The following is a 144,179-nucleotide window of genomic DNA, read 5'->3' on the forward strand; positions in this document are numbered from 1 at the left end:
CAAGGAACGGCCAAGACCAAAGCCTGACTATGGCTGGAGGTGTGGTTTCCGGACCTGGAAAGGAGGGTAGAGGAGTTTGTAGCAGGCTGTGTGTGGTGCCAGGTGCAGAGGGACACCTCGATCCAGTCAATGCCTCGAAGGACAAGGCCGTGGAAGCGGTGCACGCAGACTTCGGGTCCACAGGGAGAGACGTCCACTTCCTGGTGGTGGTGGACCAATGGTCAAAGTACCCAGAAGTCGAATTCTTGGACTCCGTGTCACTCAACAATGTGGCAGTGGCGCTGGAAAAGATCTTTGCAACCTATGGCCTGCACCAGACCCCGTGCTCGTACAACTGACCGCCCTTCCAAGGGGAGAGTTTTGCCCAATTTTTGACTCTGGTTTGGCCACGAGCCAACGGCGAAGCAGAACAGTTCATGAGGACTGGGAAAGGATGCAGGGCCGGGGACAGTCCGGGGAGAGATTATGCCGAAGAACCTGATGAAGCTGGTGGGACTGACCGATCTCAGATTCCCCTGTATAGAGGGGATGCAGGTGAGGAGAGGCAGAGCTGTGAAGGGGGCAGACGGGATGCCTAGCGAGCTGGGAGGGAGAGACCTGCCCGTCTGAATGACAATGTACTGGGCCCCGGAGTCAAGCAGCCGGGAGTTGCTGGAGACAGTTTCACTGGTTCCGTTAGAAAGGTGTTTGGTGGTTTTGTGATGTTATTGTTATGAAAAAGGAGGAGTGTGTTGTCCCTTTAAGAGACACACACAGTGGAGTGACGTAACTCTGTCGCATGTGGAAAGTAATAAAGGGGGTGCGTCACGTGGGCTCACCAGAGCACATGTGGAGCCTGGACGGGATGCTGAGTCTCCGGTTGGCCGGGGGGGGGCTCACAGTGCAACGGGAGGCCTTATAGCAGTGGGCCCCTTTCCCCAGAAGGTACGACTAAACTCAACCTGTTTATTCACATAGGACCACACAACTTTTAAAGCATCCTCTGCTACTCAGATTCTTAAACCACGCCAGACACTTGTCAGGCCCCTACTTCAAATATAGTTCCTCTCTCATTAGGGAACCGCTTAATTCAGTATCTTTTCTGGACTAGTTTCTCTGTGAGATACACACTCCTATGTGGGCTGTGTCTTTGTTCTTATCCCAATATAAGTGTCTCCGATTGGCTGACATGGGGAGAGGGTACGGGATGGGGAATGTGACAGTGTAAAGAGAGCGCGACGGCAGCGTTCGCCGTCGCACACGTCAAGTAAATAAAGTGGACGTACCCGAACACAGTTAGTGTGCACCGGGAACCCGTGATTTAAGACCTGTGTCCGCGTCTCCTTCTAAGGTACGGGGGCAAGGCCAGACCACAGGGGTCCTGGGGGCAACATTCACACATCACACTGCCGACGAGGATGGCTCTGGGCAGAGTGCTAACTTTCCAACAGCTGAACAGGCCATCAGTATTGTTCTCTGACACCTGCCAGGAACGTTCGACATCGCAGGGAGAATTCCACTGCCATTTTGTGGGATCTATGGTTGCGGCTCCACATGCGGAGTGCTTGTGCGCCATAAGGATCCATTTTTGGAGCATACAAGGGCTAAAATCTTCTGAATAGGCCAGAGGGGCCACAGATTCAGGCCAGTGGGGCCCCCATTCACAATAAATATGGTTCCTTCTTCTTTTCCTCCATCCTTGTCAGGGAGACAGAGATAAACTCCTCCCATGGGACAGCGACCGTCTTCCTGAAGTGTGAGCCCGGAACAAATCCATACCGGCGAGCCACACCTGGAGGTGCATACTGCGGCCTTGGAGAGGGTGCCTGGGCGGTGGCAACGCCACAGAGGTCCACCGAAGAGTGCAGATTTGCAGCCTGCACGTGTGTGAGAGGTGCTTGTGCGATATTCTACCATGAGCAACGCCGATGGAGCTGCCCAATGTGCTGTTGGAGCCCCGCAAGGAGGAAGAGCGCCCAGTCAGCAAAGCACACTGGACCAGATGCCAGAGTTTGACACGTCGGGCCCCCCTCTAAGCTAGGGCCAAAATGGCTACTGTGGATTAAAAACTCGAAATGTACTTTAAAGCAACGGGGGAGATTGATGACGAGGCAAAGGGGGCGACTCGCATCTGCGCCACTGGATCTGAGGTACATCGCATCTTTGAATCCCTTGCTCCCGCCGACAACTCATACCAGGCTGCGAATGACGTCCTCAAGGAGCACTTCCTGCCATTGGTATATCAAGACTTCCAAAGATTTGTAATGTGCAGCGAGAAGCAGCGAGAAGAGGAGTCACTTGACCAGTTTTGTAGGAGGCTCCACCAACTAGCGAACACGTGCCAATGGGAGAAGGAAGAGGGCATGGTTCGCAACCAACTCATACAAGGGTGCAGTTCAGGAAAACTACGAATACAAGTCTTCCGTGAGCCAGGGCTCACACTAGCCCACATTCTCAAGATGCAGAGGTCCTATGAACTCGCGGACAGTTGCGCCACCAGGATGGACGCAGCGGTGAAGTCTCTAAAAGGAGAAGAAGTTTGTGCAATTAGGCGACCATCCATGGACGTCATTTCACCAAAATTCCAGGGGTAGCGGAAGTGACATCACACGACCCGTGACCCCCTGATGACATCACAGGAAGTGATGTCCTTTGACCCCGCCCCGAAGTGATATCACGGGAAGCGATGGAACACAACCTTTCACCCGTTGACAAAACAGAAAGTGGCATCACATAGCATTGTACACTACGAAAAATATGGTTACGATATCACTATAATGTGATGTACATTTCATACAAGAATGGATCGCCATATGTATCGTTAAGATCAGTGTATGTAGGCCCATATCACTACATTACTGTGAATGCAAGCAGACGTCCATGAGCAAATGATAATGATGTGTTATTATATAGCACTTACGCTTAAGCGCTTTATATAGAAAAAATGTACACCCAATATCACCCAACCTGTGTTGGTACTCATTCATCGACCTCAGAAGGATGAAAGACTGAGTTGTGGCATTTAACAACAGACTAAATCAGTGACTCGCCCCCCGAAGTGTGCCTGAAGTAAGCCTTGGATGAGTCTAGCATCTTGCAATTATTGTATAGAATTCCAGAAAGACACATTATTCGGTATTCCTATTCTTTCTTATTTAGAGTCAGTGCTGAAAGTGTTAGACTTGTGGCACTCCTGTTCTTATTTTTCTTCTTTCTTTTAAAGGGGCCTGAACAAAAAAGCCAGCCACTCCAGAAGTAAAGAGCCACATGGTGCTGGCCACAGCCCAGGAGCTTGCATCATCAAAAATAAAAAGAAAAAAAAATGTTTTGTTTCCTTTTTTTTAAGACAGAGGTCACAAGGGAGACCACAGAGGTCACAAGGCAGACCTCAGAGGTCGCAGTTGCGACCTCTAGGGACCCCTAAATGACATCCCTGTGACCATCGAGCGCCAGCTGTCAAGACCCCGATGGCCCCCAAGAAGAGCCAAGCCATCACTGCCATGCCCCAAATGTGGCTACGATCTCCCTCATGCTGGTTACTGTCCATCAAAGGGGAGGGCATGTGGGCGCTGTGGAGCCGCAGGACACTTTGCAAGAATGTGTCGCGCTACTGCTCCTGTTACCATCCCAAGAGGGCTGAGCAGAGTGGGTGGCGACACGCCGCAACGTCAAAGACAGGTGGCGGCGGTCAAACAGGAGATGCAGAACCTAGAATTGGCTGAGGAAGAGGAGGAGGAGGAAGAAGTCTTCTTTATATCAAGCCTCGACTTTGTGAAAAAGAAAAGAAGACAACACCTGTGCACAGTGGTGATCTGTGAGACAGTGTGCTTCATTACGAGTTTGGAGGCAGCCATGGTGCTTTTAGCACCATGGCTGCCTCCAAACCGGGCTCCATTACCGGGTTCCTGCAAAGAGGACTTACCGGGTCATTCCGACATAGGAGGACCCGGTAATTCCTCCTTGCAGGAACCATTCCCCATTCCCATTTGAGCCCCCATAGGGTTCAATGGGAATGGGGAGGGAGGTAACAACGGGCACATTACAAGTGTCCCGTTGTTACCTCCATCTTCCCCTCGCAGGACCCGGAAAACACGTCTGGTTTTACCAGATGTGTGATCCGGGTCCTGCAAAGGGAAACTCGTAATAGGTGTTCCCGTAATGAAGGGGGCCGGTCCCGTACCGCCCCCCTTCATTACGGGAGCGCCAGGGTCGTAATGAGGCCCATTGACTCTGGTGCTGATAGACACTCAGAGGGCCTCTGGTGCTAGGAAAAGCAGGCGCCAAAATATTTTCATTTGGAAGGATCCAACCACTACCCCTCCGAGGCGCGTTTATAGCCCGAGTTACCCATGCAGAAAAGGCCATCCGAGCGAGATTCTTCGTGACAGACTTTAGACCTCACTCACTCTTAAGCTGTGCTGCATCAGAGGCGCTGGGACTTGTCCATTTTGCACTGACGGTACATGTGGAAGACATCAGCGACATGTTGAAGAGATTCGCCACACTATTCCAAGAAGTTGGGAAGCTCAACTGTGAACCCATCAAGATCCAGATTGATGAGACTGTGCGCCCAACAGCACTAAAACATTGATGCATACCATTCCACCTGATGGAACAACCAGAGAAAGAACTACAAAACCTGGTTGACTTAGACATAATTGAAAAGGTGGAAGGCCCCACCCCTTGGGTATCCCTAATTCTGGTGGCAGCCAAACCGAACCAGCCAGGGTTGGTCCGCATCTGCGTGGACATGAGGCTACCAAACCTTGCCATAAAACGTGAGAGACATATCACGCCAACACTGGATGATGTGGTGGGGGAACTACAAGGGGCCATGGTGTTCTCCAAACTTGATCTGCGGTCTGGGTACCACCAGTTAGAACTAAACCTGGACTTGCGCTATATAATGACCTTCACGATCCATCAGGGGTTGTAGCAATACAAGTGCCTGAGCTTCGGAGACTCCTCGGCGGCCGAGGTTTTTCAGAACATCATCAGGGGTGCCCTTGCTGGCCTGGAGGGTGTAATTAACTTAAGTGATGACAGCTTGGTGTATGCTACTTCCGAGACCGAACATTTAACTCGCCTGGAAAAGACAGTGGAAAGGATCAAAAGGCTGGGGTTGACATTGCACCGTGAAAAGTGCGAGTTCTTTAAGGACAGTATCAAGTTCTTTGGGTTTGTTTTTCATGCCAAAGGCATTTCCCCAGACCCGCAGAAGGTCAGAGACATTCAAGAGGCGAAATCCTCTAGAAAACATCTTGGAGGCCAGGAAGTCCCTCGGCATGGTGCCCTACTGCGGGAGATTCATCCCGAACTTGGCAACCCTCTCAGAGCCCCTTCGGATCCTTACCAGGAAAGACACCGCCTGGACGTGGTCAGAGGCTGAACAAAAGGCGTTTGATACCGTCAAGAAAGCGCTCACGAGTGATGAAACAATGGCATTTTTTGATGCGGGAAAAGAGTCCAAAATAATTGTGGATGCCAGCCCAGTTGGGCTAGGGGCAGTACTCCTCCAGCCAAACACCCAGGTACAAATGAAACCCATCGCCTATGCCAGCAAGACGCTCACTGCAACAAAACAGAGATACTCACAGATTGAGAGGGAGGCGCTGGCAGTTTTATGGGGCTGTCGACACTTCCATATAAACATTCTCGGTAAGCCTGTCTCCGTGATCACCGAACACAAACCGTTACTTCCTATACTGGCAGGCTCCTCATCAAAACCACCCCTGAGGATTGAGGGGTTGATGCTTGCTCTCATGGAATACGGAGTCAAACTAAACTACCGACCGGGAACCCACAACCCGGCAGATCACTTGTCACGTCATCCCAGGGACGGCAGTGATCGTGAGACAACAACGACCGGAGACAGTGAAGAGCACGTCCGCATGGCGGTGGACACAGCACAGCCTGTGGCCCTGACATTCGAGGAGATCACGGAGGCTTCAAGGGAGGACAAATGTTTCCAGCTGATTCAAGAATTATGCCTAATATCCTCTCTGTGTAAAGTTGAATTTAGAAATGTGCCGATATACTCTCTGTGTAAAGTTGAATTTAGAAGTGTTCCTAATATCCTCTCTGTATAAAGTTGAATTTAGAATTGTGCCTAATATCCTCTCTGTGTAAAGTTGAATTTAGAATTGTGCCTAATATCCTCTGTGTAAAGTCGAATTTAGAATTGTGCCTAAGAGCGTGCCCTGGTTGAACTGACTAGTGTCCCTAATAGCCTCTCTGTGCAAAGTTGAATCTAGAAGTGTGCCTAATAGCGTGTCTTAGTTGAATTTAGAAGTATGCCTAATAGCGTGTCCTGGTGAATATAGAATTGTCCCTAATATCCTCTCTGTGCAAAGTTTAATTTAGAAGCGTACCTAACAGCGTACCCTAGTTCAACTGACTAGTATTCCCTAATTGCCTCTCTGTACAAAGTTGAATTTAGAAGGGTGCCTAATAGCGTGCCCTGGTTGAATTTAGAAGGGCGCCCAATAGTCCACCCTGGTTGAATTTAGAACAGTGTCTAATTTCCGCTCTGTGTAAAGTTGAATCTAAAAGTGTACCTAATAGCCTCTCTGTGCAAAACTTGAGGTTTGAAGCGTGCCTAAATATCCCTTCTGTGCAAAGTTTCTACCTGCATGGAACGGATTGGAGAGCGTGAAACGGATTGGAGAGCGTGGAACAGATTGGAGCGCGTGGAACGGATTAGAGTGCGTGGAGCAGATTAGAGTGCGTGGAGCGGACTGGAGTGCGTGGGGCGGACTGGAGTGCATGGGGCGGACTGGAGTACGTGGAGCAGACTGGAGTGCGTGGAGCGGACTGTAGCGCATAGAATGTTTGAAAGAGCATGTAACCCATCATATCACACCACCACGCTTACTCTCTTCTTTACACCACCATTCAACTAGAACACAGAGATACTATGACACCATTCGGTATAGCTGTTCTCATACCAACATCTGCCTCATACTCCCCATCACTCTAAATAAACACTGCTGGTTACACACACCCCAGCCAGGGGTTCTCCTCAGGCCTAACACAGCCACAATCGGCCTGGATAAATCCTGCCAGAACGAACACATACTCTTGATCTCTCAACCACCACACCTACCGCTAAGAAGCAGCTATTACACGAATGCCACACCAGCTGCACACATAACCGGTGCTCACATGCACCTTGGACTCTCTCTACTCTCTCTACTGACTTTAACTTCGGTTCCCGAGGGCGTTCAACCTACCAGCGCCTTCAGACCATACCAATGGTACATAAGGCGCTATATAAATGCAAAGTAACATAACATAACATAACATAACAAGAGGCCATCAAGGGTAGCGATTGGAGATCGATATTGTCTAACACCACTCGCAGAGACAATCAAACTCAACGTGAGCTGGAACAGCTATGGCGAGTCCGACACAAACTATCAGTGACTGGGGAAGGACTGCTATTGAGAGGCCACCAAATAGTAGTTCCAAGAACCTTCATGGAGAGGGTGGTGGAGCTAGCCCACTGCGGCCACCGGGGCACAGCAAAGATGAAGGCAAGACTACGCCCCAAGGTATGGTTCCCCAGGCTAGAGACAAGGGTGGATAGGTACGTCAGCAGGTGTGTCTGGTGCCAGGCTCCTGCCTGTGTAAACAAGGAACCCAGCATTGAGTCAATGGCGAGAAGCAACGACCCCTGGGACACAGTGCATGTGGATTTTGGATCGACAGGGAGAGGAATGCACTTTCTGGTAATGATCGACCAGTGGTCAAGATACCCAGAGGTAGAGCTGGTGGAGTCAACGTCCTGCGAACAGGTCATCCAAGTGATGGAAACATTGTTTGCCACCCATGGATTCCCACGAATAATCTGCTCCGACAATGGCCAACCATTTCAGGGAGGAGCGTTCGCAGAATTCATGGCAGACGGCGGCATCACGCACAGGAAAGTGACGCCTGGATGGCCGAGGGCTAGCGGTGAAGCTGAGCGCTTCATGCGAACGCTCAATAAGATATTCCGCATAGCACAAGAGCAGGGAGGAGAACTGAAGAGAACCCTGTACTAGTTCCTCAGGGAGTACCGGAGGACCCCCCAGCAATCTACAGTAGTACCCCCAGCAGATGCCCTCTTCAACAGGTGCCCAAGAGGGCTCATTCCGGAGACGCCAGGCATCATCGACGACCAGACGACGTCAGAACACCGGCAAGTGCACAACGAATGGGAGAATGTCAGATGCCGGCTCAAACCTCTGGACATTGAGGTGGCCGACATGGTACTGGTGAGAAACCGCCATCCCGAAGCAAAACTGTCCCTCAACTATGAACCGGTGCCAATGGGAGTAACCCAGGTAAAAGGGTCTATGGTGACCGCAGCGGTTCAGTGAAGGGTGCTGACAAGAAATTAATGTTTCTTTCGGAAGATTGGAGGGGCGGAAAAGCGGATGGATCCACAAGGAGAAGTCTTCCCAGCCCAGACTGTGGACAGAGAGCAGCCCCTCGAAGAAGATACTGGAGACCCACAACCTGCACAAGGCGACTTGGAAAGAGAAGGGGGAGAGAACGCAATGTAGAGACGGTATCCCCTCCGTGAAGGCCGGCAGTGTCCTGCACGGTTCAAGGACTATCTCATGGACTCGAGTTGAGGCCAATCTGCGTTTCCATGTATTGCCCAAGTTAGGCACACTGTGTGCTGACTTGTTGTTTCCCATGTGTCTGTCCTGTTGACAGTAAGTTACACCAAAAGGCTGTGTTTGATTTTGTTATAAAAATGGAGGAATGTGACAGTGTCACAAGAACGCGATGGCAACGTTCGTTGTCACGCATGTCAAGTAAATAAAGTGTGCCTACCCGTCTACCCGAGCACAGTTAGCGCGCGCTAGGAACCCGCGAAGTTAAGACCTGTGTCTGCGTCCCCTTCTAAGGTACGGGGGGCAAGGCCAGACCACGGAGGTCCTAGGGGCAACATACACACATCACAGGTGTTGGGGGTTGGTCGGGACCCCCCAGCGCCTTCCGCAAGCCCCAGACCCCAAAGGATTCACTCAGAGACGTCCTCTCGGTTTGGGCTTCCCGGTCGCTCTGATGCGGCCGGGAACACCCCGTTTATTTATGTTGCACGCGTTGGTATGCAACGTCACGCCGCCGCATGCGCGCCCAGTCATCTGGCAGCGCCACACTCCTCCTTTTTCCAGGAGAACAATAACAATACTAGTACTAGACACTGCAAACCAAATCAACATGAATACTTAACATTTCACGAAACTCCATGTTCAAAACACCCCTTTATTGACATCCACCCGGGTCCCCTTACTTAACAGGTCTCATCATTAGGACAAACAGCCAGGTGACCCAAAACGTAATCGCTGAGGTGAGCAGGTTTCCCTCGCCCAGCCCTCTGGGGGTACCTCCTGCTCACCTCCGGCACGAGTGATCTGTCCACGGGCATGCCCCGGGCCGGGGACTCAGGCAGACAGGGTGTTTCCCCTTCGTCCTCAGGGATCTCTCCTGGGTCTGGATCAGGAGGTGGATCAGTTCTTGGATCCTGCAGTTTCTTGAAGAAACTCACATTGCGAGTTACTGCAGACCGTCCATCCGATGCAGTCACCATGGATCCCCGGACTGCGACGACATCCAGCGGTTCTGGCTCATACGGTAGGGAGAGCTTTCCATGGGGATGCCTATTCCGAATGAGGACCTCATCGCCTGGCTCCAGCCGCTGCGGGCGAAGCCCTCTCTGAACGTTCTCTTGCTTGATCCTCAGCCGCCGGTCCATCTCGACCTGTTGGTCATTAATCACCCCAGGTTCTTCTCTCCTACCTCCGGTAGCAAACCCCAAGGACACCGCTTGAAAAATGCCTCAGCCGGGGCCACTCCAGTGGATGCATGTGGCGTGGTGCGGTACACCCTCAAAAACTGGTACAGGGCTCTCTGGAGTGACTGCCCCTGCCCCTGCCCCTGAGCAATTCTAAAGGTCTTATTTAGAGTCCTCATGAGCCGTTCTGCTACACCATTGGCCCGGGGCCAGAGGGGCATGATCTTCCTGTGCACCACCCCATAGCTCTCCATCAGCTCCGAGAAGCGTTCGCTCTGGAAGGGCGCCCCGTTGTCCGAGCACAGCGTGCGTGGGAAACCATGGGCCGCAAACACCTTTTCCACGGCCACCACGACATGCTCAAACACCACAGAGTCCACAAACTCCACCTCGGGGTACCTAGCGTACTCGTCGACCAGAACTAGGAAGTGGGTGCCCATGGTGGTGGACCCAAAGTCCGCATAAACAATTTCCCAAAGGGGCGTCCCCCTAGGCATTGTCTGTTACGCTCACCTGGACCCCACAGGGGTGTCGATCGGACCCGGACAGCTGCGGTCTCCTTCAACGTGATGCGTAGTGCAGAGATGACTGTCTGGACTGGCCTGCCTAGTCTTGTCTGCTGGACCCGAAGAAGTATTTTCCTGCAAGTGGAGACAGGGATTAACCACCTGTGGGTTTTAGTGATGGCCTCTCAACTGTTCTCGCTCTCCCCCACTAATCACCTCCGATATCCCCTTAGTAACCTCACCTTATGTTCGTAAAAGATGAACTCTCCATCCTGCGTGTCTTGCAGGGGCGCGTAGATACCAGTTACTTCACTGGTTTGAAGGCGTTGGGAGAGTTCCGGTAAGTATTGACTCTGAAGTCCCTGGCGGGATTGGTAAGTATCAAGTTCAAAGAGTTCAATGTGCCCGATGTTCACTCTTGTTCCCTTCCGTCCTTAAGTTGTAACTGAGTTTGTGAGAAGAAGGTCTCGTAGCTGCTGCTGGCGTTCAGGTAGGAGTCTGTGTTACCCAACGCTGTCCGGTAACTATTGCATGCGTTAACGTGTTGTTTTTCTCCCTCTTTACAGATGCGGCATATGAAAATTTGGAGAGTTATAGAATAATACCGCCGTTGGTAAGTCTATGGTGGTAAGAGGTTGTATTTGTTGATTCCCTTGGCTCACCTTGTTTTTTCTTGTGTCCCCTAGGTGCCGGATTACGGCGAAGAAATTATGGAGACAGTGCCGGATCGAAAGATGCTGTGAGAACTGGTGAGTATGGCGCCGTGCTGGAGCTGGCGAATCGACGCGTGCAGGACTGATGCACTTTCCAGTTCCAGAGATGAAATGGTTCTGGAATTAGGTGAGGAATTTGAAATAAGTTTGTTTTCTAACCTTGTCCTTTTCTTCTTCTTTATTCTAGGAGCTACGGATTCGAGGCGGGCGTGGCAGAAGATTGGATGCTGGCTGCAGGCACGCGGGCGTGGCAGAAGACTGGATACTGGCTGCAGGCACGGTGAGCGTCATGCTGCTGGATGCAGAATAACGCGAAGCATGTGCTGCTGTTCGGGTGTGGTTTAAATAGCCTCCAAAGTAGTTCCAGGTAAGAAGTTCCCTAGAGCCACGCCCGAGTAAAAAATAGTCCCTGTAACAAAATAGTCCCATCCAGGCCTCATGTAGGCTTGAACTCTTTTGCAGCATGGTCTGCATCAGGTAAGTAAAGTCTATGAGCCTGGCGCCTATGGCGCCAGGACTGATTTCTATGATGAGCCTGGCGCCCAAGGCGCCAGGACTGAACCCAGACAGCCCCTAGCCGGGGCTGCTGAGGTTTAAACAAATGTCTGGATGCCTGCTCCCAGAGCTGAGGGCCTTGGTCCTGATGCCCGGGGGTAGGCATCATGACAGCACTCCCCCCCAAGGCCCCTCCTAAAGTTGTTCTTTCCCCTAACCCCGGTTTGTCTGGGAAGTTCCGATGGAATCTTTTCACCAACCGAGGTGCATGAACGTGGTCGCTAGGCTCCCATGATCTTTCTTGTGGTCCGTAGCCCTTCCAATCGATCAAATAAAAAAGTTTTGATTTAATCATCTTGGAGTCCAGGATATGTTTTACCTCGAATTCAGGTTCTCCGTCTATCAGGATGGGTTCAGGTGGTTTGGTTAATCTTGTCCCTGGTTGAACTGGTTTTAGAAGTGAAATATGAAAGACAGGATGAATTTGCATATTAGAGGGTAATTCCAATTTGACGGCCACCGGGTTGATAATGGCCTTAATGGTGTAAGGTCCCAAATATCTAGGATTAAAAGCCGAATTCCCTTCAGAGGTATATGTTTTGTAGCCAGCCAAACTTGATTCCCAATCTGGTATTGTGGAGTTTCACTTCTATGTTGATCAGCATTTTTCTTGTATTTCTTTTTTGCTTGTTTCAAATGTTCTGTGGCTTCCTTAAAGGCTTGTGTAATAGTAGAGTGCAAATGACTAACTGCGGGCATTTCTAAGTGCTGAGGGGAATCAAGTTCTGAGGTTCGAGGGTGATGTCTATATATGGTATAAAAAGGGCTTTGTCCGGTTCCTGAATGTACAGAGTTATTGTATGCGTACTCGGAAATCCATAAAATATCTTTCCAATTGCTTTCGGTCTGGTGTAGCATGCAGCGTAGGTACTATTCAAGGGTCTGGTTGGTCCTTTCCGTCTGACCATCGGTCCGGGGATGGTGACTTGTTGATAGCCTCACGTCAATTTGTGCTAGTTGACAACATTTCTTCCAAAAATGCAAGATAAATTGACTACCTCGGTCAGAAACCAATACGGAAGGGAATCTGTGTAATCCAACAATGTTTTCGAGGAACTCCTTGGCCAGAATCGAAGCAGAAGGTAACCCCTTTAAAGGAATAAAGTGGGCCGTCTTGGAAAAAAGATCCACAATAACTAGGATGGTGTTAAATCCATTACATGGAGGTAGATCTGTAATAAAGTCTAAAGACAAGGTGTGCCATGGGGTAGGTGGAATATCCAAAGGTTGTAAAAGGCCAGCAGGTTTTTTCTTCTGGCTTTTGTTTTGGGCGCAAATGCCACAAGACATCACAAATGACTTTACATCTTTTCGCCAAGTGGGCCACCAGAACTGTCTCTTAATTTTCGCTTAAGTTTTTGCAATACCTGGGTGCCCTTCCATCAGGGTGTCATGGTAATTGGAGACGACTAGTTCTTGTATTTCCTTGTGTGGTAGAAATATTCGTCCTTGACAGTAAGGTAGGTCATTGATGACTGAGTAGTCCGGGCCTTTCTTTACCCAGTCCTGCAGGGTTGCTGGATCGAAGAGTTGTTGGATTTTTGAATGAATATCTTCTAGTGTCTGTAGAGTAGTTATGCCAAGAATTCTTTGCTCGGGAATTATTGGCACCAGTTCCGGGTTTGCATATGCTTCTCCCATCCCTATTCGGGATAAGGCATCTGCTTTGCCATTTTTGCAGCCTGGTCAATAAGTGATCACGAAATCGAATTCGCCAAAGAACAATGCCATCGAAGTTGTCGCGATGATTGGGCTTTGGCTGTTTTTCAATACTGCAGATTCCGGTGATCGGTGATTACGGTAATAGTATGCCTGGCACCAAGAAGATAGTGCCGCCAAGCCTTAAAGGCGGATTTGATGGCTAATAGCTCTTTATCGGTAACCGCATAGATTAACTCAGGTGCTGAGAACTTTCTGGACCAAAACGCTACTGGGTGAAGTTGACCGGTTTCAGGATCCTTCTGGGACAGGACAGCTCCCATGGCTAAACTGGATGCATCAGTTTCTACTATGTATGGAAGCTCAGGGCGTGGATGCTTTAAGACAGGTGCTGATGTGAATTTCGCTTTCAGCTTTTGGAAGGCCTTTTCAGCCTCTTCGGTCCACAAGAAGCATTTGTTTTTTCGCAAAAGTGCTGTGATTGGGTGTACAACATGGGAGAAGTCTGGAATGAATCTGCGGTAGAAATGAGCAAATCCGAGCATGCTTTGTTCCCCTTTGACTGAACTGGGTAATGGCCACTTGAGAATTGCGTCCACCTTTCGAGAGTCCATTCAGACTCCTTTTGGAGTCAGGATAAATCCAAGAAATTAAACTTCCGTAGCATGAAAAACACATTTTTCCAATTTTGCAAATAACTTGTGCTGGCGTACTTTCTCAAGGACTGCACGCATGTGCTTAACATGGTCTGATTCTGAGAAGGAGTACACTAGAATATCATCTATGTATACGACGACACAGACGTCAATGAATTCACGAAGGACATCGTTCATAAAATACTGGAAGGCTGCTGGTGCATTGCACAACCCGAAGGGCATCACCTGATATTCGAATAATCCGTACTTGGTGCGAAAGGCAGTCTTCCATTCGTCGCCTTTCTTGACACGTACCAGATGATATGCCCCTCGGAGATCTAACTTAGTGTAGATACAAGCATCCTTTACTTGGTCTAGTAATTTGGGGATCAGAGGCAATGGGTATCGGTTTTTTACCGTAATCTGATTTAATGCGCGGTAATCTATGCACGTTCTAAGGTCACCTTCCTTTTTTGGTACGAAGAATAAAGCTGAGGATGCAGGAGACTTGGAAGGACGAATAAAGCCATTAGCAAGGTATTGGTCCAAGTATTGCCGTAGGTGACGATTTTCAGGTTTCGTGAGGGCATAGATTCTACTGCATGGGGGTTGTGCACCGCGTAGGAGGTCGATTTGACAGTCGTATGATCTGTGAGGAGGTAATGTATTGGCCTGTTCTTTTTGAAAAACATCCTGAAATTCTTGGTATTCCTGAGGTAACTGCACGATTGGGTTGACTGTAGCCAGGCCTTTGTTCAAAGTTTTCTCCGGGTAACAGATGTGTGCACAATCCGGGAAGGTTATTCTCTTCTCTTGCCAATCTATACAAGGATTATGTGTTTCCAACCATGGCATCCCCAGTATTATCTGGAACTGTGGGGCTTTGATTAGATCAAACACAATAGTCTCTCGATGCCCATCTTGACTCAACAGTGTCATCTCTGTAGTGGAATGAGTTACAGGCCCCGAGGCAATCTCAGTTCCATCAACTGTGGTGATGACATCCGAAGTGGTCTTTTTGCAAAGAGGTAGATTCATCCTTGACACCAATTCATGGTCCATATAGTTTCCTACGGCCCCGCTATCTATGTATGCCCTTACTGCGTGCATACGTGATGGCTGCCTGGGGTCAAATAGGACCATTGGGATGATCAGATGCGAGGTCTGAGTGTCCTTCTTTAAGCTCGGCAAGCGGACCTCTACGCTTGTCGGGCGTGGTCGTTTCCCAAATCAGGCTCTATGTGGCTTTTATCAGCAACTCCTACCACCTTCTTGGGTGGTTTTGTAGGGCAATCCCGTAGAAAATGTCCTGAGGTTCCACAGTACAGACACAACTGCATCTGTCGTCTTCTTTCTCTTTCCTTTTGAGTTAAGGGTCCTTTAACCCCCCCCCCCCGATCTGCATAGGTTCAGATGCATCTGTTCCTTTGGGGGCAACGTTGGGTTTAACCAATACCCGGTTCTCGAACTTAGCTCGATCAGTCTTTCGGTTCTGAAGTCGGTGGTCTAGCTGGACCACTAAGTTTATAAATTCTGTGCAATCCTGAGGTGGGTTCACAACTTGAGCCAAGACATCTTTGAGTTCTCCCCGAAGTCCACGATGAAACAATGTAATTAGTTTTTCCTCCGGCCACCCAGTTTCCACCACCAACCTATTGAAGGTTGCAATATAGGTTAGCAGATCCTGGTTACCTTGTCGTAAGGATAAAAGTTTGTTGTCCAGGGCTTGACTCTGTGAATGTCTGGCGAATAGTTTTTCCATGCTCCTTTGAAAACCCTGAAAATCCCGGAGAAGAGGATCATCCTGGTTGACTAATGGAATGGACCAATCCGCTGCGCTGCCACTAAGATATGACAATACAAAGGCTACTTTGGCTTGGTCATTTGGAAATGCTCCCGGTATGCATAAAAAGTGCAAGCGGCATTGGTTCATAAACACGGCAAACCTTTTGGGGTCCCCACCAAAGCGTTCGGGTGGAGCTAACGGAATATTTCCTGGTAAAACAACTTGCACTGGATTGCTTGATGAAACGGGGGTTGGGTTTCCCCCATATCCAGGTAGGGGCGTTTGCCCAGCTTGGTTTTGCAGTAGTTGCCTAGCCAGATCATCCGTGCGCTCCTTTGAGACAATCAGTTTTCTCCTGAGGGCATTAGTCTCTTGGCGAGCGGCATGTACTTCTGCCCTAAGTTCCCCCCATAATTGGGCCAGTTGGTCGGTTTCCGAGGTTTCCATAACACCCTGGTGGGTATTTGTAGAGAGGCTTCGCGTTCTGTTACGCTCACCTGGACCCCACAGGGGTGTCGATCGGACCCGGACAGCTGCGGTCTCCTTCAACGTGATGCGTAGTGCAGAGATGACTGTCTGGACTGGCCCGCCTAGTCTTGTCTGCTGGACCCGAAGAAGTATTTTCCTGCAAGTGGAGACAGGGATTAACCACCTGTGGGTTTTAGTGATGGCCTCCCAACTGTTCTCGCTCTCCCCCACTAATCAGCTCCGATATCCCCTTAGTAACCTCATCTTATGTTCGTAAAAGATGAGCTCTCCATCCTGCGTGTCTTGCAGGGGCGCGTAGATACCAGTTACTTCACTGGTTTGAAGGCGTTGGGAGAGTTCCGGTAAGTATTGACTCTGAAGTCCCTGGCGGGATTGGTAAGTATGAAGTTCAAAGAGTTCAATGTGCCCGATGTTCACTCTTGTCCCCTTCCTTCCTTAAATTGCAACTGATGCAGACCATGCTGCAAAAGAGTCCAAGCCTACATGAGGCCTGGATGGAACTATTTTGTTACAGGGACTATTTTTTACTCGGACATGGCTCTAGGGAACTTCTTACCTGGAACTACTTTGGAGGCTATTTAAACCACACCCGAACAGCAGCACATGCTTCACGTTATTCTGCATCCAGCAGCGTGACGCTCACCGTGCCTGCAGCCAGTATCCAGTCTTCTGCCACGCCCGCGTGCCGGATTACGGCGAAGAAATGATGGAGACAGTGCCGGATCGAAAGATGCTGTGAGAACTGGTGAGTATGGCGCCGTGCTGGAGCTGGCGAAATGACGCGTGCAGGACTGATGTACTTTCCAGGTTCGGAGATGAAATGGTTCCGGAATTAGGTGAGGAATTTGAAATAAGTTTGTTTTCTAACCTTGTCCTTTTCTTCTTCTTTATTCTAGGAGCTCCGGATTCGAGGTGGACGTGGCAGAAGACTGGATGCTGGCTGCAGGCACGCGGGCGTGGCAGAAGACTGGATACTGGCTGCAGGCACGGTGAGCGTCACGCTGCTGGATGCAGAATAACGTGAAGCATGTGCTGCTGTTCGGGTGTGGTTTAAATAGCCTCCAAAGTAGTTCCAGGTAAGAAGTTCCCTAGAGCCACGTCCGAGTAAAAAATAGTCCCTGTAACAAAATAGTTCCATCCAGGCCGCATGTCTCTTGGACTCTTTTGCAGCATGGTCTGCATCAGGTAAGTAAAGTCTATGAGCCTGGCGCCTATGGCGCCAGGACTGATTTCTATGATGAGCCTGGCGCCTAAGGCGCCAGGACTGAACCCAGACAGCCCCTAGCCGGGGCTGCTGAGGTTTAAACAAATGTCTGGATGCCTGCTCCCGGAGCTGAGGGCCTTGGTCCTGATGCCCGGGGATAGGCATCATGACATTGACTCTATGGCAGGTTCACGCTGCAGGGGTGGCCTGTGCCGCCTGGCACCAAACACAGGACGCCACAAAGTCATCCACCTTGCGTTCCAGCTCAGGGAACCACACCTTCAGCCGTAGGCATGCCTTGGTCTTGGCGACGCCTTGATGACCACGGTGTGCCAGGGCAATCACCTTGTCCACCTTCGACTGGGGCACCACAACCCGATCTCCGCGGAGCAGAAGGCCAGATGTTGCGAACGATAACTCCTCCCGGACTTTCCATAATTGCTCAAGCCCGGACCTGTTCTCCTGAGTGCGCCCCGCCAGTGCCTCCAGCACCGACTTCCAGGAGCCCTGTTGCATCGAGTGTCTCAGGATTTGGAAGCACTCATCTTGCGCTGCAGCTGCCTCCAGCTCCTGGAGAGGCATGGCATTAGGCGTGGCTGCCTCCACCACCATCAGGACGTGTTCTTCTGCTTCTTCTGCACAGGCGTCCTGGTCTTCACTTGCGGATGCCCCAGGGTGTCTGGAGAGATAGTTTGCAGCGTTTTTCGCCCCTGGCCGGTATACCAAGGTGACTCCATATTCCAAAAGGGCGAGCATCCACCTCTCAATGCGTGCCGGTGGATTGGACGACGACCCTGCTAGGACGGGAAGCACCGGCTTGTGGTCTGTCACCACTGTCACCAGGCGTCCAAGGACATAGAGCCGGAAGTGCCTGCATCCCCACAGTACTGCCAGCGCCTCGCGTTCGATCTGCGAGTACTGCTGCTCTGCATCGGACAGGGCCTTGCTGGCATACGCCACCGGGCGGACACCCCCACTACCGTCAATCTGGGTTAGCACAGCGCCCACGCCGAACGGGCTGGCGTCGACAATGATCTCTGATGATAACGCCGGATCGAAAAACGACATGGTCTCTTCAGCTGCCAGGGCACCCTTTATGTCATCAAAAGCCGCCTGTTCTAGTGGGCCCCAGTTCCAGATGACATCCTTCCTGGTCAGTGCCCTGAGCGGTTCCGATCTGGAGGCCAGATTTTTAATGAAACGTCCACAGTATGTAACCATGCCCAGGAAACTTTGCACCTCAGACACGGACTCCGGAGGCTGCACCTTCTTTATGTCCTGCACCTTCCGGGGATCAGGAGACACCCCCCCTCCTTGAATACAAAACCAAAGAATTCTATCGATGGTCGGAGAAATTCACACTTCTCTTTGAGGAGGGTGAGTCCCAAGGATTGTAGTCTTCCGAACGTCTTCGCTAAACCACCTCAGATGGTCTACCTCCGTTCTTGCAAACACCAGGATGTCGTCACTTATGTTCAAAACGCCCTGTAGATCAGCCAGGGCGCCCCGAATAATGTTCTGGAACACCTCCGCCGCCGAGGACACACCAAAACTCAGTCTCTTATAGCGGTATAGCCCTCGGTGTGTCGTGAAGGTGGTAATGTACCTCGACTCGGGGTGGAGGACAACCTGGTGATAGCCCGCTCGGAGGTCCAGTTTTGAAAAGAAACAAGCGCCCTGTGCCTCCGCAATGATGTCATCGATCATCGGGGTGAGGTGTCTCTCTCTTAATGGCCTTGTTCGGGAGTCTCATGTCGACACAGATTCTAACAGCATCAGGTTGTTTAGGCTTCCGTGCCACCACTATCGGGGACACCCAGGGCGTCGGGCCCTCAACCTTTTCTATAATGTCAAGATTGACCAGATTGTCCAGCTCCTTGTCGACAAGCTCACGGAGGTGGAACGGTACCCTTCGATGTTTCTGGGCAATGGGCTGCACCGACTCATCAATGTGTAACCTCACTGGGTCACCGGCCATCTGCCCGATCCCCTTGAACAGTGCGGCATACTTCTCGAGCAAGTCATTAATGTCCTCTAAATAGACAGAGTATGCGAAGCTGACGATGCCAAGGGCCTCTGCTGCAGCACAATTTAGCAATGTATTGGTGCTCACCGGTGTCACGTAGAATCGTGCTGTGATTTGGGAGCCCTCATGTTCTACCTTTGCCACGAACACACCGTCCAGAGGAATGGGGTCAACACCACCGAAGGCAAAGATGCGGGCCTTGGGAGCAGCCAGCTTGGGGGGCTGGTCCATGGCATCATAGTGTCCACGGGCCATTACATTCACTGATGCCCCAGTGTCCACGAGGACTGGGACTGGAGATTGGTTCACCGCTGTCTCCTGTTCTTACTTCTCAGGATCCCCACACTCGAGACAAAGAAGATGTTCTCTTCCTCCTCTTCTTCCGCTTCCACCACCTGGGCATCCTCCTCCGTCTGATCCACCTGAGCGACGTTGTATGGTTGACCCTGGCGATTGAGACTGGACCGCCGCGGGCCCCTCGGTACAAGCACCGGCATTGCTGCTTTGCATATCCTCGAGAAATGATCCGGTAGCCCACACCGTCCACAGGTCTTTCCAGCCGCAGGGCATTTAGCTGGGTGGGGCAGGTCATACCCACATTTTTGGCAGATTTCTCCTGCCCTCCCGGCTCGATCCCGGGGACTGCTGCCAGGTCTTCGGGTGCCCCTGCCACCTCGCCACATCGCACATACCTCTTCGGTCTTGATGGGGTGCGACCCAGCCTCCATTCTAGCTGCCCTCGCCTCCGACACCTCATGACACCTCCCTAGTTCAAGGATGCGCTGAAGCGTGATTCCAGGCTCCCTTAACACCTGGCGCCTTAATTTGCCTGATGAACAAGCCTGGATAAGCACTGTCCTGATCATGTCCTCAGCATCACCCCAAGCACAGGCCAGCGAGAGACGCCTTAGGCGCCCATAGAAAGTGTCCAGAGTCTCATCGTCTTTCTGTTTGGCAGAGAGCATGACAAAACGTTCATAATCCGCATTGGCGAGAGGCAGAAAGTAAGCCTGCAAAGCGGCCTTCGCCTGATCGTAGGATCCATCCCCTAGCGGAAGCAATGCATAGTCTCTTGGACAGATGGACCTGCCGAGTACAGCATAGTTGCCAGCCGGGTGTCATCATCCACCACCTGGGCAGCCCGAAAGTACATGTCCAGGCGGTCCACCCACCTCCTTCATCTGGGCCCCAAACTGGAAGGTGGGCCCGATGCATCAAACTCCGGGATGGGCTGCAGAGCCGCCTGTGTACGTACCTGAGCTATAGCGGGGGGGATCTGCTGCACAACAGGTGCTGCCACAGGCTGTGCCGGAAGTAGAGGACCCTGAAGACCTGCCTAACCACCTGGAGGCTGCTGTGCCGGCTGCACTGGAGGCAGCTAACCTTGAGGTTCTGCTGGCGCACGTGGAGGCTGCTGCACCGCCGCTCCGTCCTGGTCCTCAGTATCACTCATCAGTTCGAGCGCACAGGCACCCCCAGCGTGGAGGACAGGGGCCAAAACTCAAACACCAAGTCCAAATACCTCCAGCCTGCACCATTGGAGAAACAGCTGCTGCACCACACCTCTGTGATGATGAAGAGGATGAAAGATCAGTAGGGCCACCAGTCTGATGATGAAGAAGATGAAGAGAAGCCTCAGCTTCCAGCTGCTCCAAAAATTAGGACAAGAAAGAAATGTGGGCTATGCAGGCCCAGCCATTGTAGCCCTCCTTCTTGCTAACACTCGACGTAGGAGACCCAGGAAAATGTAAAATCACCAACTGGGCATAATCACATGCAGGTATCACTGCCTGCTGACAGGATTGCCAAAAATTAGGCCTGGATGCACTTCTCCGCTCAAACCGGAGCTCGGAGAAGTTTCACAGTCTGATTCACAAAATGGCCACCAGCCGAGTGGGTAACGCACGGCCTGCGGGCTGGAGCGAAGTCTCAAGACGGCCTTGCTGCAATAATAAAAAAATTGCCGGTCAAGTCACCGCCGGGCCCAGGCATTGTTTCCCCCACTCGTCCCCACTGTTGGGGGTTGGTCGGGACCCCCCAACGCCTTCTGCAAGCCCCACACCCCAAAGGACTCACTCAGAGACGTCCTCCCGGTTCGGGCTTCCCGGTCGCTCTGGCGCGGCCGGGAACGCCCTGTTTATTTATGTTGCACGCGACGGCGTGCAACGTCAAGCCACCGCGTGCGCGCCCGGTCATCGGGCAACACCACAACAGGGGACACACTTAACACAGCTTTCAAATTTCCTGTGGGCATGTGTGAGAATGTCATTTAGTCCTGTTTTTGCTTTAAGTTCTGGCACTTTTAATTTTCCTAAATAGAAAATGGGAAAGAAAAAAAAACTACAAGTACCAGAATTCAAATGACAAAAACAGAACTGAGTGGCCTTCTCACGCATGGCCATGGGAAACTTTTATTTTTTCGTCACGGCCACGGGAAAGTTCAGAGCTCCGTTTACATTACGCCACATTTCTAAACCGTGTACGGGGAGCCAGCACGCTTGCTACATTCAACAACTTTATTGGTATGGCAAATGATCCCATGGAGACAAAGTAGATATACGGACTTCGTTTCCCATCATGCAAGGTGAGGCTGGGTGCAAAGTGCAGTTCACATTACAGAACTATAGCTGCATGACGTGGAAGTTGGGTGGGGAGTGTGTCTAACAGTCTGTTGATGTGTTCCTTTTCCTGCTTAGTCGCTTCCTCCTTAGGTGCAGCCAGAGGAGACCTGTGTCAGGCAGTGCGCTCCAAAGAAACCCCCGCCCCCTCGCTTCTCAGCTGGTGAGTGCATTCACTTATATTCGGTGTTAGAGGGCCACGGTGTGTGTTTGGGTAGGGCGATATGAAGATTGCCGGTCGGGCAAGGCTTTTTCGTATGCATGGAGGAAAGATGGAAGCAGACAGACAAAAATTGATTTTATAATGAGGTAATTGGATTAAGTTGTGGGGTCGTTTGAATTGCAAGTCACAGGAGGTTTGGTTGGGGGCGGTGGAGTAGGTGCAGTAGCATATTGCAGTTTTCCAACTTTAAGTAACTGGTTTCCTTTTTTTAAAAAAATTGTTATAGTTCAACATGTGAACTTTTCACAACAATAAAATCAATACGTTACATGGGGTTTCAACGCCGCCGACTCGACCAAGCTCCGCCTATCCTAAATGAAATGGAAACCCTAGCTGTTTACTTTCGCTTTCGATTGGTCTCGTTGTCAGCCTTATGGATTTTATGGACACGACGATTTGGAACTTTGCAGCCGCTCTAGGATTCGATGTCAGGGGTTATGTGTTGCTTTAGGCGTAGGGGAGACGTGCACACATTTTAGTAACATAAGTGTGGTGGCCCGGACAAATGACAGGACACTATTATGCTTTGGTTGGGTGTTTATTGAGACACCTAATCTGAGAAAACAGCGGAGGGGGTGTTTAGTCCAGGGCAGCACTGGTGTCTGTACTCGGAGTTCTGTAACTCCAACCCATGCAGTTGATTTCACTGCATGTCATATATTAAAGGGGTTGATATGCCCCAAGAGCACCCAGGAGGCTGCTCGCAGCCTTGGAATTATGCTCTTCTGTAGGGGCCTGACGTGTGACCACTTGGGTGTTTCACGTTAAGATATGGGTGTAGCCAGTGCTTTAAGTGGGCTGGGGCCAGCTGGGGAGTCTCCAAAAGTGAGGCTGACCCCGGTCCCAACATGCCATGGCGGGTCATTATCCCGCCGCAGCTGCGACGGGAGATGAGCCTGCCACCATGATTGAGTCAGGCAGCTGTGACTGACAGAAGTGCCAGCCAGCCACAGCATCCCGCTAAGTGGCTGGCTGGCACTTATGTCAGTCACAGCTGCCTGCAGGAAACACACTGCAGTGTCTCCAAACTGTAACTTCCTCTCCTGACCCCTTAGAAGGGGTCAGGGGAGGAAGTCACAGTTCATTTGTTGCCTGTGGGCAGAAACATGCCCGCACCCGCTCCAGAGGTCACTGAGGCTTCTCTGACCCTCAGCGAACCTGGGGGCTGTACGCTGCAGATTCGAGAACCGAGCCCACAATTGAACAGACATGGTTTGCTTGTTTATTAATGCATTGCTTTTCGGATATGTGTATCCGACAAACAATGCATACATAAATAAACCGGGTAGTGGCCGGTTGCCGCTCTGCGCATAAATAAATAAACCAGGTCTGTTCAAGGAGTGAAACCAAAGGTGCGAGAACAGAGAAAGGAACAAGGGGATGAAGTAAGGTGAGGGGGTGGCCGGGAAAAGAAGTAGAGTAACAAGTGAGACTGAAGGGAAACGTAGGAGAGGACAAGAGTGAGAAATAAAAAGTGGTGAAATATTCAAATGAAATGGGGAAAAGGTAACGTGAGAGAAAATAAGGGGAGGGAAGATAGGAACACAACAGAGTTGAAGGGTGCATACATTGGGGAGAAAACTATGGAAAGACAATGAAAAGGAGGAAAGAACCACAAGAAAGTGACAGAAAACGATGATGTTACAGAAGAATGAATTAGAGAAATTAGGTAAGAGAAAAGGAGAAGAAAGTCGAAGGTTAGAATGGAATAGAGGGGTGAAGGAATGAGTGCAGAGGAAAGAAACGATGGGTGCGAATAGAGAAGAAGGGGAAGAGAAGGTGGAAAGGAGAGATGGAAGGAGAGGAAATATAGCGGTCGGACTGGTGAAGAGGGGTGAAGGATTGAAAAGAGGAAAGGAAACACAGGGGTAAGAATGAGAAGGATGAGGAGCCATGGAAGGAGAGGCAAGACAAGGGTGAGAATGCTGAAAAGAGGTGAAGGAATTGAAGAAAAGGAGGAGAGATGGAAGAAGAGGAAATAAAGGGGCGAGACTGGTGAAGAAAAGTGAAGGATTGAAAAGAGAGGAAAGACATAATGGAGCAGAGGAGTGAAGCAATGAGAGCAAGGAAAAAGGAAAGGCAAGAAGAAAGGGATGACGGGGAGCCTGGAGATGAGTTAACTGAGACAATGGTCATTGTAAGACACTTCTTGAAATAATGTAAAATGACCTAAAAGCAGTCTGACCTCATACAGGCATAGACTCATTGAACGGGCACTCAACAAATATATGCCGGTTTCTTTTTGGGTTTTCTTGAATCTTGATTGTCCCTGAAGCCTTGCTAGTATTTTGATAGGCTGAAGTGTTGTCCCACACATTTCCTCTACAGCCTATCATCTCAAAAAGTGCCACCTGTTAATTCCTTTTCCGATATACACAGCATTCGTGACAGAAAGCAACATCCAGGCAGACTGTGTTGTGATATGCATTTAGTTATATAGGCCACCATTTTTACATGTTCGTCTTTAGGCCACGCCCATCAAGTCTTAGACCACGCCCATCATGCAAGCCATGCCCCTAAATGAGCCCCCCCTCAATTTCTTACCCCACTGGGTGTAGTGTTTGGTCATGTTAGTTCTACGTGGGACATTGTCTCGATTTCACGTAGAAATGAGACGCATTTTGGCCTTTTTAGAAATATGTTCTGGTATATGCGTTACCGTGGGATGGGGCTGCGTTGGCTACTTTGTGTCTATTTTGGAGCAGCGACGTGTGCCCGAAATTACACCCACAGTTGTGTCCATATTTACTTCCAAATTTACCCAACTATAAAACCTGTCCGCAAGGGAATGAGGCGAAGGGCGGTTGTACGCTGTTTTCTGTGATGGTGTATATATAATATGTGTTTTGGCTGCTTTTGGTAACCATGACATAAATGAGGAAGCCCTCAAAAACAGTTTTTGCTCACTTTTCAAGAAGTTTTTGTTTTCTTCAAACGTAGTATATTAGAATTTCCGACCTGCAAACCCTTTGAAATGTTTGTCGGGTACCTAGGGAATGAAGTGGAAGGCCTTTGCCGCCTTGTATTCTTGGGTAAGGGCTAACATGCTTTGGCCATGAGATGCGTTCCAGGCTTAACCCCTGGCCCTGCGAACACCTTTCTCCATCTCTACCTTCGGAGCTCCACCCTATAGAATATGGCCAAGCAAAGTTGAGTCCCACAGTACGTTTTGTCCAGTTATGTACACAGCTCTTACGACTTTGGCCTTCCGAGCATTTTATCTATCCCACTCCCTCATTCCAACGTTCTATCTTTCTTTGCGTCTCCCTACCACTACTGAATGTTGTATCATACTCCTCCTTTGCCTCTTTGGCAAAAAGCGCTTCAGTGCAATTTACGGCAGGAGGCGCTATACAAATGCAAGGTGCTTACTATGTTGAATGAAGAGTGTGGGCTACAGTGGAAGAAACGCTTTCAATACCTGTACTTGATTTCTTTCTCTTCTGCTTATGACGATAGCATATGGCATTGTTATATACCACTTTATGCCAAATTCCACACACTTCCACCCTCAGTAATAATACTTATTACCCTTCTTTAATAATATGTCCGGTTTTTCAATCATGAAATAATGAAGGGCTGAGTCTGCCCTTTCGGGATTGGAGCCTGTGACCGTTGCGGGATTACACAGTTCTTGTTAGCGAGTGGTTTATTCGCAGAGCGTTCTCGCTTGCTTTTGCTTTTAAATAAGCAATCGTATGACCAAAAAAACAATCTCCTTTTTCAATTTGCAACATTCTTCAGTACGGCATCGCCAGACATGTTTTGCACCTTTGGGGTTTTCCAGGAAGTTCGTTTCAAGATGTAGAAGGACGTTATGCTTGCAAAGTTGCACGCCCCTAAAAATAAAAACGCCACCCGTTCTCCGTGTAGGCCACAGGCCTGCACCTCTACAGCTCGGGTAGTTTGGGCAGGGTGAATCTTAAGGTATTCAGTAACACGGAGGGAGGAAGTCCCCTGTGGCTTTGCGCCCATGGGCAAGGTACTGGATATTAGGAGTCGATGAGTCTTCTAATCTTTATTAGATGCTGCGTCTTTAACAAATTACTGCGCTCCTTTGTACCGTTTTGATATAACCTTTTATATAGCATTTCTGTTCGACTTTCTCAGTAAATAAATGCACATACCGCCCTGGGATACTGACCCATACTCTGCTTTGTACATGAGCATCCGGTTTAACATCACAGCACTACTTGGAGAGCATGTTCAGCCAGTGGAGTAACTTTGGTGAACATGTTGGGGGGGGTGGGGGGACATGACAATTGAAAGAAATGGGCAGGGTGGAGGAATGGCGGAAGGTGGCTCTGAGGGATAACACTAAACTACTACACCACAAGAGTCCAATGCCAACGCTCTGTTATAACTTTCATAAAACTGGTGGTGTATCTTTAAAATTCAATTCTAAAGACGTGTCAGTCTTCTGAAACTTCACTACATTGACAACAGTAAAAATGCCTTCACCTCCTCTACCTAAAGAGGGCCTGCAAGCAGGCTGAAGGGAGTTGGTTTTTAATTATTGCCACTCAAACGAGCATATAGACATAATACAAAATTGATGTTTGCACGATTTGAAAACGGCACATTAGGTTGCTTATTCTGATTTCAGTAATTACTTGCTGACTCATTAAAATTAAGGTATATTTTCCTGTGTTCAAATGACCCCAAGTACTAGCGTACCGAATGTGAGGCCAGACGGGGACATTTGTCAGTGGGATGCCGCTCCCATTTGGCACCTCAAAGAGGGTGCCCAATGGGAAATGTGCCCCACTGGCAGGACAATGTGTGCCGAGCAGCATGCTTATTGCCTGGCAGTAGGACACCTTACCCTTTTACGAACGATAGGTGTCCAGCTGCCAAGACAATGTCCCAAGGAGCTCTGGAAAGCAGAGGGTCCTCGCGTTTCTTCGTGTCAACAGAGCATTACACTGTGAGCCATTAGGCACTGATGGGAGGGAGGGGGCGACTATTAGCAGGGACTTTTGTCCCTTTAGAAATGGGAATGGGAGGTAGTGCTCAGAAGTGAGAAAGGTGCATAATGTTGCATGCTTTATGAAATAATGCCTATGGCTTTAAAACCCAAGGGGGATTTGTTAGGCTCACGTTAATCTGCATGATCGTATTGTGACTTTGCAGGCAGGATGGGGAGAATAAAACTAAAGCTAAACTCCCATTTCTCAACATAGTTCTATGACAATGCATATAGTGTACAATTAGTTACAATAAAAAGCTGGCTTATCATGTAGTGTGTTTTGCTTCCAAGGCACTGCTATAAATAATTATGTAAGCAAATGAAATGTAAAGTAAAACCTTTAGTACATATCTGTATCAACTAAACATGGGAAGATGTGCACAGTTCCTTAAATTGTCCACATCCCAGTTTCACCATCTAACCAAAGTGTGATCCTGAGCAATTCATTTAATCACATTGGAGGTCATTACAACCCCGGCGTTAAGGGTTAACGACGGCGTTAACCCTTAACGCCGGCTTCCCACTTTAACGCCTGCTTTTGGCAGGCGTTAAAGTCCATGGCGCTAACCCGCCATGGTGCTAATTACGCCGCCGTAATTTACGGCGGCGTAATTAGCGCCTTCCCCACTCCCATTATGCCCTATGGGGCAAAAATGGGAATGGGGAAGGGAAAATGGGAAATGGGGATTTACCGCCCCACTCACCTTGGAATGGGGCGGTAAATCCGCCATCCACCATGGTGTAAACGTAGTTTACACCATGGTGGTAAAGTTGGCGCAATTAGCGCCTGGGTCGTAATGACCCCCATTGTGTCTTAACTGAAGCTCTGTACGTGATTCTGATTCACTTCAAAGCTTATGTTATGTAATCTGCAATGATATTATAATAAAAACGCCTAATGACTTTAGAGTTGCTCCATATATAACAATAGTGCATTTTAGGTATTTTGCACCACAAACTTATTTGCCACGTGGCTTACTTATGGAAACTCATTCTAAAGTCACTACCATGGTGCCGCCACGTATCGAAGACTGATGATGCTCCTTGCAATGTCCTTTTTCTATGAAGTAACTTCTGTTGGTGCAACCACATGCAAATTAGGAGGTGTCAATGTATTTTGCCCCACAGCGCCTGGACAGAGATCTAATAGATGAGGTTGCTGCATCTGCAATGATCCTGCAGTTTTATTTTTTATGTGTAAAAATGCCATTTGCCACTAATGTTACCAAAAAAGTAGATTGGTGCAGGGGTGGGCAGTTTTGGTGTGTGAATGAGACTATTGCACAATGCATTTTGTGGCTCGGCTCACCTCACCCCACACTCTTGCAATGCTGGATACTCCCCTGACCCCAAATGTGATTGCCCAAAAGTGACCCCTCACTAGGGTGAGACCGCAGCCCAGCCCTCCAACAAACATACACGCACCTGAGCTCAGCATTATGTAATGAGACAGCGTGAGCCTCTGCCTGGGCACCTCAGCCAGGCTTGCGCTGTCCAATTACATGATCAATCAATGCAGCTGCCACAATGCGGCCCCCTGGCCCTCCCACCAAAGGATAGATGAGGGGGGCAAAAAGGCATGCCACCAAAGTTGGGGGGGGGGACTTGTCCCCCTGTTCCCTGCCCCCCCCCCCATAATTACGCCCGTGGGTTCAGCGTTTTCAAGGAGAAATGGTTTGGTGGAATCTCATTATTCAGGAGGTTGAAGTTCGGCGCCGTGAAGGCAGGAGTGATTTTAAACACTTACATTTTTAAACCTTTTTTTTAAACAAACAAAACTACATAAAAGTGCCCTTGGACCTCCTTGTAAGGACAGTAGAACAAGCATTGGCAATGCGAACAGTTTGGGCTTTTGTATAGGCATCTGTGTTGGTATTAACTGGCCATTGATGGTAGCAGATCCAACATTCTGTGGCCATCTAATGGTAGTGCCTGGCAAATGCCTAATAAAACGGTTGGCTTTGCCAATGCTTAGTGTTAAGAGCACTTCAGTGATGGACACGCAGCATTCTTATAAATCAAGTGGCTGAAGGCAGACCTGGTAAGACATTTTTATTACATCAGTTTTACACCAGTAGCGTGTTTACAGCTCAAGTCATTAACTCTCTGAAGACTGCTTTTGAAAAAACACTGGCAGGCAATTTAAGTGCAAAGTTTGATGGGCAAACTTAAAGTGTGCTGGAAGAGTTCCCAGGAGGTGTTTTGGGCGGGCAGCGGCAGGAACTTGGTGGGAACAGCCATAGGGGTTCGCATGGCCATGGGCAGTCAATGGGTGAGCAAATAGCCAAACACCCCCACCCCCGCACAGGCTGTGTCCCTTCTCATATGCCATTCCTCTCCACCTGTACTCTAATGCAATAGGTTCGGTTTATAGGTGTCGTAAGTGACACCTAATAGCCCAAACTACAAATACAAGGTCTTGAAGGCAAAGTGCTGTTAGCTGAAATCTTAAGGCTGGCTACGTGTTGCACGTGGCATGTGACCCATTGGCAGCAATGTTTTTTTTCCTTGCCTTCACTGATGGATGTTTTATCTATTTTTGGATGTACGTGAAACAGTCAATGGTCTACAGAATACATCCCGAGAACCTTTTCGTCTGAAAGTTGATATGGCTGTCATCGGCATAAATCTGGTAGCCTAGCTCTGCTGCCCATGATCTTATTCGGAACGGTCATAAACGTTTTTGGTGAAAATATGAATCCTGAGACGCCCATCAACCCTTCTATAGCAGGTGTCTCTTGGGTTTATAGCTTCCATCAGCTCTAGTCAACGTGGGCAATGCCAAGGGATCATGGAAGTTGTTTTCAACACTTGCAGAGCCACAGATTGCATGCCCCTGCTCCAAAGCTTCCTGGGCAGTGGGGCGCACATGTGGACTAAGTGGTACGTTGTAATATGGCAGATCTCAGCAGTGAATCATTGTTTGGTTGGCCTTCGCAGCTGCTGGCAGCTGACTTAATGTTGGGCTCTGGGTCGGCCATTGTGTGGGCCCCTGCTACTGACCTAGTTTGGTTTCAGATTCTATCATTTTTTGAGGTATGCTGGCATTGTTTGATTTAAGTTTCTGGCATTGTTTTTCTTCTGGACTGTGCTAGATTTGTTTATTGTCCGGTGCTGGGGGTATTTGGATTCTGAGAAGTTTTTCCCAGTCAGAGCCCTCCATTTATGGGCTTAATGTAAAGCTAGCTCTTATTTTGTGCAATCGGGGCTGGTTAATTTTACATTTCCCTTCTTAGGGATACGCTCTGTGCCATCATACATCCAGGTATGAGCTTTGTTGCAAAATGGCGGCGCAGATCAGGGTGTCCCTCGTGGAAAGATTTTGGTCCTCTTCTCTGGTGCACACCTAGGATCCAGCGCATTAAATCCTCTGTGCGATAAGCAGAGTAAGTTACATTTACCTGGGGATGATATCATGAACGAGTTAATGGCAATGTATTTTTTTTGAAATTTTTTTTTTAAGCTATTCTCCTCGCGTGTACATCTTTTTTGGTGGATTTGAAAAAAAATATTTTTAATAGTTCCATCTCGGCTTTTTTTTCCGGACCTGTGATCGTAGGATGATCAAAACTGCAGATGGAGCTCATCTGGAGGAGGGGGATGTGGGCAGCAGCATTTGACAAATCGAAGAAGAGGGAGAACATTGATGGTAGCAGACAAGGGGAATTTGCCGAGCACTGGGAGAAGGGTTTGGGGAGAGGAAGGAGCTGAAGTGGAAGAGTGATGTGAATAGTATATGACTTGTACAGTTACAATACTAATTTGAAATTAACAGTGCTGTACAAGTAAATCGGGGTTGTCCAACTCCAAGCCTCGAGGGCTGGAATCCTGACGGGTTTTAAAAATATCCCTCATCAAGATTTGAGAAATAATGTGCGCATTTTTTTGAAAATCATTGTATGCAAATGTATTTTATGGATATTAAAAAGGGGTGTCCAGAAAATCAGACGTGTTTCCAGGACTTGAATTGGACAACCCTGAAGTAAAAGCTGAGTTGCGCAGAGATGAGATGGATGTGGAAGAGGCGGGATCTGTCGTGAAGCGGAGATGAGAGAAGGGAAGTTAATAAAGGGAGATGGCATTTTGTTAGGTATCGGTGGCGTTTGCTAACATATAAGCACTGGCCTACTAACTCCACCAGGACTTGGGCAATCTTAGGTGAGTGGGTGGAGCAGAAGTTGTATATCTGCGTTTTGGACCTCCAGACTCTCAGCAGCCTTTAGGTGGGGTAGGCTAACAGTCCAATGAAAGAACTATGGGTGGCGACAGTAGTCGTCTTCCCTTTTTTGGGGAGGGAGGAGATGTAATTGGCAGGGTTTTGCTACTTCGATAACACCAGCTGCCTGGACGACATTGCTTTCTAAGTGTATATCCGAGCTTCATGAAGTCTTGCATTGTGTGGAGCAGCGATGCCCATGGAGGTCACTTTAGGGTTTGGGATACCAGCAGTTCTGTTTTGTATAGGTTTATGTAGTTCCACAGCATCCAGTGCTTTTCTTCTTTTTAAAAAAAATTATTATTCTTTTTTTTGTTTTGTTGTTGTTTTGTTTCATTGAGTTCTCATAAGTGTTGCTATTTGGGCACTAGTTTTATTTGAGGAGAAGGTTCTCGTGTGTTTTCACTGTTCAAGCAGTGTAAGTTCAAAAACCCAGATGTTGGCGATCTGGACTTCATGTGTGTATTGAAAAGCAGGGCAAGGTAGTGCAAACTTGGCAATACCCCACACTTGTGGGAGGTTGGCGTACCAGAGATTGGAGGGGTGAGGGAGGAGTAGTAAAGGAAGTGGATAAAAAGAGCGAGGGGCTGGGAGGTGTGGAGAGAAGGCAGATCAGACGATCGCGTGTAGGAGCAGAATTTAGAGGGGTTTACTAACCAAGGCAAGGGGAAGGTGATATGATATGATAGTTTATTAATATAGCGCCTATACACAATGTATTACAAAGCGCTTCAAGGGAAAATACAATGACATTCTTACAGGCCATGAACAATAAGAATGTGAAATGAACTATCGTACCGGTAAAGTGGCACAGTGAGTAGAGCGCTCGCTTTGACATCCGTGCAGAGCCTGCTAACGCAGGTTCGAATCCCAGCGGGGCCAAACTCGGCCATCCTTCCGAGGTCGATAAATGAGCACCACACACCGTGGGTAATAAGCAGCGCTCGGATACCTGAGGGTTCGTAGCGCTATATAAATAACTTATTATTATTATAATACTCGGCCTGGCAACATTTCAGATAGTGCTGGAGGGCAAGGGGGGGCAATAAGTAGGGGAGAGGGAGGAGACAAACAAGGTTGCTATCATACTAGGTCAAGGACAATTCTGTAAGAGTAAGTGCATAGAAGAAAGTAAGGGGATGAGATAGGAAAAGGGAGAGGAGGAGAGTACAGAGTGAGCAGTGAGAAAGTGGAGAAGCAAGAGGGTAGAGAGAATACAATTGCACAAGTGAGTAGTAACACAATGTTGCGAGAGAACAGCAAATACAAGCCAGGATTCTAGATGAATGGGAACAGCTTGAGTCAGGGCCACCATGACAAGATGCAGGGGAAGTCCAGCATGAGAGTTGAGGGAGGGTGACGCACCGTGAGTCAATGAAGTCCATAAGTCCAATCCAAGCATTGGTAAAAGGCATTGATGGTGAAACCAGAATGTATCAAGACAGACTCCTCCAGAGGTAGGATGTAGGGGGTGTGGGGGATTGGAGGGGAAGCAGAGTAGAAGAATCGAGCAAAACAGGCAACACCTGTATGCGAGAACGGGGGGTGAGGGGGCACAACGGAACATCATGAGGGGGACCAGAGGTGGGGATGGCCTGTGGGGACAGAGGGAGTAAACACTCCTGGATACACTCCTGGGATACTTTCTTGCCAGGAAGCTTTCAGTAGGTTTCTCAGATCCCCTGGTATACTCTCCTGCCCGGTATCTCTTCACAGTGTTAATTTCCTCACTGGTGGTGAGAGGAGCCAATTTGGATAACAAACAGCGCGTCATTTTGCTAGCTGTGGTAGAATTTCATTGTGGTGCTGGATGTAATAAAAAGAAATTTCTAGGCGGCTGCTATTACTTGACGAGTAGGAGACTGGACAGTGCATACCCTTATCAGAGGTAGGTGTTGTGGTGAGACGGGCTCCTCCTGGCGCTCCGATCAATGGCATTTCAAGACCTTAAGGGTGAGAGGGTGCATCAGGATCTGAAGGAACCACTGGGGATCTCGCCCATCCCAGCCCTCCCATCGCTCTTGCACTTGTGTATGAAATGTTCAGATGCGTCAACAGTGGAAAATCCTCCCATTTTATTAAGAAGTACATGTGCGTTTTAAGGGAACTGTCAAGAATGGCCTAGCGGGAATACATTTAACCGCAGTAGCACCGTTTCCCCTGTTTCTAACACTGTAGGAACAGTTCTACAGGGGACCCGTCAAATGAGCTGAACATATGGTCATTTTTATTTTTTTAAATATTTTTTTGGGCAACTGTTTTCCCTCTCCTGTTGAGCGCCATTGACGTTGCTACCATCACCATATGATTTTTCACTAAATTTATGGGTGAAAGAGTAATCAGTTTGGCAGGACTTTGCTAGCGTGGTGTGGGCTAGCGGGGCCATTCCATGCAGGGTGAAGAGTTAGATTTATCGATTATGTTAACCCTAGTCCAAAACATGATTTACTTTGGAGTTTTTCTTTTTTGAAATCGTCACATTATGTACTTTTTAAATATATTTTTTTAATCTCATGTCTGCAGCTCTGGAAATTGTTCCCCCAGAAATCCCCAAAGCGGCTATTCTACTTCAGGGGACCTAATTCTCCTTCTCACCAGAACACAGCCTGGGTCTGATTGCGTCATTCCGCGTCGGCATGGTCTTTTGAAGCCATAATCCACCTCGTGTGATAAACAAGTCAACAAACTAACCGCCACATGGAGAAAGTCTTACACTCTTGCAGATACGTTCTCGCCTTTGATGGCCAGGGACAGGCCCTGATGGTGGATGCAGTCCTTGGTAATACCCACCCACACTACTTACTGACTCGCCACTAAGGGCTTTTTTTTTCCTTCTACCCCCCCCCCCTGAAAATATGACATGTCATACATACCATCAATGTATTCCCTATGTCCAGCCACATTCCTGTCTCGTGGGGGGTGGAGGGTATTGGGGCCTTTCAAGAACCACGTGATGTCACCCACCATACTAAACGAACAGGGGCACTTGAGCATATTCCTGCAACCTACAAAATCCAGGAGGAACTTCTGGGATTATTGCTGATTTCTACTAAATCGGAGCCATGGGCAGTTTCTGCTTTTGATTCCATTTGCTAGTACATTGTGATAATCTGTGATCTGCATGATGGTGATATTAGGTACACCATATAGCAGAGGCTTTTTTTCTGTACATGTAAATAAACTGCAGAGCAGTTTGTTTTACAACCCTTTAGGCTATATCTGCAATTAGTCCTCCAGTGGCCTCTCCACTAATTCTTTTGGAATGCGGGAACATTGCTACCATTCTTGGGAGGAAGACCCTACTTGTAGTCTACATGGGGAGAAGCGGTGTGCACTGCTGGGTCAGGTACCAAATGAGTGTCGGATGGCACCCCCCCCATCCTCATGCAATGGGTGGGGAGGTTAGTGGCCTCCATCTTCAAGCAGATGAGGACACAAGGCTCCCTTGCTTCCTATGCAAATACACCTGACACCATCACTTAAACTAGGCTAAAAAGTCTGCTTGCCGCAGCCAGTCGGAGTGAAGGATTGAGATACTGAGGGTTTAGAGTGTTGATCAGGGTGGCAAAGTACCTATATTCTCAAGGCGGCATGTATCTAGCCCAAAATTCACCCCATTCCGTCTAAAAACCTATACTACTCCCATGGATGGCCATTGTATTTCTTTCCATCACTTAAATATTCTTGGCCGTGGTAACCCATTCCACTTTTCTCGGCTCAAGCGCCCTCTTCCAAAGCATGGCCAAGTATGCTTTCCCTACCAACAATAGGCAATGCACCAGATGCATCAACCCAAAGTATTCTTCGTCCGCTCTCTCTAGGCCGACCAGAACCAACAGCAGCGTCTGCTCACGGGAGATTCTGTCGAGTTCCTTAATCCATCCAAGCACTTCATCATAAAAAACCTGCACTCTCACATCCCCACCACATATGCCAATAATCGGCACGCATTTTACAGCCATGACAGCACAGTGCACCCGCTAGCGCAACATTTTGACAGGTGCACCGGGTTGTACTGCCACCGATTTAGTAGCGTGGAGTTGGTACTGGCATGCAATCGATACATTAAACGCCCTAAGGCACATTATGTGCCACAACGCTCCATTCAGATCCCTTCCCCAATGACTCTGTAATCTTTCCGTTCTGTCTTTCCCCACTTCAATCAGCGCCCCATACAACAGAGAGATCACTCCCTTCATTTCCGTCTGGGAATCCAACACTTCCAACAGGGTGAGATCTTGCAACACCCTTTCCCTCAAACTCTGCCATGATCGCCACCTTTAATTGTAAATGGAAGAATACAGATATATTCTCCACCCACAGTGCCTCACCTAAGTCCACGATGGATATAAATCGCCCATTTTTCACAACTGTCCAATCCTTGCTCAGCCTGCCTCAAACCAACTCTGGAACCTTTCCCAATTTGGGATATGCTACCTTATCCCCGGGACCCACAAATGGCTTAACTGGGAAGGCCACGTCCTCCAAATGTCTCCCAATATCGTGGGTTCCCTTATCCGCCTCGGGATTTGGTCCCTGGGCACCCACAACCATACCCCCACTGTCACTGACCTAAGCTGATAATTGTCCAATCCGATCCATTGGTGGTCCCACTTCCCCTCAAATGCAGCACCAAGACCGGAAGCTGGGTAGCCTTGTAATACAAGTACCAATCTGGGAAACCCATCCCACCCCTCACCTTGGGGAGCACCAAAACATCATAGGTCACCGTAGCCTTTCATGGCAAACTTTTTGATTGTTTTCAGGAGCCAAAGGCACTAACTGTGGGGTGGGTAGTGAGTGACTTGCAGTCCTCCTTTGTTTCACATGTTATGTGTGGGATTGCGCTTCTTGGATCAAACTCTGTATTGCCTTATCTTGTGTGGGAAGTGATTAATTTCCCCATAATTGTGTAGCTAGTTCAAGAGAGTGGTGCAATCTTGCAGTGGTTATAATGCACGTGCTTGGGGACTGATTTACTCATTTTCCCAGAACTGAAGGCTGTGTTCCTTACTCCATCCATTTCCCATGAGCGAGAATCTGAAGGAAGCCTCACTGGAGGCTGTATGGGGGTATAGAGGCATTGGTTGCTAAAAGCTGCCCATTTTTTTCAGGCCCTTTTCCAGGAACCATGCTTACGGTCTTGTTACAGGAAGACTAACAAAGGGACATGAGCAGTCATTGGAAGAACTTTGTTAGGGAAATAAAATCAGGTTTGAGATCCGATAAGCAAGAGCTCCATCTTGCCTTAACGACGACAAGACAGCACTCTTGCTTAATGGATCTCAAACCCGTCTAAACAAGCGTGACTCATGCTACAAGACGTTTTAACATTGATGGGTACCTCATTAAATTTGCCAATGAGGTCAAAACGCTAGGTGTCAAAAAACAAGTTAACATCACAGCTTCATCCACGGCATACACCAACAAATTGATCAATGCATGCAAACCCTACTTGTCGACCAACAGCTGCCTAAAGCTCGCCAGGGCATTCTTTCAAAGCTGGACTACTGTAACACTTTATTCTTGGGCTCCACCGAACATAATTTGAATAAATGACAGGTCCTCCAGAAGAATGCACTCAGGTCGGCGCTAAAAATCCACGTTCCAGTCAGATCTTCTTCAGATGCGATGTACACTGGCTGCCAGAATCGAGTTGCGCACGCTAGTAATCGCGCACAAATGCCTTTCAAATACAGCTCTGAAATACCTGCCAGATAAATTCACTAGGAGCTCTTCCTCCAGACCCAGAAGATCTGTCTTAACATCCACAAGTTCAAATTGAAAACTGCGGGCGGGTCTAGCTTCCCTGTGCTAGAGGCTAAGTGTTGGAACTCCCGCCCTGCTGTCATCAGGGCTGAACCAGCCTTCTGGACATTCAGATCCAAAGTGAAAGATTGGATTTTTGACCAGTAAGTCTAAACGCACCACTTACTTATGTCCATTGTGTTCACTTCACTATGCTGTAACTGTTTTACATCTCTTAATTGCCTCGTCTGTCAACTGTGTACTGCCTACCTGTATTCATTATGACACTGGCATGATTGAATATTGTGTAAGTAACCCCTGTCAACAAGCCATGCGTCTACTACTTCTTTATTCATGCTCTTGTAACAATCATTTTATATGCAAGCGCCCAGATACCCCAGGGTTCGGCACGCTCTACAAATAATGAACTAAAGTAAGTGCCCTCCAATGGGAGCTTTGACGGACAATAGAAAACGCAAGGGAGAGGGGGCACTATCAATGTAGTTAGGGTTACCAAAGGGTTATGCGTATCAAATATTTCAGAGTGTAGATAAGACTTCTGGTGCAACAGGGTATAGTCTCCAGGCTCGGGGATAAGTAAACAAATGAAAAGGGTCACTCTTGCCTAATTGAACATCCCCAAGGGCTCATTAACATAACATAGTAGACATACCTTTTTCTTCAACAAATGTTTTATGTTAAAAAAAGGAGACACCTATTGGTCTAGTGGCACACTTAATACACAGAACGTATTATTTCTGGCTGGACATGAACCAAATACATGTTGCTGTACAAAATACATATTCGAGAAAGATATTTCGAGTTTGTTAGTACATATTGACATTGAATGAATGAACATGTACTGCGTAGAAAACAGGGGTTATGGCAATTCGTGCAATTTCAAAACCAGAGAATGAGACAAAAATTATAGAACAGTGTGGACAAATGACACACAAAGGGTAAAGTGGTCTACACAGGTGTGTTTCGGCCCTAGTGGGCTACTGGATGAGCCTGTCTTGCACGGGCCTTCATCAGGGACGAAAAAAAGAGACTTATGGATGTTCAGTGAGTGTGCTGCCTATAAAATGAAAGACAAGGGATAGTTTCAGTATTTTTAAAATTGTCAAAAAAGGCAAGACAATATTTTTATTTCTTATTTGTAATGTAGAAGTGTCTGATTTTTCTTACCATGCTTTGGCGGATGGCTCTGCACGGTTCAAATTTTTAATTTGGAGTGGTGATCTAAAGCTTGTTAGATGTTCTCCTGAGTGGACTTCATAATATGAATTAAAGACTTGTGTCAGTACATATCTCGAAACAAGTTTAATCAAATCAGATAGGTGCCACGTGGTGTCGTGCACCCAACAGTGGGAGGGCTTACCTGTGCACCCCACAGTCTGGTAGTGAGTCTGTGGAAGGTGGCACACAAGTCCACATTGAATTGTGCCGCTGTTGTATCTTTAGATGGTGACTAGCCTGGTTAGAGTGCCTGTAGGTGTAGAGACAGAAGGGAAGAGAAGATGTTGCTGTCTGACTGTCTCTACTATATCCCAGTGTCTGCATATATTCATGTTTGAGGAATATCAAACAATTACAATTCACAAAGCCTCTAGTGATGTTACTTTATGTATAAGCACAAAGTAGCAGACAGAGCTATTTCATCAGATGTTAAGAATCTATTCTTATCTTGAATGGATTAACTGTCTGGTACTGGATAATGTACACTGTAGGAGGCAGCATGATTACCTTAGTAAGTCTCAGGCTGGAGAGCGGCAAGGAGCATGTGCTCGGGGTGCAATCAAGGGATTAATACAGCCATAAGAAGATCTTGTTTCATGGATCTCTGGAAAAGGCAATCCATCGGATAATGAATTGAGGGGGTCTTGTAGTGACCCCGCATGGCTCCCGCAGAGCAATCGCTTACCTGAACACTTTGAGTCGGGCAGCAGCCGCGCAGCGGCCTGGTTCTGAAAAGATTAGGTCGTCATTGCGACCGCTTGTTTATATACAGGTCTGCCATTTTGAGGCACATACCGGTTACAAAACTAATATTTGGTATTTATTTGCTCAGGTCAACACTGAAAACGTTGCAACCCAATTTTAAGAACTATGTACAAAATAAGGCCCCAAATCTTGGTGAAATCACAGTACCGGTGGGTGAATGGTTGCCATGGTAACCGTTCGCGTGTACATCCTAGTTGTAGGAGCTAATCTTGCGTCTGCTGGTGGTGGAATTTAGACTGACTGGATGGGTCATGAGACGTGCAAGCCAGAGAGTACACTTTTTTAAAATTATTTTTTTATTGAATTGGAAAGTACCCATGGATGGTGCGATTTCGAACAGGGACCGCGTTTAATCACTGCGTGTCAATTTCGGTATGCCCTAATTGATAAATTGAAGGGCAATCATCGTGTGGTCACGTAATGGGTGATTAAATAAATGTAAGGAGTAGCATATTGCTGATCCTTCACATAGATGCTCAGTTTGTTGACAAGATGGTATACAGTATGCAAAATATTTTTGGGAGTGAGTCCTTTACATTATCACTTGATCCTATAGGCTGAGACGGGAGGTACATGTTGCAGTTTTCATATCGAAAATGGATTGTTAGGGTTGACACAGAGTTATATAAAATCCAAACTTGATTACATTGGACACTGTCGACTGGACACAGGAAAGCCATTTGCTGAATACATTAAAAAATACAGATGCATATGTATTTATTGATCGCATAGATTTGTTAAGAGGCAAGAAGGCATTGACACGTTGGCAAAAGTCCAGTGTACAAAAAGACCAAAGACGAAATTGCCCATTGCTGTTATTCCATTGGTTTACATAGTTTAGAAAAAGGACTTCCATTCGACACAAATATTTAATCCCTCGTTAATTTTGAGCTTGTGGACCCATCTCTGTTCGAGTTGCGTCAAGGCTTTGTTAATATCACCCCCTCTTATGGTGGGTTTCAATTTTTGCAGAACGAACCATTGTATGTCTATCGGTGAGTTATTTTTTTATTTTTTATTTTTTTTTAAAAATGTTTTAGTGTAGTGATCAACCAATGGTTTATCAGGCACCTTGTTGTGTATGCAGGAACGATGTTCTGAAATCCTGATTTTTACTGCTCTGATGGTTTTGCCTATATACAGAAGCCCACATGGGCACTTAATGACGTAAATGACCTTTTTGGTATTGCAGTTCGTGTGGTCCAGTAACTTCCACTTGTTGTTGTGGTCAAAAGTCTGTGTTTGTACTGTGAAGGAACATGCTACACAGTGGCCACATTTAAAGTGGCCCTGGACTGGAGGTAGACCCCAAAGGGTGTTTGTTGGAACCTCGGGTTCCACGAAGGTGTGCACCAGAGACTCTTTCAAATGTATGTTCTTTTTGAAGGCAAAGCATGGTATTTTGTCCAATGTCCCTGGGTGTTTCACTAGGTGCCAGTGTTGTTTCACTGTCTTCTGTAGGACTGTAGGTGGTGACACATAACACGATTCATGTTTGACTTGGTTTTGGTTTCTAAGCATATTTCTCGTGGGGTGTTTGCTGCTCTCTTCTTGGCGTCTTTGCTTTTCTTGGGTAACCTCTATGTGTCAGTCTGTTCTTTAAATCCAATGCATGTGTCCAACATTTTTCAGGATCTGTGCAGTTCCGCCTCCGGCGCAAGAACTGCCTATATTTCAAATTATATTTCAATCCATCAGGATGGTAGCTGCCAAAGTGCAGTAGCATGTTTCTATCCGTGCTTTTTCTGTATAATTCTGTTGCATGTCTGTCGCCTGATTTGTAGATGTGTAAATCAAGAAAATTGACGTTGTGATGATTCCATTCAAGGGTCAGATTGATGTGTATGTTCCATTCATTTAGCCACAGATGGAATTGTAGAAGTCTTGTGGGTGTGCCTTTCCATATGAGAAGGATGTCGTCTATATATCTTTTCCATGAGATGATGATTTTTAGATCCGGGTTCTCAGCAGAGTAGATGTTGTCAATCTAATATTTAGCCATATATAAATTGGCAACGTCTGGGGCAAAGGTTGCCCCCATGCTGACCTCTATCGTCTGCTTATATATCTGGGTCTTGTAAAGAAAGAGGTTCTCAGACATAGCCAGTCGAACACATTCCAAGATGAAATTTGTTGGTGTTGACCGGATGTCATCTCTTTGGTCTAGGTAGGTTCTTAGTGCTTCCAGACCTTCGTGTTGGGGGATGGAGGTATAAAGTGCCTCAACATCCATAGTAGCTAAGATTAGATCATCATGCATCCTAATATCATCCAGAAGTAAGATGGTGCTTGTTGTGTCCTTGAGGTAAGACAGCATCTTGTTTGCAAAAGGTTTGAGAAAGGTGTCGATGTGGAGCGACAGTGGTTCTAGAAGGGACTCACAGGCCGCCACTGTGGGCCTCCCCAGTGGTTTCGTAGGATATTTATGCACTTTTGGCATAGAAAGACAGAGTCTGTGGATGTGTCTTATTCAAGAATTTGTTCTTCCACATATCCAACCGCAATCAAGTGCATGCTCTGTGAGACTCTTAATTTCTTCCTGAAGGTTTTTAGTGGGGTCATGGCTCAATTTCCAGTATGCCTCCTGCACGCCGAGCACATGCTGCCTGCCGCTCTCCAGCCTGAGGCTTACTAAGGTAATCACGCTGCCTCCTACAGTGTACATCATCTAGTACCAGACAGTTAATCCATTCAAGATCAGAATAGATTCATATCATCTGATGAAATGGCTTTGTCTTCCACTTTATGTGGTTATGCATAATGTAACATCACTAGAGGCTTTGTCAATCGTAATTGTTTGATATTCCTCAAACACAAATATATGCAGACACTGGGATATAGTAGTCAGACAGCGACATCTCTTCCCTTCTGTCTCTACACCTACAGGCACTCCAACCAGTCTAGTCACCATCTAAAGATACAACAACAGCGGCACAATTCAATGTGGACTCATGTGCCACCTTCCACAGACTCACTACCAGACTGTGGCGTGCAAAGGAAAGCCCTCCCACTGTTGGGTGCACGACACCACGTGGCACCTATCTGATTTGATTAAACCTGTTTCGAGATATGTACAGACAAGTCTTTAATGCATAGATTGAACTTCAACAATTGACAGTATGAAGTCCACTCAGGAGAACATCTAACAAGCTTTAGATCTCCACTCCAAATTAAAAATTTGAACCGTGCAGAGCCATCCGCCAAAGCATGGTAAGACAAATAAAAAATCAGACACTTATAGATTATAAATAAGAAATAAAAATATTGTCTTTCCCTTTTTGACAATTTTAAAAATACTGATCCCTTGTCTTTCATTTTATAGGCGGTACGCTCACTGAACAGGCTTTTTCCATAAGTCTCTTTTTCGTCCTGATCAAGGCCTGTGCAAGACTGGCTCATTCAGTAGCCCACTAGGGCTGAAACACACCTGTCTAGACCACTTTACCCTTTGTGTGTCATTTGTCCACACTGTTCTATATATTTTGTCTCATTCTCTTGTTTTGAAATTGCACAAATTGTCATAACCCCTGTTTTCTAGAGCAGTAGGTGTTCATTCATTCAATGTCAATATGTACTAACAAACTCGAAATATCTTTCTCGAATATGTATTTTGTACAGCAACATGTATTTGGTTCATATCCAGCCAGAAATAATATGTTCTGTGTATTGTGTGCCACTAGACCAATAGGGGTCTCCTTTTTTTTTTTTTTTAACATAAAACATTTGTTGAAGAAAAAGGCATGTCTACTATGTTATGTTAATGAGCCCTTGGGTATGTTCAATTAGGCAAGACTGACCCTTTTCATTTGTTTACTTATTGTAGAGACCTCCTGGGCAGAACAGGGTCTCAAACAGGAGTCCTTCTATATTTCCAGGTTCGGGGAGGCTCAAAACAACAAAACTACCACCAACCCGTTGTTGCCAACCGGTAACCCTGTTGCACTCTATGTGGACTGCAGTCCTACTGTGAAAATTATATATTCAAATTGGCAGTGCAATGAGAATGCACTAGAATAGCAATAGTATTCCGTATTCATGTCACACAAACAAATCTCATTGTTCAAGTAGATTGAGTTTTAATGTTCTATTCTATTTAACTTTTGTAAAGCGCTGACTCCCCCGCAGGCCTCAAAGCGCTGATAGACAATACAGAACAGATAAACAGTTAGCATGTGAGAATTAAGTGGATCTAGATGCTATCAGATCCGTAGTTCACGGGGATTATGTCAAAAGAAAATGATCTACACACCGCCGCCATCAAACAAACTGGTCTTAATGGACCTTCTAAATTGAGCGTATGATGGCAGTTGCCTGATGGAGAAAGGGAGGTCATTTCAAACCCTTGGACCCCATGCATTAACGCTGAGGTCCCGTGGACATATGGCGAAATATACACACAAACAGATCGGACTGCACACATTACTCCCACCGACACAATAGCTACTCAAGATTAGACTACTGGCTAATGCCAGCCAATACTGTGCAAATGGTATCGGAATGTAACATCCTGCCGATCACCATCATTTCAGACCAAGCTCTGGTGATGGTGCCTATATCAATCCCCGACACCCCCGGCATGCCGCCTAAATCTGCGTACCTTACAACACCCCAAAATGGTAGAGCAACTCCAGAACGATATAGAGGAGTTCTGGGATAACAGCGAGACCAGGGTTTTACCCCACATAGGTGCTGGGATGCCTTTAAGGCCTTCTTAAGGGGACAATGCATCTCACAGTGGGCATGCAAACAAGAAGAGTGGGGGGGGAAGGAGGCCCAATTTGCAACCGAGCTGAAGCACCAGGAGACCCGACACAGTGTCCCAAGATAGACTGCTCCAACCCCAGCTCCAGAAACTTAGGAACAAGATTAAACAACTCTCCACGGCCAGCGCTCAAAAATCATACACTAGCTGGTCACAGCAGTACTACTATGAGAGCGATAGACCTCTCCACATGATGGCCCTAGCACTCAAACAGCGACAAGCCGCTCAGATGATCACCGCTATCGGGGACAACGCAAATAGGCTAGTAGTGGGAGATGAACAGATCAACTCTAGGTTTGCAGAATTTTACTGCAAGCTGTACACCCTGCCTAACACTTACTCCCCCCAGGTCATTGACGCCTTTCTCGACTCAGTGCCCATCCATAAAATATCTGAAGACAAATTGGACAAACTTGACACCCACGTTACAGCCATGGAAATAACACAAGCAATATTATCCCTATCCCAAGGTAAGGCCGCCGGCCCCAACGGGATACCGATCGATCTATACAAAAAGGTGGCGGACGAACTAGCCCCGAAATTGGAAGCAGTATTCCAAGAAGCGCTCACCCAAAACCAGCTCCCAGAATCTATGCTAGCGGCCAACGTCATAGTTTTTCATAAGGGTGGGGGAGACCCTGAGCTCTGTGGGTCATACAGATCGATTTCCCTAATAAACTCGGACTCTAAAATCCTGGCGGAAAGCATAGCCCAAAGAATTGAGGGCACCCTACCGCAAATAATTCACAAAGACTAAACCAGATTTATAAAGGGCAGACACTCAAGCGATAATATCCGTGAGCTATTACATGTTATAGCAGGCAACAGGGATCATCAGGACGCCATCTTGGCAGTCGACACGGAAAAAGCATTCAATGAAGTCCAATGGGAGTTTATGATCAGAGTCCTACCCAGATATGAATTCCCCCCACGCTTAGTCCAGCTAATCAAGCTCCTTTACACCGGCCCAACCTCCTCAGTAGTCGCCAATGTGGTGTCTTCTGCTGTATTCACCCAGCAATCTGGCACCAGACAAAACTGCCCACTCTCGCCCCTATTAAACGGCCTGTCCATCGAGCACCTAGCTATAAAATTGCCAACAGACCCAAAGTGGGAGGGAATTAACCAAGGATCGGAGGAACACAGGGTATCACTCTACACAGATGACCTCCTACTATATATCAGCAAGACCCCATCTACCCTGCCCTACATTAAGACACTGCTACAAGACGTAGGTCCGATGGTAGGAGACAAAGTGAATCGGAGCAAATCGGAGGTAATGCCACTGAGGGTGGATGTGCTGTGGGATCTGGGCGGAGTGGCTCCATTCGCCCTCCAAATTCAATCCATTAAATACCTAGGAATACGGATAGGGGCCTCAGTCGCAGACCTCTGCGATCTCAACGACCCACCGGTCCTACACAATATCAAGCCGGACCTCGAGAGGTGGAACACCCTAGCGCTATCCCTAACCAGGAGAATAAACACCCTAAAGATGAATTCCTACCCTAAATTAATCTATATATCAATTTTGCTCTCAAACCGCCCAACCCCAAGCATGCTTAAAGAACTTGAGGCAGCCGTCACCAAATTCATATGGCGTGGAGAAAAAGCCTGACACTGCCTCCCGATCTTTCAAGCGAGCAAAGCCAACGGAGGACTCGCAGCCCTCTCACTAATGGCCTAATACCAAGCAGCTCAAATCACCTGGATAAAACGCTGGTTAAACAAACTATGAAACCAGCAGGCGGGCCATGGAACTAGCTGCGATGGCCCCGCTTACACCCATAGAGATAATGGCCACACCACCACAAACTCCCACCGACAATCAAAACACACCCCACCATAGGACTGACAATTCAGCAATGGCACAGACTTGGGGCAAAACAGAGGGTCCCCACCAAAGTAGCACCGATGTGGGCCAGCTTAAGGTCAGTACTAGCATACGGGCCATCACAAACCGTCCCCGAACCAGGGGACTGAGTGGGCAAACATACGGATCATGGATGTCATGGAAGATAATGTAATGATTGGCTTCCGAGAAGCAGAAACCATCCTGGGGCTCGGGGAGTGGGGCTGGCTTCGGTACTGCATCATCCAGGCTACAATGCTAAAACACACAACAGCTGAATCTCGCCTACGACTCCCCGCGCCTTGCAAGAAAGAAATGGAATGGAGCCCAGAAGCTTTCCCACAAATCCGCACATTCAACACCGTGGCAATACCAGACAACAAAAGCCGGACACAGGCCCTAGCGACACAATGGTCAGAGGACCTAGAGACGCCTATTGGCACTCGGACATACAAGCATGCTTCACAGCCATCCCAGAAATCTCTCTCTCTGCCTCAGGAACAGAGAAATACAATATAAAACCATGCACAGAATATACTATACTCCAATTAAACTACACAAAATGGGGCTCCAACCCATGGAAATATGCTGGAGGGGATGCTTGGGCATAGGAACAATGGGCCACATGCTCTGGACCTGCCCCAAACTAGGCCCTTACTGGCGCAAAATCCACCAACCGCTCGGACGACGAGGGGGCAGACATCGCATTTACCCCCACCGCCATGCCCCATGGCGCTGACGGAGTGGAGTGGCACGCTGACGCGCCAACACGTAAGCTCATGAACCTGATCATATTCACAGATCTCTCACACTGGAAAGCGGCAACACCACCGTCTCACAGCGAATGGCTCATCGCAGTCTCCAAGACATGTAGACTCGAGAGGGCGGCCTTCAAGCGACAAACCAGACTTCCTCCCGCCAGGGGGGGACAGATTCTGGGAACTGGTGGACCCATACATCTGAATAGGTAGGGCCTACACATGGACTCTGACGCACCTAACACCATGACAGAAAGCGAGAATAAATCTGGCACCACGGACCGCATACACCAACTACAACCAGGATAGGAGCATGTCCAAGGAATGGGTGGGGGTGGGGAGGGAAACGGGTTGTCACAAAACGTTCATATGCCGAGACATTTTATTACATGTTACTAATCCTGCAATGTGACCACCGACTATGCTACAAGAAATATGTGAATACCTTTAACTGTGTTTAAACTTTCAATAAAAAAAGAGTTGGGGGGGGGGGGGGGGGGACGGCAGCTGACCTGAGGTCCCCATATGTTTTCATTTAAAGCGTGGTTGTTGCAGAAGGTCCTTTTCATTAGACCGAAGGGTTCGCCTGTGGGGCATTTTCTTAATGCGATCTTGTAAGTACATGGGTGCAGTGCAAGCACGGTTGTCTAGGTTCAGGCACCTACGAGCAACGTAACACAAAAAGGTAAAAACAAATTTGAAGATCTAAATTCACTTGCGAACATGTAACGTTTTACATATCCTGAGAAAGCAGGATTCACCCGAAACACGTTGGCTAACTGTTGATCTGAATTGGAGTTTATTGGTTATAACACAAATGCTTGTTTGTGTGAACTTGACACGAATCCATTGTTTTCTCTTGTCTAATGACGAGGAGAATTAGTTACTGCTTTCTCTGGATTTGTAAAACTTTACATGTTCGCAAATGAATTTATATCTTCAAATTAGTTTTTACCTTTTTGTGTTCTGTTGCTCGTAGGTGCCTGAACCTAGACAACATTAAAATTCAATCTAATTGAACAATGAGATTTATGTGTTTGTGATATGTATACCAAATGCTGTTCTAGTGCATTCTCATTGCACTACCAGTTTGAATATATGAATTTCACACTAGGACTTGGGTCCACATAGAGGGCCACAGGGTTACCTGTTGGCAACAACAGGTTCGTGGTAGTTTTGACAGACAAACCATAGCGATAGGCAAGGGTTTCCACCAAGTTACTCCTGAGGCCTGACTCTCAGTGGTGGAGAGTGTGATAGCCCGATGTTGGTCCAACCTACAAGAACACAATAAAGGTTTGTCCTCACAGTATTCTTACTGAAAAACATACTTTCTTTAGTAAAAGGCATCAAGAAATGTACACATTTACAGTTAAATGCTTAAAATAGGCAACGTATTATACTAACGGAAAAGGGTGTATGAGACCAAAAACACATTTAAAACCAGCAGAGAGGATTATACCGGTCAGTTAAAATGCTGCAAAAAGCTCAGTGTTAAGCAGTGATTTCACTTTTATATGTGTAACAAGCAGATGGGTAGAAACAATCGGCGCAGTCTTTCAAATTAGATGCTCTTAAACCACAGCATTGATCAGATTTTCAGGTAAGAACATTTCTCAAGTACCATTTTTTAAAGGACTTTTACGAAGTTTAAAAAAGGTTGTCCATTAAAAACCTATGGGACAAAGTGAGCCGAGCAGTTCATCTTCTGGTTATAGTACACATGCAGGTAAGGATAATCGGGGTTTCACAGGAGATTCAGAAGTGCAACTTAAAGGCTGGGGAATATGGAGGAACCCACCAGATGAATTCCAGACCTTGGTGTGATGACCAGATGCCCGGCGGAGGAAGGTTACGGATGGAACCCTATGAGGGTCAAGTATAGATAGTCGTGGTCCCTCCAAAATATGGTCTGCACATAGTGCCACTAAAGACTAGGAATGGCCGCCAGTGATGGGGTTGAGGGCAGATGACATCAAGGATGTGGAGGAGCCTACTGAGTCTTGTGAAAACAGTCCATGGTTCGTGGGTGCACTCCTCAAAGGAGTTGTCTGGTTTTTATAGGTCCCGATTCCAAATGCCTGACCCAGCGACTGCAAATGAAGCCATTGGGTCCAGAAGGATGATTCCAGTGACGGGAGATGGCTGTTAGGATGAGGGATCACAGGACCACATCAGCAGCAAGATGCTACACTATTTGCCTTTTGGATGCAGGCCAGGAATGCTCTGGTGAGAACAAATGCAGCAGGCCAGGATGCAGGAGGCCTTCTTGATGGAGGACTGCTTCAGCAGCCAGTCAAACGAAGGTGGAGCAGCAGCTGAACAACTTCTCTGTTGGCACCTACTTCTGTCCCAGTAACAGATAAATGATACAGGCGCTCAACGTGATTTCTGCAGTGAAGGAAGATCAGGTGTTCCTGCCAGAGGGAGGAAGAGGCTGAGACCGGATTCCCCTTGTAGGCAAGTAGCAGTTTGATATAGGAAGAGTCGGGCGCAGTAAGGATATTCAAATGACTTCTCCTGCTGTTCTGGGGTGATTCCAGGTAGGTGCTATCTAATGATTGGGGACATCATTGATACATGCTCACTCGCACATCACTGAGGGTAACCCCAGTCTTCCATAGACGCACCATTCAAAGTTTGGCTGCTCATGCAAACTCCACTTAAATGGGCACGTTTACACTGACCGGAATGGATGCCATTCACAAAAAGTAACCCTTGTGGTGTGGTCTCAGTATATGGCCCACACAAGCACATAAGACTAACGTGGTGGTTCCTTGTAGAGAAAAGCACAAAGAGCCACAAAACAAAATAGCTGGTTTACGGGGCTTAAACCCTGCTTGGTAGTCACTTTGCTTCTGTTAAGGTAACGTGTCTACCACATCCGAAAAAAGGCTTCCAGGCTGCAGCCAATTAAAAAGCATAAAGCTGCCACCAAAATTAGACTAAAACTTTCTAGGTGAAGGGACTCATGCCAAGAACAAATGGGGCACTTTTTCTTTAGCACCTCTGCCCTAGTAACCACGTGGGATAATGTGGGCAGCACAGGAAATGCACTTGCAGCCTACAGGGAGCCCTCAGTAGAAGTTTCCCCTGCGTGCAAAGGTAAGTTAGAATTTGCAAAAGCCTGGAGAAATTCAATGACTTGGAGCAAAATGAGTGAACAAGTATTCTGATTTAACGGTCTCGTAAGGAGAGAAAGGAATCCCTTATTTTCTGTTGGAGACGCATCCACTCCTGTCATTCCTAGTTGAAGTTGCTCAAACTCTCATTTAGCTGGATTATAACAATCGTCATCTGGCAAGGAGCGGGTTTGGCCCAGATATCCCTGTGACGCATCGAGGTTGGGTCACAAGTGGATCTCTCGGATACTGGAAATTATGTGGCAGCGGTTTATGAAGGTGATAATAACATTGCAGCCACCCTCGAAGATCAAGGTACAGTTTAGATTGAACTATGAACACATGACATGGTTGGATGGCGTAAGAGTGGCTCCTTTGTGTGGAGCATAGTGTCTCGCCAGGATGAGAAACCTACACAATTAAACAGAATAATTTTCTAAATGCACACACTCCTCTGCCGATGGCAGTTGTTCATTTCGAAGGGTACAGCAGTTTTTAGACTCGCATCAAAGAGAAAAAGGGGAACCCTGAGGCTGGGGAAAGAACTTTATTTTCTATTCGAGCAAGTGCAATCCCTGTGAAACTGAGTTTGTAGATCTATCGCCGTGCCAGAGAATTGACTGACTGGAGAGATCGTGGGATGGATGGAAACATCTGCCAACACGGAATGAAGTGCCTTCAGCTTACTGGATATGGTGCTCCGTCAACATCTCCCCAGGCCTCAACCAAACCTTCCTGTGCCTGCGAATATTGTTTATTATTAACCAGCGCTGGTCGGGGACATGCTACACCATGTGTGGTTTTGGAACACTGTTTTCATTGCTGTTTTTTTTTGGTTTTTCCTCATTCTATGTTGCGGTACCATTGGTCTTGTTTTGGCTTTCCAGCTATCTTATCACCTATCGATGTGTAAATAACAAATGCACTACACATCGGCGAGTGTGCGGAAACTCGGAGGTCACAAGACACTGTCACTGACAACCCTGAGAAATTGGAGCCAAGTCAATCCTCGGTGGAAGAAGTGTGTGAGTGGGACTGGAGCCCATCAACCTTGCATTTCACAATCCTTTGTACTGCTTGACTCAGTGCAGTGCTTGGGAACATCACATTGTCCCTATGTGGAATAAACTCGGTTTAACTCCAAAATAAAAAAGCAAACCGAGAAACAAGTAGCATAATTCAACCAGTGGGAGGCGGGCGTCCAATAATGATCAGCCCACTAGTGATTTTAACTTCAACTTGATGTGAATGCTGTACTTTAAGTTACAGGGATGCGAGTCAGTCCTTTTTTCACCTTCTCCACAAATTATCTTGCAGCTGCAGTTTTTGTGACCATCCATTTTCCCCTTGTGACCATACATTTTCCCCTTGCAAAGGCACTAACAACTAAGGAAAGTGGTGATAGTCTGTAAAATGGAGCCGGATCATACAGACGGAGTGAAGAGGGGACCAGCTGGTCAATTTGTAGGACTCCAGACCATCAGGCTCCGGGAATGTAATAGGACGAGGATATGCGTGTTGATATGGTGTATTAACTGCTGCAAATGTTTGAACAAGATGGTGGAAACTTGCTGGTTAAATACAAAACGACCCCCTGGCAAGCAACCAGAGGGAAGAGGGGGAACCCGCAAAGAACCATTCTACTGGTGCTGGATGAAGTGCTCAAATACCGCAAGCAGTGAATAAACTAGAGTAGGAGAAGCATGGACAGCAAATGACCACACTCCCAGGAAGCTTCTTCAGGCATTGCACAACAGTCTACCATTTATGATTTTGTTTTCAGTGCAAGAAATCTTGGCATATTAAATGGCATAAAATCAGAAGATAAGTGATTACCCATTTATTATTTTATTTTTAATGGGTATAATAAAGGGTCTGGATGTTGCAGGTGCGTTATTCTGTCGGACACTCCTGGATGAGAAACTACATGCATGTGAATGGAATTTGACGAAAGGTGCCATTATGTCACCGAGGAACATGCCTTCCTTTTCCTGCCCATAGAAGTCCTTCACTCAGTTTAACCTACCACTAAAGGTATCTCAAAAGACCACGCCATGGGGCACCTAGTGATGGCTCCAGTGCATTGATCGTGCAGGTTGGTCTTGCCTGTAATGGACCGTAAACCCACCCATGGCGGGGCGAGGGCATTGCTGCCTGGCAATCATTGGTCTATACCATTTGTCGTCTTGATTCTGATTTCCAATGTTCTATTTTATACAGTGGGTTGCATACAAAATCCCTGCTTTGAGGGCACATACTCTCCTGAAAAACCATTCATCTCGCTGTGGGTGCAGAAATCCAGCCCCTCCATACTTTTCCTACGTGCTCGCACAACCCTTCCCTGTATGAATTGGAATATCATTCTCTCCTAGGCCCTCCTCTGCCCCCCCCCCGCATTGGCTAGGGTAGAGCGGTGGGTGAAATTCTGTGGTCATCTCAGCATTGGAGTAACTTTGCTGAAAATGTTGGGGGGACATGACAATTGAAAGAAAGGGGCAGGGTGAAGGAATGGTGTCTGAGGGATAACACTAAACTACTACACCACAAGAGTCCATTGCCAACACTTTGTTATAACACAAGACTGGTGGCGTATCTTTTAAAATTCAATTCTAAAGACACGTCGCTCTTCTGAAACTTATAACACTACAGTTGGTCTTTAGAATTCACTGCATTGACAACAGTAAAAATGCCTGCACCTCCTCTACCTAAAGAGGTTATGAGTATCAAATATTTCAGCGTGTAGTTACGACTTCTGGTGCAACAGTATAGTCTCCAGGCTCGGGGAGACGCCAAACAACAAAACTACCACCAACCAGTTGTTGCTAACAGGTAACCCTGTTGCACTCTATGTGGACCGGGGTCCTACTGTGAAATTAATATATTAAAGAGTGCCTGCAAGCAGGCTGAAGGGAGTTGTATTGCCACTCAAACAAGCATATTGACATGATCCAAATTTGATGTTTGCACGATTTGAAAACGGCACATTAGGTTGCTTATTCTGATTTCAGTAATTACTTGCAACATTCTGACTCATTAAAATTAAGGTATATTTTCCTGTGTTCAAATGACCCCAGGTACTAGCATACCGAATGTGAGGCCAGACCGGGACATTTGTCAGTGGGATGCCACTCCCGTTTGGCACCTCAAAGAGGATGCCCAACGGGAAATGTGCCCCACTGGCAGGACAATGTGTGCCAAGCAACATGCTTATTGCCTGGCAGTAGGACACCTTACCCTTTATGAACGTTAGAGGTGTCCAGCTGCCAAGACGATGTCCCAAGGAGCTCTGGGAAGCAGAGGGTCCTCGCATTTCTCTGTCAACAGAGCATTACACTGTGAGCCATTAGGCACTGATGGGAAGGAGGGGCGACTATTAGCAGGGACTTTTTTCGCTTTAGAAATGTGTATGGGAGGTAGTGATCTGAAGTGAGATTTGTGCATAATGTTGCATGCTTTATGAAATAATGCCTATGGTTTTAAAACCCAAGGGGGATTTGTTAGGCTCACGTTAATCTCCATGATACTATTGTGACTTTGGAGGCAGGATGGGGAGAATGAAACTAAAGCTAAACTCTCATTCCTCAACATAGTTCTATGACAATGCATATAGTGTACAATTAGTTACAATAAAAGGCTGGCTTATCATGTAGTGTGGTTTGCTTCCAAGGCACTGCTATAAATTATGTAAGCAAATGAAATGTAAATCAAAACCTTAGTACATATCTATATCAACTAAACATGGGAAGATGTGCACATCCTTAAATTGTCCACATCCCAGTTTCATCATCTAACCAAAGTGTGTGATCCTGAGCAATTCATTTAATCACATTGTGTCTTAACTGAAGCTCTGTACGTGATTCTGATTCACTTCAAAGCTTATGTTATGTAATCTGTAATGCTATTATAATAAAAACGCCTAATGACTTTAGAGTTGCTCCATATATAACAGTAGTGCATTTTAGGTATTTTGCACCACGCACTTATTTGCCACTTGGCTTACTTACGGCAACTTATTCTAAAATCACTACCATGGTGCCGCCACGTATCGAAGACTGATGATGCTCCTTGCAATGTCCTTTTTCTGTGAAGTAACTTCTGTTGGTGCAATCCCTATGCACATTAGGAGGTGTCAATTTTGCCCCACAGCGCCTGGACAGAGCTCTAATAGATGAGGTTGCTGCATCTGCAATGACCCTGCAGTTTTATTTTTTTATGTTTAAAAATGCCATTTGCCACTAATGTTACCAAAAAAGTAGATTGGTGCAGGGGTGGGCAGTTTGGGTGTGTGAATGAGACTATTGCAAACTACATTGTGTGGCTCACCTCTCCCCACACTCTTGCAATGCTGGATACTCCCTGCCCCCAAATGTGATTGCCCAAAAGTGACCCCTCACTAGGGTCAGGCCGCAGCCCAGCCCTCCAACAAACATACACGCACCTGAGCTCAGCATTATGTAATGAGACAGCGTGAGCCTCTGCCTGGGCACCTCAGCCAGGATTGCGCTGTCCAATTACATGATCAATCAATGCAGCTGCCACAATGGGCCCCCCGGCCCTCCCACCAAAAGATGGGGGGACAAAAAGGCACGCCACCAAAGTTGGGGTGGGTGGCTTGTCCCCCCCCCAAATAATTACGCCCATGCATCTCAGCACCATATCAAGACACATGTATTTTGCCCTAGCCTGCTCCTCGCCACCCCTTGCCCTCTCTTCCCTCCATAACTGGGCCCGCCCCCTCTCTGCACCTCATATTGTTAAACACTCTCAAGGGATGCACGTAGAATGAGGCAACACACCCCTTGCATAGCCAATTGTGGGCTGCAAAGGTAAACCCCGCCCCATCGCCCCAGCACTCTTGAGCACTTACCAGATCTGTGAGATATCCTCATTCGCTGTGAGATGCATAGTGCCTTGTCGCCAACATCTTTACAGAGAAGGCTACCAGAAACCTAGATCCGACTAAATTTACGTGGCTGCCTGAATGTGCCATGCCATTTTAAAAAAGAAATTGATTAAAAAAAAAATGATACCTTTTTTTTTTTTAATGTTCTTATAGTAAAAGGAAATGCTTTCTGCCATTAATTCATGTGTATTCTGAGGCACATTAGTATCCTTTTACTCGTGAAACATTCCCCACTACTTAGCTTTTGCTAAGCTACTACCTGTTGTGACACCCCTTCCCCTACAGGATAAGTGCAAAGAAGTTGCTTCCCCAGGGGGTGTACTTTGGAGTTGTGCAACTCTTTCGTTGCACCAAGTCAATATTGTCCAAGCAAAGCTTTTCAAAACCTTTTTTTGAATGTCCCAATATTTCCCAGACCCAATTACCTCATTTGGCACTGTGAGCTACTTCTCTATCTTGGATTCTGTGATGACCACACCAGGCGATTAATAAATGTCCTAAGTCCTTGACTGACTGTGCAGTTTTTAAATCATGTGTGCTGGGAATGCAGCTTCCTCCGAACAGTTCACCTGCTTTGGTGCCAGACCAGTCATATGGGAGTGGCTGATGAGGCAAATGTTAGCATCGTTCATAACAAAATGAGCCAACTGAATTTTAAATGTATACCTAAATCCTTTAAAGCCATTCCTTATCAAGGTTATGAGGAGCAAACAAAAAGTTGCCTTTTGATAAAACACCCTACTTCTCTTTTCACTTTCCACAGACCTACTGAGATTAAACTAAGAGTTACCCCAACTTGGTGTCTGACGGTTCAGCCACATCCCAAATTCATCCAGAAAAGGAGAACTCTATAGTGGTTTGCTCTGTCGTGCAACATCCAACTATCAATCTAGATCATCTGAGTTGTGTATTTTAAATCCAAATTGTTACCTGATCTAAGTCTTCTTTAGGAAACTGCTGGCTCCAAAACCTTTTCTCTATGTTCTGTACGTGTGTCTATGAAGGTTTTCTCTCCTGTGGGAAACGCATGCCCCTTCATGATGCATAAAATGGAACAGACTTCCTCAAAAGGATTGCCCAACACTCGTAATGTCATTACATTTCCAAAGGGAATACAGTGATCTTCAATGTCTGGGAGTTTAGTTATTTTACAAGGGGGCCCTAATATACCGGTGTTACGAGTTGCCTCTCGTCAGTTCCATACAAATAGCGCGAGATCTTGCATATCATTTGAGAGGGTCTCCAGTTCTGTACCATTTGTTAGCCTTTAGGATGCTTCACTATTCCGAAGGACTCCAGATGCACACATTTATTTTGGGGGCGGCTCAGTTCTTTTGGGTGGAGCTTGTGGTGATCCTGGTTGCCTTCGTTTGAGGAAGGTCTTCAGTTGCATACCATTGGAGAAACCAAACTGGAGGCTAACATTTGGGAGGGTGACTAGTTGTGTAATATATGGGGGGGAAATCTCCAGTTATGTACAAATTGGGAGGATCTCCAGTTGCAAAACATTTAGAGGGTGTCCCTTTCATTGGTCTGGAAGGTCAGCACATCATTCACAAGATCACCTGCCTAATATGATGGAATTCCCAGAAACTTGCATAATTTCACTTAAGGCACATCCCCATCTTTTAGGCTAAGACCCTGTTAGGGGATTTGTAAGGTTTATTCATGAGGATGTCGCCTGCCTGACTTCATACGTGTATTTCTTTGACAAGAGGTGCTCCCTGCGTCTCATTTTGGGTCCGCGGAGGCCACATAGGGAGCTGCCCCTTATGCGACTGGATTGGAAATCCAACCAGGCGCACAAGCCAAGTGCCAAACCCCTGGTTATTCTGCTTTTAAACTTCGTCCTTTGGTGAGATGGGAAGAATGTCAAAATAACAAGAAAACCCTTGTGATGTTGCTAGTTCTTTATCATAGGATGCAGAATGAATATTTACTTTTCATTATCTGCGTCCAACTGATTCAGTTAAGTGGCTTTATACCCTCGACTGGTCCTCCTGAGGTGACGTTCAAAGTGTAGCACAATGTATTTGGTTTCTTGCTTCCATCTTCCTTACAATGAGGTATAGGCTGCCCTGTGTGTGTGGTGCATTGTATTGTTGATGTTGTTTCAATTGTAATATGGTCTTGACCTTAGTCACACTAGGATCCTTTCTTCAGTTTTGATACTGGTGTTGATGCAGTTCATAATAGTATGGTTCTACCCTTTCAGGATGGTGAATAGACTTCTTCCCGGTAATTGAAATCGTGAAGAGATGTTTGTTTTAAGTGTGAGAGACTGATTAGGAAGGGCAGGAGTGGGAGATTGGCTGGAGCCAGACGTACTGTTGCACAGTTCCCACTCGAGTTCATTGACGCGAATCCTACAGTCCCTATGCAATATCCTTTTGACTCCCCATATGCTAACGCAGGCTAAGCGCAATTGCTCAATTTGCTTTGCCAAAGCCCTGGAGGGGCGGAGGAATTGGGCAGCAGAGAAATGAACAAATGCACCACTTATATACATTTGAAGATTTAAAGGACCCCCAAATATGCATAGAAATGATTTTAATGTATTGCCTAAATCTCTGCAAATTACAATTCCAAAATCCAGGAGGGCGAAATGGTTTTGAATTGGTCTCTACTCTCCTTTCAGTGCAAACCTCAGTGAACTGCGGTAATGGAGTACTGGTGACTGGGTTGGGGTCGCTGAGCTAGTCTGGTTTAGATAACGGCAAGTTATGTCTCTGGTGGCCAGGGGTCTAGAGCTCGGGTGGACTGCGTATGTGACTGATGGGAGCCCAGGAGGCTGAAGCCATAAAGACTAAGGGCTCCAGCACATCTATCGCAGTGGCTCTGCAAGATGGGTGGAGCTTGCCTAGAAGTAGTGATGGTTTGAGTACAGGAACCCATTAGTTTGGAGGCTGATTGTGGCTTAGCTTGCAAACTATGTTCATGAATCTTCCGTTTCTGTGTCGAGACAGCGGATACTGACACAGAAAAGACCACCTCTGTGCCTCTCCTTCCTTGGGTTGTCTCACCTTTCAGGGACACCAGATTGCCAATTCCCAACACTGTGGTGATCACTTGGCCCCACCTAGGTTATGGGCGTGCCTTCAGTGGCAACAAGCACAGTAACGGAATTTTGATCACTGGTGGGGAGATGCTGTTTGCCTGATCTCGCCAGAAATTGATTTTATTTTTTGTATTAATTCAGACTCTTGATTCTTCTCCCTGATTTACATCTCTTGCCGCAGCTATCGATCCTTCTCTGCGGCATCCTCTGGTTGATGGCTCTCTGCTAGTCCTAGAGTGTGGGCAGAGATCTGCAGGGGCACAGTAGTAACAGTAGTTCTGGGCAGGGATTCTCTTCCGCGCTTTGTGGGGAATTACTCAGCAAAGAGCACTCCATAAAATGCAAAACAACAACTACAGCCAGTCATTTTACTTTTATTTTAAAAAAGGGAATACAAATATCAGGTTGTAGCCACTTTTGATGAATTACAGAATACAAGATCTGAAAGTGGCTCATGAGTTTTTTTTTTTGTAGAAACACAGAAAATGTAGCTGTTACATATGCAGTGAGTGAGCCAATATGTGAGGTGGGACTGGAGCTGCAGAAGGAAGGCCATATGAGATTAGTATGAATTTGTGATGGGTGACCACACTATATGCCTGTACTTGTAACAATTTAGCACTCGGGTCGGTGTGTTTTTTTTTTTTTTTTTTTTTTTTTTTTTTCTCTTCCCTTTTCCTTCCCCCAGCTGTTTATTGGCAGTCTGAGTTGTGTATTTCTGAATTTTTGATATGTCATATTATGATCTATATGTTACTGTTTTAAAGTATTGGAATGTGTTTTTTGTTATACTATTTGTAAACCAATAAAGTGACTGATTTCAGACTAGAAAGAATTGTCATTCCGTTGTGATTAATCAAGGGAAATCAAGTTCACAGCCGGAAATTAGGTTGTGACGCGGTTGGTGTCATGTGCATGTTTACAAGTCTCTCAAACCAGCTAATTTCTCACCCCGAGGTAACCTTATTTTCCTACAGGCTGGGCATCCACCAAATGTCTTGTGGTTTGGTCTCGGGTTACATATACACAGCTTCCCTGCTATTTAAAAGGGACGTGTAGAGCCTTGCTAGATAGCTCTCCTCCCCTTGTATCTACTTATTGATGTCCTACGTTAAAGGCGACCCAGTCACTTTGGTGGCAGGAATCTCTGAATGGGCTGGTGTTGAGTCTTATGACTGCCATTATGCGGGCAGAGGATGCAGTTCATGCCCGCTTCAGCTCTATCGAGCGTGGACAGTGTCCAGAAGAGTTGGCAATTAAGCCCAAGGGCTAAGCTGGGTTGAAAGGTGGAAAGAGGACTGCGAAGCACATGTGTCGCCACCCAAGAAAATAACACTGCTCAGAATTCCTAGGGATACCACCAGTTAAGGTCCACACTGCAACACCAAGCTCCCAGAATCCCTTCCAAGTTGTCCTTGACAGAAGCTTGGAGAAAGAGAAGAGTGGAATGAAATGAGAGAAGGATTTGGCAGACGCGCCATAAGTCAAGAGTACTTGTCAACTTCCTCGATCGTTCCTTAAGCAGTACAGCTCTAGGGAGAAGTTAAGGGATCATACCAACATAAAGGATGTAAACATCGAATCCCAATCGTTTTTTGGGGATGGTTTTTATTGTTTTCCTGCAATAATCGCATAGATCTGGAGTTAAGCACTCCACCTGCAAAGCACCCCACTCCCCCACCCCACCCCCCATCCTGCTCCTACGCCAGACCAGTAAAAATGGAGGAACAAAAGGTCTACTGCTGATTTTAAAAAAAGCATTTGGCAGATGGTTTCAATAATTGGAGTACACCCAAAAGTCAAAATATACCAAAAGGTAAGCCAGCCTTCCGTGTGCACAAAACTGTGGCGTAACTTCGTCGGTCGTCCTTGGGTGCAATATGCATCCGTGTGCAGATTACTGTCTCCATGCTGCCTTTCTAGGTCCATCATTCCATCTGTTGCGCTCTGTCCAGTATCTCGTCCAATTTTTATAATGAAATAATTGACAAAATGGAGACCCTGAGGTGTTTAAGTCTCGTGCCTCCCCAAATGGCCCACTTTCTTCACACTCCGGCTCTTTAAGGTAAATAACCTTGATTCTGTACCCTCAAGCTCGAAAATGTTATTGCTTTCTTCAATGCTAATAATCCCACCAAAGGTGCTGCAGGTATGTGCTGAAGCCTTTTGTCCATTAAGTTTGCTGTACTAGTTGCCTGCACGCGAGTGCTCACAAAACTGCGTTTTAAAGAATCCTTGCCTGTATCCAGACATTCTTGCAAGGTTTGCCCCATCATTTCACTCATAGCAAAGGTGTTGAAGGGAGTTGGTGGGCCAACTCCATTTGCATCATGAATCTTGGGGCCTTCTCCGTTCCTATTCAGTCTGGGTTTTCCCCTCTGTATTGGGCGACTGTTCCACTTGTAGTCTTGTGTTAATATTCTTCATGGGGCAGATCAAGGTGAATTTGTGCTACTAGTGCTTTTGGATCTTTCCATGGCACCCTTAACGTGCTGTCCATGTTATGGACGATGCTGGGGAAGGGGGTCTTGGAGAAGGTGCTTCTATGGTTTTGAAGGCTTTTCATTTGTAGAGTGGGGTGCCAGCAGTTACCATTGGTATCTTTTTGTTCCAGTTAGGTGACTGGGGGCTGTGAAGTACCTCTGGGGGATGGGGGAGGGGTCGCTTTGCTGTCACCACTTATTTTTTGTTGTTGGGGGGGGGGGGGGGAAATCAAATTATATTGTCATTTCTGTAACCCATCAAATCACCATTATTTCGTTACACTTTCAACAAGAAAACATTTGGTTCATCGCAGTGTTCAAGATGTCTTCTCCCCTCTCACTTCCCTCTTACGTAACTCCATGCGTAGTTCTTAACCAACATAGAACAAATGGAATTAAACAGAACCTCCTTCACAGTCGCATCTGCCTTGCACCTCTGTAAACCCCCACTGGTTTCCTCGCCACTCAGCGTCCATACCTAGTGAAAAATGGGAGCCATCCACCCTCTCTGTGCGGGTTTCATCCAGCAAGTGCGTAAGGTACTCCATGTTATAGATTGTTTGCGCCTTCTGCACCCTCTCCCTCTCCGAGGGGGGGGGTCCCTCCCCTTTTCCAGTGCTGGGCCACACAACTGCGTGCAGCCACCAGCAAGGTGCGCACCATATGACCCTCTTCTCCCACATCTTCATGCCCAACCTCCACAACAAGCAGCAGTAGGCTTGGCGATGGTTCCCTTTGTATCCCATCCATGTCTTTAAGCCATGACAACGCTTCTTTCCAGTACCTCTGCATATAGGAACACCCCACCACATGTGAAAATAGTCAGCCTGCGCCTACTTGCATCGCCAGCATCTTGAGTCCGCCCCGTGTACATGTTTGCTAACCGTGCCCGTGGGTACTGCCAGCGATGGATTATCTTGTTGGCCTGCATTCTGTATTGCAGGGCCCGCGAGGATTTCCTGACCCCACGAAAGATGGTCACCCATGTCTAGTTGGCAATGTCAATTAAGTCCCTGGCCCACTTAATTCCTTACTGGTAGACAATCTGTGAGATTGCCCTGCTTAAATTCCGTGTATATCCTTGATATGGACCCTTTAGACCAGCTATCTTGCACCAAGATCCCTTCGAAGGGGGTTAGTTCCCTGCGAACATTCTCTCCTCACCTAGGAATGGTCATCGCCCCTTTAAGTTGTAGATTGCGGAAGACTGAAAGCTTCCCTATGCCCAGATAATCCTCTAACCTGGCCAGGGGTAGAAAATCACAGCCCTTCCATAACTGGCCTTCCCTCGATAGTCCCTCCCACTACCAAGCCTGATAGCGCCCTGGTTCAGCAATCGCGTTGCGTGGTGGCAGCGCCCATATACAACTAAGGGAGATGACCACGATGAGAGCCACCGAGTGCCTCCCCCATTCCTCCACACTGACCAAAATACCACGATAATTGGGTGTGTCGGCACCCTTTGGGGGGGAAAATCTCTTTGCGGGACCCAGAACGATTCTCCCAGCGTGACCGGTGTCGGGACCTGGTTGTCCATGTGGACCCATTGCTTCTCCGTGGTCGTGTCCACCATGATCCGCAGTTGTGCCGCTTTATAGTATGCTGCCAGATCAGAAAGACGCACTGCCCCGCCTATCCAATCACCCCCAGACGGAACCAGTTATCTGTATGCCACCCTTGGTCTCGCACCCAGCCACAGGAAATGTGAAAGAGCCCTCTGGATCTTGGCCAAGAAGGGCAACGGGACCACTATCGGGAGCATTTGGAATAAGAATAGGAACTTGGGGAGGACTGTCGTCTTAATACAATTAAGATGGGCCGCTCAACAAGATGGTGAGACGCCCCCACCGATGCAGAACTAGCTGTATCTTATCCCACAGTGGGATGTAGTTCTTGTCAAAGAGGTCCTGCATTTTCCTAGTGACTTCCGCTCCTTAGTATCTGGACGCTTCTTTTTGTAGCTTGAACCCCATATCTCGCAGGAGGTCTAATCTTCCCCTGTCCCATTCCTGACCTGGAACAGTACTGACTTTTCAAGATTGACCTTGTACCCTGATAGCTCCCCATACGCTAGGGTCCCTACTCCGTCGCCTCTTTCATAATATCGCGGTTTGGCATATCACCGTTTTTAAAAACTTTCCAATCAGGAGTGTATGCAACTTCTGTCGCTTGGCATGCATTTCTGCCAGCAACCACCTGTGGTCGCGTAAGCTGCACCCTCATCCCTCCAAGGTCCCTCCTCACCCTCCCCTCTAGCAGCCCTCACTTGCTCTTCTTCTGGGCACCTTCTTGTATAATGAGGCCCCTAAACGTGCCCATTAAGTTTTCCAGTGCACCTCCCCCATGGCATTTGTCTCAAATAAGTGCTCCATCTCTTTTCGGAGATAGTCGCAAAAAAACGGTTTCTGAGAAGGTTGTCATTACATCTCCACCTTGGGGTTCCCGGTCCTCCCATCCCACTATCATCTCATGGTCCGACCAGGGCACTGATTCCACTCTCAGGGACTCGACCAATACCCCCTGCTCCTTGGGGACCCGCAAAAAGTCAATTCTCGTGTAGGTTTGGTGTCGGGTGAGAAAAAGGTGTAACCACCTGCCTGGGGGTTTCTAGATCTCCACACATCTTCCCAGAAGTGGTCTTGAAGGAGCTGCGCCAACACCTTGTGTTCCCTCCCCTGCGGTTTTACCCAGTCCCCCTGTGCCGACCACCAACCCACAGCAGGATCTACTGTGGCATTAAAATCGCCTCCCACCATTGTCTGCCCCGCCCCCACTCTTCCAGCACTAAAGATTTTCCCGAGAAACAATTGGTGTACATTGGGGACGTATAAAGATGTCAAGGTGATCATTGTCCCGTTGAGGCGCCCCTTACTGCCACAAACATCCTCCAAAACCCCTTTGCACCTGTACCTCAGTCAGCTGGGCTGAGCGCGTCGGGACAATGCCCACTCCCTCCCTCCTTCTTTCTAGCCCTGTGAGAGGCCCAATGCATCCGACCATTATACGCCCCTTGTTTGTCGTGAGTCTTCTGCAGGAAAAGTACCTGCAGCTGTGTTTTGCGGAACAGAGCAGCCGTTAATGAGCGTTTATTCAGGGAGTTCAGTCCCTTTAAGTGTGATCACCTTCCAATTAGCCATTGTCAGGCTGCAATGAGGTCCTTAACACCCCGGGGGTGCACCTCTCTCCTTTGGCCATTGTGACTGTGCTTTGCATGTATTCCCCGCCCCCCACCTCCCTTGAACCCTCCCTTTAACTTGTTAAACCCCTCAAACATGTGCGGGCAAATGTGCCCAACTGGGGTTTCCAACCCCATGTTTCTGATACACCTGGGTGTCCCCAGGTCACTAGGGTGATTGAGAACCCGCCACCCCACTCAACATATACCTTGAGAACCACTCGACAAAGCCCCCCTTTCCTTCAGTCACGTCGTTACGTGCCCCATTCTTCAGCTGATTGCATTAGACTGATTCACCTGGGCTTTATTGGATTTCCTTGAAGCCAATTCCTTCCTGCGGCTCTTAGGTTGTGTGAAGGTTCTGTTGAACTGCTCTCGCAGCCTACGCTGGCTGCCCTTCTCTTGGAAAGTCCCCTCCCTCCTTCCTTAACTCCGCCAACAACCGAGTTGTTTCCTCCCCTCTCTTTAGTTTGTACAGCTCTTCTCCCCCACCCCCATGCTCAAAAGAGGGTGAAGGGGAACGCCAGCGGTAGTGCACCCCCTTCTTCCTGCAGCCATTGTGTCGGGGGTCTGCATTTCCTCCTTTGTTCCAGCGTGTAGTTGGAGAGGTCCTGGTAGATCCTCACCGTGGCTCCTTCCCACTGGATCGCCCACCTATCGGGCCCGCTTTAGAATATCCTCCTCGTCCCTGTAATTGTGGCACTTTGCCACAACTGAGCATCCCCCTTTACTCTCCCAGTGCCACGGTGGACCTAGTCGAAGCTTATGTCCTTGTCCTAGGCCTCGCCCATGAGCATCCTCCACACTCCCGACAGTTTGGCCTCCAGTTCCCTGGGAGACTCGCTGTCCCCTCGCAGGAGCCCTCATAGCCTCAAGTTGTTCCTCCTCTTCCGATTTTCCACATCCTCCAGCTTTCTTCGGGTCTCACTTTCCCTGCTCTCCAGTTCCTTGACCCGGAGCGCTAGACCAACATCCGCTATGTCTGCAGCCCTCTGGGTATTTTCCAGGGCCTCCACCTTAGTGACCCTGTCCATGATAGCACTCATCGAGGTCTGCACCTCCGCCCTGAAGGCCTTCAGTTCTGTCAAGATGGACAGCACATCATTCTGCACGGTTCCCAGTCCTCATGTCGCCATGATGCCCCTTCCTCCACTTGCTCCGCCCGGGTCCCTCTGTCCCTTCCCTGTCCGAGATGCCTTGACTCCCCATAGCTCATTCCCTTCCCTATGGTATCCTCCAGCCGTCTTCCAGGCACTGCTCCCGCCCCAGTGGGCTGGTTGCGCCCCGCTAGCTCCCTCCCCCTACACGTGGGTCACCCCATGGGCTGGGGGCCCCCGCCTCCTTTCCTCAGGGTCACCCCAGTAGCAGGGGCTATGAGTCTCCGCCTCACCTTCCACTGCCTTGTGTTGATTCACAGGGTGTCTCCTCACTCTGCATGCAGTTGCTTTGCTGCCTCTGTCACCCAGGTTCACTGTAGAACAGTGGTGTGCTGACCTTTCACCCCTATTGGCAAGGGCTTGTCTCTGTGCCCAGCTGCCTACAAAGTTCTTTGGTTGTGCTCCTGCCGTTTTTGTCATGCACCTGTGATCACCACCTTAGGCCGCCCCCATCTGCTGATGCGTGTTGGACTCTCACCGGCTCGCCGGCCCGGGTACCCTGTTTTCTTGACTGCAGCTACCAGCCTGCGTTGCAGCATCCCCCTCAGCCAGACTTTCTTTTTTGAGTATGTACTTGGGATGTCGAGGCAGGATCTGTAGTTAGTGCGCCATATAAATGTACTCGCATAATGAACATCCTGCAGCCTCAGGCCAATCTTCCAGTCTGGGCTGATGTAGTAACCACTTTTGCTATCCTTGGTACAGATGTTATTTCCAGTAATTCTAAAGCTCGACACAGGGAAAATCTTGCATTCAAATTTAGAAACATTAAGGACCAATCTTTTGAGAAGGCAAAGTCGGAACACTTTAAAAAGCTGCAGGCAAAACTAAATAACTTGTATGCTAGATTGAGTGCCTGCAAGGTTTGGCTACTCAATCGACAGGGAGAAAATCGCAAAAAAACATAGAACGAGCAGAGCTAGTTAACCCGGGTGTGCTGAGGGTTCTCCCACGACTGCGTGGGATGACCTGGGCCTGGTAGGGAAACCTCAGGCAGAAAAGTTTGGTCTAGACAAAATGATGGCAGAAAGCTTGGCTTGCCAAAGAGTGCAGCAGCTTGTGAAAATTATGGTCTCTACAAATAGGAAAGCAAGGCCTGCAATGGAAGCGGAGAACTATCTCCTTATGGAACATATTGGAGACTCTAAAATGAATTCCCTATTAATGGATAAGACACATCACCCTTCCCAATGTCCAGAAACCATCCGTAAGAATGTGTAGGAATGCTCTGAAGAACCACGTGCTTTCATGACTACTAAACAAAATTGCCCCCAGGCTAATCGTTGCACAGGATCTAAAGGTTTTACACAACTCTAATGGGAAAGGTCGCTTTAAACAATAGGGATTTCATTCTTGTGGGATGTGGACAAAATGACCACATACACTTCCATTTTATTAGCCAATGGTGAAAGGAATTCCCCACTCAAGATGGGCTAATGGCCACGAGGGCTTAAAAACAAGCAAGATCTAACAGCCCTAAAGTGTGCGTTTCTTATCTATGTTTGTGTGCAATTGTTTTCTAGTCCGTACCCCCACCCCACTAATCCTTTTAGTTTCACGGTTCATAGTCATCGGACTTCAACTTCAAACTCGTGTGTGTGTGTGTGTATGTATGTATGTATGTATGTATATATATATATATATATATATATATCTCTATCCCTTTCAAACATGCGCATTGTTTTGCATTTCATGTTTTAAAATGTTGTAGGTTTATAGACCTACACTTGGAACCCTCCTGGAGAGCAGAGAGGACTCATTTTAACCTGCTTGCCTGTAATGTACGCGACCTGTTTGCACTGAAGGCTGTATAGCCTAAATGTGTTCTGAAATGCAAATGGCTTGGGGTACACACATCAATGGGCCTCTGTAACCCATCCTTGTGCACACAGAGTTGCGCAGTGCCAAGGGTAGACTTTGGTTCCGGTCTTGAACATGCAGCCATAATCTACATGGGCCATGTGCTTCAGGTATCTAGTGTATCCATCGATGGACTTTCCATCGAATTCATTTGCATTGAGGGATTTGCATCGAAAAAATATGCATCAAATGCATGTTTTTGAGGGGTAAAGGGTTACAAAAATATTTTTGGTGTTTTGAAGGGTATAAACGGGGAGTTGAGGGGGGACCCCATTAATAAAAATAAATAAATAAAAAATGCATTCGATGCGCATTTTTAGATGCAAAAAATCTGATGGAAAGACCATAAACCTGTACTTCACTTATAGGGTGCGCTGTGCATGACTCTCAACCATGTTTACCTTTGCAGGTGCCAGGAGTCTGCATTTTGGCTTTTGTAGACCTGAGTATGGCAGTGTACAGCCAGCATTCCATTATTGCTGCAGGGAGCTTTGCAAGGGGCATTTAGGCAGGGCAATTCCCGCCAATGAGGAAAAGAAAAGTACATAACGAAAAAGAGAAATGAAATCTCTGGGACAACCCGGTGGAAGATGGATTCCCTCCATGCAGTCCTTATATTGATGGTGCTGGTTTGTTTGTGTTTTAATGTCCCAAAATATCCGATTGGAAAAAATGCCTTTCTTCTCTTCCCAATGTCTCCAGAAATTTCAAGAATTATGATAACCATTCAATGACTGAATCACTTGAAAAGAATATTCATGTTCTTAATAGACAAAATAATTACAAGTTTTGACATTTTGTTTTTAACAGATTCTGTGATCGTCCTCGTGTGAGAGCTTACTCCGCACAAGAAATGGCACATATGACTCTTGGTGGAGAAGAAAATCTGCGTCCCCCAGAAAAGGAAAGGATCGTTATCTCAATAGGACCTGGGGAAACGCAAACTGAGGTCCAACCTATTCCCACTGACTCCGATACAAAGGAAGAGCCGAGTATCCCTGACCAGACAATGGTAATGACATGTGGAGTGCCACCTCATGCACTGGTAGCCTCACAAGAAAGGGGGTTTGTGGAGGTTCCCATCAAGACTTTAGACAACACCTCCACTAATCCTCCCAAAGGTGACACCTGCGCTCTCCTTAAACATTCTATGGGCAATGCTTCTTTTCCACACCCAAAAATAGAAAAAATAGGCTCCTTGGAACAGGGAAATAACCACACCTTCACAGAAAGTGCGAGTGAGTGTCCACCAAGGGAAGAGTTCTGCAATACGCCTACAGCTGACCATGAAATCGCTGTTCACAATGAATGCGAAGTTGACACAAAATTTGGCATCACTGCTTCCGCTCTCCCAGAAGAAATGGAACATTCCTCGACGACGAACCCAGATAGTAACCTTGAGTGTTCACAAAGCCAGATGGTGGACAGCAGACCTCTAGACAACCATTCTATGGGCAATGCTTCTTTTCTACACCCAAAAATAGGCTCCTTGGAACAGGGAAATGACCAAACCTTCACAGAAAGTGCGAGTGAGTGTCCACCAAGGGAAGAGGTCTGCAATACACCTACAGCTGACCATGAAATCGCTGTTCACAATGAATGCAAGGTTGACACAAAATTTGGCATCACTGCTTCCGCTCTCCCAGAAGAAATGGAACTTGCCTCGACGACGAACCCAGAAAGTAACCCTGAGTGTTCACAAAGCCAGATGTTGGACAGCAGACCTCTAGACAACCATACTATGGGCAATGCTTCTTTTCTAGACCCAAAAATAGAAAAAATAGGCTCCTTGGAACAGGGAAATGACCAAACCTTCACAGAAAGTGCGAGTGAGTGTCCACCAAGGGAAGAGTTCTGCAATACACCTACAGCTGACCATGACATCGCTGTTCACAATGAATGCGAGGTTGACACAAAATTTGGCATCACTGCTTCCGCTCTCCCAGAAGAAATGGAACATTCCTCGACGACGAACCCAGATAGTAACCTTGAGTGTTCACAAAGCCAGATGGTGGACAGCAGACCTCTAGACAACCATTCTATGGGCAATGCTTCTTTTCTACACCCAAAAATAGGCTCCTTGGAACAGGGAAATGACCAAACCTTCACAGAAAGTGCGAGTGAGTTTCCACCAAGGGAAGAGGTCTGCAATACACCTACAGCTGACCATGAAATCGCTTTTCACAATGAATGCAAGGTTGACACAAAATTTGGCATCACTGCTTCCGCTCTCCCAGAAGAAATGGAACTTGCCTCGACGACGAACCCAGAAAGTAACCCTGAGTGTTCACAAAGCCAGATTTTGGACAGCAGACCTCTAGACAACCATTCTATGGGCAATGCTTCTTTTCTAGACCCAAAAATAGAAAAAATAGGCTCCTTGGAACAGGGAAATGACCAAACCTTCACAGAAAGTGCGAGTAAGTGTCCACCAAGGGAAGAGTTCTGCAATACACCTACAGCTGACCATGAAATCGCTGTTCACAATGAATGCAAGGTTGACACAAAATTTGGCATCACTGCTTCCGCTCTCCCAGAAGAAATGGAACTTGCCTCGACGACGAACCCAGAAAGTAACCCTGAGTGTTCACAAAGCCAGATGTTGGACAGCAGACCTCTAGACAACCATACTATGGGCAATGCTTCTTTTCTAGACCCAAAAATAGAAAAAATAGGCTCCTTGGAACAGGGAAATGACCAAACCTTCACAGAAAGTGCGAGTGAGTGTCCACCAAGGGAAGAGTTCTGCAATACACCTACAGCTGACCATGACATCGCTGTTCACAAGGAATGCGAGGTTGACACAAAATTTGGCATCACTGCTTCCGCTCTCCCAGAAGAAATGGAACATTCCTCGACGACGAACCCAGATAGTAACCTTGAGTGTTCACAAAGCCAGATGGTGGACAGCAGACCTCTAGACAACCATTCTATGGGCAATGCTTCTTTTCTACACCCAAAAATAGGCTCCTTGGAACAGGGAAATGACCAAACCTTCACAGAAAGTGCGAGTGAGTTTCCACCAAGGGAAGAGGTCTGCAATACACCTACAGCTGACCATGAAATCGCTTTTCACAATGAATGCAAGGTTGACACAAAATTTGGCATCACTGCTTCCGCTCTCCCAGAAGAAATGGAACTTGCCTCGACGACGAACCCAGAAAGTAACCCTGAGTGTTCACAAAGCCAGATGTTGGACAGCAGACCTCTAGACAACCATTCTATGGGCAATGCTTCTTTTCTAGACCCAAAAATAGAAAAAATAGGCTCCTTGGAACAGGGAAATGACCAAACCTTCACAGAAAGTGCGAGTAAGTGTCCACCAAGGGAAGAGTTCTGCAATACACCTACAGCTGACCATGAAATCGCTGTTCACAATGAATGCAAGGTTGACACAAAATTTGGCATCACTGCTTCCGCTCTCCCAGAAGAAATGGAACGTGCCTCGACGACGAACCCAGATAGTAACCTTGAGTGTTCACAAAGCCAGATGTTGGACAGCAGACCTCTAGACAACCATTCTATGGGCAATGCTTCTTTTCTACACCCAAAAATAGAAAAAATAGGCTCCTTGGAACAGGGAAATGACCAAACCTTCACAGAAAGTGCGAGTGAGTGTCCACTAAGGGAAGAGGTCTGCAATACACCTACAGCTGACCATGAAATCGCTGCTCACAATGAATGCGAGGTTGACACAAAATTTGGCATCACTGCTTCCGCTCTCCCAGAAGAAATGGAACTTGCCTCGACGACAAACCCAGATAGTAACCCTGAGTGTTCACAAAGCCAGATGTTGGACAGCAGACCTCTAGACAACCATTCTATGGGCAATGTTTCTTTTCTACACCCAAAAATAGGCTCCTTGGAACAGGGAAATGACCAAACCTTCACAGAAAGTGCGAGAGAGTGTCCACCAAGGGAAGAGTTCTGCAATACACCTACAGCTGACCATGAAATCAACGTTCACAATGAATGTGAGGTTGACCCAAAATTTGGCATCACTGCTTCCGCTCTCCCAGAAGAAATGGAACTTGCCTCGACGACGAACCCAGATCGTAACCTTGAGTGTTCACAAATCCAGATGTTGGACAGCAGACCTCTGGACAACCAAGCGAAAGAAACTATGAACTTACAAGCGAGCCAGACTGCCCATGAGCAGGCCAACAGACCTTCAGACAACCAAAAAGCAAAATTGAAGTACTCTACAAAGCAAGGAATGGAAAGCAACTCAACAGGCACCCAGGAAGGTAGTGCCCTTTGTTCAACAGCCCCGGAGTTGGATAGTAGACTCTCGGATAACCAAGAAGAAGCTGCCGAACACTGGTTGCAAAGTAAAACCAACCAGGAGCTGGGCAGAACACCTGCAACCAAACATGAGAGAGCATCAAATGGCTCCCAAAAAAGTCAGACTGCTCAGCAGAGTTACCATAATGATCTGGAAGTTTATGATTGCAATGCTGTAGAGAATGTTGATGGGAATATGCACATAGAAAAACTCAAACATCTAACATCCGAGATGCCTGTAACTCTTAAAAGTACTCAAAAAGTAGATGAGCAACATTTCTTGGAACAAGAGCGAAAAGCTCTCCCTGACACACGAACCAAATCTCCCCAAGTGTTGCCTTGCTTGACTGTAGAGGATGCAGACGCACCCTCTATCACACAGAGGAAACACAGGGAAAGGGATGTTTTTCATAGTCAAGAGGCTGACCCGTTAAATAAACCTACAAAGGAGGCACCTGCTGAGCGAGTAAAACCTCCTTCCTCTGCCACTGAATCGAGAAGCACGTACTCCGGTAAGCAAACGGGAATGGGATAGCAGTGTGTTTCTGAACATTGATGGGCTTTAGCTGTGGCGTTTCAGCTTGTCAAACCAGATGTGCGTTAGGAAATTGCATAAAAGGTGGGCATTGAATGGAAATGTAGTCACATGAAGAAGCCCTATGCAGTGACCATGCAGAATCCAGGTCACATCAGTCTTGTAGGTATGGCTAGCAGGGTGGACAGCAGACTGTGGTATATTAGTGGTTGAGGCAGAGAAGACCTGGGAGGGAAATGGTGGAACTAAAGTAAGGTGAACAGAAAGAAACAATGGTGGAAAGCAAATTGGGAATACAGTTTTTGTGTAGTGCTTACGAAAAATTCCACAAGTATATTGTGTTCATTTCAATTTGTAGTGTTACTTTTAACTATTGTACTGACTTCCATTGCACACCTTGTTTAAGGAATTCCTCGTCACATGCATTTGGTCATGCTGCCTCTAATCTCAGGTTTCCTTATGTAACTTGCAATCGTTTTAAGAAATGTTCCCTGACCTCCCACAAATGGAGCTACAAACAAGAAATGCTCCTTTCATGAAGAAAGACGCTGCCAATTGAGATAGAATTTGGGCAAATGGATAATATACCATGCATGCCCTGACCAATCCTTCTCTCTCGGGGGTCAAGAAGGCTCCCCTTTGTTCAAAACCAGAAGACCATACATCATAAGGATGGCAGAAGCCAGTTCCTTAATCAGAGTGTATATGTATATATATTTCTGAGGCTTGTGGAATCTGCTTAGATCACATGCTGTGCATAGGCCGACATCTAGTGAAATCTGCAGAGTATTACAGTTGTTTTCGAAACTCGAAAAGGGACTTCGACAGGGCGTGCCAGTAGTACTATCCCTAGTGTGACGTCCACTGTACCCATGATCCCTCATGCATCGATCCCTCAGTTTTTTTCCGCCATTTTAGACGGACGCGTATAGCGAAGTTCCTCTTTCGGCGTAAAGCCATTTACTTATTTCAATCACTGATAGTTCATTCTTTCTATCCTTTACTTCACCGACCATCGAAACATCACGCTGGTGAAGATAGAGACTGCCTGTTGAAACACTGCCGCGACGGACCATTCGGCCCAGACAGTACGGCGAGGGGGGGGGGGGGTCATTTTCGGATGTATATGCCCCTTTCCTTACACTATTTTCACCCAGCTGCTATAGTTTGTAGTTATGGACAAGACCCCATTTTTAATTTTTCCCAAAGTGCAATAGAAAATGTCCACGGGTCGATAAGCATTTAGTCTGTAACTTGTGTCTCCCAAGAGACCAAGTCGAGGGGGTCTTGTCGAGCGTGTAGGTTCTTCAAGCCCAAGACTTTAAAGGACCGATCGCCAAAACGCTGGCCACACTACGCCAGGCAGCGTAAGGCCATGGATGTAGAAGGTGCTTTCAGGGATGGCAGCAACGCTGCCTTTTTCGGATGCCGAGAGTGATGGGGTAGTTTTGGCTACCCAAGCGCAAGCCCCTGACCCCAGAGGACAGGCCGGCGGCCCTGTTGTGGGGACTACACCCAGTGGTGGAAGTGCATAAAAGCCATCCACCACTAAACACATAAGCTAAGTCAAGACTCGACACATGGGTCGAGCGGTCGACAACACACGGCACCCAGGGAAAAGTCAGTTGAGTCCCTGTCCTCTTGGCATTCTCGCTCGAGATCGCTGCATGACAGGACCCAACCGTCCAAAGACGGCGAGGGTAGGGTGTCGCGCGTATAACTCCCTCCTAGGGCCGATCGTCACAGACGAGGCCTCTGCCCTACCCGCATCCGAAAGTCTACGCTCTGCGTCAGATCAGGTAGTAGGCCCCAAGAAGTCAGACACGTTTCTGGGTGCCAACGTGGGAAAAAGTACATAAAAAGAAGTCCTCTAAGACTCCTCATAGGATAAAAGCCATCATAGGGAAAAAAACTCCTCATAAAGAAAAACCTAAAGAATCTAGGCCCATTTCTCATAAGGATAAACCTGTAGAGGCTAGACCTAAACAATCTGGGGTGATTCCTCTCACAGATGAAGACTTGGGACTTCCTTCCTAAGCCTTGGTAATCCCAAGTTCAGCAGAATGGTCTTCACAAGACATAGACCGGGTCATGAAAAGAATGTCCTTTATGGCCAATTTCTACGAAAAGGACCCTGCATACTTCCAGAGTTTCCACTCTACTCCCCCGACTTCAGCTCCCTCTGGGTCACAAGTCTCTGCTCAACCTTCTCATCCCAGACCTGGACTCCGAACACAAAGACCTCTCAATTTGAGAGGCAGCTGACTCTCAGTACGATGAGGAGGCAGCAGACCCTAATTATGGGGATGATGAGGACCAATAGGCTGACCCAGAGGCCAATATGTATCCAATAGACTCACCTATTGATCAGGACCCTCCTATCGTTGATTCTTCTATTGACAACCAACCCTTTCTTAATGAGGTGCTAGCCAGGGCGGCAGAGCACTTTCAAATTGACACCCAGGAGATACAGGAGGATAAGGACTTTGTAGAACAAATCCTTGGGGACAAGAAATTAATGGCACAGTTTATTCCTCTACTCCAGTCTATACAGCGCAGGATACAACCGTCATTAGAAGCCCCTAACCTCACACAGGCTGTAAACCCATGTGCAGAAAAGCTCTTTAAACCCGCATCTTCAGACCCACTGTATATTCGAGGGCAGCTGAAGCCAGACTCATTAGTTGTAACTACAACTAGGAAAAGGGCGGGCACCCCCCCCCTTGCTTCCTCTGAGGCCCCACCCGACAAGGAAAGCAAAAAGATTTACACCATGGGTAGAAAGGTTGCCTCCTCCGCGGCTTACCAGATCATAATTGCGAACAATGCCAGTTACAACTGCCACAAATGGGAGGAAATGTCGGCTCTACTATCGTCTGCCCCAGAACCACTGAAGTCCCAGCTAGCACAGGTTGCTGCAAAAGGAAGGGCACTGTCAAGCTGCTTACTTAAGACCAACCTTGACGTGGCGGACAATGCCGGAAGAATCATTGCTCAGGGTACTGTTATTAAACGTCATGCCTGGCTGCAGCAATCAGGTTTCAGACCAGAAACGCAGGCCACCCTAATTAACATGCCTATTGTACACAATTTGTTCTTCGGGAAGGCCATCGAGGACACCCTTAAGACAGCCAAAGATGAGCATGACGCACTTAAATCGTTGGGCCAACTCACCAACAAGCCACCCGGCCAAAGGGGTAATAGCAATTTTTGCAGTTTTCGTGGCCAAGGTTCTTAACGGGGATCCAATTTCAGTCAAAACTAAAGCTCCTCCTGGGGAAATAATCAAGGTCAGTCCTCCCAGGGCTATCCTAGAGGACAGCGCAGAGGTGGTGGGAGGGGCAACCCCTCTCGAGGTGGCACCCCACCTTAGAAGCAGTGACATTCCGCTTCAGGTGCCCTCCCATGCCTCTCCAGTAGGAGGGCGCATTTCCATCTTCACCCACGCATGAGAGGGAATCACCTCAGACAGATGTGTGCTGTCCACAGTAGCAGGCGTATACTGTATAGAGCTCCTCCGACCACCCCCACGACAAAAGATCCACTCAAAAGAACACCAGCGTATCCGCCTCAAGAAGATAGCTACGCTTCTAATAAAGGACGCCATCAAAGTCGTCCCGGCCAACCAGGTAAACGTGGGTATTTATTCAACTTACTTCCTTGTGCCAAAGAAAGATCTAACAATGCGCCCGGTATTAGATTTGTGCCCTGCACACAAGTATTTCAAGCCACAAAAGGTCTGCATGACTACGCCACAAGAGATAATCCCCCTACTAAAAAAGGGGGTTACATGGCAACACTGGATGTGAAAGATGCCTATTTTCATATTTCAATGTTCCCAGCGCACAGAAGATACTTGCGTTTCCAAGATAGCGAACCAGCACTACCAATTCAAAGTGCTGCCCTTCAGAATAGCCTCTGCTCCAAGGGTATTCACAAAGGTACTGGCGGTGGTGGCAGCGCACCTATGCAGGGAGGCAATCCCAGTGTACCCTTACCTGGACTGGCTTATTACAGGGGGGACCCCCCACCCCCTAATTTGCAGACAAAACATTCAAAGAACAATCAACCTTCTCTTTTCAATTGGGCTTCTCCATCAACGAGGAAAAAGTCAAGCCTAGTGCCAAGCACTTCCAAACAGTTCCTCGGAGCTGTCTTAAACACACAAGAGAGGGTTGGTCTTTCCGTCGGAGGAAAGAGTCCAAAATATGTTACTGCAAATACCGCATTATCAGGCCGGCCACCAGATAAGGGTGCGCAAAGCTATACGTTTGCTAGGCATGATGGCATCTTGCATTTACCTGGTTCCTCACGCATGCCTGCCCATGCGACCCATGCAGGAGTGGTTGGCGAAACAGTGGTCTCAGGCAAGTGGTCAGTGGGACGATCTAGTGGTCGTTTCGCCAACACTTGTACAAAATCTTTGCTGGTGGACAAGGGAAAATCTGCTGAAGGGGAAACCCTTCTACGATCCAGAGATACAGGCGATAGTCACGACGGATGCCTCTATTGGGGTGGGGGGGGCTCACTACCTTCACCACACAGCTCAGGGTCTGTGGTCTTGCACGGCAGCTCAGAACCACATCAATCTACTAGAGCTTCTGGCGGTATTCAAAGCCCTTTGGGCTTTCGCATCCCATTTAACAAACAAATCTGTGAAAATCCTGACAGACAGCACTACAGCGATGTTTTATATCAACAAACGGGGGGCACACGTTCTCCAAATCTGTCCAGACTTGCGCAGCAAATTTGGAAATGGGCACTCAAACGGAAGATGTTCCTATGGTCACATGTTCCAAGGGAACTCAACTCTTTAGCAGACTCATTGAGCAGAGATCCCCTACCAGAGGAACACAAGTGGTGTCTACAAGAAAAGGTCGTAGAAATCTTCTCTCAATGGGGTTTCCCCACAATAGACATGTTCGCTACAAGCAAACAGTCAATGCCCAGACTTCGCGTCCAGTTTCCCAAGGGGAACGCCCTATGGAAGAACTGGTCAGGGAAATTTGCTTACGCTTTTCCCCCAACACCTCTCATGAGGAAAGTAGTGAACTAGATCCACAAGGAACCGATGACGATGACTCATCCTAGTTTCTCCTATGTGGGCAGGACAACCATGGTATCCACATCTGCACAAACTGGCGATGTGTATTCCCATCAAACTCCTGTGTCCGTACAATCTAATCATTCAGCACGAGGGACTAACCGTGCACCCGCAGCCTCCCTCCATGAACTTGGCAGCATGGCTCCTGAGGTCATAGAGTTTGGACATCTTAACCTGCCACAGAGATGCATGGATATCTTAAAGGAATCAAGAAAACTTAACACTAGGCACTGTTACTTTGACAAATGGCGAAGATTCATAATTTGGTGCCAGTCTAAATAAATTAACCCCATAGAATGTACTCCTACCAACATTCTAACTTATATACTCCATTTGCTAAATGCAGGCTTAGTATTCAACTCCCTAAAAGTCCACCTGGTGGTTTTATCAGCCTACACCACTTCCCATAATAAGGTCTCATGGTGGAAAGTACCGGTCATCAAAGCATTCATGGAAGGAGTAAAGCGACTCCACCCTCCTATTTCAAACCCGCTGCCAGGATGGGATCTCAACCTGGTATTCGCTAAGATCATGGGACCCCTTTTTCGAGCCAATGCACAAGTCTAGTCTAAAACACCTGACTTGCAAGACTGCCTTCTTGGTGGCTATCACTTCCATAACAAGAGTTGGCAAACTACAAGCATTGTCAGTGCAGGATACTATCTTTGTTTTACTCCAAGACAGGCTTGTTTTACATATTAGGTTCCCCCCTGAAATAATCTTCAAATTTCATGTAAACTAGTCAATTGAGCTACCGACTTTCTTCCGGGAACACAACAGCTCAGCTGAGGTTAAACTCCACACACTAGATGTGAGGAGGGCGGTCCTCTACTATGTAGACAAGACCAGATCGATTGTCTCCATAGTGCCACGCAGAGAAGGTGACGGCATTTTAAAAAATGCCATCTCTAGGTGGATAGTCTGATGTATACAACTGTGCTATTCCCTATCAAAGACGACATGGGCCTCATTATGAGAATCGCGGTAAAAACAGTCATTACCGGCATGGTGGTGGTAGCGCATCCGTGTACCCTCGACGCCGCAAATAGCGGCTGATTAGAAGAGCGCAAGCACGTGCGAACCCCCATGCCGGTAATGGCTGCACCGCCATGCCGCTAAAGACCCCCCCCAATCCCCTGATAGCGGCATCACGGAACCCGCTGATACCGCCTCCGCCCAGGAGCACCCCCCCCCCTTAATAACGAACCTGGCAATACCTGCATGCAAATACCGGGTTCGTAATACCGGACCCGGAAGAAACGCCATCTCGCCGGAACGGAAATGCGGCGGCGGCCATCTTAAACACAATCCATTGCAATCCTCCGAACACAGCACTGGTACTGCGTTGGGAGTCGTCCAAATCACCAGAAAATGTCTTTGCTGAAGCACCCAGCACAACTGCGGAAAAAAGAAATCTGGGAGGCTGTGGCGAGGAAAGTCCCTGCGGTTGGCACTACCACCCCGCACAGTGAAGGATGTAAAAAAAAAGGGACCATCTACGTCCCGCGTTCGCAACATCCTGTCTGCCAACGGGAGGCCATGGCAACAGGCGGCAGGGACCACTCTCCCACCAAACTGACAAGGTGTAGCACCACCATCAGCATGGAGTCGATAGAGGGATCCAGAGACATGGAGGCGGGTGTGCCATCATTGGCAGACGGAGGCGAGTGTACCCACAAACCACAGAGAACCAAAGCATGACTTAGCACAACTGATGTGAAAGTGAACCAAGTCATTGCATGGCCCATCATACACACAAACGGATCCATGTCCAGATGGTGGCCCAAACCCTGGCACATTGATATGCATGCTGCGTACAAGACACCCAAACATCACATGTAACGCGTCACGCAATACAACGGTATGCCACATAGCACATATCAGTTCAAAAAAGAGTCCACGACGTATGCCAATATGGCCCCCCCCCCTATTGCAAGCACCCTGTGCGTCGCACCTACAAGTATGCAATGCATGAAATGTGAACTACTGCACGTACCAACATCACTGATGCCCTGCATCTCGTGGTCCCCTACAGGCATAGATGTTGACAGTGAAGGACAGGAGCCTGCCGCACAGGCCACGACATCCTCCAAGGGATCCAGGGCCAGCCAAGAAGGCACAGGACCATCTACCTCCAGGGAAACACCAACGCCCAGACTGCCACACAGGCCAGCAGCACAGGGCAGGCCACCGGAGAAGGAAAAAACAAGTGAGCACCACCCGACGACAGCCACACCGGAGTTGTCCACTGTTGTAGAGGCTGAAGTTGATGGCACACAGTCTGCTGCCACCAGTTCAGTTGGGGAGGTAGCTGGCTCAGCGATGTAGAGGGCCACGTCAAAGAACAATCCGACATGGACAGCAACCTCCATGTGGAATGTCCCCAGCCCACCCCCCAGGACCTCCCTGCACTCCACACAGGGCACACCAGTCAGCCCCATTCAACAACTGGCCGGAGTACTGGGGAGTCTACATCTGTGGTCCCCATCAGAGGGCAGTCCGGCATTGGCCCGCCGTGCCACTGTCCCGTCCACCTCCACAGCCACCACTAACATGGAGGCCCGCATGACAAGGATTGAGACCTGCCAGGATGGAATGATAGAGCTGGTCCGGCAGTACATGTGTGAGGTAGAGGGTTCAGCCACAATGTTTAATTTCCAATACACCCGTTGTGTTCAAAATCATATAATGACTTGACATTGATCATTTCGTGTGTGTTTATTCAATTCATGACAGCGCACAGTGCCCATCTCCCCACACACCCTATGTGCATAGACTCACGATTCCAGTGCAGTACTAACACAGAACCATCAGCATCCCAGTGGTTCAGAAGAAATCGTCAATCGTCAACGGCTATATGTTGCAACAAATACCACATAGTGGTGATTTTCTACCACCCCCTCATTACCAAGAAGCTAGCCTGTTTACCTTCTGACCTCAACGACCTTGATGAGCACTTTTAATTCCTTCCCAGCCGCACATGCCTCCTAGGTGACGCCAATATCTGGGTGGATAATCTGTCTGGCACATTCGCACAATGGATATGATCACAGTCTTGAATAGTCTGGGTTTCATCCAGCTCCAATGGCTATATACGTGAAGTTAGACAGCTTCTTTTTGTCTTTCCGTTTTGGCATCCTTTTTTCGGTGTGCCATTCATAACTTTGATTTGGTTATACCTTGATCAGCTTTGCCACCCTCCCTTTTTCTTCTAGCATGTTGGCATGATGAAATCATAATGCCTTCCCGGCCTGCATGATGCCCACTGCCCCCACCCCTGGCTTCCTGCTATACACAATATACAAAGCTTTAAAAAATAAACATAAATTCGCCTCCTAAAACTGCAGCCCCATCAAATGCTGCTTGCTAAGGACCTTAAAAATGCTGACGTAAACAAGCTGCTCGATTACGATATCTCTGGTCATTGAAATGGGTTGAGCGCTGCTTTAATGTTGTAGGAAACCTAAGCTGCCCCGTATAACTCGGGGCTTGTTAAATAAACAGTAAAGGGTATAATGCTCTTTCCTGATCATAAAGAATCTCGTTTGCAAAGCCAGAATGATGCTACTTGCAACTTATGGGAGTTCTGGAATGGATCCTTTATGAAGAAGTTCTTCCAGCTGGGGAAGCTACTATTTCCCCCACCTCCATTAATAGCCCAGCTGTCGTGACACCATCTAAGCTTGGTCTATATCATAAATGCCACTTGCTCCATTAGAAATACCTGTCACCTAGAAAGGAGCAGCCTCCCTCACTAGCTTTGCTTCTGTCTCTGTCCAGGAAGTCACCAACATTCAGAAATCTTTCAAGGCCCCCTCCAAATATTTGCAGTTCCTGAATTGCTACATTTGATCTCTCTGTGATTGCCCTTCTGATGAGATGTCATTGGCTCCTCTCTCAGCTATAGTTAAATGCACTGAAATACATGCATGGGATTCCCATGAGGTCTGCTGTAGATATGAACGTCCTTGTGATGTTACTTGGTTTGTGTAGTAGAAAAGCATCTGGAGCCAAAGCAAAGTTCTCAATCTACCTTGAACGTGCAGCATCCTTGAATGCTTTTTTTTTTAGTCCAGCTCTGTCCCTCATATGCACAAAAGCTTTGGACCTCTGTGATGCTCTGCTCACAACCGTGGACCGGGAGCATTCTGTGCACACAATTCTGATCCATCGCCTACAATTGATATTGGAGAAAAGAGAATTTCAGCCTATGGGCTACTTAGAGTGATTCCTATTGGGTAGTTGATGTAATTGGATGCTGTTATGAAAATGGAACATAAAGGCTGCACTATGATCTCCCTATACTGTGGCTAACCAGTATTGAAAGTTAAGAAAAAATGAAACGCTGGAGATTAAATATGTTGCACCAGTAAATAGTTTATTGATTTAAATTGTGGTTCAATATTTGCTTTAAACTATTGAGTTGTCAAAAGAAATTGTTGGCTGATTAGACAAATGTACTCAAGTCTCAAAATCTTTTTTTTCAATTCTGAAATCATAGAGGTTAATTGACATAGAATGCTTTTTGCAGTTGTTCTGAATTGATTTTGGCTTTGTTGTTAGTTTGTCTGTTTGTAATAGTTCAACTTGTTTGAACTATTACAACTTGTCCAAATTGGTTTTCCTGTTATACCTCTATTGTGTATTCATAGTGGTATTGGTTAGCCATACGTAATTTTCCTTCAGTTTCCACGTTGTTTGCTGAGTTTAAGATCCAAAAAAAGGATTGAATTTCTGAGGTTGATCTGAATCTGATGCAAAAAGTTAGATTTCCTAGTTAATCTCAAACGTCCTCGACACGTGTTTCCCTGTTGTCGTTTACAGCGGTTCTTCAGGAGGTTTTTTGAGTTATTTATACATATATGGCAAACGTGTTTCTCAGGATGCGGGTTGGTACACTTGATGTGCTGGTATTTACTAGACTTGTTGTGGTATATTAACCTCTAAAAGGTTATCATGCCGCGCGCTCGCTATGAATCGTATCCAACTTTATACTGAATTCAAGGTACCTATTATTGAATTAGAGAATCCCATTTGAATCTAAGGAAATATACCACAACAAGTCTAATAAATAAATACCAGCACATCAAGTGTACCAACAGGCATCCTGAGAATCTCATGTGCCATATATGTATAAATAACTAAAGAAAAATCCTGAAGAACTGTTGTAAACGACAACGGGGAAAGGCGTGTCAAGACTTTTGAGATTAACTAGGAAATCAAACTTTTTGCATCAGATGCAGATCAACCTCAGAAATTCAATCCTTTTTTGGATCTATAAGTCAGCAAACAACTTGGAAAATTACTGTTGCTAAACAATACAACTATGAATACACAATAGAGGTATAACGGGAAAACCAATTTGGGGACAAACAAGTTGAACTATTACAAACAGACAAACTCTAACAACAAAGCCAAAATCAATTCAGAACAACTGGAAAATGTATTCTATGTCAATTAACCTCTATGAATTAAGAGTTGAATTTCTTTTTTTTGTTGTTGAGACTTTGGAGTACATTTGTCTAATCAGCCAACAATGTCTTTTGACAACTTAACAGTTTAAAGCAAATATTGAACCACAATTTAAACCGATAAACAATTTACTGGCGCAACATATTTCATCTCCAGCGTTTCATTTTTTCTACAATTGATATTGGTCACTGTGTTCCCCTTCCTGGCTTGAAAAAGGATGCACACATCGCTGTCAACTGACACGTGTTCTTCAACAGGACGCACCACTCGAAGCTTGCCTGCATCCTTTCCACCAAAATCACTTTTGCAGTTACCCCTGAATCATCATCCTTGCAAATCCTGTGCAGCGTATATGGCCCCTCTGACCTACGTCCATCAATTTGCAATTGTTTAAAACCTGTTTGCTGATGATCCTCAGAGATATAGTTCACAATAGAAGACCAGTCTATTAACTACCAACTGGTAGAGAGTACTTTTGGCACATCCAGGCTTGCATGAACATCAGTCCCCTCTCCACCGACCTTTGCAAAACTGAGGTTCTTTTGGTTGGCCCAATCGACCTATGCCTTATGTGGTTGTAATAAGACCACCCCAACCAAGTAAGTGACCAGATATTGACCTTCAATAACTTAAAAACATGGTCTGCATTCATCCACCTCCTGCACCTGCTCCTGACTGTCAAGATAATTTCAGTCATATCTCGGCTTTTATATACTGACTTGACTACTACACTGGGCCTACGGGGAAAACACCATACACAAACTGAAGTACCAAACTTTGCTGTTTGCCTCTTATTCTTATTGAGCGCCCTGATGCCTCTGGTCGCATTACAAGAAATAAATAATAGTTTACATCCTCCATCGTCTCTCCAGCCTTGAAATCACTGTACTGACTGATGAAGAAGTGACTTAATACATTTCGTTTAAGTACATTTGTGTTCAACCCATGACGTATGTTTATTTTTGAATGTATGCTACCCTCCAGAGAATGAAAACCTTTTCAGGAATGTTAAAGGGTGCTGTTCATGTACTAACAGGCAGAGTCTTGATAGCTTGATGCGAAGGTGCTCGCAGAGCAAACTTGTACAGTCGTCGAGTCTCAGTTCTTAACACAAAGCAGTTTGCTGAGTGAAATGTGGAGAGAGTCATCTGAGCTGCTGAACTACAGTGTGTCTGTAAACTTGAGGGGTCAGCAAGAGGAATTTAGACTGCCCCCGGATGAAGACTTCTGAACAACATGAAGTAAGGGAAACGTTGGGGCACCTGAGGACATGCCTTACTCTGTGACCAGCATTTGATGGGAGAGAAAATGGTAGACTTTCAGTTTAAAGACTGGTGAGCCATCCCCACCATCGAGCAGTGAGTAGGGCGTAACAAACTCTGCCATCTGTTAAAAATGGAAGCAGTAGTAGACTCCCCAACCGATCAAATTATGGAATTCCAACTTGGATCATAAAAAAAGGTTCTTCCATACCAGATTTGTGAGATGAAAATGGAAAATGTTGAAAAAGCGGAAGTCTGATGGTGAGGAAAATTAAAAATAAGATGATCATGCTCATTTTCCTGAGTGGTTGAGAGGCGACAGTACAACCTTATGGGAGCATGTGAGAGTAGGTGCTGCTAAGCCTCTGGATGCACTTTGGGAAGAGGTGCGGAAAACCCTGTCGACATATTTTTCAAGTTATTGAAAGGCCTTTGATTGAGAGTGGCAATAGTGATTGATTCCTGTGTGCAATGGTAGTCAAGTATTCTTGACCATATGGTGGATTTGGAAATCTTTTGTCCCTGTTCATAGACGCATGATGGAGTCTGCAATTCCAGGCGCTAGTAGAATAATGCCCAAAGTCAAACTGTGGTTGTTGAAAGACTAGAAGTGGTATGTGAGGAGTGGTGAAGTCCTGAGACTGCAGTCCTGCAAAACAGGGAAAAGGTACAGTGGCAAGGAGAACCAACTGACGGAGTAGGTGAGAGATAGAATGTCTGACATTGAGCCCCTTGTCACTAGTGAAGATGAGACTGCACTGCTTTAGGAGATTGCTGGGTTAAAGCATACCGAGGTTCCCTCCATCATCTGTCAGAGTTGCCAACAGACTTCCTTGTTAGAGGAGTGAGATAATGCCTCAGAGGTGAGCCTGAAGCCAGCAGAACCTTGGAGGGGGAGAAAAGCTTGCAGGCACCAAACGCACTATGGAGGAGATGATTCAGCCGAGGGGCACGATATCGGAAAAAACACCCATGGCTTAGATGAGGTGTAGAATTGGAGCCATGTGAGTAATGGCTGCTGTAGGGAACCATGAGGCCACTCCCTAAACTGATTTAAGAAATTCAGTCTAACAGAACATCAGGTTTCAGAAGGAAGCATGCCCAAAGTTCGAAGAGCCTGTACAAAATGGGGTAAGATGATAAATGCTGAATGCTGGAATGGAGGCACCAAGATCCTAGAGTTATTGTGAAAAAGACCTATTGCATACAAGGATGTGACATCTCAAAATCCCTAGAGCTATTGTAACACCTGATGAACTAGCAACTGCCACACATTGGTGTAGCTTCAACATTCTCTGTTCGACCCAAAAGCCTTCCATGATCCTACTAAAACCATCTTTTGTAACAGCTGACCAGGTGTGCAAGGCTGTTCATCCAAAATCTGCTAACTGCTCATTAAATCTGCATTTGCAAAGTGTGGCTCTCCAGATGTGTTGGACTGGCTTCCATGGTCCCTTACCATTTCCTTTCTTGTCTTGGGCTGATGAGTTGTAGTCCAAAACACCTCAAGAGCCAAATGTTGCAGATCCCTGAAAAATGTTCTGGTATGTCAAGACTAACTGCTCTGGATCTCTCTCCCACTTTGCCTCAAACCAAAATGTCTGGAGTTCAGGAGAACACCGATGAGTGTCCTGAAAAGCCAACCGAGCTTTGGTTGCTAGATTCCTACACCCCCTTGCATCTGATATTATCCCCCCTCCCCCACTCGTCTCAATCTTGTGAATCCTTTTCGAAACCTAGTTTTCTGGCCCTTTCCTTTTTAAAGGGTCAGTCGGGCCCAGGAACCCTCCAGATCCTAACTGTGCCTCCATTCCCTAAACCCGCTGCCCCACACTCTCCATACCCCTGTACAGACAATACACTTTTAGAGTGATGGTGACATTTCTGCTGGACACATGTAATGACAATGCATGGCTCCAAATACCAGGCCAGTCCCTACCTCTGGCGATCCCTGTCACTGCGGCTTTCACACTTTTGACCAGGAAAAAAACAGCGCTGTCCTCCCTTGCACCACATGTTTTTCCTCTGATAATGCTGATGTCCGCATCGGCTATGGTGGCTCTAGCAAATGTGCACCTGGCAAAGGTAACACTTGCCTAGAGAGGACCTGGATGCAAATCTAGAATGTGAGTGCTATATCTGTGTATAATATGCTGAATACACCTAGTAGTTATTAAAAATCATTAATAAAATCTGCATGATGGAAGATACTGTGTATATGCTGGGTATAGAAGTGGAGTTTCTAAGGATTGTTTATTTTAAATGTTGTATTGTAAGCCCTAATTATAAGACACATGCAAAGTTTGGTGATGAGCGAGGGGAGACGGGTGAAAGAAGATACCATGACCTGGTAATTCTTTACCATGACAGCCCACAGTTTATTGAAGACCACAGCAACGGTCCGCAAGAACTCGGGTGAAAAAGTAAACCTTCCACCTGAAGCTTCCAAAACTCGTGCACACTTGACACCCCCCTTTACCTCCGCCTCCCACCCCACCCCCCGCCCCCATCCACCTGGAACACGCAGGGAACAATGGATATACAAGAAACCAACATAAAGGACAAACTAGCAACAAAAAAAATGCTGAAAAGGAACACATGGAAATAAAACGGGGAAAACAAAGAGGGAAAATAATACCAGGAAACAAACCCCAGCAACCCTGACCCTCACCCACAAACTTCGTCAAACCTTTTTTTAGGCAACCACCTGATGCTGGCAGAGGTGCATCCACCACACTCAGCGGGTGCAACGTCCGTTCAAGATTGACCCTTGACAGGTGGTGCTATGCCAGCTGACCATATGCCAACCGAGCTAGCAAACCCCCATCTGCAGTGCCCTATTCCACAACACGCACAACCACCTTGTTACCCGTTGTTTGACTCTTGACGGAACCACAACGGGAACCACTTTCGGAGCATCCCCATCCACAGTGTCACTGCCGGTCACAACACACCCATCCTGCACACCACCCACCGGCAACTCCTCAAAATGCATCCCCTCCTCATCCGGAAGGCCATCATCCGTCCACCATGTGCCAGACACATCTTGCATTGCAATTCTCCACGTACTCCACACAGTGGCATCAGAAGTAAACCCAATCCTGAAGACCTTCTTAGGGGGTAGAGACACGGGTAACCCTTTCCTCATGAACCAAGGACTCTTGACCCCTACCACATCCGCTACATGCACATCACTCTCACTGCACCCTTTGTTGAGCCTGCAGTTGTAGCCTCCTGTCTCTGCGCGACACCCTCACCACATGTTCCAAATCTACCTTCGACTGCGCGCCACCACCTAGCCAACCAAGCCTGAGCCTGTCACCTGTCAGCCTTCCCCTCATGAGCTCGAAAGGACCGCACCGCGTCAATCTGTTGGGAGTGTGTACCTGTGTTCTTTGACTGCATCCATCAAGACAACCCTCCAATACAGTCAGTTCGCTCGAGACCACTGAGCTGCCTCCTTCACACATTTGTAAGCGTGTTCTACCAGCCCATTAGTGCTGGAATATTACAATAGTGTCCAGTGATGCATAATGCCCCTCTCCGTTATATAAAGTCAGACCTCTCCCTTGACACAAACTGCACTCCATTATCAGTGACTATGCTCTCCCTGACCCCCCCCCTTACCTGTCAAAAACATCCTTTCAACATCTCACCTCCCTCAGTAGTTAGTCCACACTGCAGCAAATTCAATCCACCAAGAATGCATCCGTCGCCTTCCCCCAAAACCTCGAACAGCCCCATATCATCCAGGGCTACCTTACTCCAAACACTATTGTGAACGGGTACAGGATGCACTGGTTGCTCCCCGACCACCTGGATTTTGTCAATATCCGGACATGGGGCGCGATCTGTCAACCGCCTGCTCAACATCGCCATCCATGGCAGGGCACCAATATAGCTCCCTCAAACTTCTTGTAGTCTGCCCAAGATGCCCCTCATGGGCCAAAGCAAAAAGATTCCCTTGCACGCCTGCAGGCGGAACCAATTTGTCCATCAGCTAGTTTGTTGACCACTATGGCGTATTTCTTCCCTTCTGAATCATGGACTGCAGGCCCCCACTCGTTCAGGCCCTTCCTTCTCCACAACAACTCTGGGTCTTAGCCTCTTCCCACCACACCTTCCTGTCTGTTGCCAGAATCCCACTGCCACTTGTGCCTGATCCTCGCCTATGATGCCGTCGCCGCCCTCCACCTGCACAGGCAAACTGGGTGGGCAATCCGCAACAGCATTCTGCTGACCAGACACATACTCCACTGCAAAATTGTACTCTTGGAGCCCCACCATCCAGGGCGCTATCCTGGGCGAGACTGAACCTAGGCCTGTTGGTCAAAACATGCACAAAGTATTTTTTCCGTCCTGACATGGCAAACCCCACAACAACATCCAGAAATGTTTTGACGCCCAACAAACAGCAAACGTCTCCCTCCCGATCACCTCTACTGGCCATTACTCCTGTGCCAACACAGCACCCAGGCTTCTTCACTGGCATTAACGGTCATAGTTGTTCTAGCCTTTACCTCAAATGTTGCTAATGAAGGTGCCTCACCTAGACGCTTCCTCACAATGTTAAATTTGCTTCTGTGTGATTTTAGCGAAAATGAATTCTGAGAAGGATGTTTTACTGAAAAAAAACACTGGAAAAATCAGCAACATTTTTTTTGTATTGGAGAGGGCAGGGGGGGCCTCCGTCTCCCAATTCCCTATAATTTTAATTAAAAAAATTATAAAGTGTTTTTTTTTCTTCATGTTAAAACATCCCTCTCTGAAATTAATTTTTAACCTCCTGTGAATTTTTTTTCTCAGCATAAACGGGGATAAACTTCACATAATACTCTGCCTCCCCAAGAATGATCGCAGTTATTCCTTGGACCAGGCTCTGCCTTAATCGCATTCACCAAACCCTCCCTAGTCCCGATTCCCTTCTCATCAATAGTGTGCTCCAGGTAGGTGACACTCTGCTCCTTATCTGGCACTTCGCCATCTTCACTGTTCATCACTTCTCATGCAACACCGCATGCACCCTCTGATCATGCCCGTCCTCGCTCCAAATCCACACCAAAATGTTGTCTTGGAAATAGTTCACACCAACCTATCCACTGAACAACTCCTGCATTAAACGCTGGAAGACAGCTGCCACCGATGCCAACCCAAATGGCATTGTGTGGAACATGTATGCCCCAAAAGGTGTGACTAGAGGCCAGATGGCACGATGCCTCTTGCAGCTCGATATGATGATCAGCAGAAGATAGATCGAAGGTCAAAAACCATGACGCCTTCCCCACTGTGGTCAATAGCTCGTTGATTTTTTGGGTGAGCATGTCTGTCTATACAGATGTTGGAATTCAGGTTGCAGAGGTCTACACACGTGTTTAGTGTGCCATCCTAGAACTACCAGTAATGGCCATTCCGATGCTTCAATGGCCATGATTACGCCTTTCTCCGTTAACCTGGATTATTCCATCTTGAGCCCCTCGCTGGTCAATAGCAGTACATTCCTAACCCTGTGTGCAATAGGCTTAGCCCCCCCCCACCCCTTTTTAGCATGATTTTATGGATAAACCATTCAGTTTCCCCAAATTCTAGCCGAACATGTCGGGATATGATGCCTTGAGGCTTTCCCTTGACCTGTCTTTCTGCATCCATGCACAGACTGGTCACACTGCTACCAGGGCAAATTTGAATGCCCAACACCGCCTGTTCATCCCACCCGAGTATGCTTTCCCCTTTCTGCACCACACATAGCTTTTCTCTTGTCTTTCTGCCCTTGAAATGGATATCGAGCCATTCATACCCCAAAACGTTAATAGAAGCTTGCCCATAAGCACTTGGGTTTATATCTGGAGGTGAGAGTGCCTCCAGAGGCTTTTTGAAAGTGTCATCATACAGCTCTGGGGACACCATGTTGTAGGGTGACCGAGAGTCCACCATTTCGATATCGGCCCTGTTGACCTTCACTATGTCCCATGGCCCATACTTCCTTTCTCCTTGCACATGAAGTATTACCCTCTCTTCCATGTCCATGTGATGAATTCTTTTTTTTGCATGTGTAGGCTTACCTTGTTCATTCTGCGTTGCCTCGTAGAATGCCCCCTCGCACTGCAGCGGCTACACTCTGCTGCTGCCACGAGGCACTCTTTGGCCCTAGTAGGTTGGCCAGTCCATCCACATCCGTTTCAGCTTGCCTTAATTTTCCTGCTCATTCTGGCACTAGTGCTTGCTTGTCCCTCATCTCTGTACTTGTTGGACCTCCTCCGCTCCCCCTCAATTTTCTTGGTGTGGTACACAGACTGTACAAGCGTCCCACTTCCACCACTCTGTGCACCATCCTCGAGTGTCACTGCATGGATGTTTTTGGCAGATTCCTCAATTGCCCTGGCCAACTCCAAGGCCTTCTCTACGGGTGGGTCCTTATCAGTCCACAGCTGCCTCCTTATTTTGGCATTGCATGTTCCCATCATTATGCAGTACCTTGTACTCGTCTAGTGTCCCAGTGAAGTGACGTGTAGCGATAGGTATCAACGCAGTCACATAACTGTCATAGACTCCTCGGTCCAGTCTCGTAGACACTCCACGCTCTCTCCCTCACTGTCCGTGTGCACCATTACCTCTCCTGGCAGGGGTCTGAATATGCTCAAACCCTCCGTTCACAAACATTTAACGGGGCTGCTTCTATCTAGTCCTCACTGTAACTTGCAACGCCCTCTGCCCTAATGAACACCTTAAAGGAGTCCAACCACAATTCCCAGGGAATGGGTGGGTCACATGGAGTTGGTAAAAAGCACAGGGATGCTTTGGCTTCAGTGCTCTGCATAGCGCCAGTGGCAGTTCCATTTACGAACACTATATGGCTGGCACACTTTGTTCACACTGTTGAACTGCAGTTCTTTGCTGAACCAGCAGATGGTGGGCCCTGCGGTGCTCTCTTCTTCCTCCTGAAACTTCTTTGGTGGCTACCGGTGAGTAGTCTCGGAGCAGCAGGTGTTTATGGCCCCGCAGGGCCGCCAAAGGAACAGTCGGCCTCACCGCTTGTGAGGCCCCCAGCGACCACCTCCTCTGCTGCCATCGGCCCAGGCCCCTTGATGCAAACAGGGAAGGCTCTGCTGCACGCCGCCGTCGAGATCACCACTGTTAGGTGCCTCCACAGGATCTCGTCACCAGAATGTGGCGTTGATGGAGGGGAAGACGGGCGCAAGAAGACTTCACGAGCTGGTTAGTCTTAAACGTGGCACCCTATGTTTTTTTTAAAATGAACAGCAACATTCCGCATGGACCCAGTTGACAATGTAAACCTTCCACCTCAAACTTCCATAGCTACCACAAAATGGCGCTGCATGCGCGTACATGGACTACGACACACACATTTTAGGAATGTCCAAGACTTCATGAGGGAACATTGGATAATTTATTCACCCTTGAGTGTTCATTTCTGGAATACAGAGACACTTTCTTCTTCAAATTCAATTTTATTGGTTTTAAACAGCAAAAGTGAATCATGAGCTAGAAGCACAGTCGAGCATACATGGGAACCATATAACGCTTCTGCCTCTTTCCCCAACTCAGATTCAAATAGCATAACTATAATGACAGTACAGTCGAGCATGGGTCCACTCCTAACGAGTGAACTATATAACTCCCCTTCCCTCCCTCCCTCCCCTTTTATTGCTCATGACACTTCCGTGGCATGATGATTGCTGTAGTCTGAAGAAACTTGCGACGCGGCAACATCCGAAAGGTCGTTGTCGTTATGGATCGTAAATCCTTAGTAATGTGATCAGGTGTGTGACAGGCACAGGCGTTTAAGTGATAAGGATCTCAATTTTCATACATCTTGAAAGGCAGTTGGTGAATGCTTTTACTGACTAGGTGTTGGGTGGGCGTTCGGTCTTGACATGTAATGGCTTGCGAAGTCACTCCACGCTTCTTCGTGTTTCGCCGCCTTGTCGTGCAGGGCTGCCGTTATTTTCTCCATAGTGTAGATGTTGGTGGCGACTTTCAGCCAGTCTTTTTCGTTCGGCAGTCGTGGAGAATTCCATTTTGTAACTAGGGCTGCTCTGGCCGCTAATAGGAGGGGGGATACCAGTCCTCTCACATGCACCAGCTCGTCCTCGTCATCTTCAAGACCGAACAACATCAAAAGGGGAGAGGATTCTCTGTCTATGCCATCTAGACGCTTAATCCACCCTAGGACCTCCTGCCAGTAAATGCGCACTTTGGGGCACCCCCACCACATGTGCCAGTAGTTGGCGTCCGCTCCGCAATGGCGCCAGCATCTGGGGCTGGAGGTTTGGAACATCTTTGAAAGTCTATGCGGATCATACTGCCAACGGTGGAGTAGCTTTACAGCGTGCAATTTGTATTGGGTAGCAATAGACACTTTGGCGGGCGTACCGCATATTCGGTCCCGAGGCCTGCTGGTCAAATTCCCTGCCGAAATCTTTTTCCCATTTTCCTTTGAGGCGGAGGATCGGGGAGTGGTCCTTGGTGATCAGAGCTTTATACATCCGGGATATCAACCCTTTGGTCGCGTTGGTCGTGTCAAGGATCATTTCGAAGGGCGTTAATTCTCTGCGTGTGGCGGCTTTCCATTCCTCTCTTGACAGCACCCCTTTCAGCCGTAGGTACAGGAAGATCGGGATCGGGTGGATTTGGAGGGCATCTTCCAGTTCTGAGATTGATATAAATTTCTCCTTCCTCCACAGCTGACCGACTCTTTCTAGACCTGCATCAAACCAGGTTTGATATCTGGCGTGTTCGGGGATCCTCTCACGGATGCCAGGTGACCAGAGGTGGCTCAGGGGTGAGGGCCATGTTGTAACTCCTGTCATACCCTTTCCCTTCTTCCAAATGTTCCACATGGTGCCCAATATCGGGTGTTCGCGCAGTGGTTTTACAAGCTTCGATCTGGGAACCCATAGCCATTCTGCGAGGGTCACGTTGCGTAGGAAGTCATTGTCGAGTTGGACCCACTGGAGGTCCTTCCTGTCTCGTAGGTGTGGGACCAGAATCCTCAATTGTGTTGCCTGATAATATATTTCTATATCTGGAAGACCTACTCCTCCCAGCTCCTTCGGTAGTATCAGGATGTCATATGCTATTCGTGGTTTTCTTCCATCCCAGAGGAAATCGAGTATAACTTTCTTGACTTGTCTAAAGAAGTGTTCTGGGATCATGACGGGAAGGACCTGAAATGGATACAAGAAGCGAGGGAGGGTCACCATCTTGATAGCATTCAAGCGTCCCATCCAGGAGATTGTGAGTGGCTTCCATTTTAGTAAATCAGCCTTTAGGGCAGCTAGGAGCTGGGGGAAGTTCGCCTCGTAGAGCTGTGAAAGATCTCTTGTTATATTAATCCCCAGGTAGCGTAGTGTGGATTCCTGTATGGTTAGGCCGAGGTGTGCCAGCTCTCCTAGTTGTTCGGGGGAGGGTACGTGGAGCGGGAAGAGGATAGACTTAGTTCTATTGATTTTGAAGCCGGAGAGTGTTCCATATTCTTCAATGAGATGGATCGCCCGTGGGACTGACGACAGGGGGTTGAGTACGTGCAGCAGGATGTCATCTGCGTACAGGGCCAACTTGTATTCCCTACTGTTCACTCGGATACCTTCCACGGTGGAGTCCGCCCGGAGAGCTCTGGCAAGTGGTTCCAGGGACAGTGCGAAGAGTATCGCCGAAAGGGGGCATCCTTGTCTCGTTCCCCTGGTTAGTGGGAACCAGCGCAAAAATTGGGAATTCACCATTACTGAGGCTTTCGGGGTCGAGTAGACAGCTTTAATCGCTCGGCGGAGGACAGGGCCGAGGCCTATGTGCTTCAGCGTGGCTTCTAGGAAATGCCATTCGACCCTGTCGAACGCCTTTTCCGCGTCGATTGACAGCAGTGCTGGCAAATCTGGAGATGTTCTAGATTCATGTATAAGGTGGAGGGTCTTGCGTGTGGAGTCAGCGCCCTGTCGACCCAGAATAAAGCCAACCTGATCGTTATGAATTATCGAGGGCATATGCGTCTCTAGGCGGGCTGTGAGGATTCTTGTGTATATTTTGGCATCGGTATTCAGCAGTGATATCGGACGATATGAGGCACAGTACTTCGGGTCCTTTCCTTCTTTGGGGATTACTGCTATCAGTGCCTCTGAGAAGGACGCGGGGGCCACTCCGGAGAGAAGAATGTTATTGAAGAGTTCAACCATAAAGGGGAGGAGGGCACTTTGAAAGGTCTTATAAAATCCTGCCGTGTAGCCGTCATTCCCGGGGGCCTTCCCTGTCGGGAGTCTTTTAATGGCGTTTTCTACTTCTTCTGCGGTAATGGGGGAGTCCAGTGCCTGTGCTATATCTGCCGGAAGAGAAGGCATGGAGACCGCCGACAAGTAATCCGTAATTGCTTCCAAGCCGGGGGCTCCTTGCGAGGTGTAGAGCTTCTCATAGAAAGTGGCAAAGGCTTCAGGGATATTGGGGGGGCAACGGACTCGGAGTGGTTCTTCTTCTTGTATAGTGGGCACCCACCTCTCGCGACGGTGGCCTCGGATTCTAGCAGCGAGTAGTGCCCCCGCCTTATTACCATGTTCATAGTGCCTCTGCTTTAGGCATTGGAGTCGGTGCTAATGGCCCCTGTTTCGAGCCGGCGCAGTTCCTCCCTTTTGGCATTGGCTTGTTCTATCTTGTGTAGCCTCTCTGTAGTCGCGGTTTGCGCCAATTGGTCCAGTTGAGTGATTTCGGTCCGTAGCCTACTCTCTGAGTTGTCGTTCCCTCTTTTTGGCCGCACCCTCCCTGATGAGCACCCCTCTCCAGGTGGCTTTGCCCGCCTCCCAGACTGTGTTCGTGGAGACGTCACCTGTGTTGTTTTCTTCAAAGTAATGGGTGATGTCCTGTTCGAGTTGCTCACGAAAGACCGAGTCTCTAAAAAGCGATTCATTGCAACGCCATTTGGTCGACCTCTGGGGAAGGGCCATTTGATCCAATGTGACCGTCACCGCGTCATGGTCCGACCAGGAGACCGGGGATATACTGGTTTCCGTCATTGCCGTTGTGAGTGCAGGCGTTAGGTATATGTAGTCTATCCTGGAGTACGTGGCGTGTGGAGCCGAATAGAAGGTGTAGCCTGTGTGTGACGGGTTCTGATGTCTCCAGGCATCTGTTAAGTTGTATACATCCATCAGTTCTGCCACCCTCGAGCGTGCGCTGGTGACTGGGGTGCTTGCGGAGGGGTCTCCGGCTTGCCTGTCGAGTTCAGGGTCCATCCACGTATTGAGATCCCCACCCAGGATTACTTCGCCTTGTGCCTCAGTCATAACCTTGGGGATCGCTTGGTGAAGAAACCGAGATTGGCCGGTGTTTGGTGCATAAATGGATGCGAGCGTGACGGTGGTGCCTTGTATATTGCCTACAAGGACAATAGTTCTACCGCTCACGTCGGACCAAGATCTCATCATCTCGAATTGTAGGGTCTTGTTAATCAGGATGCCCACCCCCGCCTTTTTCAAGGGGCCAGAACCCCAGTGTTCGGAGCCTAGTTTGGGGTGTAAAACTCTCCGTTCTTCGCCTCTGGAGTATCGAGTCTCTTGTAGAAAGAGGATATCAAAGCCTGCCCTCTTGAATTCGCGGGATACTAGAGATCTCTTAGTGGGGGAATTGAGGCCCTTGACATTGAGGGTGCCGATTTTAAGGGTGCCGTGCCTGTCACCTGTTACGTTACGTGGACATTGTTGCACATAGTGTGTTCGTCGTGTGTGTCGCGTCGTCTTCGGGGATTAGTTGCCACAGTGGAAGTACACTGATAAGTGTTTCGTGCCTCGTGAGGCATTGCATTTGCGATCGTCCCACCCACCTCCCCTTCCCTTTGGGTATTGGTCATTGGTCATCATACCCAGTGTTCCCGTTTTTAATCTGAGTCCTGCATCTTTCAAACCCATGTGAAACTGAGTCTTAAAGGTGATGGCGCCCGCGTTGGACCAGATGTACGCAGCCGGCCTTTCAGCGGACCGCCCGTGAGGGTTATAGCCACGCAACCCCCCCCACATGGTAGCGTATTATGGTTTTGAGCCCCCTCCCCCCCAATTTGATTGCTGAACATCAATCACAGAGTAACAAGCAACAAGAACTGTTATTACAGATAAAAGATAGAAAAGAAATGCAACGATACGTATGGGTTCGAGGGACGTCTATATTTTCTCGCTCCCTTAACTTTATTCCGCTTCGGGCCTTGGGGTCTCCTCCTCGCTCCATCCCGTGCCGAGTCGCCGTGTGATTCCTCCCGTGGGTCTGGGCCCACGAGATCCGCAATGCAGTTCCAGATGTCATCTTCAGATCGGAGCGTTATCCGCCTGCCCTCATGCTCAAAGTTGAGGGAGAAGGGGTATCCCCACCTATACCTTGTGCCTCGGTCCGTGAGCCACTTCGTGAGGGGGCTGCAGAGACGCCGTAGAGCCAACGTGAGCGATGAAAGATCTTGGAAAATGGTTATCTGGACCCCGCTGAGGGTGAGGGAGTCTGCCGATCGAGCCTTCGTGAGAATCCTTGTTCTATCCTGGTACCTGTGGAACTTGACCAGGATGGATCTTGGTCCAGCTGATGGGCCGCCAGCTCTGTGTATTCGCTCAATTGCGGGTTCGTCCACATTCTCATCTGCGACTAATATCCTGATGATGTCATGTATGGTGTGTTTAAGATCTGACTCTGTTTCACCCTCGCGCTCCGGGATCCCAAAAAAGCGGAGGTTGTTACGGCGCTCCCTATTTTCTAAATCGTCAATTTTTAGCCGGATGTCCTCTTCTCTTTTCTCCATGTTGCTCATTCTGAGGTTCAGTTGGGCTTCCATTACATCAATCGAGACCTGGTTGTTTTCAACTCCTTCAAGCCTCTGTTCTATGTTATCGACCCTCTGGGTCATTCTGTCGATCTTGCCTCCCAAGCTCGCGCCCATGCTTCTGATCTCGCTTAGGAGGGCTGCTATGTCCCCCTTGGTGGCTGCCGCACCCGCCTCGGAGGGCTCAGTTGACATCGTTCCGTTGGTGTCAGGGTCCGGGGTATGGGGGGACGTATGCGAATCTGGCGAGTTTGCTGCGGATGCTCATGCGATGTGTGAGTGCGAGGAGGCACGCGCCCCTATGATGGGGGGCCTTTCCCTCTGCACCGTGGCTCTGGTTGGTTGCCGGCGTAGGATGCGGGATGGTGACTCAGGTGTCCCGGTGAACTGGAGTGGGCGACGAGAGGAGGCACACGCCCTGGGGTCAGGGGCACTACCCTCCGTTCGCACAGTACGTCTCCGGTGGTGGTCTCTGGTCCGGTATCCTCTGCCACTCAGGTTCCACTGCACTGTCCTGGTGTAGTCTTTGGGGCCTGTCTGGACTGTACTGAGCTCGTGGGGGTCCGGTGTGGACAGTTCGGGGCTAGAGGAGGCCCGGAACAGGCTTGTGGGGGGAGGGCCCCATTCGAAATGCTGCCTGGCTGCTGAGGGAGTTCCGCGCTAGGCCCTCAATGTGTGGGCCAAGCTCTGTAGCGTGGGGGGAGCTATTCCCTACTGAGTGGGGGGAAGCAAAGAATTTCGTATCCTCCAGGTGTCCTGGGGGCACTCGTGCGGGACGCGAGAGTTCGTGTCCTACTCGGCGCCTCTGGGGTCCTTCTCCGCCATGTCGATGGAGGAGGGGGGCTCCTGGTCTCCTTGGTTGGCGCCTGTTGTAAATTCAGGGGGGGTGCGGGTAGGAGGCGACTTGTTGTGGTCCCAGGGGGAGGGAGCGCCGTGTCTCCGCAGGCAGGGTGGCGTTGCTGGCAGCCCTTGTACTCGGGGGCGGGAGCGCCTCTCGGGGGCCCTGGGAAGCTTGCGCGTAATGCGGGCGGAAAACACTCACCCGACCCGGTTGTAGCCAGTCTGTGGGGTCCGCAAGAGTTCTGTGATCCTGGGGGGGCGGCCGGCGGGGGTGGTGCGTTGGAGTGCGGGAGGCCGAGCAGGCCGTTCACGCGTTCCCGCGGCTTCAGTGCTCCGGGGAGTTGCTGCGCAGGAGGCCCGAAGGGGGCGGCCCAGATCGGGGTGATTTCGGTGGGAAAAACGCTCCGATTCTCGTCGGAGTTTCGCCCAGAAGTCGGGGGCCAGGTTCAGGGGGCTCCGTCCGTCGTTGTTGGTCGGGTGGGGGGGCCAAAAGTGGGGGCTCAAAGCACTTTTGGGGGTTAGGGGAGCGGAGCTCACACGGAGGGGTTCTGCATCCGTGCGCCCCCTGGCGGCCAATCCAGAGACACTTTCTAAGGTCAATCTAAACTGATTACAATTCTTTACCTCACTATGGTCAGTCGGGAATATGACCATCATCTCGGTACACTTCCTGTCTGTGCACATGAAGCCCACCAAGAAGGTAAGCTACTGAGGCAATGTCCTTCACAGCGTCAAGGGGGGTGATAATTAACTTAGCCTCTGCAGTGCCATTGCACCTTTACTTGAAACCCCATGCAGGTGTTAAGCTTCATAGATCTTCACTTGAATGCATCTCCTCTGATCTCTGGTTATGAACCTTGCCTCAGTAGTCTGGTTGCCATTGCCACCGCAGAGATCACTGTTGGTGTTGCAAGAGGCAGAGTCAGCTGCATGGGCCACAGTTGTTTGGATTCTTGACCAGATTAGGGATGCACCTAACTATGGTACTTGCTTAATAAAGGATCCTGCACACACTTTGTGCAATTGGTTCTTTTTAGAGTATATTATTAGTGCCCTATCTGGTATCAGTGGGTGTCTACACAATTCAATCCCATGGCATCTAGGCTTACGACTTTCCCAGCACACCATTATTTAAAAGTGCCCTTCGTTTCCTTGTTCGTTTTCTGGGCAGATTGTTCTCATCCCTAATTATTTGCAGTTTCAACCCAGCCAAGGAGTACCTACCAGTAAATGAAGTGGCTTCATGTTTCCTTGGTTCCAGCCTCGTTCCACCTCATTTTGTTAAAGATGCATTTTATTTGCGATTTTCATGTGCCCCACTTGCCAGCTTATCTCCATTCACCAATTTGGGCAAAAACCTGGTGGTTAACTTGCCATATTTCTGAGCCGACATTGTTATATTTACATCTCCGCACTTCCACTCTACTCCTTTCATATACTTTGTTTCTATCCATCTTGATCTTCTGCTCTCTGTATTAAGGCTTCTCTACGCATGTTCCACTGGAATTCGCCCATTGCAACTTAATCCTTCCCATCAGAGTCCATTTATATCCTCATTTCTCCTTTCTTTCATACACTCCCACTGCACTCTTCCCGTCAACTAGCTATACCTTTTAATGTCACTATGCATGCGTACTTGCTTTCATTCCCTCCTGCATAATTCCTACACAATTTCAACATTCTCCCATCCTGATCTACAACCTCCTCATACAAATGCTCATCTCGGGAGGATAGCTCAGCAGCAACGTGCTCGCCTTGGAAGCAAGACGATCACCGGGTCCGCCCTTAGAAACCTCTGGGTATGAAGCGCGTTATAAATAACCTATCATATCTCATGCACACATCCTTTTACTGTCCACACGTTCCCTTTTCCCCACCTCGACTCCTCTTCCTATTGTCACCTTCTTTGTTTCCTCAAACCATTCATATGCTTCATTATCCTATTTTTCCCACATGTGTCCTCTATTCCTAGCTTATTTCCGGTGCTCCAACTTTTCTACCGCCTTAAGCATCCCTCCCTTTCTTAGACCGTCTCATCCCAAACTTTGTTTCTCAATCTTTTTATTTTCTATGGCTGAGCTGCCTTTCCTTCCCCTTCTGGTTTCTACCCTTTTGTTATATCTTTAATGTTCTACTGCCCTTCAATCTTTCCCTCTACGTTCCTCCCTGCAGCATGCCCCCAAGTCTTAACATTGTTTTAGGCATCCCATAAGGTTATAACCTGACGCAATTGTATTTATTCTTTTAAATGCGGTTCTGTTAGTAGATTAGCAAATTTGTCAACAATGACTTTTGTGTGGAATGGGTGTATGGCACACTAAATGGATGGATCTTGTGGCAATCGGTCTGCCTTGTTATTGGTCAATCACCAGGCTGTCCAGAGAGCGATGCCATTGAGCTTTGACAGTCACCAGATGAAACTGGCAATAGCGACAAGTGGCTATTGTATTGCATTCTCTCACATGTCCTGCTGTAAACATAGATATGTTTTACGTCCTGTGGTTGTAGTAATTCAATTCCAAGGACGTTCAAGATGAGATCCGCTCCAGCTTTTGCCACTACTTTAATATGCTTTTTTGTTTTTGTCTCCCTACACTCTTTAGCGGCTATCCTGGTAACCTCCATTCTCCTGGCTGTGCTGGTGTTTGTGATGCTACTCTGCATTTCATACTATCGTCACCAACCAGTGGACCCTCTCGCAAGCACTGTCTTGGATGATTTCCAAGCCGAGTTTAAACAGGTGCAGGCCCACTTCCCCGGACAGGATCAAGGTCTATGGTTGAGGGTACGCAAGTTTCTCCAGAAGCATATTAATTCAACCCACCATTTGGAACCTGCTATACTGATGTTTGCAGCTGCAGAGGGTGGGGAGAGAACCCTAAAGTGCTTGAGTGAAAGAGTTGCACGTGCCTATGCTTCGTCGCTGAAGTCGGCTGTTATTGGGATTAGTGGCACCAGCAAAGCTGAATTGGACAGTGGCCAAGCCAAGCTGGAGGTGGATGAGGAGCTCAGCTCAGGATTCCAAGCAGGAGGCCGGGCGGCTGTGGTCCATCGCTTTGAGCAGCTACCAGGTGGCTCCCTGCTGATCTTCTACAAGTACTGTGACCATGAGAATGCTGCCTTCAAGGATGTGGCGTTGGTGCTGACTGTGCTGCTGAATAGTGGGGAGCTGACCCCAGGCCTTGACTTTAGGGAGGTGGAAGAAAGAGTGAGAGACTTTTTATGGAGCAAGTTCACCCAGTCGAGTTCCCCCACTGCTTATAATGATATGGATGTGGACAAGCTAAGTGGGCTGTGGAGCCGCATCTCCCATCTGGTCCTGCCAGTGCAGCCTGTCGAGAGGATGGAGGTGGAGGGTTGCCCCTGACTTCCCAGACAAAATGGAGAAAGGGGATCAGCAATGAAGGTCTTGTGAAGGACTGATGGCCGTGCACATTGCACTTTTAGACGTTTTTGGGGCTCTTAATCACGCAACCCGGATGGCAGACATGGGCCTGCAATAGACACCATTGTGCTTGGATGGGCACAACAGGAGTGCACCTTTTCTACTTTTTTTAATTTACTTGAGTCTGCCAACAATTTGGCATGCTTGGAAGAAAATGGAGTGCATTATTGTGCCTCAATGTAACCACCCTACTCTGCCACTGAAATGTTCCAATCTTGAGATGGTAATTTTGTATGTCTGAGCCTTCGTTTAAGCTCGGTCCTGCTGCCTCCGCCCACCTGTGATAAGTGATTTACTGAGAGGCCAAAACCCCACTTAATCTTTAGTTGTCACTCCAGGGGTCTCTGGACATTCGCCTTACTTCCACGTGCCTTGTTCTAGAATGACCGCTATCTTGGACTGATGACTTTTTTATGTTTATGTACAGTGCCCTAATCGAACCTGCAGTTGTTGTACGCTGATAATTTGAATAGTTCTTCTCTCGTGAGCTAGTGCTAAGGGTCCCTTATTACCTATGCTGCACAGTAAAGGTGGCTTGTTGCAGTTGGAGCGAACAGCAGCAAAATAAGTTAGCCCGAAATAATGCCTCTGCCATCAATCGAGGTGAAAGCTCCTACAATCCCTTTTCGTCCTCTTAAGTTCTGAGGTCTGTGGTTGATGGCATTACATGGGATCCTGCCCACAGTTGGCTCAGTACTAGAAAGAAGCAGACTATGCCCTGTGTGCTCTTCCCATATTCATTTGAACGTGTGGAACCGGGGGGAATGTCCAGGGTTTTCATTTTGGCTCATTGAAACAAAAACTGAAATCGGCATCTCCTACTTTCCAAAGTGAGGATGTTTTATAACTGCTTTTTATCAATTCTTTTTTTAAAGTTCATCTTTTTTAATTGATCTCACTGATTAGACTTGGACAAGCTTCCATAAAAATGTTCTACTTTATGTAGCTGCCTTCCTATTACGGCTACCACAAGAATGTGAAATGCCCACGAATGCTCTGCACCAGGAAGGTAACTTCTGCAAAAACATCAATAACCGTACAAAATCTACACATTTCAGTCTTCTGTGTGCCTTCTTTCTTCTTGGTTAGCCTTTTTAGCATATAATGTAAGTGCCTTTTGTATAGCATTTTTTGCCAGTATTGGTGGCCTTGCTGTGCGTAGCGTTCATTAAGGAGAGAGGTAGATGCAAAATCTGTGGTGTGGATGGGTGCATATCGGAAGTGTAACAACAAACAGGGTTACGTTGTTGTAGAAAGAACAAAGGAGGGCACGGACAAGCCGTTGGTTTCCTTTAAACCGTTAAAGGGGTCAGACGTGATAGCACAAAAACAACGGTTTTGTAGGAAGATATGTTTAATTACTCAGAGTATCTGAAGCAAAAAACTGGAAGTTCACATCCTCGAATTCAGGTGCAAGGGGTGACAAAGGGGTGGCAAATCCAATGGGGTTGGTACATCGCTGTCCAGAACTGAAGATTAGATTCTGTAGCTGTGTGATGGTAATCTGACCTGGAGAAGGTCAACTGTTCATATTCTGTTTTCCTGTGTTGTTATTTTAATGATTCCGTAGGTCACAGGGAATTAGGAATACTTGAGGTTCAACAATTGGAAATGTACAAATAAAAATAGCCAAAGGGCCAAAATGGTGAGGGAAGGCTCTTATAGAAATTGCACACTCTTTCCATCTGGGTGTGCGTAGGAACAGTTGTTCTCTCGCAATATCTTATTCCTTTCCGTGGAGATATTTGGTGCAGGTCATGAGAGCCCTCATGACCTGTGGGGTCGACCGGTTTCAATGGCACTCCTATTTGGGGCCACCTTCGCCAGGACCGTGATTCCAAAAGAGGGGGGATCAATCCGAAAAGTTTCAGAATTGTCTGAAACGGGGACAGGTTCCTTCTAAGTGGCAATATGAAAAAGGTGAAGGGAGCCGTGGGTACCTCTAATCACAAACTGTGTGCTGGAGGGGGTCTGTCACAGGCTGGCTGGTAACTCTGGAAGACAGGAAGGAAGGGCTATAAGCAAACAGGCTTGTAACATAGTTAGGAATGCAACTGAAATGCAGGTTGCTCTGTAGAGCTGGTGAGGCAGCAAGGGCAGTACCTGTTCTGTGTCTTCAGGGGAGGCGTCTGCTTCGTTCGGTGAAGCCGCTCAGAATGAGCGCGATACCGAAGAAAGGCCAAGCGCCTATAAAAACAAGGTTGCAGCGCGCACCCGCCTAGCGTGAAGGTGACGTCGGCGGGCGTCTAGGCAACGTCCTGTGAAGTGCGGTATAGGTCCACACAGGGAAACCGTGCCCAAGCGCCCATAAAGAAAACATAAAGACACGTGTGGACAGCTGGGGGATTGTAGAGCTAAGTGGAGCTCGGAGGCTAAAACGTGCCGAAGGAGGGGCATAAAAAGGAAGAGAGGTGTGGAAGGGGAGGGAGGACAAGAGGGGGAGCCCAAGGAGTCAGAGAAACATGTCTGTGTCAATGCAGCAGTGGGGAGGAATGGGAGCAGTGACATGAGTACCTGCACCAGAAATTTAAAACCTTGCTACCTCTCACAGAATCCCTGTACCACGTTCTACTAGTTGCTTCCACGCTCCTTCCCACTGTCCTCCCAACTGATTGGGTGAGGGCAAGGAGGACCAAAGAACCAAACAACCCACACACTCCGCTCTTCTCCAGCATTGTATCTTCCATAGATTCACATCCTGTATGAATAGTCCCTGTCCTCTGACTGTGAATCCTCTGTAACATGGATCAGTCACTTAAGTTCTCTAGTAGTTGTTGTTTTCGTTCATATTGCCCACAGCCAATGGGCCAGAGGCTCCACCTCTCGAGATCATCTTTATATTTGTTACCACACTGTGTTAGGAGTCCTCAGAAATCTCTCTTGATAATTCTTCATTTTTGTCTACATTTCTACATTTTTGTATTTTACAATGATTTCCTGAATCCTTAGTTGCAGTGTCACCTGGGGTTGCTCTGGTTCCTGTGGTCTTCGTCCCGTCGTAGCACATTCTTGTCTGCAAATGTGAGGCCTTCACCCATCCATGAGGGATGCTAAACTGAGTCTTTTCAAGGCCTGTGGCTTCAAGATTGTATGTGGAAGTACTCCATGAAGACTTCCTTTACTGACTGTATTCTGCTCACAGCATTTAGGACTGTTCAAGCTGTCTGTCGGTCTCGAACAAGACTCTTGAGACCTCCACTGGATGGTAGTGGCTTGGCTGTATGATACAGAGGACCTATGACTCAGCTTCAATCTGGAGCCGTGCTTCCCTCAGACAGATTAGACCAGTCCAGTGTGCTTCCTCTGCAAAGAGGTCAAGATCGCACAAGGATACTGCTTGAAGTAAGAAGGCTAAACGTCTAAAAGGGTCCAGTTGCCCTCTACCAAGATAGCCTTGATTCCAACTACGACGGCAGCGCCCATGGCTGCTTCAGCGTCTAAGAACTATTCCTTGTCAATGGTGTTGACGAATAAGCAGGCCAGGCCTTCTTCATAGTCCACGCCTCCGTTGATGAAACAAGCCAGATCGTCATCAACAAGCATTTGTCCATGACTCCATCAACAAGTCAGGGCATGTTGTCAACGTGTGAAAGATCTTCGTTGACTGCCCTCCGCATATCTGTGACTGCAACTGAGTTCAGAGTCTTCATCCACTACCACGTCGATGACACAGAAGGCAAAGTCAGCCACCCTGTCATCGGCTGCCAAGATTTCATACCATCAGGTGTGATGAACTCCCCTCAAGCTTCGTCCACCATGGCTGCTTTGCTCAGGCCTCGACGCACATTGCCAGTGGCCCAGGGAACCACCACAAGCTCGTTGGCGACCCCACCTGCATATATCCCTCATGATACTGAACAAGAGGAACTTGTTGGAGTTTTCTCGAAGAGTGCAACTGACAATATAGGGTCAGTCACTGTACAGACTAGTCCTCTGTCGACCATCCCTTCCCCCAAGGTCTGTGCCTGCATATGAGGGGGCTGCCTCTTCCATCTCTCCCACCACTAGGAACAGACATCTTATTGGATATTCTAACCACGCTATAGTCCTTCGTGCCAGAGCTTCAGCAAAGGCTAACAGGCCCATCTACACCACAACAAGAACCAGGCAGGTCACTGGATGCACCTCCTCATCCTCCATAAGAGGCCACCTGCACTTGTCCATACTCTTACTGGCACTGAATTGGAAGAACGTTTCCCTACCCAAACCACAGGCATGGATGAGTTCTCAATGATGTTCCTCTCCATGACTCGCCCCTTGACAAAATGGGGTCCTTTCATGCACTAATGTCAAGGGCTACAATGATGTTTGGCTTAGTTCCTGAGGAACAGAGGAAGGAGGGTTTCCTCTACCCAGAAAGTCAGTGGTCGCAATTCCAGTAATGGAAGAACAATGGGAGCACGGTTCTGTTGACCATGACCAACTCCTCCTCACCCCACTAAGAGAGGAGTGCTTTGACAAATACTGGGTTCATATTCTAGTGCCTCAGGCCGCAACCCAACCCTAACTCTTTGGTCTCTACTGCTGCACGCAAGCGCACGCCCAACCCTTAATCTCCATACTCTGTCACCCCTCGGCCCTGATAAAGAGGGCATGCGTTTTTACACTTTCGGCAATAGGATCATCGCAATGGCCGCCGCCACCAGCAAGGCGGCTAATCCTATGGTGAACTTTGGTTCAAGTTGGGTCCCATTCTCGAATTCCTGCTATAGGATAGGAAGACTGAAGCTTTGTCCCTGCTTCAAGAGAGACCATACCATTCAGTCTCAACTGTCTTCAGACAACTGGGCAACAGCATGTCTTGTCCAGACAAGGATGGCTTAAGGCCACCAACTTCTGGCCAGGTGTCCACTGGAAGGTAGTGGACATGCCCTTTAATGGGGTAGACTTGTTTGGTAAGAAGGTAGATGAGACCTTGCAAACCATCAAGGCGGTCATGGAAACAGCACGTTTCTTGGGTATAATGCAGCAATAGCACCCATCCTTTCGCTACTAACATCAAAAGGTTACCGGCCTTCGTACCAGTCCATCTCGTACACGACCCTGGCATACTCTGCTTTGCAACTTTTATAAGTTCTGGTCACAGGCCTACCGGGGGAAATCGGTGCACATGTGGCTCCTCACACACCAAAAGCCAGCCAACCGCTAAAACAACCTGACACGTCTTGGGACCAGCTCCCCTCCCTTAAGCACCCCAGTAGGCGGGAGGCTTTCCCAGTTCGCCGACCAGTGGGAAACCATTACCACACATTGATGGGTGTTGTCCCTCATTCAGCAGGATCACCTGCTGGAATTTCTAAAAAAAAATAAAACCCACCCGCGATCCTCCCTTACAAAAGGTATGGAAACACGTGCCCCTACTACTACAGGAAGTATAAACTAATATATGACTGGCATGACGTGCTCTACCCACTGGTTAGGCATAAATCCAAATGTGTGATATTACTAAATAGAATTTCAAAATACAGTTAATTGGTAGTTCGTAAGAATATTTTTATTAGCAAAAGATGTCAGCCGACACGTGTTTCGACAAGCGTTGTTTTCAAGGCAGTCATCCAGGATTGATAAATTGGTTGGAATATATTCGCCAAAGTGGATTCGCAAAGAATAGAATACTCCAATTTAATGAAGATTCCTAATTCTAACGTTATGTCCCAAAAGGTGCAACAAATTGGATGCCGGGTAGTATGTCTTTAGTGTAATCCAGAGATAAAATAATATTCATATATTAAGACCCTGATGGTTTGAAATGGCTATCTTGGGCTCGATCCCATATGAAAGGAACTTTCACACGTGTGCATGGGATCGGGCCCCAGATAGCCATTTCACCTATTGGGACGTAACAGAAGAATTATGAAAGCTTCAATAGCCAAGTGGATTTCTTCTAAGGTGATTTCCCCCTGCATCTTTCTGTCACCAGCAAGCTGGCTGGCCTTTCCATGGCAAGCACTGGTCTTTCTACAAGGGGCATTGATGCCACGACAGCTTTCCTCTCCAGGGTCCCCTTGCTGCGCATATGTATGGCTGCGACCTGGAGATCTGTAAACACCTTTACAAGGGTTTACTCTGTCATGGGGATGCCAGGGAGGAGTCCTTCAAGGTCGGTCAGGTGCTTCTGTGTAACCTGTTTGCATGAGGCGAGTGTCTCCTGGGGTAAGTTTCTTCAAGGAGCTTGTCTGTGCCCATTATGGGTCTGTGGTACTGCTTTGTAATCATTCATACAGCAATCTATGAAAGGTCCTAAGCCGGTGAATGAATGTTACCTCTAACTCCTGTTCTCCAGCATTGGTATATTTCATAGATTTACATGCGACCCTCCCTCTTACCCCGCATGTGCTGTTCCATCTGAAGAAGACCTCCAGGGGCGGAGCTAAGGAAGCCCTTTCCATTGGATGTGGGTAATATGACCCGAAATGAGACTACTAGAGCACGAAAGTGACTGCAGTTTTCATTTTATAAAATGTAACTGCTCTGTTACTTAGGATACCCAGCCTGACGACGTGCAGATTATTCATACAGCATGTGAAACTATGAAAGATACCGGTGTCCAGTCAATTGGTCGAAAAAAAACTGGTCGACTGCAATTTGGTCGACGCAATTTGGTCGAAAACCAAATGGTCGAATTTTTTTTTTATTTATATATTTATTTTTTGGGTTTTCGTTTTGTAAAAAAAGGGGGTTGGGGGGGACCCCCCAAAAAAATAAAAAAAAAAGGGTTAAAATAATAAAAAAAAAAATTCGACCATTTGGTTTTCGACCAAATTGGTTCGACCATTTGTCTGGTCGACCAATTTTTTTTCGACCAAATGTCTGGTAACCAAAGATACCAATGGGGAGAACTGAAGTTACAGCAGAGGACTTCAAACTGTGGGGCGCGCCCCCACATGGTGGCGTTGCCGCATGCCAGGGGGCGGGGGGCGCCAGAGCCCAGCATGAAATGTTAAAAAAAAAAAAAAAAAAATATATATATATATATATATATATATATATATATATATATATATATATATATATATATATATATATATATTTTTTTTTTTTTTTTTTTTTTTTTAGATTGGAGGAAATAAATGGGAAGGGGCAGCTCACATGGCCAGGGGTTGTTTTTTGTTCAAATGTAAACATATTGTGATATTTAAAGAATATTCAGCAACAATGGTCAAAACTACTAGCTGCATAGTGAAGGAACTCCTCAAACTGGCCCACATTGGCCAAGAAAAGTGGCCCATTTTGACTGGCTTATACTAGCATTTTGCATTTTTGGTACGGTCATCACCCTATTGCCCTATAGGCCAGTCCAAGCCTGCCGGCTCATCCATAATGGGTGAGGGGGGGTCCACCCACTGGCCACCTCACCCATTATGGAGGAGCCGAGAAGCCAACACAGTGAAACACTGAGCACTCCCTCAGTTGCTTTTTCCAGCTGAGGGAGTGCTCCTGGGCTGGCTGAACTGTCAAAGGGAAACACTGTTTGCCTTTAACAGTTCATTTCTCCAGCCGCACATGATCACTGAGCCATGCAACGCTGGGCGTCTTTTGCTTCGCGAGCCTTGCATAGCTCATTGGAAAATGCTGGCTGGGGCACTGCATGTATGTATGTGCAAGGGGGTGCTCCTGCGCCTCCTCGCACATACGGGCATAGCAACCTGGAGCGGGGCATTTTAGCAACCATGCGCAGGCCCCTGCAGAAGGTACGTTTATGGCGATTTATTTTTTATTTAAATGTGTATGGATGTGTGTATGCTTGTGTTTTGGGAGCAGGATGGGTGGCAGCACTGGAATAGTGGTGGGAGTAAGGTGGGGAGTGCCCAGGGTCTGTACTGGGAGTAGGGTGCGGTGACGGCACGCAAAAGTTCATAGCGATTTCTACATACTGTCCATCTGGCACTTTTGGGGGGGCCCGACTGCCCAAACTTTGCTCGGGGGGGGCACAGGCCAAAAAAGTTTGAAGACCACTGAGTTACAGGGAAGTAACCTATTCCTTTTGGTCGTCCCCTTGTATCTCCCCACCCCCCCTTTCATTGGCTCCCGGCTCTCCTGGTTCCCCAGGTCATCACTGCCTTGCTCCCCTCTTCCACCCACCCCCGAAGGAGGGTTACACAGGTGGGAAGCCATAAAACGCCTCTAAGCCCTTCCAGAAACACGTGTCTGATGGTGTCTGACAATGGCAGCCCGTTACAGTGAATGCCAATGTCAGTGTAGGTTGCCATGAGTGAGCATCTCGATTGCAGCCTTGATTGAATTAAAGCAACTTTCTGCTGGCTCTGTTTGTCGTCACATATGTCAGCGGTGGGTTGCATGTTCTTGCATTTACCGCAAATAATTCTGGGCTTGGGATTTCTGCAATAGAAGAGAGAAAACACTGGCCAGCACATTGTACGGTACGTATGCAATGATTAAATGTGGCACATTTCATTTGAGCCAGGCACATAAGAGGGGGAACACCAACTGGGGCCCTCCTCACCCCGACACTGGGGCAGGACTGGCTCTGGCAGACACCCTTGTAGGCATCCTGCCTGAGTTTGAGACCCCTCCCCCATCCTTCCTTAACCATGACCCTGTCGCATATAGTATTGTGATACCTGCTTCAAAATGAAATGACACAATGAAATAAGGCTGCCTGGAAGCAATTGTATGGAGATTCTATAATTTTCGATGCCATAAATAGCCTTAAATACCTATCCACTGGATTACTTGCCAAGCCCATTAAAACTTGTATATAAACACCAATCTTGGGAATCTTTTGATCAAGTAATATGCATTAAAGATGGAACAAATTACAAAATGCTACTATTAAATAAGAGGTAGTCCACCTCACAAACTAAAAACATCACCATTTCTGACCAGTAGCGAATGAAGAATATTGTGACGTCTAAGTTGCCTTAAACCTAGAAGCTCCACTAAACGCCTCATACCGTCCCAGCTACTTGCAGGATGCGCTCCTGGGGGTAAGCAGTGACATCAAAATGTTAATGAACAAAAACCCATGCTTGATTCAATGGGTGTAGGAATCTGCTGCATAGTTTCCAATCTCCCAAAGATATTTCAAACTGTGGTAGTTGCACAGGTCGGACATCTACTTTATTACACATCTAGCACCAACACCCTCCAATTTAGGCTTCTGGATAAAGGCATCATCCTTCTCCTGAATCAGTCGTTGGCGTTTAATACGGTAGACCACTCCTCTCTACAAGGTGGACTATAATACGTAGCTAAAACAACCTTCTTTGTAAGTGGTTGCAATCCTTCCTTGCAGGCAGCCAAAGGTAACCTGGATTCTTTCTCTAAAAGTCCACTTCTTGGCCTCTCCCATATTTTCCTCAACATTCTCCCTGCCCATTTTCAAAATAATGTTTCTACTTTCGCCAGACGCTAATATTACTTGGTGCACAGTCAAACATATCAACACTAAAGGAAACAATAGGATGGATTAGGAATGGGGAGGATGCTTGGTGGTTCGAGGTGGATATTCTCCCCAACCCCTGATGGGAAAATGTTTCTTCATGAATGGGAAGTCAAAATGAGAATAAGAAATCGCAAACAATTATTTTTCAGAAAAACACATTGTTATTTTAACTTTCTTCAAAGTCAACTTATATTATTGATGAGAAATAATAAGGCAGTCGGGGAACTTGGTGTTTACATTAATGTCAATGTTCAGCTGTTTTTACCGCCTTAAATTATACCACTTAATATTCAGTGCTGGAGGTATTGTGATGTAGATCCCTACAATTTTAATTTGATTAACAGTCACTTCAAAGTATTTGAGCACATAGTAACAGGACATTGGAAACCATTCCTGAGCAGAACATCCTAGCTTAGAGGATACAATTCACAACCGAAAGGGAAGCCTTGCTCTTCACCTACCCTCCAGTGCTATGGGTCAAATCCAGCAGGATGTGAAAGACATCTGGGTTTCATCTTGTAAACCTCTTACGCTAGACTCTGAAACTAACATGATGGTGTATTTGATGATGAGAGATTTTATAATAAATGTTCTGTTTTGTCATGGCCGTTGGCAAACTGGCAGTGAGGAGAACATGAATACCAATTTGGATTCTTGTAAATTGCTATACACTGCCCTTCCACTTCATTACATGCTTGCTGAGACTGTGGCACCTAGGCTAGAATGTGCAGTCAAGCTTCGCGGTAGGTTCTGACAGTTTATGATCCTCAAATCCATTCACTGGCTCTCAATGTTTATTCTGAGCCATCCCGTTTAAGACCCTATCAATCATACATGAATGTTCTTTGCCGTGTTAGGAAGGTCATCAAGTTTCCTTGATCTTCCTCGAGCTTAAGGACACAGTGAGTCACACCATGTACCACTGCTTGAAACTTATCATTGAAAGAGTTGATATGAGCGTCTGTTATGGGGTGTACTGTATTTCTTTAATGTAATCTAGTTTAGGCATACCAAATGTTTACTGAGGAAGCTATAGAGATTACAGAATCTGGCAGCCAGAAGGTATCTGAATCTGTGAAAACAGGGGTGGTAAAAAACATCCCTGAAAGCACTCATCTGTGTCCAATGGGGTTGGGGGGCCAAATTCAAGACATTATTCCTCTCATAGCTTGCAGAAGGCAAGGCTTTCGGCATTGGAAAGAAATGTGATTTTCTCCAACTACAATCCTGCGTGATGCCTTTGTTTGACCACCTCTCACATGATGGCCCAATAACTGGGGGTAGATGTTTCCCGATTCTGCAAAGCACAAATCTACACTGGAGGGCTCAACCAAAGTATATGGGTGTTAGGGTGCCTCTGAAGACAGTGCTATTGTGGCTGCCCTTTAACTAAGGGCTACAACGATGGAGGAAAAAGGAGTAAGGATTTGCACCCCACATCCAGTTGCATTCTGTCTAGAATCCATTTTATTTGACAGCAGAACTCTCTGAAGTGGACATGAGATATGTGATGCTTTATAAAACTTAAGATTTCTCATTGTGCTGATTCAGAAAATAAAGTCCTGCTCTGAGATTCTTGATCTGCACTCTGCCTTCCTTATGCTGGCCTGTTTCTAGACATTATCCCCTTGTTTTTTGCTGTAGACTCATCATTGGCTGCACCTACGTTTTGGAACGTACTACCATTTCAGTTAACGCTGCAAAAATTACTTTTAGAAGAAATCTAAATCTGTACTTGGTATACTGTTTTCACCATGAACATGCCCCCCCCCAAACTCCAATTAAGATTGCATACTTGTATTTTAGGTTTTTGAAATCAGTGTTCTACTTTAAATCAAATAATAGTTATATAATGGGTAAGTGTACCATAGAATGATTGTCTGAAAAGGTATTGCCCAAATCACTTTTAAATAAGTTGAGGCTATCATGAGAAATTTGAGTGGCACTCTGCATGTGCTGTTTATCTGTGCACTGATGTTAAGACCCCAAAAACGAATAGTTGGTTGTTGCCCCGAGATCTAAGTAGTTTAAACTGATCTTCTCTTTTTCCCCCTTTTCATGTTTTTACTTTTCTGCTTCCAAACACTAGTTGATGACTATTTGTATTGCTTGTCTTCATGCTAAATAAGTATTTGCACACAATTCACAGTTGTGAGTTCCTTAATCAAAATCACTAAAGAACAATTTACATAAATGACTACTCTGAAATTGTGAGTGTATTTGAATGTTGTCCTCACTTCAGCTTTCTCCCTGATGCTTTCCTGTTCCTAACACTCCACTCATTGGCATTACAAAGTACAAGACTAGGCAGTAGGAGACTGGTTTAATGTAGCATTGCTGGCTCATCGAGGAGGTAGAGGTGTAGTGCACTTAACACTAGTGGCTAGATGGGGTTTTCCAGGTCTCAAGACCTGAACATGCTGTCGCTGTTTCAAGGTGCTGAGCTCATGATAACAAAAGTACAGAGGAGGACCAGAAATGGCTATATTCCTAAAATGTACACTGAATCCATCATCTTAAAGAAACTGCTCTGACTGAAGTAAGAATTAAGACTTACATTTGAAGGAGCTACTAAATCCTCACTAAAACCACCAAACTACTTCAAGGGAAAAAACACGTCCTCTACCAATCCCCTAAGATACCAATTGCAAGCTAGAAACGCTGCCACTTCTGATATTAGAGAATGTTGTGGTAGCTCTGCCGTGAGTATCCAGCTCGCTTCAACTGGAACTTTAGAGCAACCTCCATGTTCACCACTTGCAGAAGGATGCTCCAAAGACCTCAAACGAAGCTATACTGTTAGGCCTGTTTATGTGTGGGCAAATTAGGAAGTACAATGCTTCTTGCAGGGAGTCACCCTTTTCTTGGGTGCTTTGCCACCGAAAAGGGAAGCTGAAATTAAGACAGCAGTGTGATGTTTACCACCACCAAACCCGCAAATCATGGGAGTTTTATAAAAGCACAAGAGAGGTTTAGCGTCTGGAGTTGGAAGAGGCCACTGACCAGAAGAGGGAGAGGAGCTGCCCACAGGATGCCACTCAGCTGTGGGTTGCTGCCACTAACAGAGTACAACAGGGTACAACAGGGTGCCTCACTCCTGGCCATCTACCCGGACTATACCCCGCCCCCCGGCTCTTTAACCTCTCCCTGCACTCATTCGCTCACACTGCCCAACCTGCTGCAACTATGCAGAGGACATCCAGATCGTCTTACAAAACCATACCCCACCCCAGACCTCACCTTGTGCCTCACAGAAATCGACCACTGGATGACGGCTAATTACCTCCTCATCCCCAGAAAAAACGAAATCCTGATCTGTGGGAAAACCACCCTCTATGCCAACCCAATTCCCTTGTCTGTAGGCCCTTCTCCCGCGACATCCTACTCAGTAAAGACCCTGGGATGTAGATCTGACACTTTCACACCACATCAAATCGAAATCATGATAGCTACACCTTCAATTCTACAGCACATCTTCCCCTATCTCTCCTACCCTCACAGTCGCAGCAATCATGACTATCCTCCTCTCTCGCCTAGACTATGGTAACTCCCTAATACCTGGGTGCCCCTGCAGTTCAACTCTGAAAACTCCAAAGGGTTCAAAACACAGCAGCTATGCTCCTCTTAGCCCTCAGCACCAGAGAACATATCACACCCGCCCTCTGTTTCCTCTACTGGCTCCCTGTCGGGTGACTGTCTACCTTCAAAACCATCTGCATCAACCACTGTGCTAAGCCCCAGAATACTCGCAACACAAGCTCACCCCTTACAAACCCAATAGAAACCTGAGATCTGGCACTGCACTCCTCCTGGTCACCCCGACCCCCATCAAATCGACCAGAATAGGGGGTTCCTCCTTTTCCATCCAAGCTCCCATAATATGAAACCTGATTCCCCTCTGCATCCCCAGAATACTCCAACGCAAGCTCACCCCTTACAAACCCAATAGAAACCTGAGATCTGGCACTGCACTCCTCCTGGTCACCCCGACCCCCATCAAATCTACCAGAATAGGGGGTTCCTCCTTTTCCATCCAAGCTCCCATAATATGAAACCTGATTCCCCTCTGCATCTGCCACCCGGAAGGCCCTGAATAACTGGCTTCACCCCCTGCGTCCCATTTTGCTCCTCAGGTTATTCTAACACTTATCAGATAAGCTGGGGCATCAATGAGTGCCTGCAAAAAATCTACCGAGCAACGCAGAGAATAGACTCCAGCAGACTGCAGGACAGGATCTGCGCCATATCAACGGATCAAGAATCTAACCAGGACTTGCGGGTATGTATCACACTTTATTTTGATGGAAGATAGCCACAGGAATGGTCACCTGAAATCATACGCTACTTGAAGACCCATCGCACAACACCTCTGCCATTACAATGCAGCCAAGTCCCACGACTAAAATTTGGTATAGCTGCACACATAATCGGCCCCCTGGACTGCTATGCTCTCGATGCATCGGTCCCAAGCCGAATCGACATGGTCACTAGCAGGGACTTGGCCACCTCTACCTACTTTCGTATTGGCTAAAATGCATACACGCATTCTAAACTCTTCTGATGAACTTCCCATACCATGGACTCGGGCCCGCAAGGGCGTTCACCCACACCTCTTTAAGGCCATACCAAAGTGAATAGGCGCTATACAATTGCTGTATTACATTACATATTGGGACATTTAATTCAACACCTAATGCAAAACGAACAAATGTGAGGAGTCAGGAATTATACACGAACACAAGTTAGGAATGATTTTGGTTAAAGACTTTTATTGGAACATAAAAGGGGTTGGGAAAAGGCCTTGCTGTCCCTGCACTAGCAGAATTTCCCTTCCCAAACTCAATACTAAGGATCTGTCTGTGTCAGAATATCCAAAACAAAACCGTCCTGTATTTCCAAAGTACTATTCTGACCCTCGCATTCTAAACTAATGATTTCTAAGGTGAAAAGTATGTCTTTGGCCATGTGTGTTTTATAAATGTTCAAAAGAAAAGAAATATGTATAACTTCCACAAAAATCAGTCTCTCAAGGATGGGTATCTCTGTTCTAGAGGGTTCTTCCCTTCCCCTGGATTATTTGTCGCTTTCTTGTTACGAATAACAGTTCTTGACTTTCCTTTGGGTCAACAACAATAGTGATCTTCAAACTGATTGTCTTTCTCTCTGTGTTTGGTTGGAATACCTGTTGTACTCTCCTGCCAGCATTTCTGTTCCCAAGTCTCTTAAAGCAATACAGCCTGATAGCTATTTCTTGTATCTTTATTCACTTCCAATTTGCCTGCTATATCTCCCTATGAGGACTTCCCTTAGACCTCTGCAACTGCCCGGTATAATCTCCTGCCAGGTTCTCTGGATTCACACCTTTACAATTGCCTGGTGTACTCTCCTGCCAAGACTTTTTGTAATCTTATACTTGTAAATCTGTGGTATACTCTTCTGTGAGGGTTTTCTAAAATGCACCAACTTAAAGCTGCCTGGTATACTCTCCTGCCAGGTCTTTTCGTGGGTGAGCTCATGCTCACTTAGCCATCTTTGATGGTCTGTCTTTTGGCCTTCTTGGCTAATATACTTGGTTTCTTATATATGGTTTATTTGGTGTCTTTATCATATACCTGCAACAAACATTGACAAGCTTGAATTTCTCTTCCCTTGGGAATCTCCTTTTTCAGTCTCTCTCTGGTTTCATAAAGCGTTCCTTTTCTCTCTTGGTTTCGTTATTTGCAATTATTTCAGTTTGGTTTGGCCGCTGATACGCCCCTGTGTGCCCTCAGTCCCTTTGTGGACTAACTGGTTCTTGATCGCATTTCCTGTTGCCTCTGCGGTCAGCCAGTGACGGTCTCCTGCAGCTTTCTGCTTTGTGACTATTTCTCTACCACGTCCCTGCTCCCTGAGGCTTCTGCTGCACTTGTCTGCTTCACATGTGATTCCGGCGAGCAAAGTGCTGTTTTCGGACACTAGTGAATGCCCAGGAGCCCTCCTCTGGTTTCTGTCTTTATAATACAATATGATGTTTATAGTGCTCCTATACACAAGTGTTTCAAGGCGTGACGAGGCAAGGGAGGGGAACAATGGGAGGACAGGACAACGACCTTACTAGGCCAAGGGCAGGAGGAGCAAGTGCGGCCAGCAGGTGGAAGTGCAGGGGTTAAGTGCAGACACCAAGTGCTAGATAAGTGCAGGTGGGGGACTTTAGGGTTGCCAAGAGGCAGTGCAGGTGTGCAGCTGGGAGGGCAGGGACCTGGGCCTGTGTTTCAGAGTGTAGTCAGGTAACCAGTGCAGTATCAGACAGGAGATCAGCAGGGGAGAGGAAGAGAGAAGGGACATTTTGACCTGCTTCTGGAACAGGCGATGGGTCTGCTCAAGTTTGAGAGGGGTAGGGAGGCTGTTCTGTAGGGAGGTGCCACCCGAAAAGAGATATCTGCCCCTAACTCATTGCTTGGCAAAGCGACTGACCCTCAAGGAGTTGGAGGTGGAGGAGCGAAGAGCTCGAGTAGGAAGATACTTCCGACGAGAAAGCTGGAGATATCTTGGGTTCAGGCCCCAGAATGCCTTGTGGACAATGCAAAGGGTCTTGATCTTTATCCTTGCAGCCACTGGGAGCCAATGGAGAGATGTCAGTGCTGGAGAGATATGATCCCTGGGCTTGTGGCCAAGGACAAGTCTCGCAGTTCTGTTCTGGATGAGTTGCAGAGAACGGAGAGTAGAGGCGGGCAGATTTAAAAAGAGGCTGCTACAGTAGTCCAGCCTTTAGCGAACCAGAGCTCTGAAGACGGTGAGCTTCTGAGGAAAAGCGAGGAAAGGAAGAATATCTCTGAGGAGGTGCAGCTGGTAGTGTGATGACTTAGAAATGTCAGAAATGTGAGGTGAAAAGGAGAGAGAGAGAGAGAGAAGAAAAAAAGAAAGAAGAAAGAAAAAAAGAAAGAAAAGTCAGCCAGGCCAGAGCCTAATCAGTGATACCCAGGTTATCACAGAGCTGTTTGAGCAGGATGGCATGGTTGACCGTGTCAAAGGCAGAAGAGATCAAGTAGGAGGGGAGATTACAATCAAGGTTAGAGAGCAGGTCTTCATGGATGTTCCGGAGTGCAGTTTCAGTGCTTCTGGCTGCTCTGAAGTCAGACTGATAGTCATGGAGACAACAAACAGATTCAGTGTGAAGATTAAGCTGGGAGATGGCCAGCTTTTCTATGACTTTGCCCAGGAAAGGAGTGATAGAGATCAGGCGATAATTAGACAGAAGTGAGGGGTCGGCTGAGGGTTGTTTGAGAAGAGGGTGCACAAGAGAATGCTTCAGGCGGGAAGGGAAGTTTCCAGAGGTGAAAGAGTGGTTGCAGACATCATCCAAGGTTGGAGCGAGGGTGTCAATGTGGTCCTTGATGGTTTTTGAGGCACAGGGAAGAACCTGTTTAGATGAGGTATTGACGCTTTTCATTCACTTCCAGCAGCCTTCTCATTTCAAGTTCTCGAGCTGGTTAGATCCACAGATGGCCTTCCACATGGAGGAGCAACCCGCTCCTTCCGGCAGCTTCCATGTGTTTCTCTCTTCAGTGATTTAAATGTCCTGGGCACAGGTGTGCGCTCGCTGCCACTAGAGCGCTGTATGTGCCCGTGGATTCCTGGTCTCTGCATTATTCGGTTCCTTTTCTTCGTCCGAGTGTTGTGGGGATTGTTGGAATCGTAATCTCTTCCTAAAAACACTGTAGAAACTTTTGCAACGGATTGTAAGTGCCAACTAGGTTTGAAAGAAGAGTAAGTGGGATTGGGAAAAGGGTCTTCCATAATTTTACAACAGCAGTTAGATTATGAGGGTTGGCCTTTCTTGGAATATTCTTACTACTCTCCATAGGTGGAAGAGAGGAGGTGTAAAAATAGGCCATTGGGGCATGGGGATTCGGATAGGTATCTTCCGAAAGAAAAAAGGGGATACCATGTCTCAACCAATGACGCCACCACCCTCTCCCAGAGGATGTCTCCCCAATGTGATCTGCCCTTATATAACTGCCCCTAGGGTCGGATCAGGTAGCGCTGCCATCGTCCTGGCCATGTGGTAGGAGTTACTGTTGGGAAAGGAGTGATGATACCATCTGATTCATCACACAAAGTAGAGATTTAAATGTGTTATGCCAGGTAACTAAATCCATATTCTAACACTCATTAGGGGCAACTTGCGTTCAAAGTGTTGGAAACCAGCCCAACATGCATTACGTTTTCTTTTAACTACAGTACTCTTTTCAGCATTGAAGTGTTGCTGAGGGGGTAAAGTCTGATCCTTGTTGGGAGATAAAGTCTAAATATAATTTAAAGAACACAGAATGGTGTATTCTGCAGAAGGAAGGCCAGTTTAACTGTAATAAAACACATTACGATGCACTATTCAAAATCCAGTCAAAGTGAAATGTTTAATGCATGATTGAACAGGAAGTACAAAATTCGTTGGCTACAAGTATGTGGAAATCTAACGGAAACCCTTGTTCCAAATCATTGACCAAGATGTACAGCCGGTTGATGAAAGTCTATGACAAAACTCAGAAAGGGGATTGAGTAATTGTTTCATAGTCTATGAAAGAGTGAGTGGTAGAGAATGGCTACAGGTCTCTCAAACACTGAGAAATATTATGCAGCGCCTTTGCAAGAGCCTGAAGAATGGACCCCAATAAAGGCCCACGGTTGAGGTGGACGATGAGGGTGTAGTAGGGAAACGGGGGCCATGGCAGAGGGAAGGTCAAACCTTTATCATACTCTTACAGACACCAAAGTAGCTTGAGGACAGGAGGGGCAGTGCATTGTGGGGTCCTCTCTCCTTTGCCCGCTCTCCCAAATACAGCATGCAGATGCCCAATGTAGACAACAGAGGTTTATTGCCTTTTTGAGTTAAGTGAAGACTAAAGGGCCCCTATTTGAAATTGAACATTAATTCAACTCCCTGAAACCTTGCTGAACGATCATAGAATCATTCCCTGCCAATGGAAACCCACGTACGTCATAACCCAGCTAAGAAGACCTAAATGCTGTGGCCCGTTTAATGAACTCCCCTGGTTATTTTGTAAGGGAACAAGTCACTAGAACTGGGGTTGTCTGGACTCCACCTGGTGTGTACCCCAGATGATGGAAGGAGTGGGGTCCCACAGGCTCTCACCTCCACCCAGGTGCAGTATTATTGCATAAAAAGGGTTTTGGAACTCTGAGACATTGGAGGCCTGCCAGAAAGACTTTTCTTAAATCCCATTGCCAGAGCTGGCTGAAACAACAGCTTCACAAGCCTCTTAACGCTGTCTTTATCAGACGTTAGTAACTCCACAATGGTGTGATTATGTAAGGCTACAACTTTGCACTGAGTCTTTCAGAGAAAGACCCTGCCTTCTGTGTATCACCAAGCTCTCTTATGAAACATACAGCATTTGATATTACAAATGTGGAACCTAGAGCCCAGAAAGCTGTTGAAAATGTTCCTGAACTTGCTGAATGTTTAAAACAAGGGAATGGGGCGACATGACCCATACAGTCTGAGGATACTGCAGAAACCTTGGGATCGCTTCCCCCAAGATGGGGAATGCTCAAGCAGATACTCATGGGAGAGATTCAAAGATGGCAGCAATGTTGTGCGCTGCCATTAAAGATGTGGAGTGAACAAGATCCCTTAAATGACAACCAATTTGAGAAATTCACACAACCGTTGGGAGAACCCTGAGCAAAGAGAAAAACCTATGATGATCCCTACCAATCTTCAGGGTAAGTGAAAATAAGGAGAGTAGACCAGTAAAAAAGACTTGGGCCCTGCCATTTCCTACTGGAGCTGGGTGAATGCCACTTGAGACCAGGCGGTGACTTTGCTTACAGAACTGTCGACCATCCGGACCTTGATAGGAGGCGAAACCTGCGACAGGATGAGACCTGTCCAGGTGAATGCTGATTATCCGGGCTGTGGCGACAGTTGCCCAAGTGGCTACCAATGCTCCAGATCATGGCGATATCTATACAAGTGAATTCTGATGCTGATTCTGAAGAGACCTACCTAGTTGAATACCAGAGGTTAGACCGGAATCCAGCGACTCCACGAGAGAGAGGTTAAGAACACCAGCTGGGAAGTGGAGGCAGAAGCAGAGCCTGACGAGAATGCTGAGCAGCAACGGGTTATTGAAGGATCTGAATGAATGACGAGAGTGAAAAGAGAAGGACGAAGAAGGCACAAACTAACTAAACCATGGAATAGGCTTCCCTGGAGATGCTCCTCTCTTTTATGTGTGGGACTGGGGGTGAACTTTGTAGAAAAGGATTTGAGAACTCATTTTGTTTGCTACGACTTAACATTTGCATTTTAGCTTGAGGTCTAGCCAGGACACTGAGAACTTGACTATAGGTTTGGCACTTTGTTGGCCACCTCATTTGGACATTGATTTTATAGACTAGGGAGGCCCTGGATGGACAAGAAGTTATAAAGTTAGGTTGAACTATATAATTTGGAGCGACACCATTGGAGGTGGTAGACCCTTGAGTTATAGCTCACTTTATTACTCCTTTTGTGACATGGTTTACTTAGGTGCCCTTTTTCGTTTATGGAGACTTCCTGAGTTCCTATAGATATTTGGTCCAACATTTTACTTTAAACAAGTATCTTTTATTGATGTATATTTCAAACTACCACCTGTTTGTCCCACGTGTGTCTTTGTCAGACCTCACTACAATACATATTTGGGTGAAGAAACGTATGCATAGATACTGATAACCGAGAACATTTCTTTGTAGACCTCAACACATGGCCTAACCTTGTCCCAATGCAATCCGAGTTTTCCAGACCTTATATTCAGGGAATAGTGATAGAGATTGGCCATCTGGACTAGAAGAGTTCCTATACCTGGATCAGTGAGGCATGAACAAGAAGACCCAAATCCATTATCTTTGGTTCTGGGGGATTCGTAAACTGCTCCATTGTGGTAGTAACTAGAGAAGATGAATGGGAGGGTCTTGTACCATTGACGGGGAAAATTGGCTGATGCCAGATCTTGAGTGTGCTGGGTTGAAATGTTGGGAGAAGACCACATGGCCGAAGCAACACCTCCATGCTAAATAGCCTATTCTCAAGTTCTAACAAGAGGACAACCAACACCCCCACCCCCAACAATTGGCACTGGGAATGGGTAAAACCACTTTCTGACCTTGTATATTTCAGTAAACTAATGGCTTTGTTTCAGGGTTAGAGGTATTTCTTGCTTTTCCTTTGCTGCCTATAGCAATGTTCCATAATGATGTAATACAACACCATCATTATAGACTTGGTTACGTCCCATAAGTAGCCAAATCATATTTTTGAAGAGCTTGTGCCAGTGGTAATTTGGTCATTGCTGTTTTAAATGGGGTCACCATTAACCTCACCCAACCCCCCTTAAAATAGATTCAATATTTCAACAGGGTGAAATTCTTAAACCCCCAGAAAAGTAAGTTAATTGATTAATCAGACTAGCTTCAGGGAAACATGAACACCCTGCAAGTGAGGGATTCGAAGAGGGGGGAATCCAGATATTGCCCTCTTCCAAGGAGTGACATTGACATTTCTTGCATCCGTGATCAAGTGCAGCATCTCTGAGAGACAACCATTTAGGATTTGTTTTCTATGTTGGAATATGGGTCTCTTTATGATCAACCACTTCAAAAATACGATGGAGAGGGAGTGACCCAGTGAGAGCCACAGCCAGTAGTTGTGTTTGCGGTTCCCTTGAATGATACAGAAAGACGACACAGAAAGGTACTGTATCTGCAAAGAAAAATCTAAGGGGTCTGCTGTTTACAGTCCCATTTTCTAAACTAATTGTTGTCTGAAGAGGGGCTGATTTAAAAAGTTTGGACATGATCCCAAATCTTCTGTGGATTGCGCCCACTGGATTGAGTCTCTTGTGAAGAGATGGCCTTTGTGAATTGGGGCGCAAGATATGCGATAGGATCAGGGTCTTTTGCAGAAGTAGTTTCAGCAGCTGCTACGAGGCTTTCACCCCACTCGCTTACTGTGGTCCCTTTCACTCCTGTTTATCTGTGGTCATGTTCCCGGTTTTTGCAGTCTTTAGCCTCCTACACGCATCCCCTCATGTTTCATTTTCTCCTTATTTTCTTCTCGTCCGTCTCTGCTCTATTGTAGCACATTCAATCTTCAGCAGTGATGGGGGAGCTCACTTGTCCCCTGTGTCTAATTCTGCTGATGCCATTTCACAGCATACACCCTCATGGCCCGGTCTCCTTTTTTTTATTTATTTTTTTATTTTTAAATGTCCCCATCTGGGGCACCTAGCTCATTAATTTGAGGTCCCTCATCTTTTCTCGGATTTCGTCCCAGCTTGTTGCCACATCAACGCAACTCTCTCACACTGCAAACCCTTATCGCCATGGAAGCCTTGGCTGCAGACTCTTGCCTGCAGAAAAATTGCATAGTTCCATAATCTTTTGTTGCAATGGTAAACAAATCATAAATCATTACTTACTGTTTGCTATGTTGCTAGCCCAACCCCAACGACTATACCAAAGTCCGTGCTATAAAGATAACGTGCCTTTTGTGCCAGGCCACAAGGAACCAGGCCTGGAAAAATGTGCCAGGTTACATTTTCAAACCACTTAAGACAAACAGCCTAGCCCAAATTGGTCGGGGTGGAAAGGGGAATGCCACACCCTTTATACCATAAACCAATTTTCAAATGGCACATTGATGTACCATGTAACCTTGCGACACAGTGGCGACTGAAGAAAGAACAGAATTCTAAGGCACAATGAGCAACACTCTAGCATCTGACCAAAGAGATTGCCCCCCTCACCAAAATTGTTTACCCAAGACCTACACGATGTAAAAATAAGAAGATTGAAACATACCTAAGAACAATCACAATCTGGCACATGCAGAACCCAACCCAAAGAATATTGCAAGAAATACTACAGACAAAGAAACCTAGTTAAACACTCCAATTAGAAGCGGCAAACAATTCTGCTCAGCAGCTACTACAACTGGTGTAAGAGCTCGAGCATCTGATGGGGCAAGAGTTTGTGGCTGCTGGGAAAAGGCTGCTCTGTAGCTGCCGCATCATTGTGGGTACATATGCAAGGGCTTCTATTGCAGGCATAACCCCCTTGCAACTGTTCATATTCTCCACAAAATGATGTCAAAGTTTTCTCTTTTAAGCCCTTTCTTGGATTTTTGTGACACTAATTATAAGAAATGATGGGTGCTGCTAGAGCTCCAGGACCGATTTTGAGGTGCAAGTGTTTTACTCCATACCTTTTTGGAATTTAAGAGTAAAGGGATTTTTCAGAGTGAAGAATAGTGTCCCTGTCACCTGGGATATTTGTAATGCAGTAACAATACGTTTTATATTTAATGCCAGTTGTTTAGTTGTAAGACGCACTTTCTTTGTGCCGAGTGTTTACCAATAATGTAAAGATAATTTGTTTATTCTGAATGCCATCTGCATATCAGAAAATGCAATACTAGACCTCCTCTTTGTTGGAAGTGCAGCTCATGGGTCTGGTCTGAATGCACCAACACAGCAGTGTAAGAGGCAACAAGGACCGAACAACTACTCACTCCCCTCCCACATCAGTATTTGTTTAATTGCAGGGAGCATTACAGAATGGTACACTGGCTATGTGGTGGGCTGGGTGCTACAAACTCAAACTGGCAAGCAAACTCTATAAATGGGTGCTTTACAAAACATTATAGAATTGCAGTTGTGACTATAGTTGGGGCCACTATACATAGGAAACCAAAAAAAATGTGATCTTTAACCCATCCATGAAAGTTACACGTGCATACGGATGCAAACCATCATGACACTATAGGGCTGTGATGAGAATACATACATAAATCATAAACCACATTCTTGCACGCAGGGAAATCTTGAGCACTTTTGGGGCGCTGGCCACGGACTTCTTTGGGGCCCCCTTCCACCAAGCCAAAGGAATTAAAGGATCATGAATACTGGTCGCACCCCCCGCCCTCCACCTGTCGCGCTCACAACCTATAGGTTGATATGCTGTCTCACAGCATAATAAGCAAGTTTACTCCCTTTAAGTCCCCTCACCCTCTTCATTTTTGCTCTAATCAGAATGATAAACAAGTAGCATTTGAAGACCAACATTAGCAGTCTACGAAGAGGTTACTGTTCTAGTACAAACAGGATACTTTTTATCAATAGCATCGAGGAAGGTATGCAGCCTGTAGTATTAATGCAGGACCGTATGTAAAAGGTACATGTAACCCATAATAGACAGAGAACTCAGATTACCTGCCTCACAGAATGCAAAAGTGCTCATGCATGGATAGAGGAGATCAATTGTAAGGAAGGAGAAAGCTACACATAGTGTAGCATGGAAAGTGGATGCAAATTAGATGCTACCAGGAAGGTGTCTTGATCCAGACAGACAGATTAGAAGTGGGATATGGTTTTCAAATAGTGTTGCCATTAGATATCAAAGGAACAAATGCCTGTGGTGTGCGATATGAATATGCTCACTATTAAAGTGGAAGCAACCCTATAGCCAGTAAAACCATGAATAAGGCTTTTATGAAGATCATACCATGACAAGGAAATCACTATAAAGGGCTGACAATTTTGAAAGGTTTGTGGACTGGCAATATTGAGAGTTTAGGCAAGACAAGATTAAATAAGATGCCCAGGATCACACATTGGTTAAGGGGTGAAGCTGGGATGTGTGCCAACTCTGCAATTTCTGCATTTGAACACTTTCTTTTTCAGTTCTTACCATGAACTAAAATATCTCATTTTATAAAAAACGTACTTGGAACATACACAAATCACATTACCAAACATGACCAATGGGAATGATTCTAGCTTCATTTGCTCCATCATCAAGGGAAGTATATAAGTACCAGCATACCAATCGATGTGATTGAACACATGTAATCTGGGTTTGTCTTTCGTATTTTAAAGCTTTAAATACTTCCAAAACAATGGCTTGTGACATTTTCATTTATAAACGTGCATAAAAAGCTTTGACTTTTACCAAAAAGAAAACCGTTTTCTGTGTCTAAGCAGACCTTAAAATATGCTTGCCCGAGTCCTGCAACATCTGGTCCGCTCTCTTCTGTCTACCAACCTTTCCACACAAGTGGCCTACATAAGAAGAAAGATCAAATAATGGGCTACACGATACCAGCAGCATGCAAAAAGGCAAACCTCACAGAAGACAGCACAGTAATGTAAGATAGATGATTTGACCAGGATCACTGTATTGTCTGCTGGCAAATCCAAGATACAAGCGGTAACACTTGTGTTCCATTGTCTTGAATTTGGATGCTTATTCACTTCTTGGACTAACCGTTTATGCCCTCGTTGGAGGCGATTGCATAGGTTTTACAACACCCCATCTGAACAAACCAATTTGTAGACCTTCACCTTACGGATGATATGTTAGTTTTTATAGCCACCCTTATCTGGTACAGGTACATTGCTGATAACAGCAGATGTTGTTCTGCAAAACCAAGTACATATGCAGGCAGGTTTATAAACTTCAGACATAGGAAAGGCTCAGCAGCCTAGCTGGAATGTGATATTCTAATTTTGCATATTAACACATGTCTCTGCAATGGGTGCTTCACACACTGAACTAACTTCTGCACCACTGTGGCACTCAATTTATCAATATGCATTTCACCTTTGCCTATTGTGCATGAACAACACAATTCCCACAGGAAGGAAAGAATGCTACAGAGTTGTACCGTAAGGAACACACAAACTATGTATACCACTGTGAACACAGAAAGCAATACATGATGAATTGATCAAGGCGGAATGTACTTGTCAAAACAGAAAGACAATGGGTTTCGAGCCTCAGCAGCACCCCATAAAATATCCTGACGTGTGCTATTTAAGACTGGTGAACAATGGAATCTTACTTCTTCAGATCAGGCAGCCCTCTGGGGGCCCAATCCAAGGTAGGGGTCCTGGGCAAGTGCCCCTTTTGCCCTCCATAAAAACGTCTCTGCTTGCATGCAGATTCACACAGACACCATCATCACCCTAAGGGACAACAACTAGCATATTACACATGTAAAGCAGGGAAAACACATATTACTTTTATGAGAGTGGGCTTATGATTCATTTGCACACACCATCGAGCATGATGTTATAGGGTTGCTACTAACACACTATGCACGTTAGACAGTAACACCATATTCAAAATCATTGCTAAAACACATACAATGGGCATAGAATAAACACCAATCACAATTGTATTTGCATCTGAGGTATGAATGGACATACCCCAGCAACGCATCATGGGCCCCAATGAACATACTGAGCACGTAAAACAGTAACTTCATTGACATGCACATTTGCGGATGATGCATTGCTAAATGCGTACTGTGCAGGCAAAATAACAATTCACACAGTTGTTTGCGAATGCCTGAACAGATATAAACATGCTATCCACACTACAGAACTGCAACTTACATTATATATGTATAGCATGAACACCATTCAAATTATCCTGGTAATGCATGTGTGGAAACGCACCAAGCACGCATATAAGATGGGGGGAAAAACATTCTATGTCAAGACCAGAGGCAACCATTATGCTTCAACTTCTTTTAATCTACTCTTCAGCAGTTTCAACAATCAACTGAAAATGACTTCAATTTCCTCATTTCCTCTTTTTTTCTTCTTCTTCAAAAACTACATTTCCCTCTGAAAACACTCCTTCTGTAGTCCAAGATACTTCCTGTCTCTGTCCAACAGTCATTTCCTGCCCCTTGCTCCACCTCTTCTTTTCCTGCTGTTCAGCAAGATAAGTACCCTTTCTTACTGCTGAGCTCTATGTCAATAGAATGAGCTATACAAGAGTATGATGGTTTATAAAGGTTTTAGTAGTGAAATACGTTCTTAACGCAGCATCTGCTGCGAAGCTTGATGTCACGGCGTGCAGCGCAGTGTTTATTTGGAGACGTAAGCTAGCTGTACACGGCATCAGCTTTGGCAAGCAGTCTTGGCCTGAATAGTTGCCCTCCTAGTCCGCTCGGCTAAACTGAGCCTGTGCTTCATTCTAAGCACGATTGGGTCTCCGTTTGGCGTGTCGGAGGACTATCGGAGGTGAGGAGTGCCTCGGCCCCCACTCGGCTCGGGATCTCATTCCCGTATAAGTTGAGTGAGTGCCCTCTGCCTGTGTAATTCAGGGGCATTGGGAAACGCACAACTACAGCCCCACATGCGTGTAAAAGCAATCTCAGAGCACACACGGGGCAAGAGGAGAGAGAATACATTTATTTTAAAAATGGTTGCTTTACAGTCGAAATACACACGCACCAACGTGAAAGGGAGACTTCAAACAGCCCCACCACGACTGCCCGGATTTAAGTTACAAAAATAGTAAGAGCTCACCAGCAGGGCAGTAGACATGCACATCAACCTGCAAGGTCAGGTACCTGGCACACAGCACCAGATTATTTAAAAAACGGTTTGGGTGACGTACAGACACTTCAAGATGGATGGTATCCATGAGCTGAGGGACACCCTGAGAGAAGGCGACTGGTAAGCGAGGCTAGAACTGAAAGACTTGCATCTCACCGTACCAGTAGACTGGAGAGATCTGCCTTTCCTCGCGTTCAGCTGGACAGGGCAATTATGGCAATTGAAGACCATGCCCTTCGGCCTTGCGTCAGCGCCATGGGCTTTCACCACGCTAATGAGTCCAGTAGCAGCAGCCATCAGAGAGAAAGGGATTGGCATAGTTATATACATGGACAACAGAGGGGGTGTGGCTTGCCACTATGCAGTGAGCAGTGATTACTTGGAACTCCTGTGACTGATCCTGCGATGATCCTGTTGCACTTGATCCCAGCGGCTAATTTATTTAAACCTGGTGTTGGAGAGTCTGCTGCATGACCCTGCATGCTTCTGGGTTGTTTGCTTCTGCCACTCTACTTATATTTACTGAGGGCTGGAGCTGTGTCGGCGGCCAAGATGTCGCCTGGGGTCGGCTTTTGGCTGCCTTGAGGAAGTGATTGTGGCTGGCCGGCCTCTGTGTGGGGACCTGCACTGTTCTACGGCTGCCCCTGGCCCACGGAAGGGCACACGAGAGCGGCCCACGGAAGTGCTCCTGGGTGGACTGCTGCAGAGCGCCTGAGACACGCATAGTCCTGGGCTGTAAGGGGGAACAGCAGGACTCGGCTCTGTGGATCCAGAGTGGCTTGTTTGGTTGTGCCCGGTGATGTGGTGAGACTTGCTGCTTTCTGTTGTGCAGTGCTATCCAGTGGACCCGGTGGCACTGCGCTGCATACACTGACTATGGGCATCCTGCAGAGCCTGTGAATCTGTGGTGGGTACTGCCATCATTGCTACCGGCCATCGCAAATAGCTGACGGGAGTTGGACTGGGCCAACTGGGAAGCAGCTCAGTGGGTTGTGTGGTCATCTGCTTGCAGCTGGTGGATGGGTGAGGGAGAGCCTCCTGCCTGTGTTCCTTGCAGCACTTAATTAGACTGGTTGGTGCTGAAGACTCTCTCTCCTCGCCATTACAGTGTTGAATAAAAAAATAATAAAACAATGGAAGATTCACAGGGGACCTAACTTTACAGTGTGGCTGCACCAACTAATACTGAGCTCCTTTGATCCTGCCCATTTCTGAAGTGACTCAGCCCCACCCACCGCCCCAAACCCCCATGACCACTGTGTGACCCTCTGCCAACACCAGAATGGTATAACTACACATTTCCTACGGGCTGATACCTGACTTGCTGAGTGGCGATGCTGGAGATCCCTGTGGTTTGCAGAGAGCTTGCTTTCACGGTTTTAGAGTGGCCAGTGGCCCACAAAGACTACCAGATGGCCGACATGCCAGAGAAAGGGAAACAGAGATAGACTATCATGGACTCGTTTAGACATAAGGGTTCCCAGAAAGATCCCATGAGAGCCAGAGGGCGCCCTACAGACTGATCCCTCTCGCCCGCAGGAACAGGAGGATAAAGTGTTGGCAACGATTGCGGCGCTGCACACTTCCATCAAGTACAAAATTGATGAGGGGACGCGAACCTCTTTTGGCAGGATGTACGGTCGCTATCCTCCCGATTGGCGAACAATGAGCTGCAGATCTTGATTACAAGGGTTGATACAGAGACCCTGAAGGCCACGGTGGAGCAGCTTGTGTGCAGAAACAGGGCCCTGGAACAACGGGCTGAAGATGCTGAGGGTAGGTCCCGCCTCAACAAAGTTCACATAATGGGGCCTAGAGGGGGGGTGGAGGGAGCTGACCCTACGACCTACATTGAAAATCTATTATTGCAGGAAATTGGGCCTAGACAACTATCTCCGGGCTTTACTTTTGAGAGGGCACATAGGTCTCTTGCCCGCCGTCCGCACCCTGGCGCACCTCCTCGCCCTGTTATTGCACAGATCCTTAATTTCCAGGATCGAAAGACGATCCTTAAGTTCTTTAGAGAAGGGAGCATAATCAAGTGTGGGTCATCATCATTGGCCATCTACCCGGACTATACCCCGCTGGTGCAAAGGAAGAGGAATATGTTGGTCCCGACTACAAAATTCCTGTGCAATCTGGAGCTCAAGTACATGCTGATATAGCTGGCTAAGCTCAAGGTTATTTATAAAGGTAAATCCTTATTCTTAGAACATCCTAATGAGGCCACTCAATGTATGGACGAATGTGGCATGACATCTGGACTGGAGAAGAGAACTGGCGATCCTGAGACTGGCTGTTGACAGCGGTATTAGTACGAGCCTTGCCCAGCTCTGGGTCCTTAACTGACTCTACGTGTGCATGGTGCTGAATGGATTGGCATACACAGTGCTTTAAGTGGGCCAGGGCCTGCCCGGGCCGGGCCCCGCCAGTCTCCAAAAAGTGGGGCTGAGCCGGGGCCCTGCCGGGGCCCCCCGTCCCACCACGCCATGGCAGGACGCATTATCCCGCCACGGCCGCAGCCGCGACAGGAGATGCGCCCGCCAGTGTAACGTTAGGCAAGTGGACAGAAGTGCCAGCCAGCCTCAGCGTAGCTGAGGCTGGCTGGCACTTCTGTCAGTCACTGTAACTTCCCTGATGACCCCCCATCTGAGGGGTCATCAGGGAAGTTACAGTTCCTTTGTTTGCCCTCGCTAGGTCACTGACCCTCTGTGAACCTGCAGGCTCCATGATCTAATATGTAGATTACATCATGGAGCCCGCGGGTTCCCAGAGGGTGAAAGACGTCTTGGGCTCTGTGATCTCTGCTCAGAGCAGCGATCACTGAGCCCGAGGTGCCTGTCTCCTTTGGCAAATCTTTATAAAAGATGCCTTGAAATGTGTACGTTTCAAGCCATCTTTTATAAACGTAGAAATATTTCTACGTTTATAACAGACGGCTTGAAACTTACACAATTCAAGGCATCTTTTATAAAGCTTTGTCGACGGACAAAACCACCTTGGGTTTTGTCCGTCCTCAACGCTTTATAAAAGATGGCTTGTACGTTTCAAGCCGTCTTTTATGAACATAGAAATATGTTACAAATGTCTATGTTTATAAAAGGTGGCTTGGAAAGTACACAAACCATAGTAAGGTAAGCACACAAGTGTGCGTAACTTACTATGGTTTGTACACTTTCAAGCCACCTTTCATAAACATAGAAATATGTAACATTGCTATGTTTATAAAAGAAGGCTTGAAAAATACACAAACCATACTAGTACGCATACAAATATATAAATGCTCACATACATTTATATATTTGTTTGCGCACCCTACTATGATTTGTGCACTTTTAGGCCACGCCCACAGCGGATGCCACGCCCCCAAACGAGGGCCCCCTCTCAATTTCTTACCCCACTTAAAGCACTGGGCATACATGATCTCTGGAGACGGATGTGAGATCTCCTGCTCTAAACATGGTATGCTCCAATATAGCATGAGCAACTGCGACCTGGGTGGATGTGCCACTGGGGTAACCCACAATGGTGATCTCTCCTGTACCCGCTGACCTCTGGAATGTTTCTGTTCTTGGGGGGCGGGAAGGCTTGAGCGGTGTTAAACCGTTGAGCTGCCAGTTTCTACTAACTGTTATGCTTAGTTCTTGTTTAAGTTAATCTTTGTTCGGTTTGGGCAATGTTATGGCATGGATGACTGAATGCGGGCCCTCAATGTGGTTCTGGATGGTGCATGGGAGGGGGACAAATATGGGGGCACAATTGGGTGGAGTGCGTCAGCATTATAGGATGGAGATCAGGTGCTACCTATTTCTGTGCTTCAGACAAGTGGCTGGTGGGGATGGGACGATTTCCTGAGTAATGACTACGCTTAAGGTTATATCCTGGAACGTCCAGGGTATGTCCTCATATCTGAGGCGACTTCGAATTGCTTCCTATCTGTGGAGAAGACAGATCACCTTAGCCCTACTACAAGAAATGCACTTACTCGGGGAGGAGCTTCCTAAAATCATTTCCAAATGGGGGGTGTGGATTATGGTCCATTGTATTCGAAAAATGTACCGTTCAAGCTGACCAAGGTGTGAACTAATGATCAGGGCAGATTGTTAATTGTGCAGGGCTTAATTGAACATAGAGAAGTCTGCATAGTGAATTCATATGCTCCAAATCATGATGTCTCTACCTACTTTCTCTCTCTGTACAAGACACTTACACATCTCATGGGCCTCTTCTGAAAATGGGGAGGCAATTTTGATTGCACACTCAGTCACGCACTAGACAAATCGGATTGTAGATCCGCTCAGCCCTCCCCTGCTGCACGAACCCTGTGTGCCATGTTGCAGGACCTCTCTTTAGTTGACATTTGGCGTACCCTGAACGGGGATAAACGTAGTTACTCCTATTATTCTGCACTGCACAAGGTCCATACCAGGATTAATTACCAATTTACAGGGAAGGAAAGTTTAAATGAGTTTGTGAGTGCACTTTACGCTGGCAAGACCATCTGTGATCATTCTCCGTTGATTGTAACCTGGGTCCTCATGATTGTGCCTGCCCCAGTTTCAACCTGGTATATGCCTGTGAATGCCCTCTCTGATGATATGTTCCAGGGTCACTTTGCAGATGTGCTGCAGCAATACTTTGATACTAACATAGGCAGTGTGGATAGTTGAATGCCCAGTCTGGGAGGCCCTTAAGGTCGTGATACGAGGGGAGGCGATTGCCAAGGTGGTGGGGCATTAGGAAAACGTTAACCTTCGAATTGGGTAGACTGGTGGACAGCATACAGACAATTGAGGATACAGACATTGCTGAAGGCCCAAATGAGGAGGTCCTGCAGCCCCTGCGTGTAGTGTGCACTGAAACCTGGGAACAACTACGGAAATGTTATTATGGCACGTACACTTCTGGAATGCGTGGGGAAGGGGATAAGGCTGGCCGAATGTTAGCGTGGTTATATGATATGGCATTTATAATGTGCCTATACACAAGTGTTTCAAGGTGCGACGAGGCAAGGGAGGGGGAACAGAGGGAAGACAAAGGCAGCGACAACTATCTTACTAGGCTAGGTGACATTGAGATTGCGCAAGTGCAGGTGAGGGGGAAAGGGAAAGTGCGGGCGGAAGCGGAGAGGGGGCAGTGCAATACATAGGATAAACCGTAAAGAATAAATAAAACAATAGGTAAAAGTGCAGCCAGCTTGTGGCAAGTGCAGGGGTAAGTGCAGTGTCAAGAGCTGCACCGCCCCCCCCCCCCCCAAGTGCAGGGGTTGCCTGGGAGGGAGTGCAGGTGTGCAGTTGGCAGATGAGGGGACATGGGCCCGAGATCAGAGGGTAGCCAGGTGATCAGTGCAGTTTCAGTCAGAAGTTCAGCAGGGGAGAGGAGGAGAGAAAATAGAAGCAAAGAGGAAGGTCTTGAGGTTCTTCGGGAACCAGAGAGGGTTCTCCTCAAGTTTCAGGGAGGCTGTTTCAGAGGGAGGCCCCAGCCGAACAAAGAGATCTGCCACCAACTTGTTTCTTGGAGAAGCGACTGACCCTGAGAGAGTTGGAGGCGGATGAGTGAAGAGCTTGAGAAGGAAGATATTTGGGAAGAGAGAGTTGGAGGTATTGTGGCCCAAGGCCTCAGAAGGCCTTGTGGACAATGCGCAGGGTTTTTAACTTAATCCTCGCAGCCACTGGGAGCCAGTGCAGAGATTTCAGTCCTGGAGAGATACGCTCCCTGGGCTTGAGACCAAGGACAAGTCTTGCAGTCCTGTTCTGGATGAGTTGCAGTGGGTGGAGAGCAGGAGCAGGCAGATTTAGAAAGAGGCTGTTGCAGTAGTCCAGCCTAGAGAGAACCAAGAGCTCTGGAGACTGAACTTCTGGGGGAAGGAGAGGAAAGGAAGATTACCTCTGAGGAGGTGCAGCTGGTAGTGTGACTTCCTAGAGATATCAGAGATCTGAGGAGGGAAGGAGAGAGTGGAGTCAAAAATGATCCTGAGGTTTTTAGCCTCACAGGTGGGAGAAGGAAGAGGGCCAAGAGAGGCCGGCCAGAGAGCGACGGGAAAGGAGGGAGCAGGTGGGCCGATGAGGAGAATCTCAGTCTTACTGGCATTAAGACAGAGATCGTTGGCGGCATACCACTCCTGGATAGTGGGCAGACAGTCAGAGATGAGAGAAGGAGAAGAGGTGGCGGAAGGGAGCGTAAAAATGAGCTGAGTGTCCTCTGCATAACACTGAAAGGTGGTGCAGAGGGCGGCAATGCGGTGGGCACGAAGTGCCAGGTATTGGTTGAACAGCCAAGGAGAGAGGGTAGACCCCTGGGGAACACCACAGGTAGAGAGAGAGGTAGAGGAGAGGAAGGACCCAAGTTGGACCTGGGAAGGTCGATCAGAGACGAAAGAAGTCAGCCAAGCCAGGGCCTGATCGCCGATATCCAGGTCATCACAGAGACGGTTGAGCAGGATGGCATGGTTGACCGTGTCAAAGGTAGAAGAGAGATCATATATATATTACTGAAATTCTTGATGAATGTGGTGAAACCTGGAAGTCTGTTGGTTATTAATAATTTTAGTAGATACTATCAGGGGCTCTATGGTGTGAGCGTGATGGCAGATAAAGCAGAGGTTCACTATACACTAGAGCATATCAATCTGTCTAAGATTACGGCGGAACAAGCTGCAGCCCTAGCAGCGCCCATAACTGAGGATGAGCTGTGGGGTGTTATAATGTCACTGCAATCTGGTAGGGCTCGGGGAGGAGATGGACTACCTTTTGAGTTCTATAAAGCATATGGCGATGTGTTGGTGCCAGTGCTCCTCCGAGTATTTGAGTAGGCTTACGAGACAGCTATCCTGTCCAATAGCATCTGTGAAACCCCAATCATACCTGTTCGCAAGCCTGAGAAACAGCACTACTTGTGTGACTCGTTTAGGCCTTTGTCAATGCGTAATGAAGATGTGAAGATCCTTGCAGCACTGTTGGCTGGCCGGCTGAAGTGCGTCATTGGGTCTATAAAACATTGTGATCAGACTAGTTTTGTCCCGAATTGGAGCATGTCACTGAACCTGCGTAGACTTTAGTATGTTATTGACAGGTCCGTCCCAGACACGCAGGGCTCCATGCGCAGTGGGTTCATTGGACGCTATTAAGGCTTTTGACTCAGTTTACTGGCAGTGGATTTATTCTGAGTTAGATAGCTTTGGGATTGGCGCCGGGTTCTCTCGATGGGTTCAGCTGATTTATTCTGCGCCGGTGGCTAGGGTGCGTACTGGTAAGCATGTATCTACGGCCTGGGATGTACATAGAGGCACCATGCAGGGCTGCCCTTTGTCACCAATGTTATACATACTGGTGCTGGAGCCGCTTGCAGTATTCATAGGCTCTGAGTTTGCGGATGCCGGGATATTGATTGATGAGACGCATCATATGGTCTCATTGTATGCTGATGACTGCCTTTTATATATGCATGACCCTGTACATAATCTCCCTGCGGTACTGGAGGTGTTGGATTATTTTGCAAGGCTCACCAGCATCTCTTTTAGTCACGAGAAGTCCTGTATCTTCCCCCTTCCTGGTCCCCGCAGTTGTAGTGTGGAGGACCACCCGAAAGTGGGGATCCGCTGGGAAACCCGGTTGTTTCGTTATTCAGGGGTTAACATCTGGCACTGGGCTAGCCATATGAATGAGGATAACGCAGTGAGCGCTGTATGGGGGATCTCGGTGTCCATGAACTTTTGGAAGTGATTGCCACTCTTGCTGATGGGGAGGGTGGCACTAGTTAAAATGGTAGTGCTGCCGCGCCTATTGTACTACTTTGTTCATGTAATGTTCCTAATCCCTCGCTTGTTTTTTAAGTCTCTGGACTCATGTATATGTGATTTTCTTTGGGGCGGGAAGAGGCATAGGATTGCACCATCTACACTGAGGTTATGATATGAGGATGGTGGGGTCCAATTGCCATGGTTTGAGCTCTACTACATGGCAGCTCAGGTGAAATACTTGGCGGGCGACGCAACGCTGGATACCTCACTGATGCGTGGAGCTGTGAGGCCAGTTGCTCTTAAGGAGGCTCAATGGATCGTGGATGGCTGCTTGCAACATAGGCCATATGTATTGGACTTGGGGAGGAGGATTTGGCAGGGGACGATAAAGGCTCTGGGTTTAAGATGCGATAATGCCCTGAATATTCTACTCTCTGCAAGCCTATGCCTGGACAGGTGTGACTTGTCCTTGTTTCGGAAATGGGAAGGGCTAGGCCCCGCTACCTGGGGAGATACCTTCCGGGACATGGTGTTCAGGGATTTCTTGGGAGTGGTGGAGGAGTATGGAATAAGCAAGAGACACTTTTTGGGGTACATGAGGCTCACTCATTTCGCTTAGGCAGTAGTTAAAGTTATGGACCTGGCTTGCATCCTCGCCAAATGCAGAATTGCTATGTCCTGGAGGGTATGTGCGGCCCTCTGCTACGCTGTGTGGTGGCGAGACTGGTTGAGATGTTCCACGGCAGCAATGGTAGAATGCTGCAGGGCCTAGAAGAGTGACGTGAATGGGCCCACTGCAAATTTGGAGGCTTGGAAAGCTCTTCTGCAGGCGATGTTGCTCCGCTCGGACGATAAACTCCCTTAAACGATCAACTATACATGTATGTTTAATTAGTTTTGTTTATTCATTTATAATGAGCACTAGACCCTAAGGTATCAGGGCGCAATAGTACAGATAATGCAAAGCTTGATTAACAGGTTACATAAATGGCAGAACAGTATGAAACAATATAACACATGGTGGAATATGCAATGTATACAGGTTCAGTAATTGCAGTTTAGTGCACGATACAGGCAAAGCAAAGTACATATATATAAAATACACAATTATTAGCAAATATACAGCAAATATACAGCAGTGATGCTGGAGTATGATCCCGGCTAAAGGATACCTAAGAGTAGGCAGTTAGATGTCATTCGACTTAAGCCAGTTGATGTAGCTTAGTCTGAACTTTGGATAGGATTGATCTTCTCTAATGTGGTGTGGTAGGGAGTTCCATAGTTGGGCGGCTTTGACATGGAAGCTGTTACCACCAACCTTGGATAGCCTGAATCTAGGGATAGTGATGCAGTTGGTATTGATGCGTCTGGTGGGTCTAGTGGAAGTTCTTCTTTGAAATCTGTTTGTGAGGTAACTGGGGGCAGCATTATTCAATGCCTTATGTGTCAAGGAGGCTTTTTTATAAATGAATCTTGTTGAGGGTAGAGAGCCAGTTGTTTTGGTGCCTTATTGCTGCGATATGGGATCATTTAGGCATGCCAAGAGCCGCTCTTAGGGCGTTGTTTTGAAGAATTTGGATCTTTTGTATGATAGATTTGTTGGCACCAATATATAGTGCATTGCAATAGTCGAACCTAGATAAGATCAGGGCTCTTGCCAGTGTAATGCAATTGTCATCTGAGATAAAGGGTTTGCCAGATCTAATCAGCTTGCATGTGTAGGCTGTGGCAGAGGCCATGGCGTTGACTTGTTTAGCTAGGGAGAGGGTGGAGTTGAGGTAGAAACCAAGTGTTTTTACCTCGTTGGCTACTTTAATAAGATTACCATCAATGATGAAGGATGAGTAATCCTGTCCTAGTTTTTGTACAGGTTGGTGTGGGTACCTAAAATGATGAGTTCCGTTTTTTCATCATGAGTAGTCATCCATGCCTGGATGAGATGCACCCTATTCACCAAGGCCAAATCCTCTCCATAATCCTCGGAAAGTGGGAGGAGAATCTGGGTATCATCTGCATAGTTGGAACAAGGCCCATATCATTGAAGAGGGGGCTTGGTAAATATGTTGTATAGAGTGGGGGAGACACAGGATACTTGGGCCCTAAATCCCCTGTAGCCCTCTCGCTCCCTCCCCACTCCCGCTTTCTGGTTCCCCAGCCTCCCGCCTCCCGACCCCCCCTCCGTGTCCTGATTGGCCCCTTGACCACCCTACCGAGGCCATTAACAACCAACCCAGGGCAGCCCTCTGCCCGGGCAGCCCCACTGCTAAGGACCCCATTGCAAAGGACAACTCCAATGAGACAGCCTCAGATCGTATCTGCAGGTATCCGCAGGAGAAGCAAGAAGCCAACAACAAGTAAGTGTGGCAAGGGCAAGGCCAGAAGCAACTTCTTCAGGCCATACTACCCTACCACTCTTCAAAAGCAGCATTCAACAACGTAAATTCATTATAGTTGCCCTCAGAAACTCAGTGTCCATGTAAAAAGGGTACCCATTTGCATTTAGAAGTTGCGCTCATTAGCCTCTCTGAGAAAGTTGAATTTAGAAGTGTACCCAATTGCATTTAGAAGCGGTGACCATTTACATTAGAAATGTACCCAACTGCATTCTAGAAATTGCTCCCAATAGCCTCTCTGAGAAAGCTGAATTTAGAAGTGTACACAATTGAATTCTAGATGTTGTGCCCAACAGCCTCCCTGAGAAAACTTGAAATTAGAAGTGTACCCAAGTGCATTTAGAAGCTGTGACCATTCACATTAGAAGTGTACCCAATTGCATTCTAGAAGTTGCGCCCAACAGCCTCTCTGAGAAAACTTGAACTTAGAAATGTACCCAATTGCATTTAGTAGCTGTGACCATTTGCATAAGAAGTGTACCGAATTGCATTTAGAAGCTGCGCCCAATAGCCTCTCTGAGAAAGTTGAATTTAGAAGTGTACCCAATTGCATTCTAGAAGCTGTGCCCAACAGCATCCCTGAGAAAACTTGAAATTAGAAGTGTACCCAATTGCATTTAGAAGCTGTGACCATTTGCATTAGAAGTGTACCCAATTGCATTTAGAAGTTGCGCCCAATAGCCTCTCTGAGAAAGTTGAATTTAGAAGTGTACCCAATTGCATTTAGAAGCTGTGACCATTTGCATTAGAAGTGTACCCAATTGCATTTAGAAGTTGCGCCCAATAGCCTCTCTGAGAAAGTTGAACTTAGAAGTGTACCCAATTGCATTTAGAAGCTGTGACCATTCGCATTAGAAGTGTACCCAATTGCATTTAGAAGTTGCGCCCAATAGCCTCTCTGAGAAAGTTGAACTTAGAAGTGTACCCAATTGCATTTAGAAGCTATGACCATTTGCATTAGAAGTGTACCCAATTGCATTTAGAAGTTGCGCCCAATAGCCTCTCTGAGAAAGTTGAATTTAGAAGTGTACCCAATTGCATTCTAGAAGTTGTACCCAACAGCCTCCCTGCGAAAACTTGAAATTAGAAGTGTACCCAATTGCATTTAGAAGCTGTGACCATTTGCATTAGAAGTGTACCCAATTGCATTTAGAAGTTGCGCCCAATAGCCTCTCTGAGAAAGTTGAATTTAGAAGTGTACCCAATTGCATTCTAGAAGTTGCGCCCAACAGCCTCTCTGAGAAAACTTGAACTTAGAAGTATACCCAATTGCATTTAGAAGTTGCGCCCAATAGTCTCTCTGAGAAAGTTGAACTTAGAAGTGTACCCAATTGCATTTAGAACCTGTGACCATTTGCATTAGAAGTGTACCCAACTGCATTCTAGAAGCTGCACCCAACATCCTCTCTGAGAAAACTTGAACTTAGAAGCGTACCCAATTGCATTTAGAAGCTGTGACCATTTGCATTCGAAGAGTACCCAATTGCATTCTAGAAGTTGCGCCCAACAGCCTCTCTGAGAAAACTTGAACTTATAAGTGTACCCAATTGCATTAGAAGCTATGACCAATTACATTTAGAAGTGTACCCAATTGCATTTAGAAGTTGCGCCCAATAGCCTCTCTGAGAAAAGTTGAATTTAGAAATGTACCCAATTGCACTCTCGAAGTTGCGCCCAACAGCCTCTCTGAGAAAACCTGAACTTAGAAGTGTACCCAATTGCATTTAGAAGCTGAGACCATTTGCATTTAGAAGTGTACCCATCTGCATTTAGAAGTAGCGCCCAACAGCCTCTCTGAGAAAGTTGAATCTAGAAGTGTTCCCAATTGCATTTAGAAGTTGCGCCCAATAGCCTCTCTGAGAAAGTTAAATTTAGAAGTGTACCCAATTTCATTTTAGAAGTTGCGCCCAACAGCCTCTCTGAGAAAAGTTGAACTTAGAAGTGTACCCAATCACATTTAGAAGCTGTGACCATTTGCATTTAGAAGTGTACCCAATTGCATTTTAGAAGTAGCGCCCAACAGCCTCACTGAAAAAAGTTGAACCAAGAAGTGTTCCCAACCGTATTTAGAAGTTGCGCCCAATAGCCTCTCTGAAAAAGTTGAATTAGAAGTGTTCCCAATTGCATCTAGAAGTGTACCCAATTGCACTTAGAAGTTGTGACCAATAGCCTCTCTGAGAAAGTTGGACTTAGAAGTGTACCCATCTGCATTAGAAGTTGTACCCAATTGCATTCTAGAAGTTGCGCCCAATAGCCTCTCTGAGGAAAGTTGTATTTAGGAGTGTACCCAATTGCATTTAGAAGCTGCGAGCAATTGCATTTAGAAGTTCTGACCAATACCCTCCCTGAGAAAAGTTGATTTTAGAAGTGCACCCAATTGCATTTAGAAGTGCACCCAATTGCATTTAGAAGGGTACCCAATTGCATAGACCAAAAATGCATAGAACGAACCTGACCGCTCCGAATTGCACGACGTTCGTATTATGCCTAGGAATGCATTGAACCTCTGAAAGAGCATACCTCATATCACACCCCACGCTTACTCTCTCCTTACATCACCACTCAATTAGAACACATAGATACTATGACACCATTCGGTATAACTGTTCTCATATCAACATCTGCCGCTCACTCCTCATCACTCTAAGTAAACATTGCTGGTCTCACACCCCCAGCCAGGCGTTCTCCTCAGGCTTAACGCTGCCAGACTCGCTCTGGATAATTCCAGCCAGATCGAACACATACTCCTGATCTCCCAGCCACCACACCTACCGCTAGGAAGCAGCTTCCACAGGAATTCCACACCAGCTGCACACATACCTGGTGCGCACACGCACCTTTGGACTCTCTCTATTCTCTCTACTCTCTCTACTGACCCGAACTTCGGTTCCCAAGGGCGTTCAACCTACCAGCACCTTCAGACCATACCAATGGTATATAAGGCGCTATATAAGTGCAAGATAACATAACATATCATAACATAACACCACACGTGATAGGAAAAGGGTCTGCTGCCGCTGAAGGGACAAAAACCCTCATGGATCTGTTGCTCAAGAAGGACTCAATTCATATTATAGCATCTTTAGAAAAGTTGGCAGCAGAGTCCAGGTGTCTGCATAAGACCTTGTGATTCACCAGGTCAAATGTAGCTGAGAGATCAAGAAGTAGGAGGAGGGCCATTTTCCCCTTGTCTCTCAGCTCATCAACCTGTGCCTTCAAGTCAATAAGGGCAGTCTCTGTTCTGTGTTGGGGACGGAAGCCTGATTGAAGTGCTCCTAGGAGTTTGTGAGATTCCAGAAATTTTTGAATCTGGAGATATGCAACTTTATCAAGGATCTTGAGCAGGAAGGGTATAGTTGTAATGGGGCGATAGTTGGTGGGAATGAGCGGATCTAACATTTGTTTTTTTTAGTAGTGGGAGCACCCATGATTGTTTGAGATTGGAAGGGACGGTGCCAGATGCGAATGAGGCATTAATCAGTTTGGCTATGAAAGGGGCAAGATCTCTTGCAGCGTCTTTTATGAGCTGAGCAGGGCAGAGGTCTCCCTGACAGTTAAAGGGCTTGGGTAAAAGAATTACTTTCTCAGCCTTGAAGATAGAGATTTTGGTGAAATTGAATCGGGGGGTCGGGTTAGCCAGTGTTTCCTTCGAGGTGACATTCGAGCACTATGGTAAGGTGGGTGGTTAAGGGATTGTTTTTTTTGTGATATTTTGTTTTGAAGAGTGGTCACTTTATAAGAGAGGGCTTGTTGTATGTCAGTGCACCACGTTTTGTCCTTATTACAGATTTCGGGGGTAGTGATAGGGGATTCAAGTTCCTTAAGGATGTAGAACAGCTCTTCAGTATTAAAATTAGCACCAGAGATGTGTTTGTTGTAGGAAATGCGTTTGGCAAGGAAGATTTCCTTTTTGTATTGGGGTGAGATTTCGGTAAGTTTAATTTTATTGGATGTGGATAGGCGAAGTCTCCATGTAGTTTCAGAACTCCTTTTTAGGTGTCTGAGGTCGTGGAGTTGAAGTGTGAACCATTTATTCAGATGTGCTTTTGGCCTGCTAGGTCTAAGTTTAAGGGGTGCAATGGTATCAAGTGTGGTTAGCATCATTTTATTATTATTCCTTGACGAGTGTGCCTGAGTCAAGTTGGTCTTCTAGCAACTTGAGGGTAGGCAGGATAGCTGGGATCACTTTATCCCTTGTTATGTTTTTTTTGTTTCTAGTTACACAGGGAGGAGCAGTAGGTGTTGTTGACATGAGTGGTATATTGGTAAGGAGTGAGAAAGACAGGAGAGAGTGGTCTGTCCAGAGATAGGGCGTAATGGAGGTGATATTAACCGTGCAGTTGTATTCCGCCACACGGTCGAGGGTTCTTCCTTTGGTGTGGGTAGGCTCACTGATTTTTTGGGATAGGCCTAGTTCAGATAGTGTATTAGCAATGCTTTTGGCATGCTTGTCTAATGGGTCATTGAAGCCTAAATTGAAGTCTCCCAGGACTAGTAGTTGAGACGTGATTTTAAAGGGTTATAAGTCAAAGATCCGAATGCAAAGGATCGAATGACAAAAGGGTTGAATCAAAAGGGCCTAAAACAAAAGGGTCGATTTTCTTTTTTTTTTTGTAGGAGTGGGGGAGGGGTCCCACCACAAACCCCCTTTTTTGTGGTAAAAACCACTTTTTTTCCAAAACAGAAACCGAAAAAAATGTAGATTTACAAAAAAATAAATCGACCCTTTTGTTTTAGGTCAAATTAACTCGATCCTATGGCATTCGATCCTTTTGGATTTGAATCTTTGACCGGACACTGGTTTAAGGTTATTGGATAAAGAGTATGGATATCCTCCTTGAATGTTCCAATGGGGCCGGGTGGCCTATAGATAAGATGAATGCTTAATGTTTGGGAATTAGTTAGGGGGAGTTTTGCTGTGAGGGTTTCACAGGAGAGTGTATTTTGGGTAGGGGCAAGTCTCAAAGAGAGGCTAGATTTAGAGATGATGGTAGTTCCTCCACCACGTACATTTTCTCTATCTTGTCTGATTATAGTATAACCATGTGGGACAGCTAGGGAGAGTAGGGTTCCTGCTGCCTCATGCAGCCAAGACTCCATAATGGCTAAGAAATCAAGGTTATTAGTCAGTATTAGGTCGGCAATGTCCGTGGCATGTGCCATTAGTGACCTTGCATTTATGCCTTGTTTTGATGCCTTGATTAGCTGATTACCCAAATAGGTCTTGTGAACCTGTTGTGCTGAATCGCCCACACTCTGTTATTTGGATACCTCTAAACATTGTGCCATTTATTACTGTGCCTACGAACAAAGACTGATTTTTGCTGCCTATGTTGCCCTGTTCATTGCCCAGTAGTTTGTGTTTGTTTATTTTTATCTTGTTTTTTCGTGCTTCTTTGCAAAATTTCAATAAAAAGATTTTAAAATAAATACTTAGATGACATCCTACTATTAGTGGATGACAGGGAGTCGCTAAGGTATCAGACGACCCGGGTGAGGGACCTTCTGACGTCGCTAGGTTTCCTAATAAACAGGAAAAGTCGAACATGACACCATTGAGATGCCTCGATTTCTTGGGATTCGTGGTGGATACAAACAAGGCGACGCTCAAGTTACCAATGAGAAAGATCTGGGATATCAAGAGAGAGATCAGGTAATGCCTCGCCAAGCAGATCATCTCTCTCTGTGTACTAGCAAGGATAGTGGGACTGCTGGCGTTCTCCATTCAAGCCATATTTCCAGGGCCTCTACATTACAGGGCTTTGCAAAGGTTGAAGATCAGCCATCTTCGACAGGGTCTAAGGTATCAACAAACTGTTTCTTTAGATCAGGAAGCAACCACAGAATTACAATGGTGGCTGCAGACTATGAATTTGTGGAACGGACACGCCATTTTTGGGGACCATCCAGACTTAGTAGTAGAATTGGATGCGAGCCGGCTGGGGAGCGTGCTGCAGCGCATTAGAGACAGGAGAACAATGGAGTTCAGAAGAATTACGGCATCATATATAAACTGTCTAGAACTACTAGCTGGTTCATTTGCGATAAAGGCTTTCACGACGGACCAGGTGAGCTGTTGCATCCTGCTGAAGATGGACAACATCTCGGCGACCCGATATATAAATCACCTGGGAGGGACGGTTCCATGTGTTAAAATTGTGGCAAAAATGGCTGTGGAGATAAAATATTGCAGCAAAAAGGCTGTGGTTTTGCTGCCACAATCCATGTAAAGGATGCGGGGGACACCCTCACAACACCTGTACCCATTATACCATTTAAAGGGTGCGGGGGACACCCTTGCAGCCCCTGCTCCCCTTAAATGGTGTAATGGGGTACACCTTTAACGGGTCAAACCACTGCATTCTTGCTGCAATTTTTTGTACAGGCAATATTTTTGCCACAATTTTATCACTGCATATCGGAGGGACAAAGTCCAGACTCCTGGCAGACTTGGCGAAAGACTTTTGGCCCTACTGCCTGCAGGCAGGGATATCCGTGACAGCAGAGTATCTTGCAGGGGCCCTCAATGTGATAGCAGACTGAAACTCTCTGCACCTGTCGGACTCCAGCGACTGGAAGCTCGGTATAGAGGTATTCAGTCAATTAGAATGGCTATGGGGCCCGTTTCACACAGATCTGTTCGCCTCCAGACTGAATACTCCAAAGAAGCAATATTTCAGCTGGAGATTAGAGCCGACCAAGCAAGGTACAGATGCGTTTCTGCAGGATTGGAGCGGGGAGCTGCACTACGCGTTTCCCCCCCTTCATGATGTTAAGCAGAGTGTTAGCAAATGTTTGCAGGGAGAAGGCAACAGTGATAGTGTAGGTGCCCATGTGGAAGTGGTAAGTGTGGTTTGCAGCTCTGATGGAAATTTTATCGGATTTCCCGCAGATTCTCCTGTCCGGTGAACACCTGTTCACTGACCCAACTGGGTCATTTCATCCTCTGAGAGTGAAGGGAACAGTGCCCCTGATGGCATGCAAGGTATCGGGCAGAGGTGGTCCCTGCTGGGGAATTTGGTCCAGGCTGCAGGGCTCACCATGGACTCATAGGCTCCACTCTGAGGAGCTATGACGCTGCTTGGAGCAGGTGGACGAGCTGGTGCAAAGAGAGATGTTTTCCTCCCATAATGGCCCCTGTTGTGGCAGTCCTTAATTTCCTAGCTTCCCTTTTGGAGGAAGGGAAAGCTTTCCAGCCCATACGAGTATACCGATCAGCAATATTGGCAGGCCATGCGCAGGTAGACGGAGCACC

At 47.1% G+C, this 144,179-nt stretch overlaps 1 protein-coding gene across 2 annotated transcripts; it reads left to right on the top strand.

Moving 5' to 3' along the window:
* The first annotated feature begins 22,007 nt into the window (after positions 1–22,007).
* Positions 22,008–101,044, top strand: LOC138537608 (uncharacterized). 2 transcript variants are annotated; one of them, XM_069641463.1, is made up of 3 exons: positions 22,008–22,123; positions 67,061–71,046; positions 99,150–101,044. In XM_069641463.1, the coding sequence occupies exons 2-3, from the start codon at positions 67,104–67,106 to the stop codon at positions 99,911–99,913; spliced, it is 4,707 nt and encodes a 1,568-aa protein (XP_069497564.1). In that variant the 5' UTR covers positions 22,008–22,123; positions 67,061–67,103; the 3' UTR covers positions 99,914–101,044. The 2 variants fall into 2 exon arrangements, with proteins under 2 accessions (XP_069497564.1, XP_069497563.1); XM_069641462.1 differs by lacking the exon at positions 22,008–22,123 and adding an exon at positions 22,140–22,269.
* The last annotated feature ends 43,135 nt before the right edge of the window (positions 101,045–144,179 follow it).

The sequence above is a fragment of the Ambystoma mexicanum genome, chromosome 1q (genome assembly GCF_040938575.1).
Source record: "Ambystoma mexicanum isolate Mex_15411 chromosome 1q, UKY_AmexF1_1, whole genome shotgun sequence".
In the NCBI taxonomy this organism is placed as follows: Eukaryota; Metazoa; Chordata; class Amphibia; order Caudata; family Ambystomatidae; genus Ambystoma; species Ambystoma mexicanum.

Coding starts and splice junctions, on each gene's coding strand:
- LOC138537608 (XM_069641462.1), top strand. Junction 71,047..99,149: donor ATCGAGAAGCACGTACTCCG/GTAAGCAAACGG, acceptor TACACTCTTTAG/CGGCTATCCTGGTAACCTCC.